Source organism: Hemiscyllium ocellatum, chromosome 4 (genome assembly GCF_020745735.1).
Source record: "Hemiscyllium ocellatum isolate sHemOce1 chromosome 4, sHemOce1.pat.X.cur, whole genome shotgun sequence".
In the NCBI taxonomy this organism is placed as follows: domain Eukaryota; kingdom Metazoa; phylum Chordata; class Chondrichthyes; order Orectolobiformes; family Hemiscylliidae; genus Hemiscyllium; species Hemiscyllium ocellatum.
Window position 1 is genome coordinate 126,687,883 of NC_083404.1, and position 115,397 is coordinate 126,803,279.

The following is a 115,397-nucleotide window of genomic DNA, read 5'->3' on the forward strand; positions in this document are numbered from 1 at the left end:
TTTTGCAGCTAAGTGGTCTACATCCCTTTATTCCCTACCTTTTCAGGTGGTATGGTGGCTCAGTGGTTAGCACTGTTGCCTCACAATGCCGGGCAACAGGGTTTGATTCCAGCCTCGGGGACCTGTCTGTGTGGAGTTTGCACATTCTCCCTGTGTCTGTGTGGGTTTCCTCCCACATTCCAAAGATGTGCAGTTCAGGTGAATTGCCCATAGCGTTAGGTACATTAGTCAGAGGGAAATGGGTCAGGGCTGGTTACTCTTTAGAGGGCCGGTGTGGACTTGTTGGGGCAAATGGCCTGTTTCCACACTATAGGGAATCTAAACATTCCGGATATGTCAAGCTGCCTCTTAAAAATTGTGATTCTATCTGGGAGCAAATTCCAGGCACTTACTACCCTCTGTGTAAAAAGCTTGCCTCTCAGATATCCTTTAAACTTACCCCCTTTTACCTTAAACCTATATCCACTAGTAATTGACATTACTGCCTCAGCAAAAAGACCCCAACTATTCATGTCTCTCATAATATTGTAAACCTCTGTCAGGTTGCCCCTACTTTGACATTCAAGTGGAAACAAACCAAGTTTGTTCAATCTCTTCTCATAACTAAAACCCTCCAATGCAGACAACATCCTGGTAAACCCTTTCTGTCCCCTGTCCAAACCCTCCACATCCTTCTGGTCATATGGCAACCAGAACAACATGCAGTATTCCTAATGTAGTCTAACTAAAGTTCTATACAACTGTAAAATGACATGTTTTATACAGTACTCTGAGCCCTGATCAATAAAGGCAAGCATGCCATCCCTTCTTGACCATCTTATCTATTTGTGTTGCCACTTTCAGGGAACTGTGGAGCTGTGTGCTTAGATCCCTCTGTATGCTCACGCTTCTAAAAGTTCTGACATTTACTGAATACATCCCTCCTACGTTTGATCTTCTAAAATGTAGCACCTTATATTTGTCTGATTAAATGCCATCTGTCATTTTACTTATAAACACTGACACAGGATATTCATTTGGAACTTAACCTATGTTCATTGGCTCCACACAAATGACCAAATGTCCTTTCCTAGTTATTCTTTAATCTTTAATATCCTTGTAAAATAACTTGGGACTTTCCCTTGCATTACCTGCCATTATTTTTTCATGCCCCCTTTTTGCACTCCTAATTTCCTTTTTAAGTTTCCCTCTTCTGGGGCTTCTGCTGCTTTGACCCCTCAGTACTTACCACAGACCTTTTCTCAGTCTTTATCTTTGTTGGTACATATTGGCTCCATACTCTTCCTATTTCCTTCTAGAATGTGTTCCACACTCTGACACAGATTTCACTAAAAGTATCTGATTCCACTCCACTCTGCCCATATCAAACACTATCTCGTTAAAATCGGCCTTATTCCAGTTTAGAACTTCAATTTCAGAGCTTTTTCCATATTTATAATCATAGATCATGGCTGATCTGTCCCAGGCTTTATTTCCTCAGAGGTACCTGTCCCTGAACATAGTGCTCTTGCAGCAGCTTCAATGCTATTTGCTGGTGCGTCCTGCAATACCAGTCACGGGCGGCACGGTGGCACAGTGGTTAGCACTGCTGCCTCACAGTGCCACCTCAGGCAACTGTCTGTGTGGAGTTTGCACATTCTCCCTGTGTCTGCGTGGGTTTTCTCCCACAGTCCAAAAATGTGCAGGTTAGGTGAATTGGCCATGCTAAATTGCCTGTAGTGTTAGGTGAAGGGGTCTGGGTGGGTTGCTCTTCAGAGGGTTGGTATGGACGTGTTGGGCCGAAGGGCCTGTTTCCACGCTGTAACTCATCTAATCTTAATGTTCCTGTAAATTTATAAAGGTGGGTGGCACAGTGGTTAGCACTGCTGCCTCACAGCACCAGAGACCTTGGTTCAATTCCTGCCTCAGGCGACTGACTGTGTGGGGTTTGCACATTCTCCCCGTGTCTGTGTGGGTTTCTTCTGGGCGCTCCAGTTTCCTCCCACAGTCCAAAGATGTGCAGGTTAGGTGAACTGGGTGACTTGTTGGCCGAAGGGCTGTTTCCACACTGTAAGTAATCTAATCTAAATCTGTACATCCTAAGTGTCATAGAATCCCTACAGTACAGAAAGAAGCCATTCAGCCCATTCGAAGAGCATCCTATCCAGACTCACCTCATCCCCATAACCCACATTTAGCATGTCCATTCCACCTAACCTGCATATCTTTGGACTGTGAGAGGAAACCGTAGCACATGTTAGAAACACAGGCAGATATGAGGAGAATGGTTAGCACTGCAGCCTCACGGCGCCAGAGACCCGGGTTCAATTCCCACATCAGGCGACTGACTGTGTGGAGTTTGCACATTCTCCCTGTGTCTGCGTGGGTTTCCTCCGGGTGCTCCGGTTTCCTCCCACAATCCAAAGATGTGCAGGTAAGGTGAATTGGCCATGCTAAATTGCCCGTAGTGTTAGGTAAGGGGTAAATGTAGGGGTATGGGTGGGTTGCGCTTTGGCGGGTCGGTGTTGGGCCGAAGGGCCTGTTTCCACACTGTAAGTAATCTAATCTAATCTAATCTAATGAGCAAACTTCACACAGACAGTCACCCAAGGCTGGAATCGAACTTGGGTGCCAGGAGCTGCGAGGCAGCAGACCTAACTGCTGAGCTAACTCTGTGAGAGCAAGATGATGAGAAATGGCAGATTTCAACCTGTCAAAGGTGTCATGCCTCTGCTCACCATGTCCTGTACAAGCAGTCGAATCAACTGCACAGTGCTGCTGTGTTGTATGGACAAGGTAGCTCACCTTACTGTCAGAATACTTCTCACGGTGAAGGTGGCTGGAACGAGCTTCTTTCAGTCTAGGAAACTCCCGGGTTTGCTTAGTCTAGGTTGGTAGAGAAGAATTACTTCCTGTTCTAACTAGAAGACTCTTACAGTTGGCAAGTTCATTGCACTTTAGCAGCTAGTTACAGCTCACATTAATATTGTGAGCATTGTTACAGGGCTGCAAATAGTTCAAATATTATCTCCAGGTCCCACAAAGACAGTGCATGCATAAAGAGGAAACTAATGTCATTTGAAAGTGATAAAAGCAGGCTCAAAGATCACAGAGTGACAGAATTGTTTTCCAGAGGAGAAGAAAGCCATTTAGCTTGCACCAACTCTTCAAATGAGCATCATTACCGAGTGTCGATCTCTTCCTTTTTGTCCCTGCGCCCAATTTCCATTCAAATAAACATCCAATGCTCTCTTGAAAACTCAATTGAACTTGCCTCCACCACACATCCAGGTAGTAGATTCATAGAATCCTCAAAGTGTGGAAGCAGGCCATTTGGCCCATCGAGTCCATTCAGACCCTCCAAAGAGCAGCCCACCCAGACCCTATCCCTGTAACCCTGCATTTCCCAGACTAACTCACATAGCATGCACATCCCCGGCAATTCACCTAACCTGCACATCTTTCGACCCTGGGAGGAAATGGAGCATTCAGAAGAAACCCACACAGACAGTTTTCCGAGGGTGGAATTGAACCCCTGTCCCTAGCGCTGTGAGGCAGCTGTGCTAACCACTGAGCCAATGTGCTGCCAGTGCATTCACTTTTCTTGCTTACTGAAAATCATTATTTCTAACATCACTCTTGCTTCTTTTGTTAGTCACTTTTAATCTATGTTGCCACACTCTTGTTGATTTATCAGTTGGAACAACTTCTTCCTATCTGTCTAGTCTGCTTGTGATTTCGAAAACCTCTACCAAATTTCCTCTTAGTCTTCATCTCTCCAAGGACAAGAGTCCCAACCTCTTCAATCTGTTATCGTAACTGAAGTCTCTCACCCTGGAACCATTCTTGCAAATCACTTCTACATTCACAGCTTTCCTATAATTGGTGCTCACAATGTACACAATATTTCATTGCAGGTCTAACAAGTGTCTTCTACAAGTTCACTAATCACCTGGTGTCTTCATTCCCATTATATCATAGTAAATGCAAGTAAATGTGACATTTATGAGCAATGAATTCCACTCAAAAACGTGGATGTGCCTTAGAATTGTTTGTCTCCTTGATACTGTGTCTTGATCCTGAAAGGTTTGGGAATCATTGGTTTAGATCACACACAATGGATAAATGCAATAAATGGATGTAGCTAACTGGTACTGTTGTTAACTAGGACTCACTGAAAAGTGAATGGGCACAAATGTCAGGTAAGAACACAGCTTTGACAGTTAAATTACATGCTGACCAATATTTTAGGCTAGACAAGAAGGAGGTTGGATGAACATCGCAAGCCAGGCAGCATCAAGAGCTGGAGAAGTCAATGTTTCGTCTACTTTGGATTCCAGCACCTCCAGTTTTTTTTGCATCTAACCAATATTTTAGGCTGGCAGTTACATGAACAATTCCTTGTTTTATCCACTGCTCTGTGTTATTCTGTTTCTGCCCTGAACATAGTCAATAGTCAAAATATTCCCTGTCAACCACTGGTTTAGTTTTAAGTGAGGCTTCTTCTCAATGGCGGGAAACCTCATGCTTAATTTAGCCTGGTAATGACATGGCTAACTTTACCAGAAGTGACTTCTTCATTTGCTTCTTTGAGTAATTATAATATGCAGAGAATCTGCTACAATTTCACTTGCCATGCAATGTTAATCACTTTTTATCAAACTGAAAATTTTAGCTTGCAGTCAGGAAATTATTGTTGAATGATAAAGCCACAAGATTGAAGAAACATATGATCAGTGAAATGCCACTGGCAAAGAACAAGCATGTGTATACACTGAAATATAGCCACACTTACTTAAATGCATTTGAAATATATAATTTACAAAATAACTTAGTATGAAGCATTTTTATATGTGACATTACTAAACAAAAAGTGCAAAGTTCTCAACTCATTGTTCAACAGATGCAAAAAAGTCACTAAAACTGTCAGTCTGCCTTTGCTGTAACGCTGGACTGTTTTAAACAATTATTTCACATTTCTTATAAAATAGATGCTATCGACACTAAGATATACTAGCATTGGAGGTAGTTCAGAGAAGGTTCACTACCTCCACATACACTCCACCAACCACCTGATGAAGGAGCAGGGCTCCAAAAGCTAGTGCTTCCATATAAACCTGTTGGACTATAACCTGGTGTTGTGTGACCTTTAACTTTGTACACCTTAGTCCATCACCGGCATCCCCAAATCATAAGCTAATACCAGGTGCGGAGGGATTGTTTTATGAGCAGAGGTTGAGTAGGTTGCTCCTATAATCATTGTGGAGTTTAGAAGAACGATGAGTGACCTTATTGAAACATGTAAGATTCTTAGGGTGATTAGAAGGATAGATACAGCTCTCATATTTCCTCTTGAGTGAGAGTCTCCAACCAGAGGGCATAATCCTAGAAATGAGACAGAGATTTCAGATTGTGATGGGGAGGAATTTCTTCTTTCAGAGTGTATCTGTGGAATTCATTACTATAGAGGACTGTTTAAATTGGGTCATCAAGCATGTTCTGAGTTTACTTGGACAGATGTTGCGACCACCATTGCCATACCTTGTATGCAGGATATTTCAGACTAGACACTGTAATGGATATTGGTATGCAGAGAGGCAATGCAGATAACTGTGGTCAGATGAATCAAGTGAAACAATTGCAGATTGAGGTTTAGAGACCACAATGTTTTGCAGACCTTGACTAAAATTAGTGCAAAGTGCAAGAATCTGGACTTGATTAACAGCATGGAGAATGAAGTGCCATTGAGGATTTAAAGAAATCTGAGCAACAATTTATTATTAAAGGCAACTCTCCAGTGTATTGATGACACATCGATGCAATTAATACAACAGCATATTTTTGATACCATAAATTTTGAAACATGTTTCAACACTTTGTATAAATTGTTTAATACAAAACTGAGGATTAGTGACAAATGTTTACATTTGCTGAAGATTATGCACTTTAACTTAAATTGCCTAATAAATATTTGTTAAACTAAAAAGAAATTAATCATATTCAAGGCTGATATAGACAGATTTTTAGTCTTTAAGTGAATCAAGGATTCTGGGTAAAAGGCAGGAAAGTAGAGTCAAGGATTATCAGATCAGCCATGATCTCACTGAATTATGGAGCAGCTCAATGGGCTGAATGGCCTACTTCTGCTCCTACATCTTATGATCTTATGGTCATATGGTAATATTATCAAATTTCTTTTAGCTTCTCTTCTAACAACAAGAAAACAATAAAACAACAGCACAACAAACATATGCAGATTAGCTGATCATTTGCCCTGTCTGCAATCTGATCTTGCCATGCTCAATAGACCAGACCACTATCATAGAATCCCTACAGTGGCTCTTCAGCCCAACAAGTCCATACCAGCCCTCCAAAGAGTATCCCAGCCAAACCCATTCCACAACCCTATTACTCTACATTTACCCCGACTAATGCACCTAACCTACACATCCCTGAACACTATGGGCAATTTAGCATACACATGTTTGAACTGTGGGAGGAAACCCACGCAAACACAGGGAAAGTGTGCAAAATCCACACAGTCACCTAAGGCTGGAATCAAACCTGGGTCCCTGGCACAGTCAGGCAGCAGTACTAACCACTGAGCTGCCATGCCACCTCTACAACAACAACTGAAAGAGCAGTTAATTGTTTGTGATGCCTACTCTGGGCCTTCAGAGGATGTGAAATGGGGTGATAAGTAAGATAATGATAGCACTTAGGAAGCCATTACCAAGTCAACATCTCTATCCGAGTGACTTACTAGAGTAAATCAAAATTAATCTCGCCGCCCAGTACACTTGCTGTAATCTATATCTCCCTTGGCTTTGAACGGTCATCCAATTTGCCTGAAAATATATTCCTGCACCAACTGCTTTTGAACATCCAATGCTCAAATAACTTTCTGTATCATGTAACGTATCTTACTGACAATTATTGTCAGTTTTAAAATGCTGATCCCTCATTGTTGACTCACAGCCAAAGGGAACAGTCTTTTTATTTTTAACCATTTCCAAAGTCCTTCCTGATTCTCATAAATTTGTCATTGAATCACCTAACAGCTTCCTTTGCTCTCATGGAAATAATGGCATGGAGGAGTGCATGATATGGGAGCAGTCTAGGATGTTAAAATCGCAGGTATTCCAGTTCAGATGAATTTCTGGTCAGTGATAGCCTACCCATGATGCTGATACTGAATTCCGCCATGATTAACGTCCATGGGGTTACCATTGACAAGAAATTCAACTGGACTCATGATACAAGAGCAGGTTAGAGGCTAGGGATACTGCAGTGAGTAACTCACCTCCTGAGTCCCCAAATTCTGTCCACTTGCCTGGATGGGTACAGCTCCAACAACAGTCCAAGTGGTTTGACACCATCCAGAACAGGCAGCCCACTTGATTGGAACCACACCAACAAGCATTACCTCCATTACCGACGCTCAGTAGCAGCAGAAGATGCACTGCAGAAATTCACCAAAGATCCTTAGTCACCACCTTCCAAAACCATAACTATTTCCATCTGGAAGGACAAGGGCAGCAGATACAAAGGAGCACCATCAAATGCAAGCCCCTCTCCAAGCCACTCACCATCCTGACTTGGAAATATATCACCTTACTTTTAGTGTCACTGGGTCAAAATCATGGAATTTCTTCCTTAAGGGCATTGTGGGTCTGCCTACAATGTTGCAGTTCAGAAGACAGCTCAACACCACTTTCTCAAGGGCAACTCGTGATGGGCAATAAATGTTGGCCAGCAAATGATGATTATGAACCAAGAGTGAATTTTTAAAAATCACAGTGTTGCTACCAGCTATCTTCTGTAGTTAATTGACAGTGCATTTAGTGGAGAAGACAGGTAATCAATTTTAATGCATTGGTTACTTAATTACAGAGATATTGCTATAGCCTTTGGAACTTATCCAGAAAGACTCAAAGTGAGTGAGCACTAAAAGAAAAAATAAACAGCCTGGAGATGCAGTTGGTTGAATCCACACATTGGGTGCATATCCATAGGAAGCAGGAACAGAAGTAGACCAATTGGCTCATTGAGACTTCTCTGCCATTCAGCGAGATCATGGCTGATTTTATAATCCTCAATTCCATTTTCCTGCCATTACCCCCAACCCTCGATTCCTTTATGAATGAAAATCTCAGTCTTGTTATGCTCAGTAACCCACACTCTAAAGATCTATTGGTAAAGATTCAATATCCCCTGATAAACAAAATCCTCTTCAATTTTGTTCTAAACGGGCATTCTCTTATTGTGAGATTATTCCTTCTGTACCAAGACTCTCCCATAAAGGTAAACAAACTTTGTCCACTTATCCAATCAAGCTCCCAAGACTTTTGTATGCTTCAATAAGATTGTCTCTCATCTCCAAAGAGTTCAGGCCCAACCTACTCAACCTCTCCTCATAAAACAGTCTCTCCAAATCTGCTATCAGCCTAGTGAATCTCCACTGGACAATCTCCAATATCTTTTCTTGGATAAACGATCTAAAATTGTTCACATTATTCATAATAAACCAGCTGTGGTCTTGTACAGTTTTAGCCAGACTTTCCTATTTTTATACTGCATTCTCTTTGAAATAATCTGGTGAACTTGTATGCTAGCTTTCTATGATTTATACACAAAGACTTTGAAATCTGTGCAGTAGCTTTTTGTAGTCTTTTCTTGATTTAAATAACATTCAGGTCCTCACTTTTCCCTGCAAAATTGCTGTTGCTTCAACAGTACAAAGCGGTGCCTCTTCTTCTGAACTGAAGCAGTCATGTACAGTCAGTACTCGCCCTGACAGCACTTCTCCTCAGGCTCTGTCTTATGATTTTGCAGCTTACCTTTCTCTTACACACCTCCTATGCAACTTTCATCCACCAGAAATTCAACTTTTTTCTGGGCTTGCTCTACTTGTCTTTTTCACAATTTGCATTTCCTCTGGTAAATGCTTCAGCATTTCTTTCAGTTTGTGATTCATCTCCAATAAATGATTTTCTGACTGGGATATGATGTTAAGTTTGCAGCTGCAGTCCACTGCTTTGCCATCTTAATTCAGCGTCATCACACTTTTCTATATCAAGTACTTTTTGAAACACATGCTGCTAAACATTTGATGTTAGGCTCAGAATCTCCCTCTTGGATGTCACCTTTGTACAGCACATAGTCTCTCTTCAATATGCTTGATATGGGGAAGCTGGTGTTGGACTTGGGTGGACAAAGTTAAATACCACACAACACCAGGTTATAGTCCAACAGGTATATTTGGAAGTATTAGCTTTTGGAGTGTTGTTCCTTCGTCAGGTAGCTAGTGGAGTAGGATCCTAGGACACAGAATTTAGAGCAAAAGATCACAGTGTCATACACCGATGCAATATATTGAACAAACCTAGATTGCTGTTAAGTCTTTCATCTCTCTGAGCGCTGATACCAAGCTTCGGGTTCAGACTGGTGAGTATGTGCTTACTGCTCACCCATTCCTGATCCGAATGTGTATATGAATTTCTTGTCTCTGTGATTTGTCATATTCAGACATTTCATGAAATTTTATGATTCCTATGCCGATAACATCCTCAAACCCATTGCCATCTTCTGGAGAATGGATGTTTGGTTTCATTCTTTCTTCTTCATCCTGCCTCTGGTAACTCCATTGTTTTCTTTGCTGCTTGTTCAGCCTCTTCTCTTCCAGTGTTTGGACTATCCACAAGCTCAGCATTTTGACTTCGACACAAGACATTTCCTTCTGTCTGTGAACTCATGTGATAAGGTTGGAATGTAGTGGAAAGAAATAATTGGTAGTTCAGAAAACCGTAGAAACCTACTGATATTACATTTTGTAATGTAACACACCCATGTAAATATGTTGTCTGATGCAACTGCATACTTTTGTTCTTCCTCTCCCTCACAATTCTATAAGTTGCAACCCAGCAGAAGTTGAGGCAAGTTGCTTTTGCATGTTATCTGGAATGCTTTGACAGCTGAGATGCTCTTAACCAATGTCAGCTGGGTTTTGAAGCTGGTAGATATCCATGAAAAGCCAATCCACCTGATCCTGTGCTCGTGATCACAAGCAGTGCTGCCAGAAGTGGTGGTGGTGGTGGAGGAGGTAGGAAATGGATGAAAGGTGGTAGTACTTTGAACCATCCTGAATTGCATGTCTCTTTTCACCATTATCCCACTCATGGGCATCCTCAATTCCCCTGTCAGCAATGAGCTGGAATATGTTTTGCTGTTTGATCAATTGGAAAGAATAGAGTTTCTGCTAACTTCATAGAATCCCTACAATGTAAAAACAGGCCCTTTGGCCCAATAAGTCCATACACACCCTCTGAAGAGTAACCCACCTAAACTCATTTCCTTACCCCATTACTCTAAATTTACCCCGACTAATGCACCTAACCTACACATCTCTAAACACTATGGCAATTTCCCATGGCCAATTCACCTAACCTGCACATCCTTGGATTGTGGGAGGAAACCAGGGCACCCGGAGGAAACCCACCCAGACATGGGGAGAATGTGCAAACTCCACACAGACAGTCATCTGACAGTGCAATCAAATCCAGATCCCTGGCACTGTGAGGCAGCATTGCTAACCACTGAGCCACCATGCCGGTCCTGATAACTTTAGTTTTGTTACAGTGTCCCATCAGGGGCTGTTTAGAAAGAAAGAGAGGGAGCTTTACTTTTAGTTCAAAAGAGTAGAGGAAGCTTTACTCTGTATCTAACCCATGCTATCCATCCTGGGAGTTTTTGGCAGGGGCAGTATGGAGGGACCGTTCATTTCAGTTTGAAGGAATAAAGTTTTATCTAGCCAGTTTGCAGGTGGCAGCTTTTTGTTTAGATTCCCTACAGTGTGTAAACAGGCCCTTCAGCCCAACAAGTCCACACCAGCCCTCCGAAGAGTAACCCACCCAGACCCATTTCCCTCTAACTAATGCACCTATAATGCACCTAGCACTATGGGCAATTTAGCATGGCCAATCCACCTGACCTGCACATCTTTGGACTGTTGCATTTGATACCCCATTTAGTGTGAATGACTAACTCCTACTACTAATTCTTGCCTGTTGTTGACTGTCACGGTGGTTCAGTGATTAGTACTGCTGCCTCACAGTGCTAGAGACCTGGGTTCAATTCCAGCCTTAGATGACTGTGTGAGGTTTGTACGATCTCTCTGTGTCTACACGGTGCTCCAGTTTCCTCCAATGGTCCAAAGATTTGCAGCTTAGATGGATTGGCCGTGCTCAATTTCCCCTAGTGCCCAGAGATGGGCAGGCTAGGTAGATCAACCATGAGAAACACAGGGTTACATGGCTAAGGTAGGGAATGGGAAGCTCTTCAGAGGATCAGTGTGGACTGAATGGCTTGCTTCCACACTGTAGGTATTTTATGATGATTGAGGGTGATAATGTACAAATTGTGCTTCATGTAATTCAATTCATGTTGTCAATCCCAAATGCATTTGGTCTTTCAAATAACCTTAAATATCTCTCAGCATTCCTGCTGCTCATGTCATCTTTAAAGCAAAGCCACACAGCAGGTGAAGCACTGTTAGTGTGGAGTTGCTCTGCACAGTTTATCTGAACTGCCATAGAGATATGAAACAAAAGGAAATGGGCAACAGATACTGTTGGACAGGGGTGCAGAGGAGAACAGCCATCTTCCCTCAGGACTGGCAGAAGGAACCATACCACCAGATACTGCTTCACTGATCCAATATTGTTATCCAGGGCAGTGCTGTTTCCATAGTCTGGAGGAACAGCCTGTAATATAAGCAGAAGGTCAAGGTCAATGTATTTTTGTTTGTAACTGATGGGGAAAAAAGCAAGGATTGTTCAGGGATTACTGCACTTTTTGAAAGCAAGTAACATGACACTCATTGTAAGTACTTTTTGTACAGTTACTGATTCAAGCAGCAGTGGAATGTTTTGCAAACAAACTGGAACCAAAGGCTTTGTACAAATGTAGATGCAGATGGTAACAAGTAACTGATTGGTCTGTTGATCAATTATCAATGCCAAAAGTCTTCTTCTTTGTCATCAACAACTGATTCCCAAGTAGCTGAAAAGCTTGGGACTGTGAACGGAATAGTGAGAAGCTAATAGCTCCCTATTAGAAGAAAATCAGCTTTTATTTCTTTCAGCAGTTGCTGTATCTGTGACTTTTAATTACTAAGTCAGAGACGTTTATAAGTGTGAAGCAGTCACTCTGTATCTTCTGCAAGAGGAGGAGGAGGACGAGATACAGCATTCTGATCAACTGAAGAATCATCTCGTCAAACCTTGTGAACAAAGTCCATTGAACTGCCCTCCCAATCTTTCCAACAACCCATAACATCTATTTTTCTCTCTGTCTGTGTCTATCAGTATGTGTGTGTAGATGGGAAGTTTTGAAAGGGATTAGAATTCTAGCTAGTAGAATTATATACTAATAGCTAATAGCTTGTAGCTGATGATATTAAAATAGGTGGAAAAGTAATTTGCAAAGAAGAATTAAGAAGTTTACAAATGGATATGGATAGATAGGTGAAGGGGCCAAAATTTCACAGATTGAATTTAAAGTGACTAAGTGTGAGGTTATCTGTTTTGGTTTGAAAGAATAAAAAGGCAACTCATTGTCTAAAAGTATTGAAATTTCAAAATGCTTCAGTGCAAAGGGATCGGCATGCATGAATTATAGAAAGCTTTTATGCAGGTCCAGCAATTAATAAGGAAAGCACATGGAATTTTAGCATTTCTTGCTAAAGAAATGGAGTATAAAAGTATGGATGTGTTTCTGCGACTGTACAAGACATTAGTGAGACCACACCTGGAGTACTGTGTATAGTTTTAGTCCTCTTACTTGAGGAAGGATGTAATTGCATTCAAGGCAGCTTAGAGAAGGTTCACTAGATTAGTTCCAGAAATGGAAGACTTGTCTTATGAGAGAGAAAGAGATTGAACAGTTTAGGCCAATACCTGTTAGAGTTCAGGAGAATGAGAGGAAATCCAATTGAGGAATATAAGATGCTGAAGGGAATTGATGTGGAGCAGATGGTTCTCCTTGTGGGGCAATCTGGAACAAGATATCATAATTTTCGGCTAAGGGGTGGAAGATTTAAAACAGATGAAGAGGAAATAGTTTTCTCAAGGGGTCATAAATCTGTGAAATTCATTACCCCAGAGTATGGTGGGTGATGGGCCACTGAGCAAATTTAAGGAGGCAGCTTTTTACTTAGTAACAGGTTAAAGGGTTAAGGGGAGTGGGCAGGAAAGTGGAATTGAAACCGAGATGAGATCAGTCATAATGATATTCAATGGTGGATTGGGCTCAAGGAAATGATTTGCCTACTCTTGCTCGAAGTTCGAATGTTTTGTGTACTTGGAGCTAAATTCTATTTACTTGTCATAAATATTAATTTCTGTTAAATATAACAAATTGGTCCATGATTTCTATCAACCTGGGTATGAAAGTCAGATAAATTGGAGGATTCTGCATACTTGTTAAAATCTTTAACTTTTATGCTACCTCTGCGAATAGTAGGGTTTGATTCCCAGAGCACTATCCCAGTGATGCATTACAAAGCTGCCAGGCTGTTCTAAAGTGAAGTGTATAACCACGTTGTATGTGGACCAGAGATGTGCTATGAGGGTGCAGTGAGGCTGGTATATGCCCAATGCTTCATTCCCTCTCATGAATGTTTCTACTACCTAGATCTCCAAAGTCCATACATGACAGCTGATTATGGAATTGGAAGCCTAAGTGATCAACATGTTTTGAATCTCCCAACAGTTGTGTGTGAGTAATGGTTGGGTGCCAATGAACGTGAATGGGGTCGCTGCCTATCAGCATAGCCTGAGATATTGGTTCTCAGTGTGAAAGATGGAGACTGGTACCTGATTTTCATGTTGGGAATTGTTACTATCTTGTTTCTATCCAGCAACTAGATAAATAGGAAATTGCTTTTAATAAAGCAAGAGTAGATAATAGTAATATGCTAATGTATGTAAATATGCTTCTCACCACTCACTAGCAAAATGCTTATCTCGTTGTTCAGAACAGTAATCTGCTTGTTTGGTTGGAGAATTATTGCTGTCAATACCAGAATCTCTGTCCTGCCAATTGCACCTGATTTTCCCAACTTTCCCAACTGTTCAATGGCTGGGAAGATTCTGCCCAAAAAAGTTGCAAAAAGGTCAATACAGGTTAGGTTGCAAGGTGGTGGATGCAGTATAGTGTGAGATGATTCACCTTCATTATAAATATTGAAGAGCAGACTGTTTCTAAAGGATATGTAAGTTAGAAATGTTGATGTTCAGAGAGACTTATGATTTGGAGCAGCCGGTGTTGAACTAGGTGTACAAAGTTAAAAGTCACACAAACCACAACCACCTGAAGATGGAGCAGCGCTCTGAAAGCTAGTGCTTCCCATTAAACTTGTTGGACTATAACCTGGTGTTGTGTAATTTTTAACAAAGAGACTTAGGAATGCTTACACAAAAAATGCACAAAGTTCTACTGCCAACAAATTAGGAAAGCAGATGGCATGCTAGCCTTTATTGCAAAGGGATTTAGAGTACCAGAAGAAATAATTCTTGTTCAAATTGGACAAGAATTTGAAAAGAATGAGAAAAGCCAAGCTACCCAATTCAGATAGAAATGGTTTATTTAATTATTTGATGGACAGCACACTTTAAAGTTAAAAGATAAGTTTCTTTTGATTAACCATAAATTGTCAGAATTGAACAAATTATATGATTTTCAGAAAAAGCAATAGGCCCCTCAAGTCTATTCTGTCATTCAATAGGATCATGATTCCTCATGTCCACTTCCTTGCATTTTCCCCATAATTCTTGATGCCCCAACTGATTAAGACTCTAATAATCTCTAACATAAATATACACAAGCACTCTTACCCCATAACTCTCTGTGGCAAGAAGTTCCAAAATCTCACAACCCACTGAGAGAATAAATTCCTCCTCACCTCAGTCTTAAATCAACACCCTCTTTTTCTAAGGATATACCCTAGACTCTTCCTAATTTCCCTGCCCCCTTCATTGATTTGTGCACAGAAACTCCCAGCTCCCTCTGCATCTCCTTTACAATTGTGCACCTCATTTCTCCTTGTTCCCTTCTATCAAAATGAATCACACACACTGACGGAGGGCAGAGTTTGGGAGGTCTGCTAGGAGTGTGTTGAAATTATTATGTTTAAATGTACCAATATGAACAAGGGTTTTAGCTGCAGACAAAACAGACAGATGTAGAGATGATTGGTGTGACTGAAGTTGAAATTGGCTTTTTTAGTGATAGCACAAGAGTGAATAATAAAGTTGAAGTACAAATCAGCCCTGATTTAATTGAACACTGTAAAGACCAAAACCACTGACTACAGACTCTGACAACTCTGTCATTCCTGAACCACTGACAGAGAAAGAATCAAACCCTTTGCTACCTTGGTGACCCACTGGATCCTGTGCTAATCTTCTGATCCCATTTCTTCCCTATCATCAAAACCACTCACATCTACCTACAGATTGTCCACCTGCTGCTGAAACTTTCTTTCATTGTTACCTTCAGTTTTGACTATTCCAACAGGATCCCAGTTGGTCTTGCGCAGCAGGTCAGGCAGCATCCAAGGAGCATCCTTCTTCAGGGCTTATGCCCGAAACATCGATTCTCCTGTTCTATGGATGCTGCCTGACCTGCTGCGCTTTTCCAGCAACACATTTTTCAGCTCTGATCTCCAGCATCTGCAGTCCTCACTTTCTCCCAGTTGGTCTTCCACACCCAAAACACCATGGACTTGACCATGTCTAAAATCCTGATGCCTTCATCTAAATTCACAATGAGTCACTTTTATCCATACCTTTGGGTTCATTGACCGATGTGGACTCCTGCTCCATAACAGCCTGACTTTAAAATTGCCTTCTTTTCTATTTTTTCTAATTCCTTCCTTGTCTCATCACTTCTGATCTTGATAACCTCCTTCAGGACTATTTACTTCTTGGATTTATGAGCTCCTCCAAATCAGCCTCCTATGCATATTTCCATTACTCTAACACTGGTAGCCATGATGTGGAGATGTCGGTGTTGGACTGGGGTGGATAAAGTTAAAAATCACACAAGCACCAGGTTATAGTCCAACAGGTTTAATCAGGAGCAGTAGCTTTTGGAGCGCCGTTCCTTTGTCAGGTGGCTATGGGAGCAGCGCTCCAAAGGCTAGTGCTTCGAATTAAATCTGTTGGACTATAACTTGGTGTTGTGTGATTTTTAATTTCCAACACTGGTGAGCATCCAATTAGCAGCTTCAATCCAAAAGTTTTGGAATTCCGTCCATGAAATTCTTTGTCTCTTTTGTTAAATAACTCCTTTCCATTTGACTGGACTTTTCCTCATTTATTCCAAGATTTCCCCACGTGGGCTTGGTGTCAAGTTTTGTTTGATAGTACTCGAAATGCCCAGGAGTCAATTTTATGTCGATCTGATCTAAATATAAGTTGTTGTTGCCGAAGAGGTAATTCCTGATGATTGGGCAATGTTCCCTATGAATAACGTGAGAGTAAACTTTAGTTATATTCTTACTATGTTTGGAATTTTTGAATTATTTTCTTATATAAAGGATTTCGATAAAATAATTTATTTCAATAACTAGAAAGAAAACTGGAAATGGTTAACCTACTAATACGTTAATAAGAATGCTCTTTTAGTGCAGTACAGGGAAGATACTCGATGTGAAGGGATCATACTCTGCTCTATGTGAAGTGGAGCAAGGTCGCTGTGCTGTAAGCGGAATGAGGGATTTTTAAGTGAATTTGGGAGAGGACTCTGAGCAGGGCTGTGGAAGAAGCCTCAGTGTCACGTGATGATCCAGAGCTGAGAGTAATTGCAGAAGTTTCCGTTCACTCTGAGGGGAGCTGCTGGCTGCCTGTAGGGTTATAGGAGGTAACGTGTGAACAGCGAACTGGGTCAACCCAGCCTGCAAATAGCATGACACAACCCTTCAACTGATGATGGCTATTCGAGAATTGAAAGTCTGTCTCCTTGGGGTGAGTAAGATGGACCGAATTTGTTTCCCGTTTGAGTTCTGTGTACTCTTTTAAAACAAAAGAAGTTTTTTTTTAAAAAGATTCCCGTTACTTCCCTTGGTGGTGTCTTGCTGCTGGGATACAGACGGGTTTCTGTCTGTGTGCGTGTTGCTGTTTGGCGGTGTCGACATCTCTGCCGTTCCTCGCTGCTTCGAGTCTATCCACGGCCGTTTTTGTTTTGTTGGAGACTGGATTCTTCCAGACACTGAAGTTTCTCTCTCTCCGTTGGCCCCCATCCTACAATTGCAGCGTCTGCTCTCGGGCGATTTGTTGGAATGCTGTCTCCAAGGAGGAATTCCACATCCACTGTTCCTGCAGCATGGCAGCAGTTTGCCTTACCCCCTTCATTATTTCAACTAATATAAACCATCACTTTTAAGACAATTTGATACAATTCCCGGAGCGCAGGGGACGCAGAGTGTTTTTAACACAAACTTCCCCTTTTGCTCCGGTACCAGCTCAGAAACTTGCTGCCAGTCCGACATGGCAGTTGAGCTGCTAAAAGTAGAACTCCACAGATCTCGATCATGCAAAATCAGGACGAATTAAAAATCATTCGGGCTACTTTGCTGAGAGCGCAGGGAACTAATCCGCACTGAGGGAGCTCAGGGTACAACATGAGCCGTGAGAGGGTTTCTGACAGGTCCCTGTATTTCCAATGAGGTTACGTAGTGAAGTCACTGCAAAATGTCTCTGTTTGCGAAAAAGACGGACTGCTTTAATTGCCTCTGTGTAGTTATTCGGTTTGTCTTTGCTTTATGTTGCGTTTTGCCAATGTGACATTCACTGTGCAAAGAGACCCTTGTCCAGTTCCCCCCTCCTTGTCTCAATATCCCTACAAATGTACATTCCCAGGCAGCTATCCAAATTCTTTTTGAAATGTTTGATCTTTGCTTCCACTGCACTGGTGGTACTAAGTTTCAGGTCATTTTTACTCACTGGGTATTTATGAAGAAGTAACAAAAACAGAATTGTTGGAGAAACTCAGCAGGTCTGGCAACACTTGTGGAGAGAAAGCAGAGTTAACTGCTTCAGAGCTGGATACTGAAGAAGGGTCACTGGACTTGAAATGTTAACCTCCTTTCTCTGCTTGGAGCTGGCTGGAAAAATCAACATGAGCATCCAGCTGCACTTACGGGTTCCCCAGCTGAATTGAACGACCATACACTGTCAAAGAACATTTTATATAATCAGTAATTCCTAATTTTTTTACAAATTTAAAAAGAAATGTCTTCAGCTTATATCAATGCAGATCAACTATGATCCATTGAGTTGAATGGTGGAATATGTTTGAAGGGCTGAATTTTTAAATGTTTAGGTCCTATGTTTCTATGTAATGCGGGCATGGTAAATTGCAGTTTTAAGAGAGGAACAAACCAGGCAAAGGCATGGAAATGTGCTCCATCACTCTCTCATGTTATTGTTGCTAATGAGCCACTTTGGCTGTGAGGTGACATTCCCTTGGACTTCAACAGTTCCACTTTCAGGTCATTGTTAAGATGGCTTAGGACGGTGGTTCTCTCAGTTGCTTTCAGTCCTTCTTTTGGGAACGCGCCTGTTCTGTTCTGTATGTATATGGCTACTGTGATTAAATCATTGCAGTCCTGCGGTGGTGCAGGTACACCCACAGTGCTGTTAGTGGGGTGGGGGGGGGGGCGGAATTGCCTGGAGGGAGGAGGGATTTGACCAAGAGACATAGAAGGAAAGGTGTTACATTTCCAAGTGAGGGAGCCTGTGACTGGAGGAGAATTCACAGGATGTAATCTTCCCAAACACCTGCTGACTCTGTTTTTCTAGGTGGTAGGGTTTTAGAAGGTGCTATTGAAAGCATTGGTGAGTTATTTTTATTCATTCACAGGATGTGGGGACTGCTGGCTGGGCCAGCATTATTGTTGAGTCCTAGCTCTCTTGAGAAGATGGCTTTCTTGACCTACTGCAGTCCATTTGCCGCAGATAGAACTCCAATGTTATTAGGGAGAAAGCTCCTAGATATTGACCCAGCAACACTTAAGGAATGATGATATATTTCCAAATCAAAATGGCAAGTGACTTGGAGACAAACTTGCAGGTAGCAGTGTTGTCATTGTATCAGCTGCCCATGTCCTTCCTGATGGTAGTGGTTATGGGTTTGCAGGGTGCTGTCTAAGGAGCCTTGGTGAATCTCTGCCATGCATCTTGTAGATGGTAAACACTGCTGCTACTGTGATCATATTGGAGGAAAGGAAGTCAGTTGACAGGATGCCAGCCAAGCATGCTGCTTTGTCTTGGATGATGCTGAGCTTCTTGTTGAAGGTGCATGCATCCATCCAAGTGGAGAGTGTATTCCATCACAGGGACTGGGAGTTAGAAGTGACTGGGAGTTAGAAGTGACTGAGCCCTATAGAATTCCTAGTCGCTGACCAGCTCTTGAAGCCATGGTATTTAGATGGTTGGTCCAGTTCAATTTCTGGTTAGTGGAAATCCATAGGATGTTGATCGTAGGGGATTCAGTTGTGGGCATGCCATTGAATCACAAGGTGGTATTTGGTATGAAGGAGATATAACAGTGAGCTTTAATGTTTAAATGGCAACATGACCCTCCTCTTTCTCCTTAGCACCAATCATGTGGGTGATATCATTATGCATGATGTCACTTCAGTGTTAAACACAAATATTGGACTCTATCCCTTCCAATGGTGATGTTGATAAATGATCTGAAGTGGCTGGGCTCTTTTCTCTGAACCAGTGAGCAATAGTTCCTCAGCGAATGTACATAAAAAAGTACTTCAGCTGTCATTTCATTAAATGTGCAATATACTCCTTATACTACATATTATGACATGAAGTGACAATTTTCAAGTTTTTGTTTTGAAATAAAGGAATGATTCTTTGAGGTGGGATTGGGAGGGGTACTGAAGGTGGAAGAGTGGATCCAAGTCCGCAGATGAAGATTTCTCATCTGTGTACATCACTCCAGCGTAGCATGGATTTGAGCTTTACAGCGCCCATCTTCAACTTTCAGCCTTTCCCTACACTTGTGGTTTCCTCAGCTTGAGGAAGTCATATAATTGATGAACTGGTGTTTTTGTCAACTTTGGAACAGCTGTGTTCTACAAAAATGTGCTCGCATGCAAATCAGTACGAGTTACAGTCCTACACTTCATCACTGAATCTAGAAGATACGTCATTCAAGAATCTAGGTGTCTTCAGTTAGTGTTCATGAGAAATAAAAACCTGCCAAGCTATCTGTGTGTGGGTGTGTCTGTGTGTATGTGCATATGCTTGCATGTGTAAGTGATAGTGGCAAGCCTTTAGTAACCACTGTTATGATGCAACAACGGTTGAACTTACTTGTTCAAAGTCAGTGAATTTTTCCCTTACATTGGAGGAAGACCGGTTTTTGCAACATTCTTTCTCTTGGAAGAGTGACACAAGACCAAAGATTATCACATCTGTGAAAATTGCTTCCAGGGTCCTCTCTGCAAAGGGAACTGCTTTCCACCTCTTGGCGTGTACTGGTTGGGCTCATCTCACCAAAATATTTCCAAACAGAAACCAATGTGTTGCCAGTGCTAAATGTAGATGCCTTTTTAAGAAGTAGATGTTGAATATGTGGAACCTTTGTCCGGGAAATCTAACTATCCCCAACTTTCCTGCTGCAAGAATGTGACACTAATTGTGAGATTCAGGGAATATCAGTGATGGCCCTTGACAAGCCCATTGTCAACCTGAAGCATAGAACCTGCTGTAGCAAAGGAGATGTTTCAGACTAAGACACTGTAGAAACAACAGATGCTGCAGACACCAGGTTAGAGAGTGGTGGTGGCATAATGGTAATATTCGTTCAGAAAACTCAGACCAAATGCTCTGGAGACATATGTTCAAATTCCATCACAGCAGTTGGTGGAACTTAAAGCCAGTAAATAAAATCAAATTTTGCTCTTTAATGTTCCAGGAGAGAAATCCTTACTGGTCCATCCTATATGTGAGTCTAGATTAGAGTGTGCTGGAAAAGCACAGCAGATCAGGCAGCATCAGAGGAGCAGGAAAATTCAACGTTTCGGGCAAAAGCCCTTCTTCAGGAATAAGCACGTCGATTTTCCTGCTCCTCGGATGCTGCCTGACCTGCTGTGGTCGCCATTCCGAGGATGTACTTGCCATGCAAGGAATGCACTGGAGGTTCACTAGGCTAATATTGGGGATGGCAGGACCATCTTCATGGGAGAGATTGTTTCAACTGAGCCTGTATTCACTAGAGTTTAGAAGGATGAGAAGCTATCCAATTGAAAGGTAAAGAAGTCTAACAGCATTGGACAGACTAGATATAAGGAGGATACTTTCCCTGGTTGGTCAGTCTGGCACCAAGACACAATCTCAGCCTAACTGGCCATTTAAGACCATTTATGACTGACATGAGAAAAACATTCTTCACTCAAATGTACTGAACCAGTGAATTCTTTACCACAGCATGTTGTCGATGCTGTGAATATATACAAGAAATAAATAGATCAATGTTTTCAATTTTAAAGGCTTTAGAGGGTATGAGGAGAAAGTGAGAATATTACATTGAGAAAGAGGATCAACTATTGTCATGTTGAATGTTGGAGCAGGCCTGAAGGGCTGACTAGCCTGCTCCTGCTCCGAGACTCTCTGTTACAGTGTGTGGAGTTCTGAGTCCTTTATGTTCAAAGATATTCTAATTCAAAGAAGAATGATTAAAGGGGCTTAGATACTTCTTGCCCTTTGTTTACGTACATACTCGCACTCAGACATGATACTCATTTTGACTCATGAATCATAAGAAAACAAATTGATGACTCACTGTAAAGGTTATCCCACCGTGGGTTTATGGTTTATCTATACTCTCAGTTGTGGATTTAAAGCATGCGCAGAATTAAAATCATTACAGAGTTTATATGTTGAGAAAGCAAATGCTAAAAATAAATAGTAAAAAGAAACAAACTGCTTTGTTATGGTATAGCATGTCAACCAATGCTTCAGTATTGTCTGACATGAGAATGTACAAATGTATATCCAGGAAGCTTCGTCTTGCAGTGATCTGGATAGACCAGCTCCTGTTAATTCTGGATTCTCCTTTCAACACTTATTCATGATCTTCTCTGAGGGAACAGCAATAAAATGTCTTCAATGGGTTTCTGCACCTTTTTTTCAGGGGTTAAACCTGGGATTAACAGGCCATTTTGCTGAAACCACAGGGTTTGACCCTGCACTGAAAGTCTCCATCTTTGCTTAGCTTTCTTTAAGTTTCCAATATGTGAAGCCCCTTCTTGCCAAACTTGGAGGCAAAGATGTTCAAAGCTAATAAGACAATTGTTGAGTGCCACTTTGAAGAGGCAGGTGTACAGAATATACTCTTGTTGGAAGACCTCAATGCCCATCATCAATAGTGGCTCAATGCCATTAGTACCGGCTAACCTGGATGAACCCCAAAGGATATCATTGCTTGACTAATTTATTTGACCACATCTTCACCAATCTACCAGTCACATATGCATTTTTCCACAACAGTTTTGGTAGGAGTGACCACTACTTTTATGGATTCCTTGTGGAAGCAAAATCCTGTCTTCAAATTGTGGAGACCTTTCACCAGGTTGTGTGGAATTACCATGTTAATTGAAACGGAAATAGCAATTCAAAACTGGCATTCATCAGTGTCTGGGTCATCAACAGCAGCAGATTTGTATTCAACTTGCAACCTCATGGCCTGGCATATACCCCACTCTACTATTACCATCGAGCCAGGAGATCAGTGCGGGCTCAATGAAGGGTGCAGGTGGGCAGGTCAGAGAAGAATGAGACATACTTTAAAATGAAGAGACAACTTGGTGAGGCCAGACAGCAGATGCAGTATATCATACAGAAAACTAAGCAATTCCACAACACTAGATCAGATCTGAGCCCTGGAGTCTGCCACGTCTGGTTGTGACTGGTGGACAAGTGAACAACTAAAACGAGATAAATGTTTTACAGGCATCCATACCCACAACGATCACAGCACATCAGTGCAAAAGACAAGGCTGATGCATTTGTGTCTACTTTCAGCCAGAAGTGCTGAGTGGATGAACCATCTTTTCCTTTCACTACATTATGCAGCAGTTGTCTAGCCTTAACTAATTTAAGTCACTCCATGTGGTATCAAGAAACAGTTGGATATGCTGAATACTGCAAAAGCTATGGGCCCTGACACCATTCCATCAATAGTATTGGGTCTTGTTCCCCAGAACTTGCTGCACCCCTTAACCAAGCTATTCCAGTGCAGCTACAACATTGGTATCTACCTAACAATGTGAAGATTGCCCAGGTATGTCCTGCATATGAAAAGAAGGATGAAGCCAGCTGGGTCAAACAGTAAAGTGATGAAAGGGGTCGTTTACAGAACCAACAAAAGATCCTGTTTAAAAATTAGGGGTCACTCATTTAAAACAGAAATGAGGAGAAATGTTTTCTCTCACAGATTTGAGCTGTCTTCCTCAAAAAGCAATAGATGCAGAATATTTTTAAGACACCGGTGGATAGATTCTTTATAAACAAACGGATGAAAGGCTTTTGGGAATACTCTGGTTTGTGGATTTGGGTTAAAATCAGATTAGTCAGGATCTTATTGAATGGCAGAGCAGGCTTAAATGACTGACTGATGTTCCTCCTGCTCCTAATTGATATATTCATATGGCTACTCTACACACTGATACTCTGCCTGGATTCTAGCAGGACCACTCAGTTCCTGACCTTATTACAGTCTTGGTCTACATATGAACAAATGAGCTGAATTCTAGAGGTAACAGCCCTTGACATTAAATCCGCATTTAACCGAGTGTGGCCTCAAGGAGTATGTTATCTATCCTTCACTGTCACTACATTAACATCCTGGAATTCCCTCCCAGAAGGCATTCTCAGCATTGGTAATAGGAGATCAATTACAAACTGGGCACTATGTGACATCTCTACTATGTAGGGATGTAAGGTTGGGGGGGAAGATAGCTGGGAAGGGTCGAGCTACATCCCATGGGTTAGAGTGGTTCAAGAAGGCAGGTCATTAGCATCTTCTGAAGGGCAGCTAGGGATAGGCAGTACATGCTGACTTGATCCTATAAATGGACACAAAACATTTAGAAATGAGGCTCCATCTTATCTAATTTGGACAATTTCCAAGGTCGAGCAGAATACCAATATTTTCTTTTTACCCATCTTGTTGTTTCTTTCCAATAGCATTTGTTTAGTTACAACTCAGCAAGTTTGATTTTAGTAGACTGTAAAGCAAGTGTTGCTTCCATCAGCACTGCTCTATGTACTCTGAGACATGTGAATTGAAAGTTAGGATAAATATTATGTCAGCTTGTTTCTCCTGCTTCTCTTCCTGGCTTCCTGCTCCTCTACTGTGTTGTATGAGGACTCATTACATTGTTTACTGTTGAAATTTGTTCTTTTCCCAGCTTGTGCAGTGATAGAGTCCTTTGCTCCTCTTAGTCTTTCCTGAATTGTTTCTGTTGAATAGTAGAGATGTCACATAGTGCCCAGTTTGTAATTGATCTCCTATTACCAATGCTGAGAAAGAAATCTCCATTGAAAGGCAGCAGGAAGGCAATGGGGGATACTAATGGTCAAGTTCTAAAAGGGAAACAGCGACTTAGGACCTGGCATTATGTGAGGGATTAATTGAATGAATGGCTTTAAGGCATTCATTGGTAAGGGGAACAATAGTAGCAGGGGGAGGAGGAGGAGGCAGGATAATTGGATTAAGAAGTACATCAGAGTCGAGAATGTGGTGCTGGAAAAGAACAGCAGGTCATGCAGCATAAGCCTTTCATCAGGAATGAGGCTTGAGGGCCGGGGGGACTGAGAGATAAATGGGAGGGATGTAGGGTTGGGGGGGGAGATAGCTGAGAATGCGATAGGTAGATGAAGGTGGGGGAGAAGATGATAGGGTGGAGCGGATAGATGAGAAAGGTGATGGACAGGTCAAGAGGGCAGTACTGAGTTGGAGGCTTGGGACTGGGATAATGTGGGGGAGGGGAAATGAAGAAACTAATTAAATCTCGTGTAGTTGCAGGTCCCAAGGCGGAATATGAGGTGTTCCTCCTCTAGGCATTGGGTGGTAAGGGTTTGGCAATGGAGGAGGCGCAGGATCTGCATGCCCTTGGTAGAGTGGGTGTTCAGCCAGGGGTGATGGGGTTGGTAGGTGCGGGTGTCCTAGAGATGTTCTCTGAAGCGATCCGCAAGTTCCCAGTGTAGAGGAGACCACATCGAGTGCAATACATATTGTAGATGACATTGGCGGAGGTACAGGTAAAGTTTTGTCGGATATGGAAGGATCCTATGGGGTCTTGGAAGGAGGTGAGAGGGAAAGGTATGAGTACAGGTTTTGCACTTCCTGCTGTGACGGGGAAGGTGCTGGGAGTGGTATGAGGGCTGGTGGGGGTGGCGTGGATCTGATGAGGGAGACGCAGAGGGAATGGTCTGTCGAATGCTGGTGTGGGTGGGGAGGGAAATATATCTTTGGGGGTCCGTGATATATTTCCCTCCCGACCCCTTTAAGTCTCTCTCGTTTGATCCACACAACCTACCAGCCCACATCCCACTCCCAGTAACTTCCCTTGCCACCGCAGGAAGTGCAAAACCTATGCCCACATCTCCCCTCTCATCTCCATCGAAGGCCCCAAAGGATCCTTCCACATCTGACAGCAATTTACTCAAACCACCGCCAATGTCATCTCCTATATCTGTTGCACCAATGTGGTCTCCTCTTCATCAGGGAGACAAAGCATCAACTTGCAGGTTGTTTCAGACAACATCTCTGGGACACCCGCACCTACCAACCCTGCCGTCCCATGGCTGAACATTTCAACTTCCCCTCCCTCTCCACTAAGGACATGCAGATTCTGGGGCTCTTCTATTGCCAAACCCTTAGCACCTGTTGCCTCGAGGAAGAACACCTCATATTATGCCTCGGGATCCTGCAACCACATGGGATCAATGTGGATTTCACCAGTTTCCTCATTTCCCTTCCCCCCCTCCCCCCCACATTATTCCAGTCCCAAGCTTCCAACTCGGCACTGCCCTCTTGACCTGTCCATCATCTTTCCCATTTATCGGCTCCACTTTCCTCTCTGACCAATCACCTTCTCCCTCACCTTCACCTACCTATTGCATTCCCAGTTACCTTCCCCCCCAGCCCTACACCCCTCCCATTTTTCTCTCAGTTCCCCGGCCCACAAGTCTCATCCTTGATGAAGGGCTTTTGCCCGAAACATCAATTCCCTCTGCTCCTCGGATGCTGCCTGACCTGCTGTGCTTTTCCAGCAGCATACTCTTGACTCTGATCTCCAGCATCTGCAGTCCTCACTTTCTCCTGAAGAAGCATATCAGCCATGATTAAATGGTGGAGCAGAACTGATGGGACGAATGACTAATTCTGCTCCTGTATCCTATGGTTTTACAGTCTATATAAAGGTGGCAAATAGGGTTAAGAATGCACCAAATAAAACATACAGAATCTTGGCTTTCATAAATGAGGCCTTTGAGCATCTTTGATCATTTTTTTAAGGAAGATTTGGAGAGGGTACAGAAAAGACTGACAGGATAGGGCCCACGGATGAGGAACGTCAGCCCTATGGGTGGATTGAGGAAGCTTCTTGGATAGGGAAGATGAAGAGGACCTTTGTTCAAGATGTGGAAAACCATACAGGGTCTGAACAAAGTAGGTGAGAAAACAATTGCTCTTGGCAGGCAGAAGGATTGAGAACCAGAAGGCACAGATTTAAGGTGATGACCAGAAGAAGCCATGATGACATGAGGAAAACGCTTCTAGACTGGGAGTGGTTAGGATCTGGAATACATTGTCTGAGAACATGTTGGAGACAAATTCAATCTAGCCCTTCAAAAGAGAATTAGATAATGTTTCCGAAGAGAAGTCAGGAAAATGAGTGAAATGAGTTGCTGAGAGTTGACTTAAAAATGATATACTATAAACATCGCAATTGACAATGTTGACATCCCATCATTAGCCTCATGCCATTCAGCCTGGCTGTGTGTGTGTGTGTATGTGTGTGTGTGTGTGTGTGTGTGTGTGTGTGTGTGTGTGTGTGTGTGTGTGTGTGTGTGTGTGTGTGTGTGTGTGTGTGTCTCTCTTGAGAAAAGAGGCTGATTTTCTGTATTTAGCCTGCACTTCTTTCACTTCATCGAATATTACTATTCTATGAATACTAGTAAAACATGAAGACTGTAATTCTGCTTCAAAGAAGCGACTCATTGGCAAGTTCCCGAAAACATATACATTTTTAAATGCAAACTGTGCAGAAAGCAGCCACAAATTTCGAAATGACGATGAGATGCTGAAATTGGTATCAGCCAAATTCAGGATATTTCCTGTTCACTTACATTTATTATTTTTTCAGCTGGATTCTCAGTTTTGCTCTTTCTGTCTACGATGGTCAGTCTGTGACAGTGCATTTTTTAAAATTGTAATGGGTTGCTGTGCCTGAGTTCTATTTTGAGAGAGAATTGTTGCTACCTTCATGCTACTTTTCATCCTTAAAAGAATTGACAGATACAAAACACTTTCTGCACTTTGCAAAGCTTTGTAGTAAATGAGTCATGTTGAGGAAAAAAGGGTATTCCTGATGAAGGGCTTATGCCCGAAACGTCGAATTTCCTATTCCTTGGATGCTGCCTGACCTGCTGTGCTTTAACCAGCAACACATTTTCAACTGTGATCTCCAGCATCTGCAGACCTCATTTTTAACTATACATTATATTCGCAGAATGTCATTTTCAAAACCAGTCATTGCAATTTCAGCCCTGGTCATGCTGAACGAAAGCCAAGTGCTTACTTTTAAGGAACAGACTGAAATTGAAATGGAATGGCATTGCTCAGCTGTTCTTGGTTCAAATCATATTGTCCCTATGGAAGTACCTGAGTTCAACGTGACTTAGACAATGGTGGCAATGGTGAATTTCATTGTCTATGTATCTCTCTGATGGGCCAGCTCAGTCTTTTGACTGACTGAGGGAAAGACCAGAATCTCAAACTTAAGAATGGTTTCTGAAGCAACAGTGATCTTCAAGCTCAGACGTACTCAACAGTACCATCGTCTCCAAAGCCAACCTGTGCTGCCTTGAGCTATGAATCACTCAACCTGTTCAATAGAGCAGGACAGTCAACCATATGACTCTAGACTCCTGAATCAATTGCTTCATTCAGAATTCATTGAGACGTCCAGGATGACAGCAGAAACATTTGACCGATATCCTCAGTGCATTCCTGAAGAGGTCAAATATATCCAGCTATGTATGGGAGCCCCTAGTGTGTGAAGAAACAAAATAGAGAAGTGTCATTCAGGAAAGCACTGATCACATTGAGAGAATTGAACGGGAACATAGAGGTGGACCTCCAAATGACCCATCTCGCCATCCTGTGGAGCATCATTTGCCCCTCAGATGATAGAGTCCGCATATGGTTCATTCTGAAATACAGTTGAAGAAAACTGACAATCGTTCAGATGTCAAATGAACAAGTGGCTGAAACATTGTCACCACTTTTATGCTGTTGTCTAATTTTAGAATCACTCTTGCTATTTTCTGCAGTGTGATCTTTACGTTCGGATCTGATGATTGCCTATATAGATATCGAGGGCACTTCTGCTGAGTGCTACTGACTGTAGCCCTGACCTGTGTTTCAGTTGTGTTTGGAAAAAACGTATAATATATTCTAATAATTAATACAATGTCTTGAGACTGTTCATCTTACAGAAGTAGTTCATAAAAATCTTCATCTCTTTGTCGAGTTATTGAAGTTGTTACTTCATTTTGAAAATCCACCTGCGTTTCAATAAGGAGGTCATGCCAGGAGCAGCATTGGGAATTCCTGAAAATAAAGTGCCAATCTGATGAAGCTACAAAACTGGTGACTTTTACACCAAACAGCATCAGCAGCAAGTGCTAGATGAGTTTAGAAATTCCATAACCAGCAAATCAGTCTTTCTACGTCCAGTCGTGAATGGTGGCGGGCGGTTCAATAACTCACTGGAAGAGGAGGCCCCACAAATATCCCGTTGCTCAACGATTGGGGAGTCCATCACATCAGTGCAAAAGATAAGCCTGAAGCACTTGCATCCATCTTCAGCCAGAAGTGCCGAATGGATGATCAGTCTTGGCCTCCTCAAGTGGTCCCCACCATCACAGATGACAGTCTTCAGGCAATATTTTTCACTCCACGTGCTGTCAGAGAATGAGGCACTGGACACTGCACAGGCTGTGAGCCCTGACAATGTCTGGTCATAGCACTGAAGACTTTCACTCCAGAACATATCATGTCCCTAGACAAGCTGTTCCAGAATAGCTACAACTCTGGCATCTTCCCAACAATGTGAAAAATTGCCCAGTTATGTTCTGCTCACAAAAAAAGAGACGCCACATCCAACTTGGCCCAATATGGCTACTTTCAATGCGCGTCCAAGTTCTTTTCTTTATTTGTTCACAGGATATGTGTGTCACTGGCTAGGCTAGCCTTTATTATCCATCTCTAACTGACCTAGAGCAGGTGGTGCTGAGCTGCCTTCTTGAAGTGCTTCAGTCCAATCAGGATGGTGTTTGACTTGCAGATAATAGTATACTCACATGTCTGCTGTCCTTAGCCTTCTCGGTCCCAGGTTTGGAAGGTGCTGTTAGAGGAGTCATTGTGAGTTGCTGCAGTGCACCTTGTACATTGTGAACACTGTACAGAGTTATTTCTTTATATTTTTGATTGTGGGATGAAGTGGGAAAAGAACTAATTTAAGAAACTGAGGATTATTGAAGAACTACTGTGCTTTTTAAAAACAAGCAATCTAACATACTTTGAAAGTGCTGTTTACACAGTTACTTGTACAAGCAGTGGGGGAGACTAGTTTGTAGATGAGCTGGAATCAAAGGGTTTATAAGAATGAAGGCTTGACTGACAACAAGTAGCTATTTGGTTTGTGGACGGGTGACCAGTTGCCAATGACAAAGGCCTTCTGCCTGCCAATAAGTATTGGCTCCCAGGTAGCTGATCAGCTTGGGGTGGGAATATTTTAGGAAAAACCATCAGAAGCAAAAGGAGCTGCTTGTGCTCTGCAGTAAAATGCAACCTGAAGAGGGCCAAATCATTTCTCCTTTCTAGTTGCTGTAAGCTGTGAACTTGAACTGATTAAAGTCAAAGACCTTGTATAATTATGAACCAGCTATTCTGTGCTTTCTGGAAGCAAGTGCAAGTAAACCCTGTGAACTGGGAGCTGTACTCCCAGTCTTTCCCTCCACCCATCAGACCATTTGTTTTCTATCTGTATATGTGCAGGAAGTGGAGTATATACAGCCTAAACTTATATATTCACAGGATTATTTATTTATTATTTATTCATAATTATTTATCTGTAGTTACAATTTATACGTTTGTTATAGTATTAATAATTCTCATAAAGTACAGGAATCTGGTCTGTGCTTTCAGTCACTCTGAGTCTGAAAGGATGGTAACTTGAGGAGCTCTGTGTACTTTTTCAACTCTTTAACGATTATGACGACTCCAAGAATAATAGGGCTTGATTTCCAGTGCGTCATCCAAGTGAGGTTTGAAAACACTCCTGCCACTGTGCATTGATGAATAAGAGGGGGATGGGGTACTGGTTAAGTGGGCTTATAGTGTCAAGCTTCTTCAGTGCAGGAGCTGGACCCATCCAGGCAAGTCGAGAGAATTCCAATAAACACCTGAATTGTGCCTTGTAGGCAGCGAACAGTCTCATGTCACTAGGAAAAGACATACTGTGTTAGCTCATCTCAGCTGATGTGTCACATTTAGCTTCAGTAGAAGGGAGGGGAATAAAGAATGAGGAGCGCAAGCAAGAAAAATGTTTGATTATTCCATAATCATTTCTACCAGACTGAGAACAACTCATTTAATATAAACGAAGTTTGGAGTTTGACCTGTCTAGTTTGATTGCTTCATCTAGAAGCACACTTTGTAAAACAGGTTTTAAAAAAAAATGTTGACTTACCAAATAATGCTGTGATCTAATTCTTTGCTTGTTTAATGGTTTTAGGATACTGGTGTTGGGAAGTCGAGCATAGTATGCCGATTTGTTCAAGACACCTTCGATCTCAATACTCTGCCCACTATTGGGTGAGTTCTGGCAGATTTCCGATATTTCTCCTGTTCTGAGAGTTTTAGCCCTCTATTGTTTTGAGACTAATGTCTTGCCTATTCTGGACTGATTTCCAGTGCCTCATTCATGACTAAGACTGTGAGCTGTGGAAATGAGCTCCATAAGTTTCTGATTTGGGACACAGCTGGCCAAGAACGGGTACGTAACTTCGCATGTTTTCATTTTGTGGTTTAAAAAAAATCTATACTGTATATTGTTGTTTTCGCAGAGGTCCAGGGAAATCTGACTGTGAGTAAGTAGGTTGGAATCACATAAGAGTAACGCAAGCAAACATAATTATGCATTAGATGAGGGCTAAGTCTGTATGTTTCGATAACACTTGGAGTTGAAGCCAAAGTTTTGTTTCACTGAAAGATAACTTTATTTTGTTTCTCTTATTCCTGGGGCACTGGGGACTTCTATAAACGAGTGGCTTGGTCTTTTCTATGGACAGTAAGTGGAGAGTAACTTCTATCCTCTTGTGCAAGTTCACTAAATAATACATGTAGATCCCACAGTCAAGCTCAGAACATCATGTTATCATGGTACGGGTTTTGCAACTGAAGATATCACAATCTTTTTAATGTGGGCTTGCTATGGCATTTCAGTTGATTGCATAATTTGGGAGAGGCCTATTTTTGTTGCTTATGTTGCATGATCAAATAAAACGATTCTCCATTTACAAACCTTTGCGTCAGCTTCTTAAAACATTTGTTCCACTTTGTAGCAATGGTTGTCTCTTGTTTCATTTACTTTATTTGTGTTTTTGTTGGTGCATTACCTTGCACACTTGTTTATACCTGATTTTTGTTTTTGAAATATTTTTCCAAGAATCGTTTTGTAGCTGGTTTTCACTTGTGGCCCCTGAATGTGGGCAGAATGCACAAATTTTTGGGCATTCCAATGTGGTTCTAAATTTCTAAGAGGAAGATCAGATCCTCAGCAGCCAAGAAGAGCAAGAGTAAATCCCAGTTTTGGGACTGACATTTACTGATCCTGAGGGGTCATGACAAGGCGGATGTGGAAAGTATGTTTTATGGGAGAGACTGGAACTAGAGATCACTTTTAAAAATAAGTGTTCCCTCATTTAAGACAGAGATGAGGAGAAATTACCTTTCACAGATGCTGGTGAAACTTTGGAACTCTCTTCCTGAAAGGCGAAGGAAGAAGAGTCTTTAAATATTTTTAAGATCGTGGTGGATAAATTCTTAATGAGGAAGAGGGTGAAAGCTCATACCCCACATTCCCACCTACTTCCTATCAGGCCAACTGTGAGTTTATTTAATGGCTGCACAGATTTGTGGGGCCGAATGGCCTATATCAGCTCTTAATTCACATGTTCTAGGATTTCAACTCACATTAACTCGATTATTCTAACATAACCGCCACTTTACCGTGACCTCATATCATTCCACTGATGTGTAACTTTAATCAACTTGTCTGCCTTCAACTTGTCCAGAAGAACCACTTTTGGTATCTCAAGGGTAGCTGGAATGTAGATGTAACATCTCTGAGTCTGAACTGAAGCATTATGGGAATGAATGTCATAGGCTGAAAATGTCAAGACATGTTCATTAGCATCTTAAATCTGCAAATGTAACATAGAGTAGCTTTGTCCTCTCAGTCCTTTCTGTGGGGACAAAATGCCAGAACACAAGGAATTACTGACAGATTTGATAATTCCAGGAATTCCGAAAACATTCCCCCGTGGCTGGCTGTGGTCATATATTGCATCGAAAAGTCCCCCTCAACCATGTGATCCAACTACTTAGAAAGACAAGGAGAACAGACACATGGGAGCATCACCACTTTCAGGTTCCTCTCCAATCCACAAACTTAATCCTAACTTGACCCTATTTTACCATTCCTTCCATACTACAGAACCAAAATCCTAGACCTGCCTTGACAGCAACATTGTGAATGTATCTGCTCAAATGGATTGCAGTAGTTCAACTAGGCAGCTCACCATCATCTTTTGAAGGACAATTAGGAATGGACAACAAATGATGAGACTGTACCTTAGAGCTTTTTACTCTCTTCAGAAGGAAACGGCCTAGTATTGAGGGAAGAAAGCTAGATTACAAGTTTTTGAGGCCGGGTAGACTGCTGACCCTGATCACCAAACAAAAATAAATAGTTAGCTTGCTATTCTTGTACCAAATAAGATACAAAACATCAATTATATATAGTACTGAAAAAAATCCCCTGGTTCCACTTGATAGCATGAAATGCAAACTTGACTCTTAATTAAGTAAAAAAACACAAGGGGTATCACTGATGTGTTTCCTTTTACGACCTCAGGGGCTGTCCTAAAGAGCTTTACGAATATTAAAATATTCTTGAAATGCAATCACTATTGTGATGGAGGGAACAGTGCCAACCAAATTGCAGACAGCTACATCCCAGAAATTGCAATGAGTTTCAAGACAAGGTAAACCACTTTTAGTGAAGGATTAATGATGGCCCGGATACTAAAGGAATTCCCTGCTCATTTTCCAGTTGCATTGTGATGTGATTTCTGTCTCGTCTAAAATATTCACAATGATATCTGTAATAGAAGGGTCAAAGAAGGAGACTGGAAAAATAATAATCTTGAGTTGAGCATGGAACTTGGGAGGTTAGACTGGGAGAAAAGATTGGTAAACAGAGAGATCAAACAGTAATGCAAATAATACTAGACTGATGATCAAGAGAAAATTCACTTGAAGATATTTGTTTAAAAACTATACAATAACAGTAGTAGGGTGGCACAGTGGCTCAGTGGTTAGCACTATTTCCCCACAGTGCCAGGGACCTGAGTTCAATTCCACCCTTTGGCGACTGTCTGTGTGGAGTTTGCACATTCTCCCCATGTCTGCCTGGGCTTCCTCGGGTTCTCCGGTTTCCTCCTACAGTGCAAAGATGTGCAAATTAGGTGGATTGGCCATGCTGAATTTCCCAGGGGTGTACAGGTTGGATGGATTAACCATGGGAAAGGCAGGGTTACAGAAATCGGATAGGGGACTGGGTCAGGGTGGGATGCTCTTTGGAGGGGAGTGTGGATTCGTTGGACTGAATTGCCTGCTTCCATACTATGGGGATTCTGATATGATTCAGTAATAAAACACCAAGATGAACAAAGATGTAAAGATAAAATGGAAATTGATGAGAAGTACACAAGCAATCAAAGAAAGCATATCAGAAGAGAATATGAAGAGGTTAGAAAATAGGTTTGACAAAAAAATGATAAAGGGAAAAGAAGCAATAAAATTAAGTTATTAAGGAAAATGAAAACAAATAGTATGAACCAAAACAAAATCGGGATTTGGATAGGACCACAAAAGATGCTCAAAAGAAAGTCATAGATAATGTCAGTAAAAAGATAACAGGAATACTACAAATCTGAAATGAAAATAGAAAGTGCTGGAGAAATTCAGCTGGTCTGGCAGCATCTGTACAGCGGGAAAGAGAGAGAGAGAGAGAGAGAGAGATGCTGACGTTTCAAGACTGACATGACACTTTGTCAGAACTACGGAATTACTTCGCCTGAGTAATGTTTTGCTTGTCCATGAGATTCCATCACTAGGTAAGACAGAATTTATTGCTCATTCTTAATTACCCTAACGAAGGTGACAATGAGCCACTTCCTCAAATCACTGCAGTCAACATCATTTAGGGATATGCTGCTAGGAAGGAGGATCCAGGATTTTGACCCAATATCAAAGACTAAGAACATCAATATTGTTTCGCGTCAGCACAGTGTACGACCTGCAAGGGAACGTGCGGGCTTTGTTAGGGAATCTCAAGTGAGTTTAGAAGAAGAAAACATTCTGAGGGGGCCATTTAAGGTGGAAACAAAGAGTTAAACAAACAAATCAAATTAGGGAGGCTGAAAGTCCTGGTCTATTCATGTTCTTAAAAAAAAACAATTGGCAAGATGGAGCAGAGTGTCTGATACATATACTAATGTGATTCTTTCATTTAAAATGGAAAAGAGAACAAGTCCAGAGCTCATAATCTCGTTAATTTAACAACAACAGCAGGAACCTGTCAGCTGGGCTCGTCTGCTCCATTCTCCAGACTGTTTATTCCCTATCCTCATTGCTATGGTGTCTACTCAGGGTCAGGGGTTTCTGCCATGGGTCTCCAAGTGACTGAACAGGCTAATTCTCCGGCCACAGATCTTTGAACACTTAGAGCAGGATGTCCCATGAGGTAATAGGATGTGTCCTATGGAGAGTTTACTCCTTTTCTTTCCTTCCCTCCACTCAGCTCGTTGTTTAATAAACTTGTGAACCAAGTGTGCACATAGTGTTCCCTTAAAAGGTTGGTGACATATTCAGACCAATCCAGATAATCGATTGGTGTTCTAAAATAATGTCACGTTGTGGTTTTCTCTACCTCACAGCATTGTGTCTGTGGGGATCTGCCAAAACAAATCATTGTACAAGCTCCCTTTTGATCACTGACAGAGATTCATGTCTTCCCTTAGCCGATTTGCCAATGTTTTGATGTTCTCTGTAGACTCTGGGCCCTGTTTTCATGATGTCATCTTTGGCAATCGCCTTTTTCATTTCTTGGCCAAAGTATTCATTGAATGTGATGTTATCACATGAAGAATATTCCAAACAAACAAGTTGCCAAATGGTCCTTTGAAAAACTTTAATCTTATTCCTAGTTCAATAATAAAACATGTTTCAAGGAGATGTGCTTTTATAATTCGTTAGACAGAATGCCAACCTATTTATCCAACAGTATGTCTAAAGTTTTGATTTTATAATCCTCTTAAACTCAAACTGTGCAGCTTATAGAACCGGTATAGTGCTCAAATGAAGGTACATATTGAGACATAGCTTTCTGCCAGCAATCTTGCTTTTCAGTCAGCAACTTGTGGCTTTAAGCCCCTTTCTAGATACTTGAGCTGAAGACTAAAAATGTCACAAACCAGTGTAATGTGACATTATTTTACAAATGTAATGATGTAGCAGAGATTTTTTTAAAATCCTTGATGTTATTAAGAAGGGGAACTTGCTGCTGATTGATTCATGTGGCTGAAAATGGACTTTAATCGTAACAAGGAATAAACTGTGTGAAACCACTAGCTGTGAGTAACCCAATTTGAATGTGGAATCTACTGCACTTGGAGATACTTAGGTTGGGAGGCAGGAAGGGGACACCCAGAGCCCTGCTACCTTCTTGACTCTACCTGGATTAAGTTTGGTTTGGGAAGAACATGGTCAGCCTTCCAGCCATGCTGCTATTTGAGGCCCTTGTAAGTGGTCAGTTAAAGACCACTTGAGGGCATCAGTCTCCTGTTGGGATTAACCCAGCTGCAGGTGGACATGCTGCCATGCAACATGCAAAACTGGACTTGGTGCCTGAAGGGATTGAGTATGGGGCACAGGGAGCCTACCTACTGCTCATACTTCTGAATCCCTGCATCTTGTCTCTCCATGACCCCTAACCTGAGATACGCTCCCCTCCCCACCACCAAAAATGACAGAATATTTAGCCCTGGGTCTCCTGTGACATTAGGGGAGAATTTTCTGTCACTGGTCAAAACATCCAGATGTCGACCCACTACTGGCTGATTGACATGAAGTTTGATAGCCCTCCCTTGGAAGAATCAATGCAGCTGCCTTGCCAGTTCTCAAGCCAGATGACAAGATTCCTGATGCCTCAAAAAGATTATGCCAGAAATAACTCCAGCTGATTTTTGGAAAAAAAAACCTTAAGAGCAATGTGATAGTTGTATTGGTATACAACAGCCAGTTTGTTCATTTAAAGAAAAGTTCACAGAATTTTGAAATTTGGATAGTTGTATCTCTGAGCTCAAAAGAACTATCTTAAATTTTAACATCTTCTCAAAGACCTTCAAATGGGTATAATTCGCAGAAATTTCTAATGGTGGTGAATTAATCCCTGGCAGTGCCCACTTCTACACTGATTTTTATTTAAAACCTAGCATTCTCAGTAGAATCTTGATTTGTGCTGAGTTCAATTTGTGTTTAACATTTTTCATTCCTTTTGCGAATGTTGCACTGATTTTGGTTGAATTATGCCCAAAGGAATGGGGCAAGGAATGGAAATGGGGTGCTCTGATTTAGGATTTATGGTGCTTAGAGCTGACCTTTCCAGACTTGGGGGTGAAGTTATTGCAACCAGAGCAAACCAGCAAGCAAGAAACGGAAGTACAAATTACTGATAATAGTGAAAAAAATGGCAGGTGTCAAATGCTTGATAGTGTATTTTGAAAGGACACAAAATAAATGATAGTTCTTTATATGGTAATGATGTGAGCATTGTGAAGACGCTGTCACTTTGAAAAGGTTACTTTAGTGTCATAGAGATATACAGCACAGAAACAGACCCTTCCGTCCAATTTGTCCATGCTGATCAGATATCCCAAATTAATCTAGTCCCATTTGCCAACACTTGGCCCTTACCCCTCTAAACTCATTCCATTCATATACCCATCCAAGTGCCTTTTAAATGTTGTAATCGTATCAGCCTCAATCTCTTCCTCTGGCAGCTCATTCCATACAGTCACCACCCTTTGCACGAAAAGGTTGCCCCTAAGGTCCCTTTTAAACCTTTCCCCATTAACCCTAAACCTATGTCCTCTAATTCTGGACTCCTCCAATCCAGGGAAAAGACCTTGTCTATTTACCCTATCTATGCCCCTCATGATTTTTTTTTTGAAGAGGGGTTATAAAGGCAGAGATGCTGAAGACTCTAGCTTTAAAAGACCTATCGGTTTTTTTATGAAACAATTTAACAAATGAAGGGGAATGGCCAGTTCTCCAAGTTTAGGCTTTATAGTTTTTTTGAGCTTAGCTGTCAAAAGATGTGTAAGTTCAGAAGAGTTGCAAGCTTCAGTAAAGAATTCCTCTGATTTCTTCTGAAATCCCTCTCTGGATGCTGTTCCCTCCTGCCTGTAAGAATCTGTGCCTGAATTTACCAAAGAGTGTCTTTATGGGATGTTACTACATTGCTATGGTTAATCAGTAATAGGTACTCTATCAGGTCGGTTAATTAAGTTACTCTAAATTCTGCTTTCTTTTGTTTGTGTTTCAACTGTAGTGTTTAAATCAATTCTGTTTTGCCAAAGCTACCTTCTTCAAATATTTTGAGGGGCCTATGACCTGGTCCATAAAAGCACTGTTTCATGCAAAAATATCTGAAAGATGATTTATTTCAGTTTTCACTTCCTTTTTTAAGAGGTTTCCATCCATCATTCCCTAATTGCAAGGGCAGGTCACTGACCTGCACTCACGGTTCTGTTAGTGTGACTCAGACAGAAACCACTTGTTAACTGACATCCAATAGCTTGCTGAGGTAACGTCCATCTGGACTTATCCTGAAGTTGGATGGAGCTGTGGGAATTGACAATGGGACAATGGTGGGAGGTAGTACAGTCAGATAGAAGGGAAGAACAGAAAATCCCCTTTGTGAATATTTCTTTGAATGGCCCACTTTCAGATGGGAAGTTCATTGTGTGGAAGAATATAAAGATAAATATCCACATTCCATTGTTGCGTGATTCAATTCATCAACAGCTTTTGAATACCTGTCTTTAAAAAACATTGGAGAAAGGAATATAAGGGAATGCAATGATTCCATTTCCATTTTAGAAGTTCACATTCTCTATGCTGTGAGTGAACTGACCACTCTTTCAACTTTGTTTTCCACTATTGTCACCGAGATCAGGAATATCTGAAACTCTGAACTTTATCCTGTAACACATCTGCAAACCTTGTCTAGGCAGTCCATTGTCTTGGATTAACTTGCTTATACTTATCATTTTTAAGTAAACCTCAGTTTGTAGTTAGGGCTCTTCTGAGAGATACTGGCAGCTTGATTTGAAATCCTAAATCAGGCAGCCTGACTAGAGTGCTCAAGACAGACTGAAATTCACGGATTTAATTTTTTAACTGAGTGTGCTCAGCTCTATGCTGTGCACTTGATTTGTTTGCCAAGGACCAAAAGCTTCAATGCTGATGGCAATGTGTAGATTGAGGAAGCGGCAAATCAATTTTGCCAAGGCAGTAGAACTGAAACAAACACTCAGAAAGAAATATCTCCAACTGTTACAGAATAGGTCATACTGGTTAGAACAAATAGCTAATTCCCCCAAAGTATGATCTGTTTCATGTTATAGTTTGTACTCCCTAAAATCAGTTTGGCTTTGTTTGAAACTAATTTCATTACCATTCCACTAGGCAAAAGGAAATTTTGATTTAGTATTAAGATAAAATTTCAAACCCATGAAACGGCAGCCTGCACAATTTGGAAAGACAAGTGCTTCAGATATATCGGAACAGCACATCTCAAAGTTCCTGCCAAGCCACTCACCATCCTCACTTGGCAATATATCACTGACCCTTCACTAGATCAGATCCTGGAATTCCCTTCCGAAAGGCACTGTAGCTATCCCAACACCCCCAGGGCTGCAGATGTTCAAGAAGACAGCTGACCATCCTCTTGTCAAAGGGCAATTACGGACAGGCAATAAAGCCTTACCCAGCCCTTGATGTCCAAAGCTCCTGAACAGAAAAAGCACAGCCAACTCAGTGCTAACTCACTGTTCCAATCAGTGCCTTTGTGATCTACAATGACTCAGCCAGACAGTACTCAGGATAAACAAGTGGCAAATTGCTAAACAACATTGACAGCACACACCCCCTATGTGCTGCATTTCTAAAATTGTCTTTGCCCACATTTTTGCAAAATTACAAACCCCTTAACGATGAAAGAGCAAAGGGACCAGGCTGCACTGGAGATATTAGAGCACTCATCCAATAGCTTGACCTAAGAAACATTTTTTATGAGTATATAAAAGGTGTCCAGCTTGGGGAAGTTAACTAAGGCACAACCAGTCATTGAGGGTCAAAGAAGCTAGAATCAAAGGAGTGCTGAGATTTTGGGGGTGGAGGTGGGTTTTAGGGATGGAGAAAGGTATAAAAATAGGATGGATCATGGTTGTAGAGGGATTTCAATGCAAGGATAAGGATTTGAAGATTGAGGCAATGCTCGGAACCAATGTGGGTCAGCAAGCATTGGGTAAAAGATAAATGGGACTTTGTGCAAGCCAGCAGCACTATTTTGGATGAAGTTTATGGAGAGTGAAACCTATCTCGGTTTTAGTGATCCAACCTCCACAGACTCTTGCAGCAAAGAATTCCATGGATTCAGTACTCTCTGAGAGAAGAAATTGTTGCTTACCTCCATGTTAAATATGTGACCCCTTATTCTGAGATTATGCCCTCTCGTCTTGAACTTTCCCACAAGGGGATCTTTATTTACACTGTCAAGTCTCCAAGTTCGTCCTTAGTAAATTGCTTTGTAAATGGAAATTGAAATTTGCAGATTTAACATTACAGGTCAATCACGCTTAATCAGAACTTGTAGGTTGATCAGAAATGTTGGGCTGTGTTTCCCCAGCCCGTTGGTGATGGGCAGAATGGCAGCAAGGCTGGACCATGGCAATGGATGGTACAAGGAAGACTGCCCGTTGTCTCCCAGCTGCTGTGGCAGCTGTCCATTGGGAGGCTAATTCATCCAAGCATTTTACCAAGATCAGAACGACACGGCCTCTCTTGATGTGATCATTCGAAAAAACCCACGTGATCTCTCAGTGGAAGGTCCCTTCACCAAAATCACGATGGCTCCCTCCATGCCTTACCCATCACTGACATATCACATCCCACATCAAATCCCCTCCCCCCATCTCGATGCCAGGTCTCGCCTGGCCTCAGCTGCTCAAAATGAATGCGCTAGCTCTTCAAAGGAATCTAGGCCAATGAGGCATAATTTTTAAAGTGAGGGGCAAGAGATTTCGAAGGGCTTTGAGGAAACAAAATTTTACCCAGATGGTGGTGGGGTCTGACTGAGTGGGTAGATGAGGCAGGAACCCTCACGAGCTCTCAAAAATTACTTGGATAATTCAAGGCCACGGGCCAAGTACCAGACAGTGGGACGAGTGAAGGTAGGTTGGTGCAGAAATGGTGGGTCGAAGGGCCTCTTCAGTGCTGGATCACTCTGACTGTCACGCAAGATGTATCCTCAGCAATGATCACCATGAGTGGTGGTGCTGCTGAGTCGATGTTCTGGTTGAACCGGAAACCCTAGAGGCCTTTAATGGACCGATGATTGTTTACATCTGGTCAAAACGATGGAGTCAGAGTGGGTTCATCTCTCACTCGCATTCCTGGTGCAGTAGAAGTAACTGCATCTGAAGAAAATTCAACCCATGAGCTATACTTCTGTCTTGACAGATGCTGCTAGACCCATTGAGTATTTTCAGCATTTTCTGTTGTTTTCTACTTGCTCAGAACCCCAGTGTTCACCAATATTATTGTTTTTTGAGTTTAGGAATCTTCCAAATTTGGCTGAGCTTCAGAAAAAAAGCAGGAAAAGAGGCCGAGTCATCAACCTTGATAAAATACTCTGGCCTCCCGGTTTCACAACCAGTAACAAAAATAAATGTGGATTTCTCAAAAGGGAAGTGAGTCATTGCTCAGTGCTTGCTGCCTGAGGAGCTAAAAGCTACAGGGAGTGATCTTTCCGTTTCCCATAAAAGGAAGAATCAGTGTAAGACCTGTAAGTGACTCCTGCTCTGAAGTAGGATTACTCCAGACAGTACCAGTCATTTCTAAGTTTAACTAGTTTACTCTCCTCACTAACGCTTGCTGTGGAATGAAGAAGAAATCTATAAAAGCAAAGGGTTAAAAGAGTTTAAAAGATTGGACAACCCACAACCTTCAAAACCACTCCATGAGCCATCTTGATATTTTTCCGTCTGTGTGACTGTGCACATTTGCAGGTCCAGGATATGGGAAGGAAGGAATGAAAATATTTAACATTCTGGAATTTTCACCATCTGTGCTTAAACCAAGAACAGGCTGTACGTTTAATTTCCCATGTTTAAAAACAAAAGCCCCTTACAGAACAGTGTAGATACCAGTTTCAGTAAACTGTTAACCTTTGGCTGTCTTGTTTGTGGGGTCATAGTGCTTGTGGTTGTTCAGAAGGTGAAAAATTCTTTGTCCAGATCCTTTATGTCCTGCGCCTTCCTTTTTAATCTACACTAACTGCTCCTGCTGCTGCCAACAACAACAACTCACAAGAAGTGAACAGTCCAGGGATGCTTTCTGCACAAATGTTTGTAGGCAGCAGTACAGATTAATACAGCAGTTCACTACATACTGGGCTCTATAGACATAGGACTGAGTATTCCTGCCTCTGCCTGACTTGGATCAGAGGCTGGTGGGAGTTAAAAAGGGGACTGTATGATTCTAGAGGTCCCACATATCTTTTCCCATTGAGTGGGACTTTTAATGTCCCCCAGGGTGGCGGCTATATAGAACATTGGTTAGGCCACTTTTGGAATACCATGTGCAATTCTGGTCTCCCTTCTAGAAGAAAGGTGTTGTGAACCTTGAAAGGGTTCAGAAAAGATTGACAAGGATGTTGCCAGAATTGGAGGATTTGAGCTACAGGGAGAGGCTGAACAGGCTGGGGCCATTTTTCCTGGAGCATCAGAGGCTGAGGGGTGACCTTATAGAGGTTTATAAAAGCATGAGGGGCATGGATAGAGTGAATAGCCAAGGTCTTTTTTTCCCAGGATAGGCAAGTCCAAAACTAGAGAGCAAAGGATTAAGTTGAGAGAGAAAAGATTTAAAGGCGACCTAAGAGGCAACTTTTTAATCGTGTGGTGTGTGTATGGAATGAACTGCCAAAGGAAGTGAGGGAGCCTGGTACAACATTTAAAAGGCACCTGGATGGGTATATGAATAGGAAGGGTTTTGAGGGATATGAGACAAATGCTGGCAAATGGGGTTAGATTAATTTGGGGTGTCTGGTTAACATGGCTGAGTTGGATAGAAAGGTTTGTTTCCATGCTGTACACCTCTATGACTCGATTTCCTGCCTACACTGTTGTAAGGTGGGCATTTTAGAAATCTCACTATTTCCATGAAGTTCGGTCTATTTTACGAGGAGACATGGTTCCTGGTATCTCAGAAGTCATGAAACACAGGGAAGCTTATCACGTTTTCTATAAAGGTCAGATCAAAAGGTGGTAATAATTTCATATGGTGTAGCGTAATAATATGTTAAAGTTAAATAAGACTTTACAGTGATTAATAGTGGGAATTTGCTCAAAAAGGTAAGTTGGTCAACATTTTTGAAACTGACTAGATGCATTCGAGTTCTCTGGGGGACACATCCTTCCCCCAAGCCTTTATTTGATCTGAGATCTCAAGAGATCAGCATCAGTCACTGCCCTCCTGGTGAGTACAGAAGAGCTGCTGGCCTCTGATTGGTGACACTCTCAGTGGAGGTGGGTGGAGGAGGAAAAACTTCCTCCCTCAAGGTAGCTCCATCCTAGTGAAATGCCCAATGTCAAGTGCCTGAATGGAACCAGATGCAAAGGACATAGGGGTCTGTTTGGCAAATTAGCTGAGACCTGTGTTGGCTCCATAAGAGTCTGACTGCCTGAAAATTTAGCTATAGTGGTGAGGTTCAAAGTCAGAGTTGTCCCTACCTCTGGGCTAATAGTTCTGGGTTCAAGTCCCACCTCTCCTAGAGATGTTTCATTACATGCCTGAGCAGTCCAAATTGTTATTCAAACTTGTTTGTATAATGGTTATGGCAAACAGAAGATTCCAAATGCATTGTCTCCTATTGTTATACCATTTACCTTTACTTATGCAATGTCGGGAATTATTTAATCAGGAACTATTATTTGAAATAACTCCACAGAACCCACTATCTTGCCATCAAATCCACCCTTGACACCGATCCAGCTAGGTCAGCGCTGGTTTCTAGAGTGAATAGAACCTCTGACACTCCTGCCCTTATCTGTCAGCCAGGGCTCCCTGATTGGACCAGACTAACAACCCCAATCAGGAAACTTATATTCTATGAGGTCCACCGAGCTGACCTTATTACAATCACGACAGTTTTCACTGAGTGACATGAAAAATGTCCACCATGTCTTCTATCCTTCCAAGAGATGGAAAACAGGAAAACAAGCCAAAGTGGGTACAGGTAGGTATGAATGATGTGGTTAAATTTCCATCCAGGTCCATTAAAACACAAGATAAATGATAATGATCAATATTTAATCAACACAACACTTACAGAGAAAATAACAGAAGGGATAATATGTACCATTAATCTCTAGATGTATGTCTTTTTTTTAACCTCTGAATATCTTACTTTGATCATGATACTTAAAACTGCAAGCTTATGCTTGTGATTGGAATCATACGATGTAGGATTGAAGACACATGTACAATCTTAGAGTAATGTCAGCCTCTGAGCTATCAGGTTGAGAGTTCATGTAATGGAAACCAGAGCTCATGCATCTGCTAATAAACTACTATTAATTAGAATAGCTTTGCTGTACATTCACTTTTAAGTTCAGTTCTGTGTGACAGCAAAGCATACATATGCATCTGGTGGTCATTATGTTTTCTATGAGTTTTTTTTATTAGAATTAATAGAAAGTCATGTCTGTCAGAATTGAGGGGCTTTATGACATGGTAGATGTTTCAGATGTTAGAAACCACTTGGATCTCTGCCAAAATGAGCCCCTAAAGCAGTTTTAATTGTGGACTGACTTTTAAATGAGAGAGCCATAGGGTTGAAGGCTAAAAACTGGATTGAAATGTACAATGCACAAATGGAAAGATCTGTCAACTGTGCAATATGCATCACAGATAAATTACTTTTTTTTGTGCTGTCATTGACGATCTGGGATGCCATATGGCTGGAGCTGCTGTTCTAAGATTTCGGCCATTTGGAAGAGTTTTACCTCGTGAAATGACTTGCTGAATGATGTGGCAAGTTAAGACATGCAATGCCGTCTTATTGTCAGCTCAGCAGTTTTTCAACCAAGAACCTAGAAGGCTCCTCGATTAGCAAAGCTAGTAACAGTGATTGCTTTTAACTGGTGACTTTATAATACCATTTCCCATGCTGGATTCAGAGGGCTGGATTCTGATTCCCTTATTCTGCGGGCTTCTCACTCCATGGCCATGGCTAGGGCCTTCCCTCAGTCTGTCGGATAATTCTGTAGTTAATGATGTCCAATAAATCTAAATGGAGTGAACATGCTATATCCTGGACATCAGCTTCTCAGTGCTGTGGGCTGAGGGGAATAACCACTGACATTGGCAGAGGTGGTCCACTTTTGGAAGCTATTGGTAGTTTGCTTGCCTTCAAGTGACAGGCTTCGAGTCATGCTCCTGGACTTGGAGCACACTTGAGATGAGTAGACAGAAGCCTGCCTGGCCTCTCAGGTGAATGAGGAAGATCCTGCTGTACTCCAAGCAGGGACATTATCCCTGGCATTCTGTCAATGTTTGACCTTAATTAACAGGATAATCACAGTATTGTTGGCGACTGTTTGCTGTGTACAAATTGGCTGCTGTGTTTCCTCCATCACACCAGTGACTCTGTGTCAAAAAGCACTTCATTGGTCACAAAGCACTGTTTGGTGGTCATGGGTGCCAAGAGATAATTGCAAGTCTTATTTGAAATTAGTAAAGAACTAAACGATTTAAAGATCTGTTTACTAAAAACAAGTGCACAGGTGTGGCAAGCACTTAAGAACCAAATGGCATGTTGGCCTTCCTTGCAAAAGGATTTGATTATAGGAGCAAGTATGTTTTACTGCAGCACAGGGCCTTGGTGAAACCACACCTGGAATATTGTGTGCAGTTTTGGTCTCCTTACCTCGGAAAAGAAGGAATGCCCTGGAGGGAATGCAGCATATTTATTCCTGGGATGACAGGTTTGTTGTAGGAGGACAGGTTAGATTGACAGGGAGAAAGTGAGGACTGTAGATGCTGGAGATCAGAGTCGAGAGTGTATTGCTGGGAAAGCACAGCAGGTCAGGCAGCATCCGAGGAGCAGGAGAATCGACGTTTCAGACATAAACCCTTCATCAGGAATGAGTTTTGTGGGCTGGGGTTGAGAGATAAATGGGATGGGGGTGGGGTGGGTAGCTGAGAAAGCGATAGATGGATGAATGTGGGGAAGAAGGTAATAGGTCAGAGGGGAGAGTGATGGACAGGTCTGGAGGGTGGTGCCGAGTTGGAGACTTGGGACTGGGATAATATGGGGGGAGGGGAAAAGAGGAAGCTGTTGAAATCCACATTTACCCCTTTGAGATTGCAGGGTCCCAAGGCAGAATATGAGGCTTTCTTCCTCCAGGCATCAGGTGGTAACAGTTTGGTGATGGAGGAGGCCCAAGACCTGTATGCCTTTGATGGAGCGGGAAGGAGAGTTGGATTGTTCAGCCATGGGGCAGTGGGGTTGGTGGGTGCGGATGTTCCAGAGATCTGCAAGAAGGTGTCCTGTCTCCCCAATGTAGAGGTGACCACACCGGGTGCAACGGCCGCAGTAGATGACATTGGTAGAAGTACAGATAAATTTCTGATGGGTATGGAAGGATGCCTAGGGGCCTTGGACAGAGCTGAGGGGTGAGGTGTGGGCTCAGGTTTTGCACTTCCTGTGGTGGCATGGAAAGGTGCCAGGAGTGGAGTGTGGGCTGGTGGGGGGCATGGACCTGACGGGGGAGCCGCGGAGGGAATTGTCTTTCTGGAATGCTGATAGGAGTGGGGAGGGGAATATATCTTTGGTGGTGGGGTCCGTTTGGAGGTGGTAGAGGATGATGCAATGTATGTGGAGTTTGGTGGGGTGGAAGGTGAGGACTAGGGTGATTCCATCCTTGTTGCTTTGGGAGGGGTGGGTTTCAAGAGTGGTTAGGTTAGGTTAGGTTGACTGGGCCTGTATTCACTAGTGTTTGGAAGAATACGAGGAGGTCTCATTGAAATTCTGACAGGGCTCAACAGAGTAAATGCAGAATAATGGGCTAAATGGCCTACTCTTGCTCCTATTTTCTCTGGTTTCTGATTTTCAGACTCCAGAATATTATTTTAAATGAACTAAATGTCCTGCATAGAATCAAGCTGGCCAGAAGGCTATCCATTATAATGTAACCATATATTCCTTTTGAAAATGTAGACGTTCCACAGCTTGTCTAATTTGTTTTGTCTTTTGTTCCTCACAGTTTCACTCACTGGCTCCAATGTATTATCGTGGGTCTGCTGCAGCTGTTATAGTTTACGATATCACAAATGAGGTAAACTGCTATAATGTCCAGTTCTTTAGTTCAAAATCCTTGTCAACCAGTTTTGGGATAAGAAATGATTGGAATTTCATCTGGAACAGCAGAGCACATTTCACTGTGTTTTCATGAGAGAATTAAATCTAACTGAGTTACTCGACAGAATTACTGTGGGAGACATTGTTCAGCTGGAGTTTAAATTTTAACTCATTTTCTTGCAGATGCATAGAAAAGCATCTGCACAATTAGGTTTGGCATAGCTTGTGCTCAACTAAATGGGTAGCATGGTGGCTCAGTGATTAGCACTGCTACCCCCACAGTCCAGGGACCTGGCTTTGCTTCCAGCCTTGGCTGGAGTTTGTGTGGAGTTTGCATGTTCTCCTTGTGTCTATGTGGGTTTTCTCTCTCAGTCCAAAAATGCGTAGGTTAGGTGGATTGGCCATGCTAAATTGTTCTTAGTGTACTGGGATGTACAGATTAGGGAGATTAGCCTTGGGAAATGCAGAGTCTGGGTGGATGCTCTTCAGAGGGTCAATGCCGACTCGATAGGCTGAATGGCCTCTATCTGCACTGTAGGGATTCCATGATTCTAAAGGATAAATTGGAAGATACCTGCAGGTTATCCCAGGCCATGTGTTGGCCAACTGGCTAAACCTGGCAGGTCCTTTCTTCATGCTGATTGCTTCAGTTGGAAGAATGTCAACTCTGAGCTGCTCAGGCCTTGCATTCATTCAGTTGCTTATGGACCACATTTTGGCTTTTTTGCAAGAGAACAATTGCTGATCTCCTTTTACAACCCTGTCTGCTGCCTATTTGACAAGGCTTATTACAAGGTACAGCATGAACAGCCATCAACGCCTGAAGGTTTAGTGAGGAGCAATTCAGCTCTTTCTGAGTTCTGTGGGTTTTCAGAGAATGTAGAACAGTGCAGCACAGGGTCAGGCTCTTCGGCCCATCATGAGCCCATTTGGTGGGCGGCACGGTGGTTAACACTGCTGCCTCACAGCGCCAGAGACCCGGGTTCAATTCCGGTTTCCTCCCACAGTCCAAAGATGTGCAGGTCAGGTGAATTGGCCATGCTAAATTGCCCGTAGTGTTAGGTAAGGGGCAAATGTAGGGGTATGGATGGGTTACGCTTCGGCAGGTCGGTGTGGACTTGTTGGGCCGAAGGGCCTGTTTCCACACTGTAAGTAATCTAAACTAATCCCATCTGTCTCTTTCGCTTTCTCTATCTGTCTCTGTCTCTCTCTCTCTCTCTCTCTCTCTACTTGTTTGCATGTTTGTCTGAATGCCTCATTAACATTGCTATTGTACTTGCCTCTACCACCTCTCCTGGCAGCGCGTTCCAGGTACTGACCATCCTCTGCGTAGAACAACTTTCCTTTAAGCTTTCCCCCTCTCATCCTAAACTTGTGCGCCCTAGTATTTGACATTTCCACTCTGGGAGAAAGACTCTGACTCTACACCCTATCCATGCACCTCATAACTTTATTTACAAATTACTCCTCAGCCTCTGACACCCGTATGAAAACAATCAAAGTTTGTCCAACCTCTCTCTCTAGCTAATACACTTCAATCTGGACAACTTCCTGGTCCTGCGCCCTCTCAAAAGTCTCCAAGTCCTTCCTGTAGTGTTGGGACCAGAACTGCACCTCTGTTCTAACTCTGGCCTGGATAAAGTCTGATACAGCATGACTTGCCAACTTCCATACTCAGTGCCCCAAATGCTGAAGGCAATCATCTGTACACCTTCTTTACAACCTTCTCCACTTGTGTTGCCACTTTCAGAGATCTATTGACGTGGACTCCCAAGATCATTCTGTATATTAATGTTCTTAAGGGTCCTGCCATTTACTCTATACTTTGCTCTTCATTTGACTTCCCAAAATGCATCACCTCACAGTTGTCCAGATTAAACTCCATCTGCCACTGACCTATATCCTGCTGTATCGTTTGATAACTGTGCTCACTTTTCACAACTCCACCAATCTACATTTTTTTTGCAAGCTTACAAATCCAATGACTTACATTATTATCCAAATCAATTCTATATATTACAAACCACAGGGGTCCCAGTACTGATCTTTGCAGAACACTGCTGATCACATACCTCAGGTTGAAAAACACCCCTCCATAACTCTGTCTTCTATGACCAAGCCAAGTTTGTATCCAACTTGCCAACTCAATGTAGATTCCTGTGACTTAATCTTCTGGACCAGCCTACCATGAGGGATCTTGTTGAATGCTTTAGTATGGATAACATCCGTTGCCATACCATCATCAATAATCTTCATTACTTCCTCAAAAAACTGAATCACGATGGCTCACAGTGCCAGGGACCCAGGTTCAATTCCACCCTCAGGCGACTGCCTGTGTGGAGTTTGCACATTCTCCCCATGTCTGTGTGGGTTTCTTCCCACAGTCCAAAGATGTGCAGGTTAAGTGGACTGGCCATGCTAAATTGCCCATAATGTTCAGGAATGTGTAGGTTATGCGGATTAGCAATGGGACATGCAGGATTACAGGAATAGGGTAGGGGGGTGAGTTTGAGTGGGATGCTCTTCGGTGAGGCGGTGTGGACCTGTTGGGCAGAATGGCCGGTTTCCACACTGTGTGGATTCTATGAAATTTGCGAGACAAGACCTCCCCCACATAAAGCCATATTGACTGTCCTTAATAAGGCCATTTTTCTCCAAGTGTGAGTAAATCCTGTTTCTAAGAATTTTCTCCAATAATTTCCCTACTTATGATTTCCGGAATTATTCATCTGCCCCTCCTTAAACAAAGGAACAACATTGACTATTCGCCTGTCTTCTGGGACCTCACCTGTGGTTAAAGAGGATACTAAGATCTCTATAAAGGGCACACCAACCTCCACCCTCGTCTCCCTCAGTATCATGGATAGATCCCTGGGAACCCATCTACCCTAATCTTTTCAAGACACCCAATACCACTTCCTCCTTAATGTCGACATGCTCCAAAATATCAATATATCCCTTCCTAATCTTACCATCATCCATGTCCTTCACTTTAGTAAATACAGATGTAATATACTCATTAATTCCCTCAATTCTCCACTGCACTTTGATCATCTGGTTAGGTTCTTTCCCCAATACAAGTAACAGTATGACCTCTTCCCCAGTTGGACTATCTGCACATTGTTTCAAAGACCTTCCTGGATGTACCTATCAAATTCAGACAACACTTTAACTCTCCCTCCCACTCCACCGAGGACATGCAGGTCCTTGGACTCCTCCACCGGCAGAACACAACTACACGACGGCTGGAGGAGGAGCGCCTCATCTTCCGCCTGGGAACCCTCCAACCACAAGGTATGAATTCAGATTTCTCCAGTTTCCTCATCTCCCCTCCCCCCCACCTTGTCTCAGTCGGTTTCCTCTAACTCAGCACCGCCCTCCTAATCTGCAATCCTCTTCCTGACCTCTCCGCCCCCACCCCACTCCGGCCTATCACCCTCACCTTGACCTCCTTCCACCTATCCCACCTCCATTGCCCCTCCCCCTAGTCCCTCCTCCCTACCTTTTATCTTAGCCTGCTTGGCTCTCTCTCTCTTATTCCTGCTGAAGGGCTTATGCTCGAAACGTCGAATTCTCTATTCCTGAGATGCTGCCTGGCCTGCTGTGCTTTGACCAGCAACACATTTGCAGCTGTGATCTCCAGCATCTGCAGACCTCATTTTTTACACTAATTAGAGACCATGCCCATGATCCTCCATCACCATGCCTGTGAATGTCCTGTCCCACCAACAGGAAAGATCCATCAGAGCACTGGAGATGCTTGGCATTGATCCCAGGCCCCATGATGTTTTATGGTATCAGGTCAAATGCAGGCTGACTAACACCAATGCCCACTCAACTGAAGAACTTGTAGTCCGCTATGTTAAATGCTACTACAAGAGGAACTGAATGAGGGGAGAACAGGAAACTTTAGTGTGAGGCAGTAGGTGTGACTGAGTGGAAGCACTGACTGAGATGAGATCTGCCTTGGGGCAGCTGGCGAGAGAACCAGTGTGAGGGAAAACAAACTTGAATTCTAATCACCAACCTATCTGTCTCAAATGCATTGAACAAAAACAGTATTAATACAACTGATAAATTAAACCAAAATAAAACAAGTTGTCTGACACATAACTTCTTTAATCCCCATGGAAGGTTGTGAAAATGTGTCTTGACATTAATGCTGCTGTGTGAAGGGGCAAATTTCTTCATAATATTTTGGCTTTGGTTTTAGAATGGTATCAGGATAATGAAGAACTCCAATAGGAATTTTTTTCAATAAGTTTTACTTTGTTACAGCATGTTTTGATCTCTGGCAGTCACAGATACCAGTCAGATGCTCCTGTTGGTTTGGAACTATGATTGATGCCAAATCAATTCACAGCAGATAATTTTTAAAAAATCATAAGGGATCTTCTTAAAATTATCATGTTACTGAATATAAGTCATTAGCAAATGTAAGCAAGTGGAATGGGATTCTCCTGTAATGTTGTGTACTTCCACTGAAGTGCAGTCAATATTAATCCATTTGTATTGATTGTTCTGTGGCTACTTGTATGGTATTTCAGGCTAACTGCTGTCTCTGGTACCTGCTTAATGGAATAGAAGAGACAGAAGTTTTCATAGAATGTTGATGTGTCTAGTAAGATGTGTTGAGTAATCCCAAAGCTCCCAGAACACGAAATGCACAGTTCAGTGCAGAGATAAACCAGAGAGAGAGAGAGAGCAGAGATTTGTGAGTTTGATCCCTAGCCTGTACTGAGGTAATTCATATTGCATCAATCCTGTATGTGAGCATCAGGAAGAAGGGATTGGTTAGTTCAGTTGGATGGATAGCTGGTTTGAAATACAGAGTGATGCCAATAATTCCTACACTGACTATGGTCACCATGGAATACTTTACTCATAAAAAAACTTTGTATACACAGAGAACTGAACTGCTTTAGTGACTATGTATGTATAGAAAGATATTTTATGAATAAAGTGTATTTTTGAAATAAAAAAGGGGAGAGTCCTTCATAATGAACCACTGTCTGAGGTCTTTCTGCTGAAGTTAAATGAGGGTCTATTCAGTTATCAGACACTCCCAATGCCTCAAATATATGTAAATATAATTTTGCACAAGTAAGAAATGCTTTTGGTTTGTTTGTTGGACAGAGTCAAACTCCAATGTTTGTTTGTTCCTCTGTCTGCTATTCTATAGAACTGAACTGATCTAGTGACTGTAGAGAAACTTATAAAGGAACAAACAAACATTGGAGTTTGACTCTGTCCAACAAACAAACCAAAAGCATTTCTTACTTGTGCAGAATTATATTTATGTATATTTGAGGCATTGGGAGTGTCTGATAACTGAATAAACCCTCATTTAACTTCAGCAGAAACACCTCAGACAGTGGTTCATTATGAAGGACCCTCCCCTTTTTTATTTCAAAAATATACTTTATTCATTAAAAAAATCTAATATATATGTGAGTGTATGTATATATATATATATAGTCACAAACGCAGTTTGGTTTCTGCATATGAAGAAAACAAGGAATTCCCCTTGTCAACCTTTTCCCCTCTCCAAAGGCATGGTGATTCTCAGGTTAAATCACTATCAGTTATCTTTTCCTATTGACAGAGCAGTCCATTAACATTATGATGACTTGATTAGTATTGGAAAAGTAATAGGGTTGCTATCTTTCAAACTAACAGAAACATCACATGATTTGAAATAAAAGCAGTGATTCTTTAAAAGACAATTGTGCTGTTTGAGGTTTTGAATATATCATGGGACTTATTTCTTCGCTGGTCATTTGGTGGCATACATTGTGCACAAGCAGACTTCTGTGAAGTTCCCCATTAGCTTATTAACATTGTTTTTATTTAATCCAATGAAAATGTACTGTTACAGAGAGCTTCTGTCCAACAGTGTTGTTTTCTGTTTAACATGTTGGAGAGTTGGAAGGGTTAATAATTTAACTGATCCGAATAACTATGACTGGTCAGGGAGCAAATGCCTTTCTGAGATAAACAGGAAAACACCAGGATGCCAAAATAAATGAGTGGGATAGCATTGACCGTGAATAATTAACATATCTCTTCAGTAGTGAGTGTATTAAACATGGGTGGAGTGTGATAAACATGACATAGGGTGAATATTGAAGGAGATAAGTTCTTCAAAAGACCTAAGAAAAGAAATATCCCCAAAGTTGGTTGCTGGGAATATCTTTGAAGTAAACAACTTTATACAAAAGGGAGGGTTTAAATGGATTCATGACCAGAAACATTGTGAGATCTTACTGAGATGTGCATCTTCTGCAGTAGGCAAATAGTACATGTAAGAGCATAGTATTTTTTAACATTATTCGGAAAACTTGAAGTATATTGAAACTGTTAGTGATTCTATGCAGTTATAGGTTGATCTCTTTAAAGTGTAACCATACACTGTTGCAACCAATCATAATGGGTGGCATGGTGGCTCAGTGGTTAGCACTGCTGCCTTGCAGTGCTGTGAGGACCTTGGTTCAATTCCAGCCTTGGATGACTGTCCATGTGGAGTTTGCACATTCTCCCTGTGTCTCTGCTGGTTTCCTCCCACCATCCAAAGATGTGCAGGTTAGGTGAATTGGCCATACTAAATTGCCCATAGTTTAGTTGCATTGGTCAGGAATAAATGGAGAGTAATAGGGTAGAGAATGGGTTTGGGTGGGGCAGTCTTCAGAGAGTCAGTGTGGAATGTTTGGGCTGAAGGACCTGTTTCCACACTGTAGGGATTCTATGAATGTTGAAGATGTCAGCATCGTCCAGGTTCCTAATACCTTGTAATATGACTTGCTTCCTCTGAATTTCCACTGAATTGAAATAATAAAGTGGAATTAATCATCATGAAACACATTTCATTAATCTGATCACATTTCATGCAGCAAATACTGTTGGGCTGAGTATTTCATTGGAATGGCTCCCCACTTGATTTTTCTCCAACTGTCAACCCTGACTGCCAATGTTGGAGTGAAAAGTTAAACCACTGTCATTATAGGGATTGGTTGGAGTATTGCCCTGTGCATTTTGGTTAGTGTTTTTCTGTTAGGGCCGCATTGTACATTTTACACATTCCGGTGCCGGTTTCTGTAGCCTGCATTTTCATTTCAAACTCTTGCGTGCAGTTTGTGCCAATAATAGTCTTGGTGCAGCTCTATAAGTGGGGAGAACAGCTTTAAGTTCAGGTAGTTAGTCTATAATGTGATGGTTGCATTCTTGTGTAACTTTGCATTATAGAAAAACCACGCTACAGGAACAGCGCTTAAATCGTTGGTGATGTAATCGCATTACAGCCAACATATGTTTTAAAAGTTCACACTTTAGAATTAGTGTCTCCAATTCATCAATCGTGTTACAGTGAATTTGTGTTAACAAAATACATGTTATAGCAGATCAACCTTGATTCCCATTGTACTAGGTGGCGTGGATGAGTTGAATTTTTAAAAGTTAATTTTCAGAGTGGAGCAGATGGTAGTAACTATGTGCAGTGCTGCCCATTATGCACTGGGGTCTGACTGTACAGCTTAGTTAGTCAGACCAGAAAAGCCTGAGGAGATTTGGTTTTGCTGGATCCAGTTTATCCAGGCTGCAGTTGCCTAAGTTCAGAAGATGTCAGTCAGTGCTATCTTGTATTGTGTCTACAACAGTGTGAGCTACATTCATTGATGCAGTGCTTCTTCACTGGCCAATCCATCTAATCTGACTGGGAGGAAACCAGAGCACCTAGAAGCAACCCACAGACATCACTCAAGGCTGGAACTGAACCTGGTTCCCTTGCGCTGAGAGACAGCCGTGCAAATCACTGTTCCACATTGCTGCCCTTAAAACAAGCTTCCAGAGACAAGAGTTCAAATCCCACCATAGCACCTGCGGAGTTTATATTTAATTAATTATTTAATGAAATGCTAAATGTCATTAGCCATGTTTGTGAAATTTGCAGCTTGTCAGAAAAAAAAATTGGCTTTCAAATCCCCCTGTGAGGTTTCCTTAACAAAAAAGAAATGAAAAACAGAAAATGCCATAAATTTTCTGCAGGTCCAGCAGTATCTGTGTAAACAGAAAAAAAAATTAAACATTTCAGGTCAAGAGCAGTCCTCAGAACCCGAGCCTGGAAGACTAACTCTGTTTCTCCCGGACATGTCTCAGAAGGATGTTACTGGGACTGGAGGGTTTTAGTTATGAGGGGAGGCTAGGACTTTTTTCACTGGAGCATAGGAGGTTATGGGGTGAGTAACCATGTAGAGGTTTATAAAATTGTGAAGGGCATAGACGTAAGGTGAAGAGCGAAGATCTTTTCCGTACGATGGAGGTGTTCAAAACTCAGGGACGTATTTGTAAGGTGAGAGGAGAAAGATTTAAGAGGGACCTGAGGGACAACTTTTTCACACAGAGGGTGGTATGTGTATGGAATAAGTGGCCAGAGGAAGTGGTAGAGGCTAGTACAGTTACAACATTTAAGAAGCAACTGGATGATTTGAAAGGTTTAGAGAGAGATGGGCAGGTACAGGCAAATGGTTCGAGGTTAATTTGAGAAACCTGGTCAGTGTGGCCAAGGATGGTCTGTTTCCGTGCTGTTTGCACACATCTGCTACCCTTGGTAGTAGAGCTCACTGGATTTGGAAGGTGCTGTTGAGGCTGATTATCTGCTGTTTGGTTATATTTTCTATACTGGTCAATTATTTGTTGCGTTTTCCATTGTGAATTGGATAACATAGGTCTTACAGGGGTGGAATTACAGAAAAAATATAGTTGCATCACTGAAAGGAAATGTCTCAAGCGTGAAGCAAATGACAACAGTGTGGCTTCAACCAGTTCCTGGTGGCCTACGTCTTTACCTTGTCCACATGCCTAGTCAGTGAAGTATTCCTTCAGCTATACATGACCAGTTACCTGTTTCGAATGGTCCTATGGCCCTTTGCAGATGATAGGCAGTCGACTGACGTGACTACCTCGACAACATCTTCCATTGCTGTAGATCTCCTGACAAACGGCTTGAGGCTCTTTCAGAACATTGTGAGAAACAGTGCGAGCTGCATATTCTCTGCTCTGTTTCCGAGTTGTAGGAAACTCTATTTCTATGAGCAGTTCTCACATCCAGTGAGGAAGAGTAACAATTAGCATTGAGCACAAGGTGACAAGGGAAAATGTTGAGATTTCGAGGCTGAAAAGAGGGTTTGTGTTCTGAAATGAAAAGTGTGGTGCTGGAAAAGCGCAGCAGGCAGGCAGCATCCGAGGAGCAGCAGCTTGCTCCTCAGATGCTGCCTGGCCTGCTGTGCTTTTCCAGCACCACACCTTTCAACTCTGGTCTCCAGCATCTGCAGTCCTCACTTTCTCCTTGTGTTCTGAAATGTAAACATTCAGGAAGGAGTTACTTAATTGTAGTTCTTAGGGCTGAAAGGATCAAAAGATGTGGGGAGAAAGCAGGAACAGGGCATTGAGTTGAATGATCAGGCATGATCATATTGAGTGGCAGAGAAAACTTTGAAGGGCTGAATGGCCTACTCCTGTTCTTATTTTCTATGTTTCCATGTATTTCTTGCAATTAGGGATAGGTAATCAGTACTTGTCAAACCAGCATCACTCCCATCCCATGAACAAAGAATAAAAGAAGTTTATTACCAGTAGACTTGTAATAAAACACAATTTTGATGCAAGTCTATTACTCAGCACCCTGTGACAGCGTTTACAGGAACAAACTGAATGAAAAATGTCTAACAGCAGGCTTTTCACTTACCATGGGTCAGGGAAAATATTTTTTGCTTAAATGTTCACATGCGACATTCCTGAGGTTGAGATGGTCATGAAGCACAGCTCCAGGCACCCAAACATATCATCAGATCTCATCCAGTGCCTGGGCCACCACGAAGCAGTCTGTCTATCCGTCGCTGTCTTGGAATGTGTCCGCTGCAGATCAGATGCTCGCTCTGGCTCAGAGTAAAAGCCACTTGTGAAAGAGCTGATTCACTCTAATGCATGGAAACCTTTGTTAGCTAACTGTAAAGTACCACCAGGGACAGAGTTTTCCTGACTGAAAGAATCAATACAAATGTCAAGGGAAGTCTGAGTGTGGGGGCTGGGGTTGGGAGGGGGAGAGAGAGAGTGAGAGAGAGATAAACATCACTTTCAGAAAATCCAGAAGCAGGTCTTGTTGTTTACCTGAATCTGAAGGAAGAGCGGTCATAGAGTGAGCATTCGTTGCTGGGAGTATCAGTAGCATTGTCTCACTAGGAAGCAGTACATGGTGATAGAGAGTAAACAACATTCATGAAGCCAAATCTTTGGGCTGCAAGAAAAAGATGCCTGTTTTATTTGGAGCTATGACCCTGTTCACTGTGTTTTTCCCCTCAGGAATCCTTCTACACTTTGAAGAAGTGGGTAAAGGAATTGAAGGAGCATGGGCCTGAAAATATTGTGGTGGCAATTGCTGGAAACAAATGTGACCTTTCTGATATGAGGTTGGTGTTTGTATATGATTATGTCTTCAATCTGTATGAAAGGGATGTGACTCTTCCCACCAAAGCATATGTAATGCTGCAAAGTTCTGAAGAAAGGTCACTGGATCCGAAACATTAACTCTGCTTTCTTTCCACAGATCTCCCCAGATCTGCTGAGTTGCTCTGGCAATTTATGTTTTTGTTACACTGTAAAGGGTTGTTCTCTTGTTTGCAAATTAATGCCAGGGTTATCGATGTGATCAATGACATGAAGAACCGAGTTTGACTGATGGAAACTGTTGTGATTATGATGAGATCAGTTAGATGGAAGTCATACAATGAGTTCCCTGATTGGACCAGACTAACAGCCCCAATCAGGGAGCCCTGGATGACAGATAAAAACAGGAGTGTTACACATCCTGTTCACTCTGAGAGCTGGCTCTGAGGGAATTGGATCAGTGTCAAAGACTCCCTATGTGGAAATAAAGGGTGACTTGGTGACGGGACACTGACCTCTGTGGAGTTATTTCAGAAGCACTTTTCACTGGTTCAGTTTAATAACAAATATGAACATACAAACAAGGTGCAGACCATTCAGCTCCTTGAATCTGCTCCATCTTTTCATAAGATCATGGCTGATCTGATTGTAACCTCAACTCCACCTCCTGCCCCACCCTGATAATTTTCCAGCTCCTTGCTTGACAAGAACCTATCTTCCACTGTCTTAAAAACATTCGAACACTCTGCTTCCATTGCCTTTCAGAAAAACAGCTCCAAAGACTCACCACCCTTGGAGACAAAATTTCCCATAATCTCTGATTGCAATAGGTGACCCCTAGTTCTTGGTCTTTCTTTCAGAGGATCCAACCTATTAAAACCCATCCGGATCTATATTTTTCAATTGAGTTGCCTGATACTCTCCCAGCAGTTACAGGCCAAGCCTGTCTATCATAAGATAACCCAGATATTAGTTAAACTTTCTCTGAAATTATTCCGCCATATTTTCGACACATGAAACAAAGAGACCAATACTGCACACAGTATTTCAGACATGGTGTCACCTGTGCTCTGCGTAACTGAAGCATAATCTCTGTACCTTTTTATTTAATTCCTTTCGTGATAAATGATAACGTTCTATTAGCTTTCTTAATTACTTCCTATACCTGCATACTGACCTTTTATGATTCATGCACAAGGATGTATCCCCTAAATCTCTGAGGTCTGCACTCTCTCATCATTTAAATAATATGCTTCTTTTTGTTCTTCCTGTCAAAATGGACAATTACATTTGCCCACAGTACTAGACGTTTGTCCCTCGGATGACCAATATATCTGATTTAACCTCTCTGTGGCCTCGTCAGAACTTAAGTTCCTACCTATCTTTCTGTCATCAGGCAATTTAAATACCATATCTTCAGCCCTTTCTCCTAAGTCATTTCTATAAATTATAAAAATTGGGATCCTAACACTGTTCCCTGTGATATACTACTTATGGGAAAGACCCATTTATTCCTACTCTCTGCTTCCTGTTAGCCAGTCAAACTTTTATTCATGCCAATATGTTACCCTGTACACCATCAGCTTTTATTTTCCTCAATAACTTCTGATGTGGCACCTGATCAGGTGCCCTCCAGAAAGTGAAGTGTAGTACATTTTTACTGGCTCCCCTTTATCCACAGCACATGTTACTTCCTCAAAGCACACTGATTGTTTAAACAAGATTTCCCTTTCACAAAACCATGTTGACTCTGCCTTATTACATCAAAATTATTTCAATATCCTGCTATAACTTATTTAGTAATAGTTTTTAACATTTTCCCTCAAACAGACATTAAGCAAGTAACTTGTAGTTTCCTGCTTTCTGTCACTTTCCCTCTTTCAAGAGACAGTTACATTTGCTATATTTCAATTTAATGAGACCTCCCCTGAATAGAGGGAGTTTTGAAAATTAAAACTAATACGCTATTTCACTAGCCGCTAGACCCTAAGATCACTCTCCACTAGACCCTAAGATCACTAGCCACTGGACCCTGTGATGAAGTCCATGAGGATCCAAGAACTAACTGGCCCGCAGCTTCAACAATTTACTCTGCACCGTTCTCTAAAAATCGTAATTTTTTTTGAGTTCCTCCCTCCCTGACTTATTGTTGCTCCTGGATGTTACATCTATACTCCACAGTGAAGTCTGATATAAAATACCTGTTTACTTTATGTGCCATCTTTTTAGATTCTATTAGCAATTTTTAGACACCTTTTAAAGGAGCAATATTCAGTTAAATCTTTTTTAAAAAGGAACTCTTACTTCCTGTTTTTATATATCTAGCTAGCTTTTTCTCATACTCTAATTTTCTCCTCATTTATGTTTTAGTCATTCTTTGCTATTTTACATAGTCTGTCCAACCTTCTGACCTGATATATGTCCTTTGACAATTATAATTTTTCTTTAACTTCCTTGCAACCTTTAATCTTTCTAATTAGTCACAATCCATATCTTGAAATGTTGCTTACTTTTGGAAATGTAACAGTTTTGTGTATTCTGAAATATCCCCTTAAAGGTGTGTATCATCAGTTGTTCACAGGTTTAAAACATTGAGAGTCTATATAAATGAATAATAACTGATCAGAAAATATTCTAATTTCGTTACGCATTCAAATAGTTGGAGAAACTACTTGTATGTACACAAACAGCTGAAGAGTTTAACCATCTCAGCTTGATTAATACAGATTTGACTAATCAATTGTTGTTTACTGTTCTAGGGAGGTTACAGTTAAGGATGCCCAGGAGTACGTTAAGTTCATCAATGCCATCTTTGTTGAAACAAGTGCAAAGAATGCCATTAATGTTGGAGAGCTCTTTGAAAGAATCAGTAAGTAACAGCTATTCATTGAAAGTGATATTGCCAATGGATGAAATTATCACAGTGAGTACTGCCAAGGGAGTTCCTTTGAAACATTCATTCATTTTGGATTGTATACTTTTTTTCCTATTTATTCATGGGATGAAGGCATTGCTGGCTAGGCCAACATTTATTGCCCAAATCTAATTTGCCCAGAGGGCAGTTAAAAGTCAACACATTGCTGTGGGTCTGGAGTCACATACAGAACAGATTGGTAGATTTCCTTTCCTAAAGGACATCAGTTTTTTTTTCTGACAACTGGAGATGGTTTCATGGTCATCAGTAAACTCTTAATTTGTCAACTGCGCATGAATTTCTTTCAGAATTAATGACCTGGAGCTACTTGTATTGAAAGAAAACAGTCACAAAACCAGTATTCAGGTGGAGAGGAAGTTTTCAGTAACTTCCCAATGCCTCCTTTTGAGTTTTATCCTGTCACTATTCGTCTGAGAGCGGTACTGTGGTGTTAGGAAACAGCATTTGTCTGGCAGCTTCCCTCCTTTATTCAATGCCAGGAGAACTGGAGGTTTAACAGAGAAACTGGAAACAATACAAATACCTGTGAGAAATGTTGGAAAGGCAAAGCAGCACAGGCTATGGGGAAATACAGAACAGGCGTTTTTCTGCTGAGGTCTTTTTCTGCCTTTTTCTGCTGACTGAAATGACTTGATGTTGCTATGAGGGTGTAAGATTTGGGAACATGTTCTTCACTTTGGACCCAGAAGTTCACCAGCAGAATTATAAAAGAAATCAATTGCAAATGCAGAAGAGGGATTTCCTGTTCTGTACTTTCTCACATTGCTGATCACATTCAGTTCATTGTAGTCTCATGGTTTGGGTTTGATTTATTGTCCCACATACCGAGGTACAGTGAAAAGTATTGTTTTGTATGCTATATAAGCGGATTGCACCATACAAAGTATATCAGGATAGCAGAACAGAGTGCCGAATACAGTATTGCAACCACAGAGAAGGTGCAGACAGAGAGAGATCAGAGTTAACATTGAAAGGTCTGTTCAAAAGTCTGATAACCGCGAGGAAGAAGCTGTTCTTGAATCTCTTCGTATGTGTATTCAAACTTTTATATCTTCTGCCCGATGGAAGATGGTGGAAGAGAGTATAAGCAGGGTGGGAAGGGTCTTTGATTTTGTTAAAAAAATACACAACACCAGGTTATAGTCCAACAGATTTAATTGGAAGCACTAGCTTTCGGAGCACTGCTCCTTCATCAGGTGATAGTGGAGGACACAATTGTAAGGCACAGAATTTATAGCAAGCTGATTCTGTGCCTTACAATTGTGTCCTCCACTATCATCTGATGAAGGAACGGCGCTCCAAAAGCTGGTGCTTCCAATTAAACCTGTTGGACTATAACCTGGGGTTGTGTGACTTTTAACTTTGTACACACCAGTCCAACACCGGTACCTCCAAATTTTTGTTGGTTGCTTTCCCAAGGCAGTGGGAAGTATAGACGGAGTCAATGGATGGGAGGCTGGCTTGCGTTAGGGACTGGGCTGTGTTCATGACTCTCTGTAGTTTCTTGCGGTCTTGGGCAGTGGAGTTGCCATTCCAAGCTATGATGCATCAAGGTAAGATGCTTTCTATGGTGCATCTATAAAAATTGGTAAGAATCCTTGTGGACGTGCTGAACTTCCTTAGCCTCTTGAGGAAGTAGGCATATTGTTGTACTTCCTTGACTGTCATATCCTCATGTGTGGACCAGGGAGATTGTCAGTGATCTTCACTGTCAGAAATCTGACACTGTCAACCATCTCCAGCTCAGCCTCATTGATGCAGGCAGGGGCATGCTTTCCAGTCTACTTCCTGAAGTCAGTGACCAGCTCACACATTTTGCTGATGTTGAGGGAGAGATTGTTGTCGTTACACCATGCTGCTAAGCACTCAATCTCTTTCCTGTATTCTATCTCATCAATGTTTGAGATCCCCCCTACAATGGTAGTGTTATTGTTTGAGATCCGCCCTACAGTGGTAGTGTCATCCGCAAACCTGAAATGGAGTAGATTTGGAATTTGGCAACACACTTATGAGTGTTTAATAGGAAGCTGAGCATACAGCCTTGTGGGGCACCAGTGTTGGGAATTATGGTGGAGGAGGTACTGTCGCCTATTCTTACTGAGTGTGACCTATGGGTCAGGAAGTTGAGGATCTAGTTACAGAGGGGTGAGCTGAGACCTAGGTTTTGGATTTTAGAGATGAGTTTGTTTGGAACTATGGTGTTGAAGGCAGAACTAAAATCCATAAGTAGGAGCCTGACATAGGTGTCCTTGATATCCAGATGTTCCAGGGATGTGTGTAGGGCCAGGGAGGTGGTGTCTGCTGTGGACCTGTTTAACCAATAGGTGAATTGCAAAGGATCAAGGCAATTTGGGAGGCTAGAGTTGATGTGAGTAACTTCTCGAAGCACTTCCTAATTGTGGAGTCATTGAGTCATACTGCATGATTTTTCTTTGGCACTGGGATGATGGTGGTTATCTTGAAGCAGGTGGGATCCTGACATTGGAGTAAGGAGAGGTTAAAGACGTCGGCGAATACTCCCACCAGCTGGTCTACACAGGATCTGAGTGCGTGGCCAGGGACTCTATCTGGACCACTCGCTTTCCAAAAGTTCACTCTCAATTTGGCAGAAATTTGGAGGAATTTGGCAGAAAGCTCCACTGAAATAGAGGATGGCCCTCCACTTCCAATAGTAACAGCGCATACTGTTAAATAAATCACTGTTTTCAGCAGATTTTCCTGACAAACTGTGGCATGCTATGGAATGCAGTATCAATCCATTTAGAATTCAGTGCTTTCTTCCTGCAGAAGTCCAGTGGGGCTGAAAGTGATTAACTCTCACTATGCACATGATGGGGCGGGAAGTGGAAAGGTCACATGTGATCAGTCTGTGAGTGTTCTAAACTTTGGATTGTAGGCAGATGGCTGTACTGACCTTACAGAGCTGCTAACGCTGAGTATGATCACTGAGCACGGAGGAAATGAGAATCAATCAATTAACTTTGCAATACTGAAATCTCTCAACCTAATGAGTATCCAACACACCCTCAAAAATGCAGGTGGAGATACAAATTTCAGACAATACATAACAGCTGACTCTCTGAACACGTCTCCTCAGGCTCCCAGATTCTGAGAGGTGAGAAATTCAATGAATGAATTCCATGTCTCTGACACATACTTTAAAGCAGTGATATTTCTTATGGTTCTGTTCCTCACTGGTGTTAATACTGGACAATTAGTCCCTGGTTGAAACTTGAAGGAGTAAAATGCAAATCCCAGAGAGCTTCACAGGAAGTAATTCAAGGTCAACTGAAATACTTCCGGGTAAGTTTAGTGTTGGCTGACCATTAGGGGTAGAACAAAGGGTCTTTCGTTAGAGGGCTGTAGCCACCATGTAGCAACAGTAAAAGTAATACATGGTCGCCCATCCTTCAAGACTACTTGTCAGATTACTGCACTTCTGAAGCTGCAAGCATAGTCACTATAATTTCAAAATGTCATAGTTCACACTCTGAGAAGTCAAAACTAATTCTTGGATACTTTTTGACCCATTTTGTTCCTCACTCTCTCACTGAAGGTGAAGTCTGGCGCAATAGGTGCAAGCGAACTGGGATTTGAAACTGTGACTTTCAGGTCTGCGTTGACACGGAAATATGCCGCAGAGTGCCCTTGTCCTCTAGAATCCATTTTTGTGAATGATAAATTTCTGCAGTCACATTTATAATGGTGCCAAAGGAGTGACACCTCAGTCAAGTGGGAGAGATGAGAGAAGCTACAGCTGTTACGCTAAGGCAAAATGTGTTAACATCTGTTAGATTTACTAGATGTATTCAAATTAAGAGATGTTGATTAAGTTATGAAGGTGAAATAGCTTTATCATAGCAGCATACTCCATAAATGAAGTTAAAAATCATACAACACCAGATTATAGCCCAACAGGCTTATTTGGAAGCACAAGCTTTTGGAGCGCTGCTCCTTCATCAGGTGGTTGTGATGAATCACCTAATGAAGGAGCTGTACTCTGAAAGCTAGTGCTTCCAAATAAATCTGTTGGACTATAACCTGGTGTTGTGATTTTTTTAAACTTTGTCCACAGCAGTCTAACACTGGCACCTCCACATCATGGCTTCCATAAATGAAGGACACAGACGTAAGATAATTGGCAGAATTTTTTTAATATGTTGGTTCACTGGATGTGGACACCTAGTATTTATTATACATCCCTAATTACCCAGAGGATAGTTGCAAGTGAACAATGTTGCCATTGGTCTGGAGTCACAGATAGGCCACACCTGGTAAGGATGGCAGATTTCCCTCCCTAATGGTCTTAAGTCATCCACTTGGGATTATCGGAATCAAAGGATAGAAGCTTTGTCAATTCAGTGAAAATAAAAGACCTTTGATTCTCCTGGTGGACAAGACATTGACATATTGAAACGTAAAAGCTGTTATGAGCACCAGATGTGTATGATCAAAGATCTCCAAAACAGTCGCAGTTTATCATTTTGAGATGGGTGTTTCGGAGATGTAAGTTATTTTCTGAAAGAACAGTACCCTCTGTTCCTGTCAGAGCTGTAGCTATGGTTTAGGTATTTTTAAATAAAGGAATGTAATAAGTGAATCGTGATGAGTGTGTGGTTTCAGCTTGGGTTTTTGTCTACTAAGAAAATTGACAATGAGGAATGAGCTCCTCCTCGGGTGTAGAACACATGGAATTCAATGCTTTGTGAGCTCATTAAAACCCCATTCCAGGAATGAGAGTCTGACCACTCCACTTACAATGTGGTGACTGTCTCTGAGATGGCTATTGTTCTCCTAATATTTCCTTCCTCTTTACTGTTCTTCCCCTTGGTGTCTCTGTAGATAACAGTGAATGAGCATTTACAGTATTGGTAAGGCAAAAGCAAAATGCAGATGTTTGGAATCAGAAATAAAAATGAAAGATGCTGAATGCACTTTGTTGGTCAGGTAGCATCTGTGGGAAGGGATAAAAAGAGTAATCCAGACATTGATGCCTTGGTAAAAGGGAGTGACAAACTACAGTAAGATTAGGGCCAATCAAGCATAGTAGTGGGAAGCTGTGCATGGAGCCAGAGGAGATGGGGGAAGCACTAAATTTTCGTCAGTATTCTCACAAGAAAAAGGCAATGTGGTTGAGGAGAATACTGACGTACAGGATACTAGACTAGATGGGATTGAGGTGCATAAGGAGGTGTTAGCAATTCTGGAAAGTGTAAAAATAGATAAGTCCCCTGGGCCAGATGGGGTTTATCCTAGGATTCACTCGGAGAAAGTGAGCACTGCAGATGCTGGAGACTAGAGTTGAAAAGTGTGGTGCTGAAAAAGCGCAGCTCTATGCTCCTGCTCCTCGGATGCTGCCTGGCATGCTGCGCTTTTCCAGCACCACACTTTTCAATCCTTCATCCGAGGATTCTCTGGGGAAGCCTGGGAGCAAATTGCTGAGCCTTTGGCTTTGATCTTCATTTTGTTATTGTTGTCAGGAATTGTGCCAGAAGACTGGAGGATAGCAAATGTTGTTCCCTTGTTCAAGAAGGGGAGTAGAGACAATCCTGGTAACTATAGACCAGTGAGCCTTACTTCGGTTGTGGGTAAAATGTTGGAAAGCCATAAGATAGGATTTATAATCATCTAGAGATGATTAAGTTGATTAGGGATAGTCAACACAGCTTTGTGAAGGGTATTTTCTGCTTCACAAGCCTTATTGAGTTCTTTGAGAAGGATGAGGGTAAAGTGGTTGTTGTGGCTTTTGATAAGGTTCCCCATGGTAGGCTATTGCACAAACTACAGAGACATGGGATTGAGTGTGATTTAACGGTTTGTATCATTGGCTAGCTGAAAGAAGACAGAGGGCTGTGGTTGATGGGAAATATTCATCCTGGAGTTCAGTTACTAGTGGGGTACCGCAAGGATCTGTTTTGGGTCCACTGCTGTTTTTTATTTATATAAATGACCTGGATGAGAGCATAGAAAGATGGGTTAGTAAATTTGCAGATGATACTAAGGTCGGTAGGGTTGTGAATAGCGACAAAAGATGTTGTAGGTAAGCTGCAGAGCTGGGTTGAGGTGACAAATGGAGTTTAATGTGGAAAAATGTGAGGTGATTCACTTTGGAAGGAGTAACAGGAATGCAGAGTACTGGGCTAATGGTAAGATTGTTGATAGTGTAGATGAGCAGAGAGATCCCAGTGTCCAGGTACATAGATCCTTGAAAATTGTCATCCAGGTTGATCGGGTTGTTAAGAAGGCATACGGTGTTTTAGCTTTTATTGGTAGAGGGATTGAGTTTTGGAACCATGAGGTCATGCTGAAGCTGTACAAAACCTTAGTGCGGCCACATTTGGAGTATTGCGTACAGTTCTGGTCACCACATTATCGGAAGGATGTGGAAGCTTTGGAAAGGGTTCAGAGGAGATTTATTAGGATGTTGCCTGATCTGGAGGGAAGGTCTTATGAAGAAAGGCTGAGGGACTTGAGGCTGTCTTCATTAGAGAGAAGAAAGTTGAGAGATGACTTAATTGGGCCATGTAAGATAATCAGATGGTTAGATAGGTTGGACAGTGAGAACCTTTCTCGATGGATGGCAATGGCTAGCATGAGGGGACATAGCTTTAAATTGAAGGGTGATAGATATAGAACAGATGTCAGAGGTAGTTTCTTTACTGAGAGAGTAATAGGGGTATGGAACGCACTGCCTGCAACAGTAGTAGACTTGCCAACTTTCAGGGCATTTAAATGGTCATCAGATAGGCATATAGATGAGAATGGAATAGTGTAGGTTAGGTTGGCTTCAGCTTGGTTCCACGGGTTGGCGCAACATCGAGGGCCGAAGGGCCTGTACTGCGCTGTAATGTTTTGTGTTCCGTGTTCTACATTGCTCACATGAATGCAATGTATGCTTAATTGTACAAAATGTAATGTTAATATAATTGTGCCTCCTTGAGATTTTATAGTCAGCCCTTCAGAGAATTTCCTTATCCAAATGTGGGTCTGCAGTTGAAAAGGTCTCCCACCCCAGTGCAGGTGTGACATTGTGAAGGATTGTTAATGTGCTCTCTACAGAGACAGAAACCAAAGTGGGTCCACATGAATGTTTCATTCCATTCTAAATTACAATCAGACTGAAACAGAGGGACCTAGGAGAATAAGTACATCGTTGGTTAAAAGCAGCACCATAGGTAAACAGAGTGGTGACGAAGGCATTTAGCATGCTGGCTGGCCTTCATCAAGGCACTGAGCAAAGGAGTTGGAATGCTATGTTACAGGTGTATAAGTTGTTGATGAGGCCGCACTTGGAGTATCATGTACAGTTTTGGTCACACTATTATAGGAAAGACATCGTTAAACTGGAAAGATTTTCCAGGATGTTGCCAGGACTAGTCGGCCTGAGTTATAGGGAGAGGTTGGTCAGGATAGGACTTTATTCCTTGGAACATATGAGAATGAGAAGTGACCTTATTGAAGTGTATAAAATCACAAGGGGCATAGATAGGATGAACACATATGTCCCGCGGGGGCATGGGAACCAGGACTGTAGCTTTAGGGTACAGGACCTTGAGTGTAGGGAGGTTAGGAATAATGCAGCGATCTCTAAGGAGGGTGCCTGTAACCAGAAGGGTGGATTGAAGTGTGTATACTTCAATGCCAGAAGTATAAGGAATAAGGTAGGTGAACTTGCAGCGTGGGTTGGTACCTGGGACTTCGATGTTGTGGCCATTACAGAGACGTGGGTAGAACAGGGACAAGAATGGCTGTTGCACGTTCCAGGGTTCAAATGTTTTAGTAGGATCAGACATGGGGGTAAAAAAGGGGGAGGCGTGGCATTACTTGTCAAAGATAGTATCACAGCAGTGGAATGGACGATGGAAGAGGACTTGCCATCTGAGGTAGTTTGGGCTGAGGTTAGAAATAGGAAAGGTGAGGTCACCCTGTTAGGTGTTTTCTACAGGCCTCCTAATAGTCCTAGAGAAGTAGAGGATAATATTGCGAGGATGATTCAGGAAATGAGTGAAGGTAGCAGGGTGGTTGTTATGGGGGACTTTAACTTCCCAGATATTGACTGGGAGAGCTATAGCTCGAGTTCATTAGATGGGTCGGTGTTTGTACAATGTGTGCAGGAGGGTTTCCTGACACAATATGGCGACAGGCCAACAAGAGGGGAGGCTATATTGGATTTGGTTCTAGGTAATGAACCAGGCCAGGTGTTAGACTTGGAGGTAGGTGAGCACTTCGGGGACAGTGACCACAACTCGGTGACTTTTACTTTAGTGATGGAGAGGGATAATCGTGCGCCGCAGGGCAAGAGCTATAGCTGGGGGCAGGGAAATTATGATGCAGTGAGGCATGACTTAGGATGTGTGGATTGGAAAAACAGGCCTCAAGAGAAGAACACTAATGAGATGTGGGGATTGTTCAAGGAGCAGCTACTGCGTGTCCTCGATAGGTATGTACCAGTCAGGCATGGTGTAAAGGGCCTTGTGAGGCAGCCGTGGTTTAGTAAGGAATTGGAGTCCCTTGTGAAAGGGAAGAAGGCGGCATATGTAAAGATGAGGCGTGAAGGTTCAGTAGGGGTGATTGAGAGTTATAAGGTAGCCAGGAAGGAGCTAAAGAGGGAGCTAAGAGAAGCGAGAAGGGGACATGAAAAGTCTTTAGCTGGTAGGATTAGGGAAAACCCAAAGGCTTTCTATAGGTATGTCAAGAATAAAAGGATGACTAGGGTAGGTATCGGTCCAGTCAAGGATAGTAGTGGGAAGTTGTGTGTGGAGGCGGAGGAGATTGGGGAGACATTAAATCAGTACTTTTCATCAGTATTCACTCAGGAACAGGACACTGTTGCTGATGTGAATATGGAATCACAAATAATTAGAATGGATGCCCTGGAAATATGCAGGGAAGAGGTTTTGGGAATATTGGAAAGGATGAATATAGATAAGTCTCCTGGGCCTGATGGCATTTACCCCAGGATCCTATGGGAAGCTAGGGAGGAGATAGCAGAGCCATTGGCCTGGATTTTTATGTCGTCATTGTCAACGGGAATAGTACCAGAGGACTGGAGGATAGCGAATGTGGTCCCATTGTTCAAGAAAGGGAGTAGGGATAGCCCTAGTAACTATAGGCCAGTGAGTCTGACTTCAGTGGTGGGCAAAGTCTTAGAGAGAATGGTAAGGGATAAGATTTATGAACATCTGGGTAGGAATAACGTGATCAGGGATAGCCAGCATGGTTTTGTGAAGGGCAGGTCGTGCCTCACAAACCTTATTGAGCTCTTTGAGAAGGTGACTAAGGAAGTAGACGAGGGTAAAGCAGTAGATGTTGTGTATATGGATTTTAGTAAGGCGTTCGATAAGGTTCCCCATGGTAGGCTAATGCTAAAACTTCGGAGGTATGGCATTGAGGATACATTAGAGGTTTGGATTAGGAATTGGCTGGCTGGAAGGAGACAGAGGGTAGTAGTTGATGGATTATGTTCATCTTGGAGCGCAGTTACTAGCTGTGTACCACAAGGATCTGTTTTGGGACCATTGCTTTTTGTTATCTTTATAAATGATCTAGAGGAAGGACTTGAAAGCTGGGTAAGCAAGTTTGCGGATGACACAAAAGTCGGTGGAGTTGTGGATAGTGAGGAAGGAAGTGGTAGGTTACAGCGGGATATAGATAAGTTGCAGAGCTGGGCGGAAATGTGGCAAATGGAATTCAATGTAGCTAAGTGCGAAGTCGTTCACTTTGGTAGGAATAACAAGATGATGGATTACTGGGCTAATGGTAGGCTACTTGGTAGTGTGGATGAGCAGAGGGATCTTGGTGTCCATGTACACAGATCTCTGAAAGTTGCCACCCAGGTAAATAGTGCTGTGAGGAAGGCATATGGTGTACTGGGCTTTATTGGCAGAGGAATTGAGTTCCGGAGTCCTGAGGTCATGTTGCAGTTGTATAAGACTCTGGTGAGGCCTCATCTGGAGTATTGTGTGCAGTTTTGGTTGCCATACTATAGGAAGGATGTGGAAGCTTTAGAACGAGTGCAGAGGAGGTTTACCAGGATGTTGCCTGGCATGGTAGGAAGATCGTATGAGGAAAGGCTGAGGCACTTGGGGCTGTTCTCATTGGAGAAGAGAAGGTTTAGGGGAGATCTGATAGAAGTGTATAAGATGATTAGGGGTTTAGATAGGGTAGATACTAAGAACCTTTTACCGCTAATGGAGTCAGGTGTTACTAGGGGACATAGCTTTAAATTAAGGGGTGGTAGGTATAGGACAGATGTTAGGGGTAGATTGTTCACACAGCGGGTTGTGAGTTCATGGAATGCCCTGCCCGTATCAGTGGTGAACTCTCCTTCTTTATGGTCATTTAAGCGGGCATTGGATAGGCATTTGGAAGTTATTGGGCTAGTATAGGTTAGGTAGGATTCGGTCGGCGCAACATCGAGGGCCGAAGGGCCTGTACTGCGCTGTATCCTTCTATGTTCTATGTTCTATATTGTCTTTTTCCCAGGGATTGGGAATTGAAAACTTGAGGGATTAGGTGAGAGGGGAAAAATTTAAGAAAGACATGAGGAGCAATGTCTTCACACAGAGAGCAGTGTGAATATGGAATGGGCTGCCACAGAATGTAGTTGAGGCAGGTACAAGAGCAACATTAAAAAAAAACATTTGGATAGGTACATGGAGTGTGGGAGTGGATAGGTACATGGAGTGTGGGAGTGGATAGGTACATGGAGTGTGGGAGTGGATAGGTACATGGATGGGAAGGGTTTAGAAGGATGTAAACCAGATGCAAGCAATTAGAACTATCTGAGTGGGCACCATGGTCAACATGGACCAGTTGGGCTGAAGGGTCTGTTTCCATGCTGTATTACACTACGACTAACTGGAACGTATTGACTTAGCATTTCAGCTGATAGTTCTTGTATCACAAGACTATCACAAGATACATACAGCAAATTTCTGGTTAATGTCATTAACAAAATCATGTCATTTAATGTTGTGAGTTCCAGTTTAACATTTTCTGTCCTTTTCTATGGGGCCTGCCTGCTATTGGGAACATTGCAACTCCCACACTCTTCTCCCCCTGGGCTCCCTTCTGTTGCTACAACCTGTCCTCAGTCCCTAGAATCATGCAATCATATTGTTCACAGGAGGCCTTTTGGCACATCAAGCCTGTACCACTAAAGCTACTCTAAATCTACACTCGTCCTACTTTCCAGCACTTGGCCCATAGCCTTGAATGTTATGACATTTAAAGTGCTCATCCAAGTAAATGTTGTGAGGTTTCTTGCTTCAACTACCCTTGCAGATCCCCACCATCCTCAAATCCCCTCTAAACCTTCTGTCTTTCACTTTAAAATTATGTTCCCTTGTTATTGACCCTTCCAAGAGGAATAGCTGCTTCCCATCCACCCTGGCCACACCCTCATAATCTTATACACCTAAATCGGAATCCCCTCAACCTTCTCTGCTCTAAACAAAACAACATGAGCCTATCCAGAAACAAAAACAGAAGTTACTGAAGAATTTCAGCAGGTCTGTCAGCATCTGAAAAGAGAACTCAGAGTTAACGTTTCGGGTCTAATAACCCTTCCTCAGAACAGCATCCGTCGTTCTTTTTGTTTTTAATGAGCCCATCAAGTCCCTGTTTGTAGGTAAAGTGCTCCATCCCAGGCAACATCCCTCTTAGCCCCTACACTCTGGGCTCCTTCTCCTGTTCTTGCCGTTCAGGTCGCTGATGCCAGCTTCTGAGCAGGCTGCCTTTCTGAACTTGTGTTGAGGTCCTGGTCTCCGCCTGGTGGTAGATGTTGGTTGATGCAAGCAGTTCAAATTAAAACATCAGAGTCGAACACCAGATCTCCAGCATCTGCAGTCCTCACTTTCTCCAAATTAAAACATCAGGAGAGTTTAGCCATCGTAAAAATATAATACTGTAGATGTTGGAAATCTGAGATAAAAGCAAAAGGTGTCAGCACGTTTGGCAACATTTCTGGAGCAAGAACCGACTTAATGTATGGAGTATGATATGGCTTCTTACAGAGTTTGCTCTTAAAGTTTCTTTTTCTTAATTACATTTATATCGTATTTCTGCTATATTTTACATTTGTTTTATTGTGTATAAGAATGTAAGCATTTAGGAATGTGCACCATTTTGACATAATTTTTCAATGGGAAACAATTTGTCACTTAAAGTTGTCATTTTCAGAAACGCAACCACAAGTTTAAGTGAGAACTTATCCCAGTTTTCCTTGACTGTTCTGTTGCAGCTTCCACACGTATGACATTTAAGGAGCAGACTGTTATCTTGCTCTGTCGCTGGCTTTGAACGCTGAATGCTTACATTTGTAATTGCTACTTTTCTTTCATTCAGCTGTCTCCAAGTGTTTCATACAATGGACAAATTACTTCTTAGTCAGCAGTGCTTTTTTATATTGGCAACCATCCTGCACAAACATCAGAAGTGTTTTGAAGGAGAACACACAATCTTAATGTTTCAGGGCAAGAAAAACACAACTGGATTTTATGACAACATTTTTTTTAAACCACACAGTAGAAACAGAAAAGCTCCCCCCAGCCTTTAATCAATATTAAATTATTTTAGCAACGGGTTACTTTTGTTTTGCTGAGGTAGGAGCTGAGAGATATGACTGGAGTAGAATGGAGAGAGCTATAATACTATTCCCCTTTCCTTAAACTGGGAGTGTTTAGCGTAAATACTTGACATTCAAACTGGAATGTGACCCATTCTCTACTTAATTCAGATGTGAAAAGGGATAAAAATTATTTAGTTTAGAAAAGGAAATGTTTTCATCAAATTCTCGAACTTGAGTATGCTTCTTTTCTACTCATGAAGATTACATCTCTTTATTTGTGGTCCATTGCACTGACTGGTTTACACTGAGTGTGGGTTACTGAGCTCTCTCTATGTTTTGGAGCACCAGTGTGTTTGAATGTGAACACTCCGTTGTGGATATGTTTGCACATGATGGCAGTATTGTAAAAGCACTGGGATTAACATCCCGACGAGAATATTTATCAAGGGCAGCAGAAAATAAAACTCCTGACCTCTTCAAATGAATTCCTCATTAAGAATTGGCTGGGATTTACATGCTATCCATTCCTCCAAGTTAATGGTGCCTGAATTTGGCTCACTCATCAGTCTTGTGTCAAAGATCCTGATCTGCCATCAGGATCTGCATAATAAAGTACTGACTGAATGTATTCCTTAATTCTTTCTTGTTAATGATCCAAGAACAAAGTCAAGAACAAAGTCATTGTATATGCATGTCTGTCTTTGTCTGCGTGTGTGTGTGTGTGTGTGTGTGTGTGTGTGTGTGTGTGTGTGTGTGTGTGTGTGTGTGTGTGTGTGAGAGGAAGTGCCGGTGTGTGTGTGTGTGTGGTTGTGGGAAGTTCTGTATGTATGTGTAAGATGTGTGTGTGCATGTGTGCAAGGGGATGTCAGTGTGTGTGTATGGGGAGGGGTTCCATGTGTGAGAGGGTGTCTGTATGTATGGAGGAGTGTGTGTTGGGGTTCTGTATGTGAGTGTATATGGGGAAGGTTCTGTATGTGTTTGTGAGGTGTGTGTGTGTGTGTTGGGGATTCTGTGTGGTTATATGTGTGTGGGGAGGTTATGTATGTGTGTGGGATGGAGTTCTGTAAGTGTGTGTGTGGGGGGGGTGTCTGTGTATGTGTGTGAGTGAGGTGGCTGTGTGCGCGCGTGTGTGTGTGTGAGGATGTTTTTGTGTGTGTTGGGGGTTCTGTGTGGGGCGTGTGTGTGTGTTGATGGGATGTGGGTCTGTGGATGGGGGGGTCAAGGTGGAAGAGAGATGATTGAGAGTGTGGGGTGGATGGGATGCTGGTAGTTTTATTTTTATGAGTAAAACGTGAGGTCTGCAGATGCTGGAGATCAGAGCTGAAAATGTGTTGCTGGTTAAAGCACAGCAGGTCAGGCAGCATCCAAGGAACAGGAAATTCGACATTTCGGGCCAGAGCCCTTCATCAGGAATGAGGAGAGGGTGCCAGGCAGGCTAAGATAAAAGGAGGGACGAGGGGGAGGGGCGATGGAGATGTGATAGGTGGAAGGAGGTCAAGGTGAGGGTGATAGGCCGGAGTGGGGTGGGGGCGGAGAGGTCAGGAAGAGGATTGCAGGTTAGGAGGGCGTTGCTGAGTTCAAGGGAATCGACTGAGACAAGTTGGGGGGAGGGGAAATGAGGAAACTGGAGAAATCTGAGTTCATCCCTTGTGGTTGGAGGGTTCCCAGGCGGAAGATGAGGTGCTCTTCCTCCAACCGTCGTGTTGTTATGTTCTGGTGATGGAGGAGTCCAAGGACCTGCATGTCTTCGGTGGAGTGGGAGGGAGAGTTAAAGTGTTGAGCCACAGGGTGGTTGGGTTGGTTGGTCCAGGCGTCCCAGAGGTGTTCCCTGAAGCGTTCTGCAAGTAGGCGGCCCGTCTCCCCAATATAGAGGAGGCCACATCGGGTGCAGCGGATGCAATAGATGATGTGTGTGGAGGTGCAGGTGAATTTGTGGCGGATATGGAAGGATCCCTTGGGGCCTTGGAGAGAAGTAAGGGAGGAGGTGTGGGTGCAAGTTTTGCATTTCCTGCGGTTGCAGGGGAAGGTGCCGGGAGTGTAGGTTGGGTTGGTGGGGGGTGTGGACCTGACGAGGGAGTCACGAAGGGAGTGGTCTTTGCGGAACGCTGATAGGGGAGGGGAGAGAAATATATCCCTGGTGGTGGGGTCCGTTTGGAGTTGGCGGAAATGACGGCGGATGATACTCTTTATACAGAGGTTGGTGGGGTGGTAGGTGAGAACCAGTGGGGTTCTGTCTTGGTGGCGGTTGGAGGGGTGGGGCTCAAGGGCGGAGGAGCGGGAAGTGGAGGAGATGCGGTGGAGGGCATCGTCGATCACGTCTGGGGGGAATCCGCGGTCTTTGAAAAAGGAGGCCATCTGGGCTGTACGGTATTGGAACTGGTCCTCCTGGGAGCAGATGTGGCGGAGACGAAGAAATTGGGAATATGGGATGGAGTTTTTACAGGGGTCAGGGTGGGAGGAGGTGTAGTCCAGGTAGCTGTGGGAGTCAGTCGGTTTATAGTAGATGTCTGTGTTGAGTCGGTCGCCCGAGATAGAAATGGAAAGGTCTAGGAAGGGGAGGGAGGAGTCTGAGACAGTCCAGGTGAATTTGAGGTTGGGATGGAAGGTGTTGGTAAAGTTGATGAACTGTTAGTAAAGTTGATGAACCGAACTCATCTCCGCGTACCTCGACACGGTTCTGTTCCCTTTTGTCCAAGAACTCCCCACCTACGTTCAGGACACCACCCACGCCCTCCACCTCCTCCATGATTTTCGCTTCCCCGGTCCCCAACGCCTTATCTTCACGATGGACATCCAGTCCCTGTACACCTCCATCCCCCATCACGAAGGACTCAAAGCCCTCCGCTTCTTATCCTTTCCCGCCGCACCAACCAGTACCCTTCCACTGACACCCTCCTTCGACTGACTGAACTGGTCCTCACCCTGAATAACTTCTGTTTCCAATCCTCCCACTTCCTCCAAACTAAAGGAGTTGCCATGGGCACCCGCATGGGCCCCAGCTATGCCTGTCTCTTCGTAGGATATGTGGAACAGTCCATCTTCCGCAACTACACTGGCACCACCCCCCACCTTTTCCTCCGCTACATCGATGACTGTATCGGTGCTGCCTCGTGCTCCCACGAGGAGGTTGAACAGTTCATCAACTTTACCAATACCTTCCATCCTGACCTCAAATTCACCTGGACTGTCTCAGACTCCTCCCTCCCCTTCCTAGACCTTTCCATTTCTATCTCGGGCGACCGACTCAACACAGACATTTACTATAAACCGACTGACTCTCACAGCTACCTGGACTACACCTCCTCCCACCCTGCCCCCTGTAAAAACTCCATCCCATATTCCCAATTCCTTCGTCTCCGCCACATCTGCTCCCAGGAGGACCAGTTCCAATACTGTACAGCCCAGATGGCCTCCTTTTTCAAAGACCGCGGACTCCCCCCAGACGTGATCGACGATGCCCTCCACCGCATCTCCTCCACTTCCCGCTCCTCCGCCCTTGAGCCCCGCCACTCCAACCGCCACCAAGACAGAACCCCACTGGTTCTCACCTACCACCCCACCAACCTCCGTATACAGCGTATCATCTGCTGTCATTTCCGCCAACTCCAAACGGACCCCACCACCAGGGATATATTTCCCTCCCCTCCCCTATCAGCGTTCCGCAAAGACCACTCCCTTCGTGACTCCCTCGTCAGGTCCACACCCCCCACCAACCCAACCTCCACTTCCGGCACCTTCCCCTGCAACCGCAGGAAATGCAAAACTTGCGCCCACCTCCTCCCTTACTTCTCTCCAAGGCCCCAAGGGATCCTTCCATATCCGCCACAAATTCACCTGCACCTCCACACACATCGTCTATTGCATCCGCTGCACCCGATGTGGCCTCCTCTATATTGGGGAGACGGGCCGCCTACTTGCAGAACGCTTCAGGGAACACCTCTGGGACGCCCGGACCAACCAACCCAACAACCCCGTGGCTCAACACTTTAACTCTCCCTCCCACTCCACCGAAGACATGCAGGTCCTTGGACTCCTCCATCGCCAGAACATAACAACACGACGGTTGGAGGAAGAGCGCCTCATCTTCCGCCTGGGAACTCTCCAACCACAAGGGATGAACTCAGATTTCTCCAGTTTCCTCATTTCCCCTCCCCCCACCTTGTCTCAGTCGATTCCCTTGAACTCAGCACCGCCCTCCTAACCTGCAATCCTCTTCCTGACCTCTCCGCCCCCACCCCACTCCGGCCTATCACCCTCACCTTGACCTCCTTCCACCTATCACATCTCCATTGCCCCTCCCCCAAGTCCCTCCTCCCTACCTTTTATCTTAGCCTGCCTGGCACATTCTCCTCATTCCTGATGAAGGGCTTCTGGCCCGAAACATCGAATTTCCTGTTCCTTGGTTGCTGCCTGACCTGCTGTGCTTTAACCAGCAACACATTTTCAGTTTTATTTTTATGCGCTGGCCATTGTTTTATATTAAATTGAAATTGATAGGAAATAAATTCAGGTGGGCTACAGAATGAGCTGCTGCTTGCTGCCATTGGGAGGGGGTTTGTGTGGTACCAGAATCCAAGAGGAAGGAATCTTGAGCTGAAAGTCAGATGGAAAATCAGCTGAGCTGAAGGCATGCTAGTATATCCTAAAGACTGATTATAAAAACATATGTTTCAAATTTACTTCAAGTCTGCTCATTTTTCTATAAAACGGAGTCATTTCTGCTGTTTGTACGTGTGTGCTACACTGCCACCTGTTAGTTATGTGCATTCCTGCACTTTGTTTTGAATCTGTCAAATAAACGCTCCTTTCCAAACCACATAGAGTCATAGAGATGTACAGCATGGAAACAGACCCTTCAGTCCAACTCGTCCATGCCGACCAGATATCCCAACCCAATCTAGTCCCACCTGCTAGCACCTGCCCCATATCCCTCCAAACCCTTCCTATTCATATACCCATCCAGATGCCTTTTTGAATGTTGCAATTGTACTAACCTCCACCAATTTCTCTGGCAGCTCATTCCATACACGTACCACCCTCTGAATGAAAAAGTTCCCCTCTCACCCTAAACCTATGCCCTCCAGTTCTGGACTCCCCCACCCCAGGAAAAATACTTTGTCTATTTATTTATTCATGCCCCTCATGATTTAATAAATCTCTATAAGGTCACTCCTCAGCTTCCGACGCTCCAGGGAAAACAGCCCCAGCCTGTTCAGCCTCTCCTATACCTCAAATCCTCCAACCCTGCCAACATCCATGAAATGCAGCGTGACTTTGCCGTGGACACAATGGACAATTCAGAATATTTTTGCCCTACACCCAGAAGAATATTAAAGTCAATCTTCATTCTCTTATGAAATACATTTACCTAGTCATTAGCTTTGTTCATTCTTGTCACATGAACTGTTGCTGGATTTTTGGATCAGATCCCACTGCCTGTGTTATTTGATAGTGCTGACCACTATCTGCTCTTCATGCTTTGCTGTGGTCCTTAAAGACAGCAATCTCATTGAATTCTTCCATTTCTCAGTCAAGACTGGAAAAAGTTCAAACTCTTTCTCCCTTCAAGTTTTTGCCGTTTCCCTGGTCTGTTCAAATGAGAGGGAGAGAATCGAAGAAAAATGACTTGGTGTTTCCAGACTTCAAGCAACCACTTGATGAAGGAACAGCGCTCTGAAAGCCAGTGCTTCCAAATAAACCTGTTTGGACTATAACCTGGTGTTGTGTGATTTTAACTTTGTCCACCCCAGTCCAACCCCAGCACCTCCACATCACTCCGTTTCTGTGACCACAGATGCTATCAAATCTACTGAGTTTCTCCAGCACTTTGTGTTTATTTCAGACGTCCAGCATCCATGATATTTGGCTTTACTGTTCCATCACACTCCTTGCTTGTGCCTTGAAGCTGATGGAGAGGCTGTGGGAAGTCAGGAGGTGAGTCATTTGCATACCAAGACCTGCTTCAGTAGCCAATGCTTTAAATAAGGCTGTCTCTAGTTCTTGGTTTAAACCCCCACCCCGAGGATGGTGCAGTTTGGAGAAGTAGAACATAGAACATGACAGCGCAGTACAGACCCTTCGGCCCTCAAAGTTGCGCAGACCTGTGAAACCAATCTGAAGCCCATTTAACCTACACTATTCCATTCTTGTTCATATGCCCATCCAATGACCATTTAAATGCCCTGAAAGTAGGTGAATCTACTACTGTTGCAGGCAATGCATTCCACGCCCCTTCTACTACTAATTAACAATAGCAAAGCTCTTGAATGTCAAGAAGAGATGGTTATTTTCTCTTTTGCTGAAAATAGTCATTCACTGACCCTTCATGATACAGTTGCTAATCATTTATCAGCAGTTGCTCTTCAAGTTTTCATGTGTGTGTGATTGGACTGCTTAATTATCTGAATAATTACATAGAGCTGAAGAATGTACAATCATCAGAGAACAGTCCCATGTCAGACAGCAAAATGGAGGAAAGCCAATTGATAAAACAGTTGATGATAGTCAGGCATAAGTCAGTACCTCAGGGAACTCCTGTCGTAATGTCCTGTGGTTGAAGATGATTTGCCTCCAATTACCACATCCACTTTAGCATTGAGCTTTGCGTGCACCAGATGGGTTTAGCCATCATATGAGCCCTGCTGTTATTCCTACCAGATGGGTCAGATTCTGAAATGAAATCTGGCTTGATAGATCATAATTTGGTTTTACTTTCACCGAAAACAGCAATCTTTCACTAAAAATTAAACACACTGAGCTGTCAATTTAGTTTCAACAATAAAGAAGTTTATTACATAACAAGAATAAAATAAAATAAAACAAACGAAGGGTCTAAATTGAAAGTAGTTTGAAAAATTTCACAACACTGTAAAATAAAGTCCCATCTAATCTCCAACACGATCACTTTACAGTTCCTTATATAGATCAATGAAATGTTCCTCCTTGCCCAATCCCTAGGTTAAATGTAACTCTTTTCCTTTCAATTCCTGTCCTGTGAACTGTTAAGTCTTCTCCTTGAATCTTCATACCGCTGAGATCTTGGACTTTCTTAGCTTTGAATAACCAATGCAGCTTTCTAACCAAACACTCCTGGTCTGGAATTTTTCACAAATTGAAACCCTTGCACTAAGGTAACTTACTCTCTTAACTGCTCGAAACAAATGCCTTTTCCTGGGATAAACTATTTTCACATCTGACATCAGTCAGGACTCCTTCAAACTGAATTCAGAAGCTCGTCATTAATTTAGAAAAGAAAATAAACTTAGTCCTCCTAGCTTCTGCTAATTTAACAGCTTAATGCTTTTTCCTTCTCCTGTTGAGAATTCACATTACAAACAACTTCCACTAACACCCCAGGGATCTTCTCGTCATTTGGTCTCTGACACATACTGGTTTAAAATCATTGTTTTAAAGAAACCACTTAATTCATTTTTAAAGACCTTCACGCAATAGACCAACACCCACGTGCCACTACAATAAAAGTAAAATACTACAGATGCTTGAAATCTGAATTAGAACTTTTTAAAAAATTGCTGGAGAATCTCAACAGGTCTGGCAGCATCTGAGGGGAGAGAAAGAGTTAATATTTTGAATCTGATATGACCTGTTTAGTTCTGAAGAAGAATTGACTTGAAATGTTAACTTTGTTTCTGTCCCCACAGATGCTGCCAGACTTCCTGAGTTCCTCCAGTATTTTCAATTTTTAATCCCATTGGCCATTAGTTTGAAATACAACTCTTTAAAGTAGGGTCCTAATTGTCATTGCATGACAAACTGTTCCATCATTGCCTGACAATCTTGGTACTGCTGTAGTGCAAGGAATTGATGAGCTTTTCAGAACAAACAAGCTTGTCCTCACCTTTAAAGGGGAGAAAATGTCTCTTGTTGATTTTTGTTCCATTTTAAAGGTTTTTCCAGATCTTTAGTTTTACTGAAAAAAAATTCACCAAAGCTATTCAATTTGCATCCATCACCAATGTAAAGGGAAAACAAATTTATATTGTCTGAGAGGGGAGTGCTGATTCATTGACAAATGATTCCTACAATGGCGACCACACAGATTTTGATTTTTTTCTCTCTGATTTACATTAAGTGTTTTCCTGTTTACGAAAGCAAAGAGCAGCTGTTGGCTTGGAAAAACTGAACCATGCAGTCATTTTGTTAAATGGCTATTCTGATAATAGAGAGTTCTATTCATAGCTAAGCTGTCAATGGCATTATCCTTAGTTAATATCCATTCATAAATGAATGTTTTATCATTTACAGATGGCAGCATTGTTTATAGACTTCAAAAAATCTACAGTGACAAAATATGCAATTACCTGTGATGTCAAAGCAAAAGTGAATGGGAGATGATAATGTAGCAATTTAACTGTAAAAATGCACCCAAAAATTATGAAAATGGCAAGTTATTTTTCTAGACATAAAATTGTGTTCTCTGTGGAGAATGTTTGGATAAATATATATTTCAAAAATATATCTTTATCATACAGTCACTTCTCACTTAAAGTTAAGGTTGTGTTGCTAAAATTTTGACTTTGAAGTCTAACAACTTTAAGTGAAGCATGGTTTCCCATAAAAACCAATGTTAAAGCCAAGTTAGGTTCCTGCGAACATTTCTTGCTCGGGGTGGGGGGGAAGTGCACAGGTTAAATTACTGCACCATATGTGTGCAGTGCCTATACTTCTAGTTGTAATAAATTGCAAAATAAAATAGAAAAAAAATTACAAAAGAAAGAAAAAACATTGCATAGTTAGGTATTGTAGGATCTTTCTCACAGGAGAAAGTGAGGTCTGCAGATGCTGGAGATCAGAGCTGAAAATGTGTTGCTGGAAAAGTGCAGCAGATCAGGCAGCATCAGTCTTCCTGATGAAGGGCTTGTGCCCGAAACGTCGAATCTCCTGCTCCTTGGATGCTGCCTGACCTGGATCTTTCTCACATTCAATCATCATGAAGTTGAAATAGTGTACATTCCTAAATGCCTACAAGCATTTATAAAGTAACATCTAAAATAAATGTGACTACATAGAATTAGAAAATAAATGAAATTATTATAAATAAATGTGAAAATAGCATCATATAATTTTACCTTTATCTGATCATGCTCCATCTGATGGCGGAGATTGGTTAGTGCGAGAAAAACTGCCAGCACCAACTAACATCAACCACTCAGTGGAGACCAGGGTTTCAGTTCAAGTTAAGCATGGCAACCAACAGAGAAGCTGACATCAGATACTTTAGAGGTAAGAACAGTGGCTGGTAACAGGGATGGGGTGGCAAAGGTGTTAGGGGTTTGGTGGAGCGACTGAGGACTGGGACAGGAACCAGAGAAGTGGCAATGGAGGGTGCTGAGTGCTGGAGGAAATGGTTTTGTTGTGTGATGTCTCACAGCAGATGTGCGACATACCTTTAAGAGAAATGGTCATGAAGTCACCACCATTATCATGCCTGTGACTGAATGATATAAAGCCCTCGGTCTCCATCTCACTGAGCTCTATCCTCTTGCAGTATGACGTGCTGAGGAAGTGTACTGATAGGTAAGCTTGAGCCCAGACAGGCACATGTCTGTGATTGTAATGTATATATATAGATTTCCAGCACGGTTATAAAGATTTTTTTGAATTCTTCACTACCATGTGACCAACATTCTTATGTTACGGGAGCTAACAATGGAATCAATTGTGGCAGATCATAAATATACCACACTACAACACAGCATGGTAACATATCACTTCAGACTTGAGCTAAGGCAAGAAATACATAGTAAACAATGTAAAGCTGAAACTCTCACATTAAACAAATATATAATTACTATTTTATTAATAATATTAGAATAGGTTAGATTAACTACAGTGCGGAAACAGGCCATTTGGCCTTACAAGTCCACACTGACCCTTCGAAGAGTAACCCACCCAGAACCATTCCCCTACATTTACGCCTAACTAATGCACCGAACATTATGGGCAATTATGGGCAATTTAGCATGGCCAATTCATCTGACCTGCCCATCTTTGGATTGTGGGAGCAAACCGGAGACCCAGAGGAAGGCCACATAGACACGGGAGAATGTACAAACTCCACACAGACAGTCGCCCGAGGCTGGAATCGAGGCCGGGTCCCTGGTGCTTGAGGCAGCAGTGTTAACCACTAAGCCACTGTGCTGCCTAAAAGTGCAACAGTTTGATGGCCAGGAATTGAACCCAACTCAACTGCTGGGAAGGTAGCTCTATACCACCATCCTCTGTAAGTGAAGTGAATCAACATTAACTCAGTTGGTCTTAAATGAAGGTTTTGTGTACCTGCCTGTACTTTCCATTGAAGCGCTTGTTCAGATCTCCTATTGTGTGAAGGATTGTGAGGAAAACTGGAGGAATTGGCCTTAGTTCTCTGAGTTTTCCATTGATTTTCCACATGAAGTGATGATGTGATTGTTGCCCAACAATTTGTAAATATTAAAAAAAAACTTATCTAACCTTTTAAAAATGCCAAAAAGTAACAGCACCCCTTTCATAAGTTGCTAGATTATGAACACGGACATGGTTGATGGCAGGAAAGCAGCTGATGCTCCATTAAACCTAAAGCACCCTGTGATAGCTACAGCATCTGGTCTAGGAGAAAGTGAGGACCGCAAATGCTGGAATTCAGATAAAAAAGTGTGACGCTGGAAAGCACAGCAGGTCAGGCAGCATCTGAGATCAGGAGAGTTGATGTATCAGGCATAAGCCCTTCATCAGGAATGTGCCCTTCATTCCTGATGAAGGGCTTATGCCTGAAATGTCGACTCCTGCTCCTTGGATGCTGCCTGACCTGCTGTGTCACATTTTTTTTGACAGGTTCAGGAGTGCCTTCTTTCAATCAGAGTCAGTTTAACAGCTATCTCTTCCTGGAATCTAATGTCAGCTTTCTTTTGGAGGTTTTAGGGGTTTTAGGCGGCACGGTGGCACAGTGGTTAGCACTGCTGCCTCACAGCGCCTGAGACCCGGGTTCATTTCCCAACTCAGGCGACTGACTGTGTGGAGTTTGCACGTTCTCCCCGTGTCTGCGTGGGTTTCCTCCGGGTGCTCCGGTTTCCTCCCACAGTCCAAAGATGTGCGGGTCAGGTGAATTGGCCAGGCTAAATTGCCCGTAGTGTTAGGTAAAGGGGTGTATGTAGGGGTATGGGTGGGTTGCGCTTCGGCGGGTCGGTGTGGACTTGTTGGGCCGAAGGGCCTGTTTCCACACTGTAAGTAATCAAATCCAAAATTGTACTTTTATTAATTTGGATGAAGTTTGGGAATGGGCGATTTGAGTTTCATGACAGCACCATGTCCACTCATTTGGTCCTTGCCTTACATGCAGATCTATTGTGTGCAATATCCATCAGCATGTGTGTTTGGGGCAGCAGGCCTGGGTGTTATTCGATTAAATTGAGCAACTATCTATTTCTGACTGAAGAATGTATCCACAGCAGGTGGTAGTTTTTACTGGAACTATAAAACGAGAGAAAGACTGGATTCGTTTCAAAAGGTCAAAGTGCCTGAAAATAATTCTATTCAGAATGGAGGTGGTGAGCTATTGGAAAGATGGATGGCTTTATGAACAAAAGGTCAGGATGGAATATGGCAAAGGAATAATGTTCGATCCAATCACAGCTGCACGCTGATCCTGGGAAGTGCGCCAAGTCACAGAAAGCTCTCTGAATGCTTTTGGAAGAAAAATCAAGTATGCTATAAGATGGCCAGTCTTTCATTGTTTATTTTCTACTAGAAAGATGGGCCAAATAAATTGTGAATGATGATGATAAATTGCTGAAATCCAAAATAATCAGCCACAAGTAAATACAAATTAGAATCCTTTGCAGGCAAAAAAAATCCTAGAAATTATCTGAAGGAAGCTGATGTCAAAAAGCATGAAACATAACTCAGCAGTTTCGAACAGTTGCGTTTAAGTCATCCTGACTGGGAAATATAATGCTGTTTCTTCACTATTACTTAGTCCAAATTCAGAAATTGCTGGAAAAGCTCAGCTGAGGAACAGTTCTGAGGGATGGCCACTTGATCCGAAATGTTAACTCTGATTTGTTTCCACAGTTCCTTCAGACTTGCTGAGCTTATCCAACAATTTTTATTTGGACCAAATACCTATTCACTCAAAACAAAATAAAGAACTGCGGACGCTGGAAATTCAAGACCAAAATAGAGATTGTTAGAAAAACTCAGCAGGCCTGGCAGGATATGTGAAGAGAAAGCAGAGTTAAGGTTTTGGGTCCAGTGACTTCTTCAGAACAGAAGAGTCTGAATAATTCTGTGAGAGAAAGGTTTGCACTGATTTGGCATCTTTCATGACCTCAGGACATCCCATCAGACCGTCAGGAACAGGAACAGGAGTTGGAAGACTGTAGCTCCAACAACAGTCAAGAAGCTTGCCACTGACCAGGACCCATTTGATAAGGAGCCTACTCCACTATTCAATACGGTCATGACTGAAGCAATAGTCCTCATATTCACCTTCCTGCACATTTCCTCTACTGATGAAGAAATGTAGTTTTCTCAGCCTTAAATAAAAACAAACACTCTGTCCCCACAGGTCTCTGTATGAAGGATTCTCTAAAGAATCCCAACCCTCTGAGAGAAGAAATTCCTTCTCATCTTAGTCTTTAATTGGCACACCTTAATTTTGAGACGATGCCTTTGGTTTCAGACTCTCCAGTGAGGGGAAACCTCTTCTCAACATTTACCCTGTCAAGCCTCTTACGAATCCACTCTTTTAAATCCCAATGAGTCCCAATCTGTTTAGCCTTTGCTCATAAGACAATCCCTGCATATTGAGGATTATCCTAGTGAACCTTTGCTGAACTGCCTCCAATGAAATATTTCCTTAAATAAGAGGACCACAATTGCTCATGATATTCCAGATGTGGTCTCATCAGAAATGTTTTGCAGTTGCACTCAGATTTCTTCTTCCAAAGTGCATTACTATCAATAAGGTACTTTAACCATCATCCAAGTTACACCTGCCTCATACAGAGATGGTGGCCATCTCACAGCAGCAAGTGGCACCACAATGTCCAGTTTAAACTCAGTGTTAGACCAGAGAGCCTGCTCATAGAGAGAAAACATATCGTAACTACAGGGAGCAGTCTCTGCTCCCACCTCTGCCTGATGTCCTCATGTGAGAAAGTGTGGAAGACTCACAAGCCATCTACTACCAACCTCCAACCAACACCAGCATCTCATTTCCATCCAACCATCTGCAAGAGAGAATCAGTATCAACACAAGGGTTTACAGACAATGACTTTTGAAATGCAGTCTCTTGTAAATGCAGCTGTCATATCTAGGACATAAGATGATGTGATTGTTGGAGGTCGGTCATCTCAGCTCCAAGCCATCCCTGCAGGAGCTCCTTAGTGTAATGTCCCAGGCCCAACCATCTTCAACTGCTTCACCAATGATCTTCCCTCCATCATAAGGTCAGAAGTGGGGATGCTCACTGATGATTGCACAATATTCTGACCCATTTGTGGCTCCTGCAGTAGTCCATGAGCATCACAATGGTTAGCAATGCTGCCTCTCAGTGCCAGGAACCCAGATTTAATTCCAGCTTCTAGTGACTGACTGCAGAGTTTGCACGTTCTCCCCATGGGGGTTTCCTCTGGATGCTCTGGTTTCCTCCCACAGTCCAAAATTGGGTGAATTGGCTATGCTAAATTGCCCTGTAGTGCTCAAGGATGTGCAGGCTAGGAGGATTATCCATGGGAAATATGGAGTAACAGGGATAGGGTAAGTCTGAGTCCGATGCATCTCCCAAGGGTTGGTGCAGCCTTTTCAAGCCGAATCACACTGTAGGGATTCTATAAGGGCTTATGCTCGAAACGTCGAATTCTCTATTCCTGAGATGCTGCCTAACCTGCTGTGCTTTGACCAGCAACACATTTGCAGCTGTGATCTCCAGCATCTGCAGACCTCATTTTTTACTATTCTATAATTCTATGCAATTCAAATGCAATAACAACTGAACAATATCCAGGCTTGGACTGACAAGTGTCAGGAAACATTTGTACCCTCTCCAACAAGTCAGACACAACACAATCACCTCTTAACGTTCAATGAAAACTCCACGATCAGTTACAAAAGCAAGTCAGATGCTAGGAATCCTGCAGCGAGTAACACTTCCTAACTCTCCAAAGTCTGTCCACCATCTACAAGACACAAGTCAGGAGTGTGATGGAATACTTCTTCCTCAAGAAACTGGACACTTGACCAGGACAAAGCAGCTCACTTGATTGGCAACATATCGACACAAATCCACTCCCTCCACCACCTACTCTGTAGCAGCAGTGTGTACTATCAATAAGATGCATTGTAGAAAATTCACAAATGCATTTAAGACTGCACTTTCCAAACCCATGATCATTTCCATCCAGAAGAACAAGGACAGCAAATACATGGGGAACACCACCACTTGCAAGTTCCCCTCCAAGCCACTCACCATCCTGACTTGGAAACAGATCACTGTTCCTCCAGTGTCACTGGGTCAAAATCCTAAAACTCCTCCTCACAGATGGCATTATGGGTCTAACTACAGTACACAGATTGCAGTACTTCAAAAGGCAGCTCACCATCACCTACACAAGGACAACAAGGGATGGGCAAAAGTCCTGGCCCAGCCAGTGGTGCCTATTTTCTGTGAATGAATTTTAAAATATTAATTAATGTGCAGTGAAGTGACAAACATCAGAAAATCTGTTTCTGTGATATTGCTTGAGGAATACATGTTGGTCAGAAGACCAGGGATAATTTCCCTGTTTTTCTTTTGAAATCGTACAGATCTTGTTCTGTAAGTCAACCACTGAAAGCTGAAATCTCTTCATAAACATAATTGACATATATCAATAATTAAACTTAACTGGGGTTCAGATGTAAGTGGTCGCCATTTTGAAATGTCATCAGTTTCGAATGCAAAGAGTAGGTGTGTCTTAAACGCTGCTTTATCTTCACAACATGGCCCATGGTGTCTGCTTGGTTTCCTGCATCCAGTTCTAAACATCTGGTCAGTAAAACATGCATTTGTGGTGTGAACAGGCTGATTGCAAAAGGAAGTATGCCATTGTCATGGGGCTGAACATTTATATTGACTAAATGCAAAAGCCTGATCCTTTAGTTCGAAAAATTAAGACATCTTGTTTACCAGAATGACTTATACATCATGATTTGTCTGTTTACAACCACTGAGAGAACAGGAATGGCTTTGGCTTAATACGTCATTTGATAGGCAGCACCTTCAGATGTCTAATGTTGTCTTTGCACCACACTAGATTGTTGTGTTCCATTCTGAAAGTGACACTTGGACCTCTTTTGTCCTGTGTTTTATGTGAGGACCTAAGAGTTTGGGTTCAAGACAGACTGGTGGAGGGAAGGGCAAATTCAAGAACTGTCTTTATTTATTGGGTTCTTTAGAACCCAGTTTATTACAGATTAAAAATGAATTCAGGAATACATTATTAAAAGGTCATTATCTATGTGTGCTTCACCCTTTGCTTCCAATTAACTTCTCCCATCACTGTGCTATTCATACACAGTGGAGCTAGCTCTGTGACATCATCATATATTTGCTCCGGGGGCCTAACATCCTCCACATTGAGTCAGAAGGTCATTCGCTCTAACACAATGGCACCACCAAGTGAACCACAGGTGCAGGAGCACTGAGACTGTACAGACTGCAGTGTTTCACCTTCTCAAGGGCAAGGTAAATGTTGACTTGCTTAAGACCATACAAGGAATGACTGAATTTTCTTTAAAAAATCTTGAAATACCAGAATATCTTCCGCCACTGGTTGCTTGCGGTGCGTGTGCATGTCGGTGAGTATAAATTGGTGTCTCAAGTTGTTGGCTGAATTCCTGGGAGTCAGCTTTTTTTCATTTGTTCTTGGGATGGGGCATATTGCTGGTGAGGCCAGGCTTTATTGTCCATCCCTAATTGCCTTGAGTGGTCATAAGCCATTTCCCAGGATTTGGACCCAGCAACAGTGAAGGATCAGTGATAAGATTCCAAGTCAGGATGGTGTGTGGCCTGAAGGGTAACTCCCTGGGGATGGTGCTTCCACATATCCACTGCCCACGTCATTCTAAAGGTCACAGGTTGAGAAGGTGCCATTGAAGGATCCTGGGTAAGTTCCTTCAGTATATCTTGTAGGTGGTGCGTACTGCTACTGGATATCATTGGTGAAAGGAATGATGGTGATGGATAGAATGCCAATCATGTGGGCAGCATTCTCCTGAATGATGTGAATTTAATGATGCAGCATTCAAGTGAAGAGCATTCCAGACATGTGTCTTGTAGATATAAGCATACAAACAAGGAGCAGGTGTAGGTAATATGCCCCCTCAAGCCTGTTGCACAATCTAATAAGGTTATCTGATTCTCAAATCTACCATGATAACCTTTTCCCGATTTGATTAACAAGAATCTATCTGTCTTTGCCTTATAAAAAGGACTCTAATTCCATTGCCTTTTCAGGAAGAGAGTTGTAAAGACTTGCACACTTAATGGTAAGGTCCAAGTGAGTGTAGCTGAACAAAGAGACCTTGGAGTGTAGGTTCATAGCTCCTTGAAAGTGGAGTCGCAGGTTAATAGGATAGTGAAGCAGGTGTTTGGTATGCTTTCTTTTATCGGTCAGAATATTGAGTACAGGAGTTGGGAGGTCATGTTGTGGCTATACAGGACATTGGTTAGGCCACTGTTGGAATATTGCATGCAATTCTGGTCTCTTTCCTTTTGGAAAGATGTTGTGAAACTTGTAAGGGCTCAGAAAAGATTTACAATGATGTTGCCAGGGTTGGAAGATTTGAGCTATAGGGAGAGGCTGAACAGGCTGGGGCTGTTTTCCCTGGAGTGTCGGAGGCTGAGGCGTGACCTTTTCGAGGTTTACAAAATTATGAGGGGCATAGATCGGGTAAATAGACAAAGTCTTTTTCCTGGGGTAGGGGAGAACTAAAGGGCAGAAGTTTAGGGTGAGAGGGGAAAGTTATAAAAGAGATCTAAGGGGCAACTTTTTCACGTAGAGGGTGGTATGTGTATGGAATGAGCTACCAGATGAAGTGATGGAGGCTGGTCCAAATGCCTCTTAAATGTTGCAATTGTATGGGTATATGAATAGGAAGGGTTTGGAGGGATATGGGCCGGGTGCTGGCAGGTGGGATTAGATTGGGTTGGGGTAACTGGTTGGCATGGACAGGTTGGACTGAAAGATCTGTTTCCATGTTGTACATCTATGACTCATGACCCTCTGAGAGAAGAGAATTCACCTCATCTCTGTTTTCAGGAGTTGACTTTTGACTTTGAAATAGTGACTTTTACTTCCAGGTTCTCCTGGAAGAGGGAACAACCTCTGTATATCTAACTCTCAGGATATTATATGTTCCAACCAATATGTCTCTCTTACTCTGCTAAACTCCAGGAGATTGAGGCCTAAGCTGTACAACCTTTGCTCATAGGACAGCCTGCCCTTTCTAGATGTTAGTGAGGCAAACCGTGGCTGAACTACATTCAACATACTTATGGATGGAATTGAAAACTCTATTTTATCACAACCCTGTTACTTGTCTGTAAACACTACTTTAAATAGTTTTGAATAGTAATTTCTAGTATGATTTTAGTAGTCATGGTAGTTGCTGTGCAGTGAAATTATTATTTCACCAGTTGTGTTGAATTTGCCTTTCTGTTATCAGCCAGGTGAAGGTTTTTATTTGCAGTTTGACCAGTTGGCCTGTGTTCAACCTTTGCTAATAGCAAGCAGTCATCCCCAGGCAATGAACATCGGAAGGCCGCTGTGCAGTTTGCACAATCCAACAGGATTGGGAGATGGATTAAATTGTTTGCCAACCCTCCCGTGAACTTCATTCCATGCTGCCTGAGTTTAATTGCAAACATGAAAACAGATTTACTATTAATGATGAAAAGAAAACCTTCAACTGTCCCTCAATTGAGGTGAAAGTAAGGACTGCAGATGCTGGAGATTAGAATTGAGAGTGTGGTGCTGGAAAAACACTGAGGAGCAGGAAAATCAATGGGTGGGTGAGGCTGGGGCAAGGTAGCTAAGGGTGAAATAGGTAGATGGAGGTGGGGGTAATAGTGACAGGGTGGAGCAGATAGGTGGAATGGAAGATGGACAGGTAGGACAGGTCATGGGGCCGGTGCCGAGTAGGAAGGTTAGAACTGGGATAAGGTGGGGAGAGGGGAATGAGGAAATTGGTGAAATCTGCATTGATGCCGTGGGCTTGGAGGGTCCCTAGGCAGAAGATGAGGCGTTCTTCCTCCAGGTGTCGGGTGGTTAGGGAGTGGCAATGGAGGAGGCCCAGAACCTGATGTCCTTGGTGGAGTGTGAGGGGAGTTGAAGTGTTCGACCACAACACTGTGGGGGTTGGTTGGTGCAGATGTCCCAGAGATGTTCTCTGAAGTGCTCTGCAAGTAGGTGTCCTGTCTCCTCAATGTCAAGGAGACCCCATCGGGAGCAATGGATACAGTAAATGACATGTGTAAAAGTGCAGGTGAAACTTTAATGGATGTGGAAGGCTCCTTTGAGGCCTTGGGTGGATGCAAAGGGGGAGGTGTGGGTGCATATTTTGCACTTCCAACGAATGCAGGGGAAGGTGCCTGGAGGGAAGGGTGGGTTGTTGGGGGCGGGGGGGTGGTGGGGTGGGGGGGGGAGTGGACTTGACGAGGGAGTCGCAGAAGGAATGGTCTATATGGAAAGCAGATAGGGGTTGGGAAGAAAACATCCCTTATGATGGGATCCATTTGGTAGGTGGTAGAAATGGTGAAGGATGATGTGGTGTATATGGAGGTTGGTGGGGTGGAAGTTGAGAACTGGGGGGATGCTGAACGGTTGGGGGGGGTGGGTTCTGTCCTTTGTTGCGGTTGGAGGGGTGGGGTTCGAGGGCGAAGGTACAGGAAGTGGATCAGATGTGCTGGAGAGCAACATTAACCACATACGAGGGGAAATTGCAGTCTTTAAAGAAGGAGGCCATCTGGTGTGTTCTGTGGTGGAACTGGTCCTCCTGGGAGCAGTCTCTCCTCCTGTCTTTCAATTGTTATCAGTGAAGAATGCACCTTTACGTTGTGTCACGTATATAATTAAGGCATGGATGAAATATTTTAAACACTGTTAACAGAAAAACTAAGAAGCCTTTGTATAATTCAATAGTATACACTACGGTGTCAGCTGACATTCCTAATTTCAGCCAGAGAATGAAAAATAACATTATAGTGACCCTTTGTATTTTTTTTGGGATTGAGGAAGTAAAAAATTCAGTTGATTTTCTCAGTCCTGATCAGGATCCCGCTCAGGTCTATGAAAATAAGGTGAGAACAGAATTAAGCTCTGCTGTGATGCCTTTGCAGTGACTAGTCCATCCTCACTTACAATTAAGGTTACACAGGAATAATGCTATCACATATAGATTCTGCAGGGAGTGCCCTGTGTTAGTAGACTTGTATGCTAGCAAGGGGCTGATGTGCTGGAATGTGCTCTTGGCACTAAAAATGACATTTGAACTTGCCCAAAGGCTTGACATGGACTGGTAGAACCTGGTGCAAATTGGTGAAGCAAATTCCTGAGCTCAAAATTCCTTTCTCTAAATTGGGAAAGCAACTATGTATCTTCACAGCCATGGATAGGGAAAGAAATCATTGATTACGAGGATGGTAAAAAAGATGAATCAAGATTTTCAAAAATTACATGTTAAAATTTTTAAAACCTCCAACAATAATAACAATTTGTCAAAATTACGCTTTACAAATGTACACTTTCTAAGAATGCTTCTTTCTCAGTAAGCAAGAGTTTGCATAGTGTTTAAAAATATAGTCATACAGGTATTGACAAATGGTTACCCTTTCTGATGGGCTTTGTAGATCTTTAGTGAGTGAGTTCTGTGCAACTCATGCTCTTCAAATGTAAGTCTTGTTGAGGTAATGCAGCTTCTACTGGAGGAGGATATCTAGGACAGCAACTTCTGTATTTTCACGGTTTTGTGAAAGATGGTGGCACACCAGTAAAGGCACTGGGTTAGTAATCCAGAGGCTAAGGCTAATGCTTTGAGGAAATGGGTTCAATTCTCATCATAACAGATTTAAATTTCAATTAATAAATCCATAGCTGAAAAATAATTCCAGTATTGATAGCAATGACCACTACCCTGAGTTAATGTAAAAGGATAAAGGTAAAGTTGCCATAGTCTTTAGCTGATCATAGAGCTGGTTTCTTATTAGAGAAAGACAATTGGTGGTGGTTTAACTTTAAGCAAGGGTGGAGGTTGAGAAGGAGAGTTTTGATGGTAACCTCAGAATTGAACCCACACAGTTGGCATCATTCTGTAATGCAAACCAGCTGTCCAGCCACTGAGCTAACCACTTGAAGCTGTCAGTCAAACTGTGAACTTCCAGATCTACCACAGTGAGCATGACAGTGCTGCAGGACTGATTCCACAAGCTAACTATGTCATGTTAACCTTGTGCATTATGTCAACAAACAGCGAGTGAAATGACAAGGATGTTTTTCAACTTCATTCTTTTTTCTTTTTAAAATAAAAACTTAAGAGATTTTGAACTTAGGAACTCTGACAGTTCTTTTGAGTTCAAACATGTTTTACTGACATTTCATGTTTGCTTTTAACAATCACAAAGAGGTGCTCAACCTCTCCCCAGATGAGTATCTGGACCACTCCAAATGGGAGTTTTAGCTATTTTGCTCATGTGCCTAAAGTCCACGAGTTATAGACATGCACCTCAATAAAATGGCATCGATTTGAAGGCTTTTGCTCCGGAGCACTTTTACATTTGAAAACTACGATTTTTCCCTGTTTCACCTCCTATTAGTGAAATAGTGGATGCTGGGATCTGGGGTGGAATTTCTACGACTGAGGTTCTGCTGTCATTTTGGTTAAGGCACTTTTATCATTGTGGACATTTGAGCTGATAGTATAATGTGGAAAGGGTGCAGAAAGATTGGCTGAATTGAGGCAGTAATATGATTTAAAAAAACATGCTGCTTGAAGAAAGCATGGTGAAAGTGCTGTCAATATGAATTCATTATTTTCCTGAGTACTGTCGAGAACCGATTTAGTCTGTCAAGATTCCTATTACTTGAGACAGTGGGATAGATGCGCCTTGTTTCAATTTTCTATGATGTATGACATAGCTGGTCAGATGGTGCCTATTCTATCAGCATTTGAGGGATATGGTAGAGACAGAATTAAACATCATTCACTCACAGTACAGACGTACATTTAATCAGAGACAAGATATGACTGGGTTGGCTTGTTCTCAATATTTATATCTGAATGTTAATTCTGACATCCTAAGGGAAGTAATGAACATTTGTTTGGGGGTTTTGTTGCAAAGGAAAATAGGAATATGGCTTATGTTTGTTGACTATTCATGATTGAGGAGATTAATTAAAGCTTTTGCTTGTATGTAAAAAAAAAGATGTAGAGGTGAAACAGGATGAGTCTGCACCATTCATTTTACAGAGCATCAGAATTATAACATAGGACTTTGTTTAGATGGCTTACAGCCTTTTGAATCTCATGATTGCTTCCCTTATCACAGCAATGATTTTAAATCCCTTTATGTTTCTTCTAAAATGCAGTTGAACATTCAGAGGTGAAAGATTTGATTTATGTACTGGGATGATTTTATCAGGTTCAATTTTCAACTCCGTGGATGAAAACACTCTCTCTTCCACTGGACTCTCCAACAATAGTTAGCTGCACTGTGGAGAGAAAAGGATGCAGGCTAAGGGAATCACCTGGCAGTCGAACACACTGCAGACTTCACTGCAATGCAGGCCAGATGCGTAATTTCACTCCATAGAGTACAAGCTAACACATAGGGGTGAACTGATGAGCGAGCTGTGCTGATTATTAATTTCTGTAAGGAGACCATTAAGCTCTGAAAGAGCACAACACTGCATTGTGCTCTGAGGAGATTTTCTCAGCCAACTTCCACTCCAAGTCGTGCTTCAGTGAGCAGCATTTGAAGAGTCAGTCAAGTTTCCGTTGGCTGTTTGATCAGGCATGCATTCAGAGCCAAGACTAATTTTATCCCAAGTCATAGAATCACAGAATTATAATGGTGTAGAAGGACGTTATTCAGCCCATTTTGTTTGCACTAGCTCTCCAAATAAGCATTAGATATAAAGAAAATAGGAGCAAGAGTAGGCCATTTGGCCCTTCAAGCCTACAATACCATTCAATATGATCATGGCCAATCATCCAACTCAGCATCCTGTTTTCTCCCATATCCATTGATCCCTTCAGCCCTCAGAGCTATTAGATTAGATTACTTACAGTGTGGAAACAGGCCCTTCGGCCCAACAAGTCCACACTGACCCGCCGAAGCGCAACCCACTCATACCCCTATCCCTACATTTACCCCTTACCTAACACTACGGGCAATTTAGCATAGCCAATTCACCTGACCCGCACATCTTTGGACTGTGGGAGGAAACCGGAGCACCCGGAGGAAACCCATGCAGACACTGGGAGAACGTGCAAACTCCACACAGTCAGTCGCCTGAGGCGGGAATTGATCCCGGGTCTCTGCAGCTGTGAGGCAGCAGTGCTAACCACTGTGCCACTGTGCCACCATGCCACCCACAATCCAATTCCTGCTTAAAATAACATCATGTCAACCTCCTGTAATTTTCAAAAAAAACCTGTACATTAGATTTATTCAAATAATTACCGAATGCCCTCTTGAATGCTTTCACCACACTCCCAGGCAGTGCATTCCAGACTGTAACTTCTTGCTGTGTGAAAAATGTTTTTTACTCATTGTATTTGAATCTTTTGTGAATTACTTCAAATCTGTCTCCTTTTTGTTCTCAATCCTTTTACATGTTGGACTAATTTCCTCCTGCCTATTCTTTCCAGAGCCCTCATCATTTTGAAAATTCTTATTGTATCTCTTCTTGACCATCTCTCCTCGAAGGAAAACAGTGTTAAGATCTCCAATCTATCTTCGTAACTGAAATTTCACACCATTCTCATTCTCTTCTGCACTCCCTTCAAAGTGTTGACATCCTTCTTGAAGTGTACCTCTCAAAACTGTAGTTACTTTCAGCTGAAGTCTAACTGATGTTAAACAGTTTCAGCAGAACCTCCTTGCTTTTGTACTATATGACTGCCTTAATAAAGCTTAAGCTACTGTATAAAAGCAAAGAATGACAGATGCAAAATTTCAAAATATAAACAATGTGCTGAAGAAACTCAGCAGACAGTAGCCCATGTCATCACACAGGCTCCTACTATGTACAAACAATTGTCAGCAGCTAATAGTCTCCATTAGCAGTTATTCATTCTCTTAGGCTTGTCTTTATCCACTTTTTTGTCTGTCCAACTGTTTTTCTCACTCTTTGGGTTCTATCTCCACCTATCATTTATTGATTTCTCTCCACAGATGCTGCCAAACCTACAGAGATTTTCCAGCAATTTCTGTTTGTTTCAAATTTCCAACATCTGCAGTTCTTTCGGTTTTTGTTTTCAGCAGAAAATAGGTCAATTCTGCTGTTAATAAAATCATACAAACAAGGCACTGCCGGGGGAGGGGGAGAGGCCTAGGTGAGAATAATTATCAAATGGATGACAGAGTTCATGATCTGATGACATCCCCAGTGTCTTATTAGCACGAGTTTACTCTCGGCAGAGTTGACTTATTTTCTGCTGTTTATAACATGTACTATTTGTATTTACTCCTGTGTCTCTTCCTTATGACCATCAACACTACCTTTGCCCTTTGACTGAAGGCACCTTTACTATTTCTTCCACTCCCTCTTCCCCTTTTTCTAATGCTTAAAACCTACAATTTTTCCAACCTCTTCCAATTCTGAAGAAGTCATATTTGACTGGATTGTTAACTCTGTTTCATTCTGTGAGACCTGCTGAGTTTCTCTGGCACTTCCTGTTTCTAGGATACTGTATGCTTTATTAACTACTCTCTTTACCTGTTACGCCACTTCGAATGACAAATGCACTTAGACACCCAGGTATCTCTTTGCTCCTGCACACCCTGTAGAGGAAGACTCTTTATTTCATACTGTCCCTGAATATTCTTTCTACCAACATGTATCACCTCACACTTCTTATCGATTTGAATTTATCTGCCGAATTTCTGACCACTTCACCAAATTGTCAATTCGTTTGCAAGTTGTACACTGTCCTCCTCACAGTTTGGAATGCTTCTGAGAATTCCCTACACCAAGATCCAGATTATTAATATGCGTGTAGATAGAAAAGATAAAGATCCCAATAACAAGTCCTGGGGAATTCCATCATGAATCATTCTCCAGCCTGAAAATTATCCAGTAACCACCACTCTGTTTCCGATCACTCAGCCAGTTTTGTTACTGTTCCCTTTATTCCATGAACACTAACTCTGCTCAATAAGCTGTGGCACTGGATTAGGTCCATGTCCATGATGTTCCATGTCAACAACATTGCCCTGATCAATCCTCCCTACTACCTCAACAAAAACTCCAGTAAGTTAGTTATCCATGATTTTCTCATGTTGCCTTTCCTTAATTAAGACCATATTTGCCCACATGCTCATTAATTGGTTCCAAATAATTGTTTTTCCACCACTCAAGTTACGCTGACAGGTCTTTTAATTACTGGGCTTAACCTTACACACTTGTTTTGAACAGGGGCATAATTCTGCAATCCTGTGGCACCACCATCAATCCAAACATTCTGAAAAATGATAGCCAGTGCCTCCATGATGCTTTTGTCAACATCAGCATGCAAGTCATCTCCTTTCGCAGAGACATGGGATGAGGTGATGAGCAGTGGACAATATGGCTGAGTACACTGAGTGTGCTAGCTCTAGTGCCCTCACAGTAAACCAGATGTGGCCAGCTGCTAACTCATATCTCAGTCTGGTTCAGTGGTAGAACGCTTGCTTTGAGTTCAAGACCACAAAGTATTTCATCAGTGCACTGAAATTTTAGTCTGCCTTTCCCAAGTTAAACTAAAGCCTAATTTAGTTGGATATGAAAGATCTGTGAATAGAAAAGACATGTAATGATATTGTAATATATTGGAATACTTGAATCACTGATGTGCCAATTCTGTGAATCCAGAATCTGGGAATTTTTTTTTGTTTGTTCTGCAAGTGAGCCCAGTGATCATTAATGTTCCTGCCGTGTTTTTCTTTTCCTTTCAGGTCAACAAATTCCACCTTTGGATCCCTCTCAGCACAATAGCAATGGAGCTTTCAAAGTTGGAAGGCACAAGGTACAACCGAGCAGGCGCTGCTGCTGAGCAGACAGTTGTATCGGGCGAACAAACTCAAGCAGCGTTGAATCAAGATCGTTATAGCAAGCAGGGAAAAAAAGAAAACAAAAACCTTTTTCTTGTGTTATTGTTTGAATTATTTAGCAGTCTCCAGGTTATTGGTCAGTGGTTGGTCTGCTGATTCTTTCATTCTAGCACACTGATGTCCTGCTTTCAGGAAGTTACTTTAGAATTCCCAGAGAGACCTCCTGCACTATGAATGAAAATATTAAAATGCCAATTATCATTTTTGTTATTTTTTTTTCTCCATCCTTTTTCTGGTTTTTTTTTGCCCTTTATTTGTCCTCTTCTGAGTACAGTGACTGAAGTCCCATCCACGTTGTTATTCGCAGTCTTTATCACCTGCAGCTCGGAGCAAATAAAGTTTCTTCAATATGTTCCCAGTGTGTGTCTATAGCCCACTACTGAGCACTTTAACTGTAATGATAGTCCCAATTATAAATTAATAAATTGTCTGTTTATTTTGTCCTGGCTGATTTAAATGGGGAAAAAAAGCTCAACTAAATCTTATGAAATGGCGATGAAGCATTATAAAGGTTGAAAACTTTCCACTGTTCCTTACACCTGTGCATTTAATAGGTTTATGGCATGTGGTCATATAAAAGTTAAAACTGTTCCTTTGCCAAGTCCATGAGCTAGATGGGAAAAAGACTTGCCTTTGTGTGCCAATGGGCTATAAAGAGCAGGAAATCCCAGATTGATCTTTGGCTTGCATTGTTACCTGGTCTTGACAGGTATGACAGTTGACATCACCAAGTATTGAGTCAGGGTGAAAAGATTAGTTAAGAATCTCACTTTTGTTCGCTGGCCAGTGGCTCCTGGGGAAGGAATGTGGTGGTACGAACGGGTGGATGTGGGTTGAGGGAAGAGTGAGAGAAACCAATGGTTGCCAATGGTGAATAGCTTATCAGTACTCATTAGCTAGGTTTATTCATGAAAATGATGATTGGACAGCCCAATAAGGATCAATGACCTCAGGAAAAAAAAGCAAAAAGATCGAGGGGGTGCTGGCATCGTAGTAATGTCACTGGACTAAGTGAGAACATTGCGTTATGATCTGGGAACATAGATTCGAATCCTACCATGGCAGATGATGAAATTTGAATTTTAAAAAAAATCTGAGGTAAAAAGCCAGCTAATGGTGACCACGCCAATATTATAAAAACCCATTTTTTTAAGGGAAGAAAATCTGACCATCTTTACCTCGTCCAGCCTACATTTGGCTGCAGAACCACAGCAATGTGGTTGACTCTTAGCAGCCCACTGGAAAATTAGGGATGAGCAATAAATGGTGACCGAACCAGTGATGCCCACATCCCATGAATGAATAAAAAAATGCCCTTCTGTATATGGCAAAAACTACTAGAGCTTAGTTAAGAATATATAACTTCAGTATCTGAGGCAGAGGAGATGCAATAAACTAAGGCATGCTTCAGTCAATGTACTTAAACTTCTGCAAGTCTAGGTCCTTAATCAATGTATTGTTGTCTTCAGCCAACTTTTCATTGACACTCATCACCAAGTCCAAGAATTCATTGGTTACATGTAATGGACATGTGCAATTGGAAATGAATTGAAATTGCTTCATACTCAGTGCATTTTTAACAACCTGTACAGTTAAATACAAATAGCTTATAGACTTTTGGTCTTTTCACTGATCATGAACAATTTGTGTCTCAGAGATCATTCAGGTAAACTTTGCAATAACGAACTGGGTATGCATTCTGCATAGTTCACAGTCTTTATTTCATTTCCATGGTCCCAGCCGCTCATAATTTACTATGTGCTTTATAGGGGCAGAATTTACTGTAACTGCCGCAGGAACAATGCTTGTTAGGCTTTTTGCAAACTTCCCAGCTTAATTACCCCAAACCAGGGCATGACAAATTGGAGCAACTGAAAGGTTGAAACAGCATGAAACTTCTTACAGAGGATCTGGGATCTGTAGGAATAGGGCAAATAGTTGTGTTTCTGCTTAACGGATCATGTTGAAGAATTGTTAATGGACAACTCAGAATCTAATCAGGGAGTACAAGTTTGAGATTTGATGTTATTTCAGAAAGTAAATTGAAGGAAAGGAAAGAAAAATTGAATGAAGTGTCAGACAGGGAGAAGGATAGAAAGAAAATATGAAAAGAGTAATTTAGTTTTTGTTTTCATCTCCAACAACAACTAAAACCTGTGAAGGAATACAGTTTAAGTCTAAGGAGTTGATTCTCAGAGTTGTAAAAGCAGTTTGGCAGAATTTAAGATTGATCATGCCAATAAAAATGATAATCAGCCTGAAAAGAACAAGCCCGAATGTCGTGTAGTGAGTTTGATTTGTATCCCTGACTCAGGTCATGCCGTTCAATATATATGAATGTGAAGCCAGATGGTAATTTACCATGTCCGCATAGTTTATAGGTGAACAACTGAATCAATAACTTTTGGATTTTTGTTCTTCTTTATCTCTAAGTTCCTCCAACTCTTAAACTGTCTGAGATATCCATTCTCTATGCCTTATGACCTCTTGAGCTTTAAGCTGCAAAGGCATTCTATTTTGAAATCTCTCCTAGACCTCTCTGTCTCCACCCTTCTTTCTAAAACCTACCTTGATGACCATGCTTTTTGGATATCTGCCCTAATAGCTTCTGATCTGGTTCTGTATGAAATGTAGTTCAGTAACATTTCTATGAAGCATCTTTGATATTTTATTACACGAAATAAAAATTGTCAATCGTCCACCTGCACATGCCTAATGTTATGGTCAAATTAGACAGAAATGAGCTGAAAATGTGTTGCTGGTTAAAGCACAGCAGGTTAGGCAGCATCCAAAGAACAGGAAATTCGACGTTTCGGGCCAGAGCCCTTCATCAGGAATGACAGAAATGAGAATTGTTAACCTCACATTTCTTTTTACATCAAATCACCGTCCTATATTAATATAGCCCTTTAACTCTCAACGTTATCTCTAATATTGATCCATCCCCTTTGGTGAGGAGTTTTACAACAGCACCTACTGCTCTTGTTGAGACTCAGACAATGTGATGTATCCATTGTGTTATTTGAAGGGTGAGTGTATTTTTTCCATCCTCGATTAGAAAGGGCTTTTCATCAGTTGGCATTGGTTTAGATAATGCATTGTACAGCTCTGTCAGGCCATTCTCATCTTTGTTATGGTAACAAAATCCTTTAATTGAGTAATTCCAGGGGCTTTTATGGTTGACAATATTTCTCAAACAATTGCATTTTCTGAATGAAACAATATAGAGAATGTTTTATATCTAAGAGTCAAATAAAGTCAGTGATAGGGGTTCTCAGTGATTGGATTGTCCCTCAGTTTCTTTTTTCCTTTGTCTTGGAGAAAATATTCTTCTATTTCAAGCTCCTATGTTTCACTTTTAGCCTAATGGATTGCAATTTAATTCAGGTTCTTGTTGTAAAATTCATTGCTCACCATTCAATGCTCTCAGCATGTTTAATGCTCATAGATGAACATGAGAACTAGGGTCAGGATCAGGCAATCCTGGCTGCCTTTCAATATGACCTTGGCTGATCTCATTTCAGCCTCAACTGCACTTTCCTGCCCTGTCTCCATGATCTTTCAACACATGACTAATTAAAAATTGGTTCATCCCCTTCTTGAATTCTCTTCAGTGTCCCAGATAGGTACATGAACAGGAAAGGTTTACGGGGATATGGGCCAAATGCAGGGAAGTTAAGTTTGGGAAGCTAGTTCAGCATGGATGAGTTGGACTGAAGGGTCTGTTTCTGTGCTGTATGACTCCAGTAAATTCTAGGTTTGCAATCCTTTGAGAGAAGTAATTTCTCCTCATCTCTGTTTTAAATCTGCCGCCCTTAATGTCAAAACCATGACCTTTCATTCTGGAATGCTTACCAAGGGGAAATGCTCTGTCTAAATTCTCACCCTAAACCACACTGCCTGCTTGTCAGTCTGCCTCTTCCCTCAACAGACCCTTTAAAACCTGCTTTCTCCTGCTCAATAAATGTTGGCTTTTCTCGTGATCCTACAGCCCAAATAACCAAAATAACATGCACAAATATTTGTCCAAGTTGAAGAAGGTTTTTAGATTAGATTACTTACAGTGTGGAAACAGGCCCTTCGGCCCAACAAGTCCACACCGACCCGCCGAAGCGCAACCCACCAATACCCCTACATATACCCCTTACCTAACACTACGGGCAATTTAGCATGGCCAATTCACCTGACCCGCACATCTTTGGACTGTGGGAGGAAACCGGAGCACCCGGAGGAAACCCACGCAGACACGGGGAGAACGTGCAAACTCCACACAGTCAGTCGCCTGAGGCAGGAATCAAACCCAGGTCCCTGGCGCTGTGAGGCAGCAGTGCTAACCACTGTGCCACCGTGCCACCCCTCAAGCATCAGGGTTGCCTTGAGAAGTGCTTTGCACTACGAGGTGTCAGCATGGATGAGTTGACACCTCATAGTGCACAGGGATAGGTCACCAGGTATTTGCCTATTCATTTGTGGCCCTCCTCCTTTGATCGTACTAACTGTGCCTACAGCTGTTCCTGGGAGTGGCAGGTTCATTCCCCTGGAGCTGTGTGTGTACCTATCAGTATTTCTTTAAATATTTTCAACTGAAAACATGCAGAACAGTTGCAAGATGCCAATAGCACTGACATTTTCCACCTTTTAGGAGTTTAATTCCATTGTATGAACATGGATACAGTGACAGTCTTGAACTGAAAGTGTTTTATGAAATTACATGCTTCATACACAGATTTAGCTCTGAAGTATTTGCATAAAAATGTGCCAATAGTCAATTTAAATGAACGGTCACCTCTTTGCAACTGTAAAATCTGGTCAGAATGCACCCCAATTTAATTTGTTTTATTTGTTGCTTAATAACAAATTTGTTATGTGTTCATCACTGTCAGGGTCAGCATTTCTTAGCCATCCCTAATTGCCCTTGAGAAAATCAGCTGTTTTCTTAACTGTATAAAAAATGCTGGAAATCACAGCCCGTCAGGCAGCATCCGTGGAGAGAGAGCAACATTTCAAGTCTAGGATGCTCCCAAACCCACTATGACTTCCAGCATTTTTTGTTCAGTACAGATTCCTTCATCTTCAGTAATTTGCTCCTCAGCTCCTTTCCTGGTGCCTGTATACACAGTAAGGCAGGTTGGTTTTATTCCAGTGCAGATTCAAATGGACAAACCAGCCACATTAAAGGCTTTGTCATATTACGAATGAAGTTTATACCATGTCGTCCCCATTCTCATTTCTTTTTATCCGATGTGCTGTTCACCCTCCTGCACAGGATGTAAGTGAGTACCGTCTTTCGAGATTTCTGTGACAATGTTCTCTTGTGGGCCATAGGAAGAATACAAAGATAGGATAGGGTAACTCCGCATGTATTTTCACTCTTTGTGGAGTGGCTTGTGCTCAGCAACTTCTTGTAAAGACTGCCTTTTTGGGAACTGGCTGTGCAGGAAAACACTGACACAAACCTGAATTCCGTCACTCCAATGTGTAGCAAAAATAACAATTGCTTCAATACCTCTGTATTCCACAATCCTTTTGACACGAACATGCGAAAAATGTACCTGAATTGTGCAACGCGAATCATCCATGTCAACCAGCAATTTTCCTAATTATTGAACCATTTTGTTTCAGGATTATTAAACCACTGCTCTCAATGTCTTCTTTCATTGCTTCAGGTTAAAGGCTCTGTGATCACCGATCATACTGTCCATTACTGAATAATCACATGTTTTGACTCTTTGGTTTAAATTGTGTAAAAACATCCCACTGAGATTTTATTTTCAATTTAAGTCATTGTTACGGTAATGCTGCAAATTAATCACTTTTTTGTATGACAGTGTCAGCTAAAAGGGTAACTTGGCTGCAGTTCTAAATAAATCTATCCATGTGCCTTGATCAATATATAAGTTAAAGAATTTGTATAAATTGACACCAAACATAATCACATGGCTTTCCATGACCAGACTCTTTGGTACAAATTCGGCATTCTGTGGGTCAAGTGAAACTCCTTAAAAGCTGAGCACAATTAAAATATGTTTTTCTTAGATTGGGCTGGTCCCATGTAGTACATGTCAATTAAATGGGTACAATGTTTATATTATTCTCATCACTAATACTGTGTAGTAGTACTATTAACATAGCAGAGTTGCCTAAAGTTAAGTGTTTCAATGTACATTCAATAAACAACCTTTCATAACAATTAGCTGGTGAGCTTTGAGTGTTGTGTCAGATTATTAGTGTGTAAACAGAAGACTGAATCACTGCATAATATTCTACATTTCATAAAGGCCATTATTGTTATGATGCTTTTTATTTGCAAATTATTTTACTCACCACATAAACTGGACAGAGGTAAAAACAATGACTGCAGATGCTGGAAACCAGATTCTGGATTAGCGGTGCTGGAAGAGCACAGCAGTTCAGGCAGCATCAAAAGTGCAGCGAAATCTGGACAGCTTTTTAGATTCAGATGAGATCAGTTGAGGTGGCTAAATAGTCATACATCAGTCAATTTGTAAACATTTTGTAACACAGACTGTGGTGTGGGGGCTGCTGAAAGCAACTTTGCTGTCCCCTGTGACTTCCCCCAGCGACATGATCACATCCTGCCTTCGCGCCCCTCTGGACGGGGCTCTGTCATCATCTTGAGGCCTGCACTAACAGCCACTGTGGCGAGTAGCTGCTGGCCTCTGATTGGTCAGTAACTGGTGGGAGTCAGGGGACTCGGATCACAAAGTGGGCTCCTTGTTATGTTGGGTCTCCTCCAGATGATTAACAGGGTTTCTCTCTCAGTTCTCTAATTGCTGGCTGATGACTATTCAGCGACAATACCAACTGGCCAGAGCCTCCCCTGGAGTTCCTGACATCCACATTAAAAGAACTATCTTTAAGAAGATTAAATGGAGGTTTGTATATCAAAACATTTTCAAACCTTGGATGAAATTCGAACTTGCAGTTTATCATTTGAAAACATTTCTAGGCACAGAAATGTGTTTTTCTGTGGTATAAATCTTATTTTATTTTTAAGAATGGGAAAACTGAGTTAGAGAGTTTCAACTCAAGATTCAGTCAAATCGGCACCATCACAGACATCATCACAAATCAGCAATTCAACATAATTGATTCCAGTTTATAATTTTAAAACAATTCATTGTTCTAATTTCAGATACAGCGTCCAGTGAGCACTTGCCGGCACTAGCATCTCAACCTGTTCTCTAGAATTTAGAAAATTAAGGGCTGATCTGATCAAATTCTTCAAGGTATTGACAGAAAAAATACAGGGCAGATAAATATAAACTATTTCCACTGGTTAGGGATTCTGGAACTTGGGGACATAGTTTGAGGATTGGAGCCAGACCATCCAGGAGAGATGTTGGGAAGGACATGTACACACAAAGGGTAGTAGCTATTTGGAACTCTTCCACAAATGGTAATGGGTACTGGATCAGTTGTGAATTTTAAATCTGAGATAGATACATTTTTGTTCAGCAAAGGTATGAAGGAATATGGGCCAAAGGCAGGTATTTGGAGTTAGACCACAAGTCAGTCATGATCTCACCGAACAGGCTCGAGGGGCTGAATGGTCGATTACTATGTTCCTATGCATCAATTAATGTTGGCTGAAATTATTCATATCTCAGAGTCAAAATGTCTTGCTTGCCCCCAGTCTGAGGAGTTTTACCAGGATGTTGCCTGGTCTGAATGGAAGATGTTATGAGGAAAGGCTGAGAAACTTGGGTTTGTTCTCATTGGAGAGAAGGCGGCGAAGAGGGGAATTGATTGAGACATACAAGATGATCAGAGGATTAGATAGGGTAGATGGTGAATATCTTTTTCCTAGGATGATGACATCAGCTTGTACGATGGGGCATAACTACAAATTGAGGGGTGATAGATTTATGACAGACGTCAGAGGCAGGTTCTTTACTCAGAGAGTGGTAAGGGCGTGGAATGCCCTGCCTGCCAATTTAGTTAACTCAGCCACATTAGGGAGGTTTGAACAATCCTTGGGTAAGCACAGGGATCATGATGGGATAGTGTAGGAGGATGGGCTTAGATTAGTTCACAGGTCGGCACAACACAGAGGGCTGAAGAGCCTGTTCTGCGCTGTATTGTTATATGAACTCCATTTTCCACCTCAGCCCCATTCTGTAATTTATCCAAGTTCTCCTGCAACCTGCAACATTCTTCCACACTGTCTACTACTCCACCAACTTTCGTGTCATCTGCAAACTTACTAACCCATCCACCCATGCCTGCGTCTAAGTCATTTATAAAAATGACAAACAGCAATGGTCCCAAAACAGATCCTTGTGGCACACCACTAGTAACCCGACTCCAAGCCACTCAGATTAGGAGGCATTTGGGGATCGGTAGCAAATACTGATTCAGCAAGAGATACCCAAATCCAAGGAATGAAGGTTTAAGTTGAAAATGGCAAATAGCAGTTAGAAGCACCTTTCTTCCAATAAAAACAACTACGTATAGGAGCTGCAAGAGGGTGAAATACATGCCAAGCACACAGATTGCCATACTCCTTTGGGTCTAGGTAGTCAGCAACATGGATCATGTGCTGCCATACATTAAAATCATGTAAATGAGAAAGCAACAAAAAGATCACATGCTGCCTAACTCAATGAGACTAGATGTGAGCAGACTGCAAATTGTGAGTCTCTGTCCTGATGTTAGAGATTTTTTAGTCCTTTTTATTTAATTGGCTTAGAATTTCAATAAATCAATGATCCATGACTAGATTTCATAATTTTACCAAGCAATTCATGTTCATCAGATGTAATTTACTTTAAAGTGCATTGACTAATACTTTCCTATTTGTAATGAATGAGCTAATTTAATTTAACTAGATTTGCAACGGTTCTAAAATAACACAACCTGTATCCCAACAAAGAAAATTAAACCCTCAGGCAAAGAGTACATTCTATGCAAACTAAGTATTCAATACCACTTTCCATATCAATTTGGTACTTTTCTGAAAACTATTCTGTTCATTTAATATGTTTGCTGTGAAATTATCAACAGCTCTTTACCGTGGCACTAATATATTCAGAGTGACATTGGAACTACCAAAATGCACTTTCTTTAAGGTGGAGACAACTCACACACCAAAGAATTTAATTATATAATCTGAACAAAGTCCAAACAACAAAATCAAAAAGATCAACTGCAATGTTAGTGTTCTTCTTACCTGCCTTAAACATCTTTGTCATCATCATCATAAGAAGAGTAGGCCATTTGGCTTCCCAAGTATATTCCACCACTCAATACCATCACAGCTGATCTGATTGTGGCCGGATCGCCAAGTTCCTATCAATCCCCCTGTGCCCCCAATAATCTCCTCAGCTCTACCTTAAGTGGAACTTAACCCTTATTTTGAAACTGAACCTTGTAGTTCCAGCTCCCTCTGTGAGGTGAAACATCCTCTCAGCATCTACCTTCTTAAGTGCTATCAGAATCTTACAAGTTACAAAAAGAAATGAACTCATTTTTCTCAAACTCCAATGGGTTAAGTTCCACCTGCTCAGCCTGTCCTTATGCAGCAAATCTCTCATCCCAGGAATCAGCTTTGTGAATCTACTCTGACTTGCTTCCAAATCAATCCCTAACTGCATTGTGGGATATGGGTTACAGCAGTTCAAGAAAGCAGCTCACCACTTTCTCAAGAGCAAGTAACGAGTGGCAATTTTTCGTTTCAAAAATATAATTTGCTCATAAAAATATCTTTTTATAGTCACTAAAGCAGTCTGGTTCTGTACAGAAGCATATAGAGAAACAAACAAATATTGGAGTTCCACTCTAACCAGAAAACAAATGAAAGGCATTTCTTACTTTTACAAGATTATACTTACAAATATTTGAGGCATCGAAAGAGTTCAATAAGTGAACAGATCCCTAATTAACTTCAGCAGAAAGACCTTAGATAGTGGTCTTTCCCCACTGCATCTTGGCGACAGCTTCCCCAGGCTTTACTGCATCCCTCAGCAGATCGACCTGGACATTGGAATGTGCCAGTCTGCAACACTCAGATAAGATCAACTCCTTGCTCTGGAAGACCAACTAGTTTCGGGAAAGAGAGTCTTTCATTGAGTTGATGGTCCCCCAGGCACAGTCAATGTTTGTTGTGGTTGTCATCCTGGGAGGTAGAGCACAGAGTTCTGCGTCACTGAGCTGTTCGGGATAAATCTCAACAAAAACCCTGAATGTCTCTCCTCAGATTTCCTTTGCAAAGGCAGAATCTTCTCTATCCCCAGTAGCCACGTCGAGACCAGTGTATGGTGGCACACTGAGTCCTTTTCCAAATGAAGGATCTCATAGATAGTGCCCTTCTCACCGTCAGCCAAGCTATATCTTGTTGCTTGTTGGAAAATTTTGGTGATGAGGCCTTCTGCCAAATAACTTTAACAACCCAACAGGATCCACCTTCCTTTTCCTGCAGGGTCTCAAGGGTGCTACGTGCTGAACTGCTTCCTTGTATTCATAAGACCATAAGAAATAGAAGCAGGAGTAGGCCATCTGGCCTGTACAGCCTGCTCTGCCATTCAATAAGATCATGATTGATCTTTTTGTGGACTCAACTTCTATTACTCGCCTGCTCACTATAACCCTTAGATGCTTTTGAACTGTCTATCTTTGAACAAATTTCAAAAATCATTCTATCTTTGCCCTAAAAACATCCAATGAGGTAGCTTCAAATGCCTCACTGGGCAAGGAATTCCACAGATTCATAACTCTTTGTGTGAAGATGTTCTTCCTCAACTCAGTCTTAAATCTGCTCCCCCTTATATTGAGGCTATGATCTCTAGTTCGAGGAAGTAACTTCCCTGCTTCTACCTAATCTATTCCAGTTATAACCTTATATGTTTCTATAAGATCCCCCCTCATTCTTCAAAATTCCAATGAATGTAGTCCCAGTCAACTCAATCTCTCCTCAAAAGCAAAGATTCTCAATTATGGAATCAACCTTGTGAACCTCCACAGCACCCCTCCCACCCCCCAGTGCCAGTACGTCCTTTCTCAAGTAGGGAGACAAAGGTCTCACCAGAACCCTACACAGCTGCAGCTCTAATCCTTGAACAACGAAGGACAATATTCCACTTGCCTTCTTAATTACCTGCTGCACCTGCAAACCAACTTTTTGTGATTCATATACAAGAACACTGTGCAGGTCCCTCTGCACAGCAGCACATTGCAATTTTCATCATTTAAGTAATAGTCCATTTGCTGTTTTTGTTATCAAAATGGATGTCATACTTACCAACATTGTACTCCATTTGCCAAACCCAGCCCACTCACTTAACCTATCTATATCCCTGTGCAGACTTTCAATGTCTTCTGCATACTTCACTCTACCATTCATCTTAGTGTCATCTGTGGACTTTGACACACTATACTTGGTCCTCCAACTCCAAATCATCTCTGTAAATTGTAACATAAATTGGTAAAAGTTGTTTCTCTTTATAAATTTCTCCATAAAGGACAGGTGATACAGATTGGTCCAACCTGTCCAGCCAGTGACACCAAAATCCCATGTTTGAGTTAAAAAAAGCTTCCTCATGTTAGGTGACTAAAATAATACACAGGACACTAAGTGTAGTCTCACCAATGACCTGTACAGTTGTAGCTAGATGTCCCTATTTTCATACTCCATCCCACTTGCAATAAAGGCCAATATTCCATGTGCCTTGCTAATCACTTGCTGAACCTACATGCTGATGTTTTAAGATCCATGCACAAGATCATCCAAATTTCTTTCTATCACAGCATTCTGCAATTTCTCACCAACCAAGTCAAAGGCTAGGTCGCAAGGTATATTCAAGGCTGTGATAGACATTTTTACGCAATGAGGAAATCAAGTGTGTCGGGGAAAAGGCAGATGAGTTGATTGTCAAATCAGTCATGATCTCACTGAATGAGGTAGAATTTGTGATGGGCTGAATAGCCTACTTCTGCTCCTGCATGTTACCTCACACAGAGAAGTATGTCAAGAAACTGTGGGAATTCACATTTCAGAATTTCTCCACACGTTGAGGAATTTTTAAACTCCACAACTTGTCCAAAACAACTGTAATCTGTTCCTGCCTGGAGTCTCAGCCTGGGATTTTTAAATTATGTGAGACTAAATCTCAGCCTGGCTGTCTGGGAAATTAAATTTAATCAATCAATTAACATCCGTGGTGTAACCAGAAAATGACAATGATGTCAAAATCCACTGAGTTCACTAATGTCTTTCAGAAAGAAAACTTCCTCCTCGACTCTAGAGCAGTCCACATGTGGCTCCTGTACCAGACAATATTCTGAAACTGAAGGCCCTGGACCAACTAGAGATAAACAATCACACTGCGTTTCCAGTGTTACCAACATCCCAAGAACAAATTGCAAAAACAAAATGATGGTGTGATCATACTTTCTCTTTGTGTTGCTATAAAATCAGAAAACACAAACTAATTAGCATCACTCTTGTGAAGATAATTGAGTTCTCCTGCTTCTGTACTCAGAGCTCATGACAAATTTTAGTCAATAAGTTGAATGGAAAATCAGTGCCTCCAGCTTTCTGACAACTAATCTTTCCTGATGGGGTTAGTGGATTACCTTAGAAGTCATACTGTGGCATAATAATATAAATATGCTTCCTGTATTCATGGAGATCCTATGGTATTTTTGCACTATTAGAACACCATAAACCTACACTACAACACCAAGGCCAAATAATTTTTGAGAAAGCAAATAGCATTTTCTTGCATTTCATTTTTAAAAGAAAATCAAACCTGCATTTTGCACAGAGCAGCTGTTGGAGGATATAGAATATTTGCAGTCTTCACAACATAGTTTAAATGCTCTCCAAACATATATTCACATTTTCCCATGATTCATCTATTTGACTAAAATCAAGTGTAGTACCTGTACTTATCAGCTTAACATTTGGAGCTCTTGAGGCACAGTGGGGGAGCACCACATGCCTCCCATAACTCCCTCCACCACGCCCTCCCACCCCCCCCAAACACCATTTGGGCCAGAAAGCTTTGGTTCAAGTCTCACTTATGCTGAAGATGTGTTTATATTATAGAATATCATAGAATCCCTACAGTGTGGAAACAGGCCATTTGGCCCAACAGGTACACACCGACCCTCCGAAGAGCAACCCACCCAAATCCATTCCCCTATCCTACCCTATGACTCTACATTTCCCCTGAGTACCCTGAGTGCATGGGTAATTTAGCATAGCCAATTCATCTAACATGCATGGTGGAAGGAAGTCGGTGGGAGGAAGCCGGAGCAGCCGGAGGTGTTATAACACATTTCACAAAACTAGATTTTGTGAGACAATAAACTCCCCCCTTGTCTTCTCTTTCCAATATTTTGGTCCACCAGTTTGAATGTTAAATATCTGCAAAATGTCCTGAGGACAAGTTTAATGATGATCTAGGAGAGATTAAAAACAGATCTTGATAAATATTTGAGGAATTTTTAAAACTTCCTCAACAGGGAAGTTGGCACACCTTGACATTTACTAAAATCTTAATTCTAGCCATTAAACATGTCTCAAGTCAAGATCAATTACAAATGGCTAAAGTTATTCTAGGATTCATGTTTGCCAGAATCCAATTAAAAACTCTATTAATTAAATGAGCAACAGATCTTTTTAAGCAGTAAATTAAAGGTCCAATAACATCTGTGAAGCAGCTTTTGTTTCTCATTTCCATTACGCAGTTTCCATTATAGATGAGGTGTTTAGAAGTACATTCTTAAATCAGTCAGTATATCAGTGCGTAACTGTCACCTCAGTGTGAATGTGAAGGCTAAGCCTATGGAAATTCCAGGTTCAGTGCTTGGACTGTAATTAAGTTTTCTGATTTGAGCTAGGTCAGCCTAAGTAGGATTGCTACAAGTTTCAGTGTGCCTAGCCCTGTGACCTCGGGTCAGAGAGTCATACAACACTGAAACAGACCCTTTGGCCCAACGTCCATGCCAACCAGGTTTCCGAAACTGAACTGGTCCCATTTGCCTGAATTTAGCCCATATCCCTCTAAACCTTTCCTATCTATGTATCTGTCTTTCAAATGTTGTAATTGTACTTCCCTCTATTACTTCCGTATATGCTTGTTCCTTATAGGCACCACCCTCTGCATGAAACAATTGCCTGTCAGGTCTTTTTTAAATCGTTCCCTTCTGATCTTAAATCTATGCCCTCTAATTTTGGACACCCCCATCCTGGGGAAAAGATCTTGGCTGTTCACTTTATCCATGCCCCTCATGATTTTATGAACCTCTATATGGTCACCCCCCAGCCTCCTACGCTACTGTGAAAGAAAGTCCCAACCTATCCAGCCTCTCCCAATAACTCAAATCCTCCAGTCTTGGTAACATCTTTGGAAATCTTTTTTGAAACCTTTCTGGATGCATAACATCCTTCCTATAGCAGGGCAACCAGAATTGCACACAGTAGTCCAAACATGGCCTTACCAATGTCTTGGTACAGCTGTAATGTGATGACTCAACTCCTGTACTCAATGCTCTGACTGATGTGTGACCTGTGTTTGAAAAAAATGATATGTAAGGACTGTGTGGGATTGATCATATTATGCTTGGTCTGGCCACATTCTCTTGTTAGTTAAAATGTCCACTGACAGTGATAGTTTTATTCAGGCAAGAGAACTATTTGCATTGAGGGGGCCATGCGGCTGCAGTTAGCTTCATAATTGATTATCAGATTCGCTATCCTCAAGAATAGAGAGAAAGGAAGAGACTTTCTAAAATCCCAACCAATCTCAAAAGAAAGAATTCAAACATAACAGTAATATGTTAGGAAGTTAAATGAATCATGTCAAGCATCTTTGGTGCTTTTGGAGCTATGCTCATCCAACTAAGTGGAGAGTATTCCATCAGAATCTTATGGAATGCTCCCCATTTGCATGGATGAGTGAAGTTCCAACAATATGCAAGATGCACCATCCAAGTTAAAACAGTCATTTGACTGACAACGCATCTACAAACATTCACTTTCTCTTCTACCGATACACAGTATCAGCAGTATGTACCATGGACAAGACGCACTGCAGAAATTTATGTTTTCACCATCCTGACTTGGAAATATATCGCCATTCCTTCAGTATCACGGGGTCATAATCTTGACAGTCCCTCCAAAGAGGATGCGGGTATATCTATTTACTGCAGTGGTTGAAGAAGGCAGCTTACCACCACCTTAACAGCAACTGGGATTGGGCATTGAATACTGGCACAGGTAGTAATCCTATGGCCACATCCTGTAGTGAAATTTAAAACAAAAGAATCTGTATTAAATCATTACTGATTGCATTCTGGATGAAAATAAAATCTGTAATGTACAGAAATGCATACATTTTACACTACACAACTGGGGAAGAAAATATAGTTTGTGAAAGTCATAAGAGTTACTTACAACATGTAAGGGACCATTCAGCTCATGCAGTCCAGCTCTCCAGTCAGTCTCACGCACTTGCTCTATCCCTGTAACCTTACAGGTTTACTTCAGACAATATCCATCCCTTTTAAGCAGTGAGTTCTAGGCCATTAGCAGTTATTAATGAAAAAGATTCTTCCTCACATGTTCAGTGATAATTGCAACCAAAAACCTTAATCTTCATTTTTTTGTTTAACCAAATTATTGAAGCTCTATAAAGAAATTACATGTTGACAATAAAGGAGAACTGATTAATATATTGTAATTAGAAATCCAGATGGAATTTGATAAAGTGCCACATCAAAGTTTATTGTGGAAAACAAAGGCTCATGGTATAGGCAGTAACATATTTGCATGAACAGTACACTGGCTGTCTAACAGAGAATTGGAAATTAAGAGGCATAAAATTGAAACATAAGACCCTGAGTGTACTTGTTAGGGTGGTTGTGGAAAGGATGTTCCTTCTTGTGGGAGAATTAGAAATAGGGGTCACTTTTTAAAATGTGGAGTATCACTCATTTAAGACGGAGTTGAGGTAATTCTGTTTCCTCATGAAAAGTTACGAGTGTTTGGAATTTTTTTTTGAACAGATCCTGGAAGCAGAGTCCTTGAATATTTTAAGGTAGAGGTGGATAGATTCTAAGGAGGCAGATGCTTGAGATCAGAGTTGAGAATGTTTTGCTGGAAAAGCACAGCAGGTCAGGCAGCACCGGAGGTGCAGGAAAATTGACATTTCGGCTGGAGCCTTCATCAGGAATCAATGTGAATAGATTCCTGGCAAATTAGTGGGTGAAAGGTAAATGGGTGTCAGTAGGAAGGTGGAGGCAAGTTTACAATAAGATCAGCCATGATCTTGCTAAGTGACATAGCAGGATGAAAAGCCCAAATAGCCAACTCCGGCTCCTAACTTGAATGTTGCACCAAAGTTTTGTACAGTTAAATCTCTGTTCAGTCTCCTTCCCTCCAAAGGCAAAAGTCTGGATTATTCAATCAAAATGTATGCCTAAAATCCCTATTGCTAGAATCATTCTGGTAATTTTCTGCATCCTCTCAAAGACCCTTGTATTCCTAGGTAGGTTAAAAGGTTCCTAAAATAACTAATGAAATAATTTAAAATTATACACAGATTTAATATCCAGAAAGATACCACACGGAGACTGGTCAAACAGTGCCTTTACATGTTTCATTCAGTATATGCTTTAATAAAGAAAATTTCTCAATGTAACTATACAGTTAAAAGCAATGCAACTAGGCATTTTGATTAATCTGCACGTGATTTACAAAGGAAATTGCTGCATTCATGACAA

At 42.0% G+C, this 115,397-nt stretch overlaps 1 protein-coding gene across 1 annotated transcript; it reads left to right on the forward strand.

Annotated features, from left to right (window-relative positions):
• The first annotated feature begins 16,863 nt into the window (after window positions 1-16,863).
• rab31 (RAB31, member RAS oncogene family) lies at window positions 16,864-104,821 on the forward strand. Its single transcript, XM_060823853.1, has 7 exons — window positions 16,864-17,006; window positions 31,094-31,173; window positions 31,273-31,354; window positions 47,259-47,330; window positions 57,707-57,813; window positions 60,550-60,659; window positions 98,493-104,821. The coding sequence occupies exons 1-7, from the start codon at window positions 16,968-16,970 to the stop codon at window positions 98,588-98,590; spliced, it is 588 nt and encodes a 195-aa protein (XP_060679836.1). The 5' UTR covers window positions 16,864-16,967; the 3' UTR covers window positions 98,591-104,821.
• The last annotated feature ends 10,576 nt before the right edge of the window (window positions 104,822-115,397 follow it).

What these genes read in the sequence shown, in the direction of transcription:
- rab31 (XM_060823853.1), top strand. Translation starts at nt 16,968, where the DNA reads ATGATGGCTATTCGAGAATTGAAAGTCTGTCTCCTTGGG. An exon ending in AATACTCTGCCCACTATTGG is followed by an intron (nt 31,174 to 31,272) that starts GTGAGTTCTGGC and finishes ACTGATTTCCAG; the next exon opens with TGCCTCATTCATGACTAAGA. An exon ending in AGAGCTCTTTGAAAGAATCA is followed by an intron (nt 60,660 to 98,492) that starts GTAAGTAACAGC and finishes TTTTCCTTTCAG; the next exon opens with GTCAACAAATTCCACCTTTG.